General features: G+C 41.6%; 6 protein-coding genes across 8 annotated transcripts in view; 2 read left to right on the plus strand and 4 right to left on the minus strand.

The window, feature by feature from the left end:
• Window positions 1–263: 263 nt before the first annotated feature.
• On the minus strand, window positions 264–18,109 carry MGARP (mitochondria localized glutamic acid rich protein). Its single transcript, XM_084856083.1, has 4 exons — window positions 17,955–18,109; window positions 14,498–14,601; window positions 7,668–7,773; window positions 264–1,940 (listed from the first exon to the last, which is right to left on the minus strand). The coding sequence occupies exons 1-4, from the start codon at window positions 18,028–18,030 to the stop codon at window positions 1,678–1,680; spliced, it is 549 nt and encodes a 182-aa protein (XP_084712209.1). The 5' UTR covers window positions 18,031–18,109; the 3' UTR covers window positions 264–1,677.
• Window positions 18,110–24,042: 5,933 nt separating this feature from the next.
• On the minus strand, window positions 24,043–30,734 carry NDUFC1 (NADH:ubiquinone oxidoreductase subunit C1). Its single transcript, XM_084856088.1, has 4 exons — window positions 30,654–30,734; window positions 29,220–29,323; window positions 26,060–26,146; window positions 24,043–24,187 (listed from the first exon to the last, which is right to left on the minus strand). Exons 1-3 carry the CDS (start codon window positions 30,712–30,714, stop codon window positions 26,081–26,083), a joined length of 231 nt encoding a protein of 76 aa, XP_084712214.1. The 5' UTR covers window positions 30,715–30,734; the 3' UTR covers window positions 24,043–24,187; window positions 26,060–26,080.
• Window positions 30,735–37,612: 6,878 nt separating this feature from the next.
• On the plus strand, window positions 37,613–83,845 carry NAA15 (N-alpha-acetyltransferase 15, NatA auxiliary subunit). The gene is made up of 20 exons (XM_084856084.1): window positions 37,613–37,998; window positions 55,284–55,368; window positions 58,623–58,727; window positions 59,254–59,411; window positions 60,613–60,747; window positions 61,176–61,329; window positions 64,409–64,528; window positions 68,197–68,292; window positions 68,791–68,897; window positions 70,262–70,334; window positions 71,204–71,373; window positions 73,131–73,283; window positions 73,817–73,945; window positions 74,573–74,786; window positions 75,736–75,929; window positions 77,150–77,258; window positions 78,317–78,415; window positions 79,059–79,202; window positions 81,417–81,514; window positions 81,962–83,845. The coding sequence occupies exons 1-20, from the start codon at window positions 37,945–37,947 to the stop codon at window positions 82,160–82,162; spliced, it is 2,598 nt and encodes an 865-aa protein (XP_084712210.1). The 5' UTR covers window positions 37,613–37,944; the 3' UTR covers window positions 82,163–83,845.
• A 2,149-nt stretch (window positions 83,846–85,994) lies between these two features.
• Window positions 85,995–91,991, plus strand: RAB33B (RAB33B, member RAS oncogene family). The gene is made up of 2 exons (XM_084856085.1): window positions 85,995–86,448; window positions 87,706–91,991. Exons 1-2 carry the CDS (start codon window positions 86,215–86,217, stop codon window positions 88,144–88,146), a joined length of 675 nt encoding a protein of 224 aa, XP_084712211.1. The 5' UTR covers window positions 85,995–86,214; the 3' UTR covers window positions 88,147–91,991.
• Window positions 91,362–115,151, minus strand: LOC146343909 (uncharacterized). 2 transcript variants are annotated; one of them, XM_084856086.1, is made up of 7 exons: window positions 114,987–115,151; window positions 108,364–108,533; window positions 105,140–105,199; window positions 103,050–103,184; window positions 100,704–100,850; window positions 96,603–96,663; window positions 91,362–96,481 (listed from the first exon to the last, which is right to left on the minus strand). In XM_084856086.1, the coding sequence occupies exons 2-7, from the start codon at window positions 108,526–108,528 to the stop codon at window positions 96,378–96,380; spliced, it is 672 nt and encodes a 223-aa protein (XP_084712212.1). In that variant the 5' UTR covers window positions 108,529–108,533; window positions 114,987–115,151; the 3' UTR covers window positions 91,362–96,377. The 2 variants fall into 2 exon arrangements, with proteins under 2 accessions (XP_084712212.1, XP_084712213.1); XM_084856087.1 differs by having other exon boundaries at window positions 92,083–96,481; window positions 114,864–115,109.
• A 7,140-nt stretch (window positions 115,152–122,291) lies between these two features.
• The window catches only part of SETD7 (SET domain containing 7, histone lysine methyltransferase), a 25,324-nt gene continuing 3,436 nt past the window's right edge, over window positions 122,292–144,179 (minus strand). The window contains exons 2-8 of one of the 2 annotated variants that reach the window (XM_084856108.1): window positions 139,716–139,845; window positions 138,466–138,667; window positions 136,586–136,775; window positions 134,264–134,345; window positions 132,292–132,409; window positions 131,071–131,228; window positions 122,292–128,636 (exon numbers count right to left, since the gene is read on the minus strand). In XM_084856108.1, the coding sequence (XP_084712234.1) occupies window positions 128,456–128,636; window positions 131,071–131,228; window positions 132,292–132,409; window positions 134,264–134,345; window positions 136,586–136,775; window positions 138,466–138,667; window positions 139,716–139,845 (1,061 nt within the window). In that variant the 3' untranslated portion in view covers window positions 122,292–128,455. The remainder of the gene's footprint in view (window positions 128,637–131,070; window positions 131,229–132,291; window positions 132,410–134,263; window positions 134,346–136,585; window positions 136,776–138,465; window positions 138,668–139,715; window positions 139,846–144,179) is intronic. The other variant, XM_084856109.1, reaches the window with a different exon arrangement.

The following is a 144,179-nucleotide window of genomic DNA, read 5'->3' on the forward strand; positions in this document are numbered from 1 at the left end:
CTGCAATACTGGTCACAAAGGACGGGAGAGGCCCTGGAAGTTGCCAATGTCACGTAAAGGACCTACAAACTTCTGTGAGTGACCAGTCATGAGCACACGATAAAAGCCTTGTGTAGAGAAGCCCTAAGACTACCGCCTTTCACTGTATATTATACTAAAATATTATCTCTCAAACATATAATAGATCATTTTTTGCACACACACAAATAAATAGTTATCAGCACAAAAGTAACAGAATAGATTCCAGGAAGTATTACACTTTTCATAATAAGAAGCTAACACTGTAAAATTAGACCATTTATTTAGTAAGAGGTAGACAAGACACCAGCTCAGCATTCTGTTTGCCTGATTTTAAAATCTCTGAGAGAAAAATTGACTTCAAAGCAGTTAAGACAAAAAATTTCAATGCAATATTACATTAAGACTGTGCTAAAATTGTTGTTCTAGCTATCTATATCAGATACTTTTCCCCTCAAAAGTAGAAGAGGTATTGCAAAGAAGATTGAGAACTGCTTTACTTTTGCCAAAAATAAAAGAGGTATATATCCCTTCTCTCTCTCTCTCTCTCTCTCTCCCCCCCTGTGTGTGTGTGTGTGTTCATTCACATTCTTGAATGTATTCAACAGCTCCATTTGTAGAAGGGGGGCATACATGTCTGTAGTTCTAGCCTAATAAATAAAAAATGTTACAAAAACACCATCAATGTAGCTCATTTGTGCCATCTTGAGTATTTTGGAGCATTTCAAGCATTCAACTTGGCATTTAAACAATTTACTTTTTTTACTTTTATTGCTTTAAGATGAAGGCTCTAACAATATGCCAGCTGTGATTCAGTAGTTCTTTGTACACATGGAAACTCTAACTTGCTCACACCTCATGCTATCAAGCGCTTCCATCCCCATTCTCTTTAATATCAGTGATACCAGTGTTTGTACATTCTTATTGTTTACACAGAGCCATTTCGGACACTGAGGCCAATGGGAAGACCGTCTAACATTGGGGTTCTCATGAAGCATGGGAGAAACCACAGTACAGCGGCAGAACATGATTTGCATATATAAGATTCAAAGCTGGTATGTCTAGTTAACATAATTTCAGGTTCCATAGCTGGGGAAACCGTTCCTGACAACCTGGACAGTTGTTGAAAAACAGAACAGAACTGAGCTTGATGGACCAATAGTCTTATTTAGTATAAGAGAATATATTTATATAAATGGGTTGAGTGCACTGAAATATAAAAGCTCTTGCTCACAACAAGGTAAAAGCTTTCCGATAGAGAACTGAAGTGCAGCAGGAGCTAGTGCGCATCCTGGTTCTGGTTCCCACTTCCACTGGGATAAACAACCCAGGAAGGCCCCGTCCTTGGCTTGCTCAAGTGATATCCAAGCCCCAAGCTCTGGGTCGTTGGGGGACAAAGAACCCAGAGTTTGGAACCCAGGTTGTTTGTCACAGCAGAAGCAGGTGGGTGCGCACACTGGCTCCTGCTGCATTTCCAACAACCCAGTTTTTTAATCATGGGTTGTTGGTGATGTGCAAACCTCGAATCTACAACAGAAATGACATCAAGACATTTAAATTAAGTTTTGATTAAAGTTTTAAAATGCAAGTTTATTCAGATTGGAATACTTTTTCTACACTACAAGCACAGTAGTGCTTCCTGTGGTGGAAAGCAACATGTCAGCCAGTTCCATTTGTAACATTAACCTTGGGTTTGGGCTGTTCTGAGCTGGAAGCAGCATTTTGCTCTTCTTGCACACCAGGCGATGCCTCCTCAACAGGCGATTCTTCTCCACTCTGCACTTCAGTAGATTCAATACGTGTTTTATGCTGCATTTGAGATTCATCAGTAGTTACTGCTTCAGTCTCTTCTTTATCTGCACCCTTTTCCTCTTCACTTGCTTCAGTAACTTCTTTTGCATCTTTTTCATCATTTTCTAAGGCTTCATTTAATGTAACAGAGAAATCAAGAAGCACAAATATGCAACGTGAAACAGGTTAGCCCATTGCTTCTGCCATCTTTACTTGTTAAAGCTACATTAAGATGCTTAATAGTACTATGTCAGATTTTCTCACACTGACGTTGCTGTGTCAGTGTAATGGATTATGTGGCTTGAAGCAAAGGATTACTATGATAAATGTAACAAAAAAAGGAGAAACATGCTATATATGGACTGTCATTTATGAACATACAATTCAGAGGTTAAAACCTGTAACCATTAAATTATGAGTCTGAAAGCAGACTCAGCTCATATTCATGTTAGTCTTATATTATTAAAATCAATCTTAACAGGCTACTATCTTTAGAGGCTATTTCGTAGCGCAGCAACATGCCATAAAGTTGTAAATTAAGAAACAAAAACAAGATTGCCACAAGCATTTGGAAATGACGAATCAAACAATGTTACTACCTGACTCTAGGAGCAATTTGTACACATAGAAGCACTAGTGTGCATAGTGAAGTCCCATCATGATGCAAGGAATTCTCCATTCACTTCACTGGAGGGGACAATTCTGCACATGCTAAGCAGATGTATTCCCTCCACTGAAGTTGATGGGGCACTCTTTATATTTAACCACTAGCCACTTTTTGGTGCTATATAAATAACTGTAAATGTTAAAAATACAATAATGCAGGAATCGACAAATATTATTTGTGAGCCCAGCTCTCCCCCTATTCATGAAAAGTGATTGCATCACTGCATGTCATTTTGTAAGAAATATTAAATTCCACTGAAAGGTAATAGAAATACATACTTCAGTCTAAAAACTGGAGGACACATTTTCTAACAGGGATTTTAAACATTTTAGATAAGGAGGCATGCAAGTGAAGAAGGTATAATAGAACAGGAACAGCACCACACAGATGAAACCATGCCCCACACAAGCTTTGTTAATTGACAAACAACCAACTGACAAATAAAGATGGAAAGAAATTTAGGGAGCAATCCATGTGAAAAAGAGGTATATGAACAAAGGAAACAAGACACCGTCAAGTTGAAGAATGATGCTGTCCTCAAAAATTGTCACTAATTCCTTATATTCTTACATGTGAACTAGACCTCTAAATATTGACAAAAATTGGTATTGTGAAATGAGTATTTCATTTGTTTTAAATAATGAAAAGAATAGGGGCAGTTATTTCAGTTTTTGTGTTACATCACTTCATACTCTCATGCACTGGTACAGCAATTTATTATGAATAATAATAATAATACTAAGAATAACAATAATAGCAGCTGCCATTGTTTTTTAAAATCCAGCTTGCCTGTATACCAATAAATCCAAGGCCACAACACCCGACTGTATCTCTCCAGGGGATATAATAAATTTCCTACAAAATAACCTGTTCATGCAAAGAAGAGATTTTACAAGCAAAATCAATGTTCAGTATGCTTTATTGGACAGTGAGTTACAACAAGTGCATTACTTCAGAACAGCCAGTGTCTTAAGAGTGCCAGATTATCTTCTACAGGGTGGAATTAAATAGTGTTATATCTTGTTGCAGCAAAAATATAATTACTGGGGGAAATCTCACAAATATCAAGTTCTAAAATAGATGATTTTCTCAAGTTTGGCTGCAAGGTATATAATGATGGACTGTCCTTTAAAAATTATTTCCTCGGATTTGGAAAGAGATTTCCTTTGTTTTTTATTCTGAAAGTGTAAAAGCAGAAGAACAATTAGAAGGATGTAAATACAACCTTTCCAATGCAAGAAAGATTAAGACAGCAAAAGAGACCAGAAACAAGTTTGAGGGAAGGAAAAATGGTAATAGGAATTACATGAACTCATCCAGAAAATTGCAAAAACTAATTATTCTGAAAACTAGACTGTTAACATATAGTAATTTGCTAAAGTATGTGTCATATAGTATAAACATGATACTGGAATTGGAATTTACTTTTGTTCTTTCAACCCATCATCAAAGTGCTGTTTGACCCATTACATGGCAACAAACCCAAGTCTGCCATTGAATGTATACTCAGTAGAGCAGGAGGCTCCAACGTAGTGCCCACAGGTGCCATGGCACCTGTGAGGATTTCCAATGGCACCCGTAAAATGGCACCCAATGACACCCTGCCCCCTTCAAAACAATTTTTTAAAATAAAACCCTTGGGAAATGTTAGGGTAGTCTTCCTTCTCCCTTTCTGACCTCTAGCCTTCCTCTTTCTTTCCTCTCTACCTTGCTGTTTCACCCTCCCTCCCAGCATCTACCTTCACTGCTTCTCTCCCCACCTCTTTACCTCACTGTTTCTCCCCCTCCCAATCCCTAGCCTTGCTTTTTCTCTCCTCTCTACCCCTTTGCCTTGCTATTTCCCCCTTTCCTAGCCTTTAGCCTCACTATTTCTCTCCTCTGCCACCCTGTCACCACCTCTTTAGCTCACTTTTGACTAGCCAGGCCCCCATGGCAGCCATTATGTGACACATTCCCTGTGGTAGCCATTTTGTGATGGTGTTCACAGCAGTTTCTCAAATTCCCAAATGTGCCCACAGGTCCATAAAGGTTGGGGATCCCTGCAGTAGAAAGCTGCAGACAATCCTTGCTCTTGAGACGTATACTGCTGTAACACCCATGTTTGTCACCTCTAAGCGTACGCTTAAAACATCGTAAGTTTAAAGATCAAAAGTAATAAAATGTGAAGCAGTCTGTTGAGAGGTTCAGAACTTTATCTAATTTTGCTTAAGAGCAGTAAAATATAGAATGAAAGCATTATTAAGAGCTAGGGGAGGGTTCCAAATTATAAGGAAATCTAAAAGACATCAGAATATTTAAAACTCGTGGGAAATCTAATATGTTCTTTTCCTGAATGTTTCATCTTTCATAATAAGATAATTTAGATAAGATAATTTAAACACAGAATTGAGATGGGGACAAGGTCTTTGCTGAAAATGAATAAGTGACCCAGGAAAGAGAAGAAAGACTATCCAACATGCTTCTCATGAAAAGCCACATGAAATAAGGCAGAAAGAGTGAAAAATAGATTAACAGTGGAATACTTTTCCAAGCTCAAACAGATTACAGAATTATAAAATGCAAGGAAATAGAAATCAGGTAAGGGAAAATGCAACAAAGGTTTTTTGCATTTATTGTGTATAGGTAGGGGAAAATTAGCAGAAGTATGAGAATGAATTAAGTAATTGTGCTGTGAAGTAATTTGTGATAATGGCTCAATCCAGCAAAAGTTAGATGCACCTAAATTCCACTGAAACCAACAGGCCTCCAAGCCTAACCTTCAATGTTTGAATTTGAAAGTAAGTTCCGTTAAGTGCAATGGAACGTACTGTGTATTGTATTCCAATTAGCGCAAGCAACTTGTGCAGGATTCCAATAACACCTCTAGTGTGATCATGAAAATGACATGCTGGGCTTCACATTTCTAAGGAAAAGGCTATGGTCTTTAAATAAAAGGCTGGAAACAATTTCTTCATTCACTTTCTTTTATTTTTTTACCCTGTCTTTCTTCCCAAAGGATCCTTGAGGGATATTTTCCCCACCTAAACAGACCTCAAGCAATTGCAGACTAAGTGTACAATCCTATGCATGTTGAGACAGAAAACAGTTGTAGGCCTTTTTCTGTCTAAACATGCATAGGATTGTGCCTTAAAGTTCTAAAACCACTTGTAAAGCCAGAGGGCCTTGGAACTGTGAGTCTCCTTCAAGTGCTTTCAGAACTGCGGCTATAATTGGAAATAGAAGGGAATGAAGATGGACAGCTTGATAAACAATTAAGTTAAGCTCAAATAATTAAAGTGGCAATTTAAAAATCAAAATTAAGCTCTACATTTCAGGAGAAAGTTATGTGGTTTATCAAATCACCCCTTTCTCCAAGTATTAATTCAGTAACAGGCCATCTCTACCAGTTTCTAGGGAATCAAAAATATTATTTTCCAGAACCATTTTAGTATGATATGAAACACATCAATTTGAATGAGAACCCAATGTTTTCCCTTGAAGACAGCTTCAGAAACAAAGTAGGTTTGGGACATGATAAGGAAGGGTTCAACACAGTCTTCCCCCAACACTGCTATCTGATCTTAAACTGCTGCATGGAGCTGCAGATTCACTAAAAAATATGGGAGATACTGATCCTGAGTTCCCAGTATAATGTGGGGAAATCATTAAAAACTTTTATCCTTCTCTTCTCCCAACATAATGGGAGATGTTTTCAAATTAACAGTTTAAAACAAGGTTCAAGGGTTCCCTTCCTTCAGTGGAGGAAGGTCCTTCCATCAGAACAAGGGAACCTTTGGATCCTACACATTGATTATTCAGTTAGATTGATACACTGATCACTGATGTAATATTTAAGCACATCTGCACATAGCTTAGAGATTTTTTTAAAATATATATGGTAAGCAGTATATGAATCTATTAAACAGACAAACAAATAAATGGTGGGGGCACTACCTTGATAATCATTCGTATGTTCCCAAGCTAAACTATACTGGTGAAAACAGGTTCTTGAGCTAAACCACAGTTCAAATTGATTGTCATGTATGCACCTCCTTGGTTATTTCACACTGGCTAGTATTTTCACATATTTAAAATACTTAGGCTGCGATCCTATACACACATACTTGGGAGTAAGCTCCACTGAATTCAATAGGATTTACTTCTGAGTAGAGATGCATAAGATTGCACTGTTAGCAAGCTATTGATATTTTTTTTAAAGCTATTTCAGGAATCTGGGGAGGGGGTGCAGTTTATGCACATTTAATTGTAATAAATAGTAGTAGAGAACAATTCCCTGGTTTCGTATGTGGATTTCCTCCCTCACTGCCACCTTCAATAGCATAGCAGAGTACTATATGCATGTGTTTTCATAAAGTGCCCAAGCTATGCTGACTCGTGTAATTAAAATACAAAACTGCTTTTAGTTATATTGTGTTTAGTCATGTTTAATTAAACTTTTAACCTTCAATATCTATTTTCTTCTCATTTGTAAATTCAGTCTTTCTTTCTCTGTAAGTATCAGCTACATCAATTGTATCACTTTTCCAGATCTCTGCATCTTAGTTGCAACACAATGATCTAAACAGTATGAGCGAGATAACAAGAGAAATGTATGTTTATGTGGCAAATAAATATCCTATCTAATAATGTTCTTAGTACCTATAAAGTGTTAAATAAGAACCACTCCAGTCTTCTCTAAAACAATTACAGAATTCTTAATACATAGTCACTTAGGGTGCAATGCTATGCATATTTAGACAGAAAAAATGTCCTACAACTCCCAGCATTCCCCAACCAGTACGGCTGGCTGGGGCATCCTGGGAGTTGTAGGCCTTTTCTCTGCATAGGATTGTGCCCTTAAAGTCTAATATAAAATTAAATAATGTAAGCAGCTTCTGTATTTTTCCTCCCTACTTCTGTCTTTGCTGTTGTGTTTTGAAATGGCTTTTCTATTTTTATCATGTTCTGAAGGCAAACAACTTCAAACTAACATTTGTATATGTTAATCCGGTACTGAAAAGGGTTAACGAAGAGTAAAGATGGCTGATTTAATCTGGGAGAGGCCTACAAGAGCCCCTAGAAGACCCCAGACTCATAACCAGCTCTATATTCCAGACTCTTGACCCCTGGGCGAGAAGACTGTGAAATTTGATGCAGGTTCTGAGGTTAAACGGCACTTAATTTACAGTATATATAAAAATAGTTAACTTACACTGAGGAGGCCAGGGTTTAGGTTTCCATTCTGCTGTACTTCTTTGTTGAATACCTTCAATACGTTCACTGTACCTAGCTTTGTCAGAAGTAACAGTTTTGTAGGCCTAAAAATAGAATTACATAACTGCATTTATCTCCATGAACTACAGCTGGGCTCCAAAGGGTCTCTTAGGCATACATAAGCACTGCGGCATGGAAATGTATTTGTTATTATCTATGAATTGCTTCTCCTTTAAAAAGTGCTTAAAATGATGTATAATAAAACACTGGAAAATATATTTTAAAACCCTGAAAATCAGAAAAGGGAGAGGATTAGAACATTAAAAGATGAGAAACCACTACAAGTGCAATCCTATGCATGTATACTCAAAAGTAAGCCTTACTGAGTTCAATGGGGCTTACTCCCAGGTAAGTGTGTCTAGGATTAAAGTTTCAAAGTCTGGTGGAACAAAAAGGAAGCTCTTTTTAAATTATTTTGCTGCATTGGAAGTCACTCTCCAAGGTCTTCTGGGTTTCAGGAGTTGTTTGTTAGGAACTTGTGGGGATGTACTGAATTGGTTGCAGAGGTCTCACAAGTTCTGATACATGCATGGAAGTCTTCATGAGGACTTTTGATGCAGGCCATGTTTTTGAATTAAGGAGAGTCAGATTCAAACAATGAACAAACTTTATTGCTTACAGCCAAAGGCCATCACAAGCCAGAATTAACATAATATAAAGTTATCCTAAATTATAATAAAAACAAAAACATATCAATAAAAGCATGATGAGATAGAGAAAGATATGATAGATACAGATTGGATGGATAGATAGACAGATATGCCCTATATCAATTTTACGGAGGTTATACCAAAATGTTAGACAGAGCTCCAACCTCAGAGGCGGAGATCTACCTGTGCATCTTCCTGTCCACTCCCCTCACCAAGCCTTTCACAGCTGCTGCAGAAAGCTAAGTGGTAGCTTCCTCTTCCAAGATTGGACTCTGACCTTGGGAAGGGAGGAAATGGTCCAGTGCTGGAAGTGGGACAGTAGGCTAGGAAGGGAAAGGCCCCCATCCCTGGCAGAGTGAGCAAGTTAGACAGGCTCAGAGGCCCATCCAACAAAAAATGTTCAATCAGAGGACAGAGACACAAAAACAGCCTCTATTGGTCCTCCTGCCCTGCCAGCAAAAGCCCAGCAGAGATTTGGGTGGATGGCAGGCTTTGAGGCCAGAACACTCTGTCATTTGGGCTAGATGACCACATGATTGCTCTCTAAACTATTTCATATAAGAGAAGATGATCAAAGGATGATTAAATGGAGTCAGATTCAAAGTTATTTTTAACAGTGATCAGACACCAACTGGAAGTCAGCTTTAAATAGCTAAACAAGAAGTTTAATAAAACATGCTTTTACTGGTCATATGAAGAACAGTCTTTTACTTATTTATCTTTATGTTACAGGCAGGGTTACAGCAATGTAATGCTTTGTAGTGTGTTTTCTGTTTGCTTAAATAGGAAATGTTATAGTATGCCATATAGAAAATTTTATGGTATGTCTTCCAGTATTTATATAGCTTGTGTGTGCGATAACGTTTTAACTACTACTGTATTTCATAATAAAACAACTTACAGCAGCTATAAAAGTAGTTAAACTAAGAGTGCTATGTAAACATACATACTTGAAATTAAATTATGGATTAATGTAGTTTAATGCTTGATTAACTTTTTTCAATAACTTGTTAATCTACTAGGTACTAGTTAGAAGAGTTGGAGAACGTTTGTACTCTAAACATATTCAAAAGATGAAGAAAGGGAAAGCCCCCAAAATGTGGAGATTTAAAAGAGCATCAAGGCTTCACAGAAGTGAACATCCAAAATATTTAAGTGTTGCTTTCCTGAGTTATGGAAAGCTCAATCCAGCCCTTAACAAAGTTCATTTCCTTTGGAAAGAAAAAAGTTTTGGTATCTTTAGAAAGTCTATTTGCAAAATCTACATACTGAGGAGAATTGGCTGGGAAACAGTAACCAGGATAATTTCTAGGGCACAAGCCCTGTAGGGGGCTTTTCCTCAAGGTTTTTCTTTTGTTATACAATATACAGCTCTAGATGCTGAAGTCTGAAGTGGAAGATCTGTATGGAGTGGGCTGAAAAGCAACTTGGAAGAGTGCCCCCCCAAATTACACACACATACACAGGTCCCCATGGCCATATTTTAAAAGCTCTTGGGGGAAAGTTACATACAACAAACAGTGTGTATAGTTTGGCCCTAAACCTCAGGTTTAATCATGTTCAGCTTGGCTGTTTCACACAGCCATGCCTCTGCCTCTAGCATCCAAAACTATCCATTCGAAAAACTCGAGGTGCATCCTATGCAGACCCTTTTATTTCCAGTTCAGGCATGTGACTAACAAGTCAATCAAGACTGAAATGTTCTTTATTTTAGTGGTATGAGCATTTAACTTTTATTATTCCTGTAAGTTAGGGGACCACTACAAATAGAAATGGGTTCAAGAATAGATGGTGCCCTACTATCTCTTTCTCTCAACCCACCTCCCCAAGATCAGGATGGAGTGAGCCTACCCATTCTATCTGTAAAGGGAAGACTGACTTTAGGAGCGGCATTAAGAATGTCCAACTCAAGAATTTCACATACCAAGATAGATTTAATGTTTGCAGATAAACAAAAATGGATGGATTCATTAATATGGTTTCAATCAAGTAAGAAACATGTTCCATAAAAGGAAGAAATCAATGTAGGCTACTACTATGCAGTGTCTAAACACACATTATAGCTTATTTCAGACAGGCCTATAAGATTTTTAAGTTTACTTTTCTAAATGCCATCATTGTTAAATCAAAGTATTTTGAACTGCCCCTTCATGGATCACTGCCTTGTTGTGGCGAAGGGGCTTGTGTAACTCAGTGAAGCCATAAGCTATGCCGTGCAGGGCCACCCAAGATGGACAGGTCATGGCAGAGAGTTCTGACAAAATGTGGTCCACTGGAGAAGGAAATGGCAACCCACTCCAGTATTCTTGCCAAGAAAACCCCATGGAACATATCACAAGGCTAAAAGAGATGACGCCGGAAGATGAGCCCCTCAGGTCGGAAGGTGTCCAATATGCTACTGGGGAAGAGCAGAGGGTATTTCCAAGTAGCGCCAGAAAGAGTGAAGCGGCTGGGCCAAAGCCGAAAGGACACTCAGCTGTGGATGTGTCTGGTGGTGAAAAGAAAATCCGATGCTGTAAAGAACAATATTGTTTAGGAACCTGGAATGTCAGATCAATGAATCAAGGTAAGCTGGAGGTGGTCAAACATGAGATGGCAAGATTGAACATCGACATCTTGGGAATCAGCGAACTAAAATGGACAGGCATGGGCGAATTTAATTCAGGTGACCATTATATCTACTACTGTGGGCAAGAATCCCTTAGAAGAAATGGAGTAGCACTCATAGTCAACAAGAGGGTGGGAAAAGCAGTATTGGGGTACAATCTCAAAAACGATAGAATGATCTCAGTACGAATCCAAGGCAAACCATTCAATATCACAGTAATTCAAGTCTACATCCCAACCACTGAGGCCAAAGAAGCTGAGGTTGATCGGTTCTATGAAGACCTACAACACCTTCTAGAACCAACACCAAAAAAAAGATGTCCTTTTCATCATAGGGGATTGGAATGCCAAAGTAGGAAGTCAAGAAATAACCGGGATAACAGGCAAGCATGGCCTTGGTGTACAAAACGAAGCAGGACAAAGGCTAATAGAGTTTTGCCAAGAGAACACGCTGATCATAGCAAACACTGTTTTCCAACAGCACAAGAGGCGACTCTGCACATGGACATCACCAGATGGTCAATATCGAAATCAGATTGATTATGTCCTTTGCAGCCAAAGATGGAGAAGCTCTATACAGTCAGTAAAAACAAGACCTGGAGCTGACTGTGGCTCAGATCATGAGCTGCTTCTAGCAAAATTTCGGCTGAAATTGAAGAACGTAGGGAAAACCACTAAACCATTCAGGTATGACCTAAATCATATCCCTAATGAATACACAGTGGAGGTGAGGAATAGATTTCAGGGATTAGAACTGATAGACAGAGTGCCTGAGGAACTATGGACGGAGGTCCGTCACATTGCTCAGGAGGCGGCAACAAAATCCATCCCAAAGAAAAAGAAATGCAAGAAAGCAAAGTGGCTGTCTGATCAGGCTTTACAAGTAGCTGAGGAAAGAAGGGAAGCGAAAAGGAAGGGAGAAAAGGGAAGATATACCCAACTGAATGCAGAGTTCCAGAGAATAGCAAGGAGAGATAAGAAGGCCTTCTTAAATGAACAATGTAAAGAAATCGAGGAAAAGAATAGAATGGGAAAGACTAGAGATCTTTTCAAGAAAATCAGAGATCTCAAGGGAATGTTTTGTGCAAAGACGGGCATAATAAAGGACAAAGAAGGCAGGGACCTAACAGAAGCAGATGAGATTAAGAAGAGGTGGAAAGAGCACACAGAAGAACTCTACAGGAAAGATCTTAATGTCCCTGATAGCCATGACAGTGCGGTCACTGAACTTGAGCCAGACATCCTAGAGAGTGAAGTCAAGTGGGCCTTAGGAAGCATTACTAACAACAAAGCTAGCGGAGATGACAGTATTCCAGCTGAGCTATTTAAAATCCTAAAAGATGATGCTGTTAAAGTGCTGCGTTCAATATGACAACAAATTTGGAACACTCAACAGTGGCCACAAGACTGGAAAAGGTCAGTTTACATTCCAGTTCCAAAGAAGGGCAATGCCAAAGAGTGTTCAAACTACCGTACAATTGCGCTCATTTCACATGCCACCAGCAAGGTTATGCTCAAAATCCTACAAGCTAGGCTTCAGCAGCATGTGAACAGAGAACTACCAGAAGTACAAGCTGGGTTTCGAAGAGGCAGAGGAACTAGAGATCAAATTGCCAACATTCACTGGATCATGGAGAAAGCAAGAGAATTCCAGAAGAACGTCTATTTCTGCTTCATTGACTACGCTAAAACCTTTGATTGTGTGGATCACAACAAACTGTGGCAAATTCTTAAAGAGGTGGGAGTACCAGACCACCTGACCTGTCCCCTGAGAAATCTGTACGAGGGTCAAGAAGCAACAGTAAGAACCAGACATGGAACAACCGAGTGGTTCAAAATTGGGAAAGGAGTACGACAAGGCTGCATATTGTCACCCTGCTTATTTAACTTATATGCAGAGTACATCATGAGAAACGCCAGGTTGGATGAATTACAGGTCGGAATTAAGATTGCTGGGGGAATTATCAACAACCTCCGATACACAGACGATACCACCCTAATGGCAGAAAGCGAAGAGGATCTAAAGAGCCTCTTGTTGAGGGTGAAAGAGGAGAGTGCAAAAGCTGGTTTGAAACTCAACATTAAAAAAACGAAGATCATGGCATCTGGCCCCATTACTTCCTGGCATATAGAAGGGGAAGAAATGGAAGCAGTGACGGATTTTACTTTCTTGGGCTCCTAGATCACCACAGACGGTGACTGTAGCCATGAAATTAAAAGATGCTTGCTCCTCGGGAGGAAAGCTATGGCAAACCTAGACAGCATAGTAAGAAACAGAGACATCACCTTGCCGACAAAGGTCCGTCTAATCAAAGCTATGGTTTTCCCCAGTAGTAACGATTGGCTGTGAGAGCTGGACTATAAGGAAGGCTGAGCGCCGAAGAATTGATGCTTTTGAACTGTGGTGCTGGAGAAGACTCTTATGAGTCCCCTGGACTGCAAGGAGGTCAAATCAGTCCATCCTAAAGGAAATGAACCCTGACTGCTCATTGGAAGGACAGATACTGAAAATGAAGCTCAAATATTTTGGCCACCTAACGCAAAGAGAAAAGTCACTGGAAAAGACCCTGATGCTGGGAAAGATTGAAGGCAAAAGGAGAAGGGGACGGCAGAGGATGAGATGGCTAGATAGCATCACCGATGCAATGAATATGGACTTCAGCACACTTCGGGAGAGAGCGGAGGACAGGAAGGCCTGGCGTGCTATGGTCCTTGGGGTCACAAAGAGTCGGATACGACTTAACAACTGAACAACAACAACAAATTTTGAACTAATTGTTTTGACTGAATGAACGTTAGTATAAGAATTTCTAATATCCACTTCTGAAACAGGAACATATGAAAACTGCCTCTGACATTTGCCCCTGCTTTCCTTGAACACTTTTAGAGAATCAGAATGCATTTTAAATCTCTTCTAAACAACCTATTCTAATATCAAATCATCTTTACATTTAGGATATGTCTATTATTCAACTTGAATCACACTGACAACTTCCGGCTGCAGTCCTACACATGCTTGGGAGTAAGTTCCATTGAACTCAGTGGGATTTACTTCTAAGCTGATATGCACAGGGTTGGGCTGTACATCTAGTATTTCCCTTTGGGGTAAACATAGCAGTTCCTCAGTCTGCCATTAAACACAAATGCTCTTTTATATTACTTACCTATAATGATAAACAGAACCCTTCCCCTCCTCCACTTCTCACACGTCCCACTTCGCACTCCAGCTTTAAAGGTTTATCTTCTAAGAATTGCGTAGTTTGGGATTTTTTTATCAAAACGTTGTCCTGGAACTGAGTACTCTCAGAGTTATCCCTTAACACCCACATTTTAAGGAAAACATTTTAAAAGTTCATAAACCCTTTTTTTAAAGTCCACCACCATCAAACATTGGCAGAGATGTTTCAATTGAAATTACTTTGACTACACATTATCATTTTTGAATCCTGTTGATATAATTGAAAGCCTTTGGACAATGTACACATATGTGAAAAGAAAATCAGATACTCACATAAATGCCACCTGTGGCTGCAGCACCAAAAAAAAACAGATAGTAAATCATGTTTCCTCCAGAAGATCCAGGAATACTTCCAGATGACATCTGGCGGAAAGGTACTACAAAAATAAAAGTAATAATACTAAGAAACTAACAGTAAGATCAAAATGTTATGATTGAAACAATCCAGAGAAAGCATTTAAAAAAATTATATAAACATCAAGTTCAATAATATAAGAGGTAGATACAATCAGAATAAAATAGGAACAATAGTTCTTTAGAGTAATGCAAATCCAAGATTTCACTTTCACTTAGCATTTTTGTAAACTCAGCTATTAACAAGCAAAGTAGGTATTCATGTTCTCACATATAAGAACCTGTACACAATAAAGGTCATAAAGAGATACGAAAAACGCACAGAGATGGTGTTACATTAAGTATATAAGTATTACTAATATATAAAACATATTTTTAAAGTTTTAAACTTTTAAACTAAGGGCAGAGCTGCATATCATTCAACAAACACAGATTCCAAATAACGAGTATGTGGATGCGGGGAGGGTAGAAACATCAAGTGGAAAGGGGAGGGCATGCCTAACTTTTTCCTCTGCCTGCTTTCTCCCCTTCCAGGCCATTTTACCCCCAGCATGATTTAGTTGTGGTCTCAGAGCCTAGCTGAAAACAAATCCCCAGGAAAATGCCCCACTCCACATTTCCACTATTCAGCAAAATTTGGGATCTGTGTTTGCTGATGTAACAAAGTGGTTCTTCTGTAACATGTTAAGACATGTGTGTGTGTGGGGGGGGGCAACAGACAAGTATAGAATTTTGCTAATAAGAGGCTATATATGTGTTAACTAATTCATCTCGATGAGCATGATTTTAAAAAACCATGTCCCTTCCCATGAGAAAAAGACTCCCAAGAGAAGAATCTGCACCTGATAAACAGAGTGGAATAAGCAGGTATTCTAAATGGGAAGAATAATTCTAAGGCATCTTCCAACACAATTCTACACTTATCTATTCAGAAGTACGTCCAAGTTCAATGGTACTTGCTCCCAGACAAGGAGGTATAGGATTACAGCCTTAGTTTTGACTGGGGAAGGCAATGGCAAACCACCCCACTATAGTCTGCCATGAAAACACCAGCGTAAGCAGCGGCCCTCTAGGGGTCAGTAATGACCCGGTGCTTGCACAGGAGGAACTTTTCCTTTTTCCTTTGAAATTCACGGACTCTGTTCCAAAGATGTTTTCTGCTTCAAACCTCATAATTTTTTCATGCTTTGAAGACAGGATGATTACATAAGCTTATCTTTGGGTAGGACTTCCATTATTATTCCACAGCACAGTACTAGTTGCAATATTTTATTAATGGCTAGCAGCCCAATATTTTATCCAAACTGAATTACTGGGACCACCAGATAGATTTTTCCAAGGAAGTTTTTAATTGTGCTCTCTGAAAGACTCTTGAAACAGAACGAATTAATTTTAATTAAAAAAAATTGGCAATTTTAGAGAAAATTTCCAACTTCCTAATTCATAATTTCCTAAGTAAGGATACATACTAATTCATCCCCCCTGCCCCTTTTGCCCCCCCAGATTGTTTTTACTTCCGCAAACCTTGGGGTTCACCTAGGCATGCTGATGTCTCCCTCATGTGCATGGATGGTGTCATGTTGCTTACATAAAGATCCACACTCAGAGAATACATTTGCTATAGGATGGGTTCAGTTTTAGGAGAGGGTGAGTGTAGACTTGGATGTGGTAGCAGATGTAAATTTGAAGCCAAGTTGTTTTTAAAGGGACACAAAATAACTAGTTTTTGTTTTAAAAGCAACAATGATTTATAGCAATCTATTTTTATTCCCCTCCCAAATCACCCTTCACTAGTCTCTTTATCTATCCTGTCTTGAAATTAATAATGCTTATGACACAGTTCCTGTGTCCCATATATGCACATTTACTCATAGCATTTCCATATACTGGTTTTCACACTAAGTGTGCAGCTGCAAATACTTTGGTTTGGACAACTGTGAAATCATTTTACTAACATTATTTTCAGGCCTCCTTTAAGGGTAATACCCTCTCAAGACCATGTCATCTTTCAAGGTACACAAACCACAATCTCATATCACTAGGAAAATGCACAATCAAGTGGAATATGGCCATAGGCAAATATTGGTGATTGTTTGATATCACTCACAAAGCTGCATCCTGCCCTTCTCTGTGCCACTTTGTTAAGTCTCCATATATTGGCAGGAGTGTGTGGGGGGGGGTAAAATCTTAACATTTATGTATCCAGCCCTTTTTTTAGGTTTATGTAGCAGCGATCTCACTCGACCATTTCAGGAAAATTTTAGGGATGAGGAAATAATTTTTGGGAGGGCAAAATCACTGTCAGCGCAGTTGTCTAACCCCACGGACAGACACCAGGAGCTCAAAAAGCTGCCAAAGGAAACATGGCTACTCCACCTGCAGCACATTTACTCTCCTTTCATTACACCAGGACAAGACAAATTCCTGGGAAAGAGTGCTTTGGGCTGGATTCTTGCACATTCTAGATTCACAGTAATGACTGGTTTTTCTGGCCATTCTAGGTTATATAAATATTTTTATATATATATATTTTTTTTTATAATCTAGAAAGGCCCAGAGATACCAGCCATTGCTATGAATCTAGAATGTGCAAGCGTAACAGGACGGGAGGGGGGTTATGTCCATACTGAACAGAAACGATCAGCAAGTTCTCTTCGATCAGACAAAGCAATGTGGATTCTCGCTTACTGTGCCCCACCTCAACCGCATTTTAGAAGGAAAACCACTAGCCCTTTATGTTCAAGACTTCCACCCCCAGCGTTTCTCCCTTCGGCTTGAATTTGTGCTTAGTTCGAGCTCGTGTGGTCTCCGCTCCACACTGGCCCGAGAGAAGCCTTGATTGGGGGGCGGTTTGGCAGTGACGACGAGCCCCTATTTCCCCCTCCAGTAAACAGACCTGCCCATTCTCCATTGTTCAAAACAACTAATTCAGGAGGAACCTGGGGTCGGAGGCGAGCTGCACCAGAGGGTCCGGTGGCTGCGTTCCTCCTCCCCCCTCAAGGCACAGGACCTGGGGCTGCATTCGGACCGCTATATCGACACAGGCACTGCCGTTGCCTAAGCGTCCCTGAGGGGCTGGGCGAACGCAAATGGAGCGTTATTAGCGCCCCGGGTCAGGCTCCGCTCCGTTGCCTCAGCTCGGTGACCTTCACGTCTCCTTTGCCAGGCACGCTCCGCCGCCAACGCAAATACCAGCAGCGCCCTCTCCGCGGCGCGACCTCCTTGCCCAGACGCAGGCAGGCAGGCAGGCTGGCCGCCCGCCCCGCTTGCCCTCCTGCAACAGCTCGCCCTGCGTCGGAAGGCTTTCAGCCCGCGCAGCGGCATCCACCCTTGCAACGCCCCGCCGCTCGGTGCGTAAAGCCCTTCCCCAACTCACCGTGCCCGCGGAGCGGGGCAGCAGCTCTCGTGAGGCGAGAGGCTAAAGCCTGCCAAGCCACCCTGCAGAGATGCATTGCGGCGGCGCGAAGCGGTCCGTGAAGTGGCGGCGGCGGCGCACACGCTGAGCCTGCAAGGTCCAACCTACGACGAGCTGACAGCGCAGGAGAGAATGACAGCCTCTTTTGCGCGAGGGGGAAGAACGAGGCGGGGACAGAGCAGGGCTCGCCCAATGCGGGACGGCCGCTCTTCCCTGCCTGCGCTCAGCATGCCCTGTGGCTACCTTCGTGCATTCTTGGCAGGATCGCCTCTCCGTTCTGTCCTAGCTGCCGCTGAAAAACCTGCGGGAGGGGGGAGGGGGCACCTTAAGCGGCCCAGCCTCGGCCAGGAGAAACAAAAGCAGCAGCCGCGGCCTGCCGCTGCAGAATTGCATGCAGGGAGCTACTAGAATGCATCTGCTCAAGTAGACTTTTGCCAGCGGAAACTCCTACCACACACACCTGTCAACCCTTTGGCTCAGAACGTAGGGTGAGGTACCACCCAAGATCCCTTCCAGTGCTAATAGTGGAGCACAACTCTTCGATTACGCACATGGAAAAATATGGCCATCCCAACGAGCTGATAGGGTCGCCAGGCTTGCACTAATTAAATGGCAATTATGGCTTAATTAGACCCAAGACACCAGGTTCTAAAATCAGCTTTTAATGTCAGGTCTCATTGTGTAAACAGTATGGTTTTAATCAGTTTTAAATGTGCCTGTATGCCAACTTCAGCACCATTTTTGGTAGAAAGGTGGGGTACAAACCAGATAAATGAATAACTGCAACTAAAATGATCAAGGGGCTGGAGTATCTCCCCTATGAGGGAAAGTTACAATAGCTGCGCTTGTTTAGCTTGGAAAAAAGTAGGGTTAGGAGAGACATGACAGAGGTGTACAAAATTATGCATGGCGTGGAGAATGTGGATAGGGAAACATTTTTCTCCCTCTCAAAATACTAGAACCAAGGGTCACCCTCTGAAGCTGAGTGGTGGGAGATTCAGGACAGATAAAAAGTACTTCTTCACACAGCACATAGTTAAACTATGGAATTTGCTACCACAGGGTGTAGTTGTGGCCAGCAGTTTGGATGGCTTAAAAGGGGCTTAGATAAATACCTGGAGAAGGCCATCAATGGCTACTAGTCCCGATGGCTATATGCTACCTCTGGTATTAGAGGCACTATGCCTATGTACACCAGTTGCTGGGGAACATGGGCGGGAAGGTGCTCTTGCACTTGTTTTCTGCTTGTGGGTTTCCCACAGGCAGCTCTTTGGCCACTGTGTGAACAAAACGCCAGACTAGATGGACTCTTGGTCTGATCCAGCATGGCTCTTATGTTCTTAAAAGTGGGTCTCTGAGCAGCATTTTTTTCCTCCCCACTGATGAGCAACTGGAGCTATTCCCCCACCTCCCTAGGCACTTCAGTAGCAAATTAATATTAGGCTAACACCACTACTCTGACACTACAGACTGAGGGATGTTGTGTATTCAACCAAACCTTGTTTATTTCTTTGTCTAACCTTGTATGTTTAGCGAAAGATGCAAAGCTCCCCTATGTGACAAGAGCTTCCCCTTCTCCTACTTTAAATGCTGATGTCTTATAACCGCATTTCATAGCATGATAAAAACTAGATGTCCCTTGTTTGAGAGCCTGACATTCCATCCAACTCCATAGAGCAAACAAGCCTGCACAAAAGTATCTGGACACTCTACTTTTGACTTGCTTTCTCTTCACCTTCTGAGTATGCAGTTCTTTTTCTTTTCTTCTCTATTTTTGAATTCTCTTCCATCAAAAATATAGAATTTGAAGAAATTCTGTCATAATGCTATATGAGGAAGAACTGTGGGGGAAGGGACACTAAAGCTTTCCCTAAATAAGAAATGCTGCCATATAAGAACACCTCTCTTTAAAAGAGCCTCGTGTGGTGCGGAGTGGTAGGTGGCAGTACTGCAATGAAACTCTCCCCATGACCTGAGTTCGATCCCCGCAGAAGCTGGGTCCCAGGTAGCCGGCTCAGGTTGACTCAGCCTTCCAACCTTCCGAGGTCGGTAAGATGAGTACCCAGCTTGCTGGGGGAAAGGTAGTCACGACTGGGGAAGGCAATGGCAAACCACCCCACTACAGTCTGCCATGAAAATGCCAGCGAAAGCGGCGTCCCTCTAGGAGTCAGCAATGACTCAGTGCTTGCGCAGGAGGAACCTTTCCTTCCTTTCCTCTTTAAAAATTAGAAAACCATGAAATAAATAAATCAGAATAAACTCTAAAGTTGTATGGCCTACTTATTTTCAGAAGGCTGCAATCTCAGCCATTACTTCCCAATTTGATAAAAATCACAAAAGTGTGCTGAAACTAAACAGACCACAGAAGTCCATTCTAGAGCCAACGCTAATAGATATTATTAAAGAATGGTAAGTGTGGATCATCAATAAGGAAAATCAATCTTCAATTCACTGTGAAATATCATGTGCTGAAGAAATCTTTCGAGAAATTCCTCAAACACTTATGATTCATGATAACCAAACATGTCAATCAGAGGAGCACTACTTTCGTTTACAAGAACTAGAAAGGCAAATAGTTAAATAATGCAGAGTTCAATGAGCTGAGACAAATACGAACCTGCAGTGTTTAACTTATGCTCTTGATCACTATGCTACTTTTTCAGTAAGCAGTTTAAAAAATAGGAGCAACATAATTTTCTCTTACAGACTACAACTAAATTATTACAATGGAAGCAGCCTCAAAATAAATAACCAGCAATTAGGGCTACAGTAAAAAGAAAAACCCCTTCATGGATCACTGCCTTGTTGTGGCGAAGGGGCTTGCGTAACTCAGTGAAGCCATAAGCTATGCCGTGCAGGGCCACCCAAGACGGACAGGTCATGGCAGAGAGTTCTGACAAAATGTGGTCCACTGGAGAAGGAAATGGCAACCCACTCCAGTATTCTTGCCAAGAAAACCCCATGGAACGTATCACAAGGCTAAAAGAGATGATGCCGGAAGATGAGCCCCTCAGGTCGGAAGGTGTCCAATATGCTACTGGGGAAGAGCAGAGGGTATTTCCAAGTAGCGCCAGAAAGAGTGAAGCGGCTGGGCCAAAGCCGAAAGGACACTCAGCTGTGGATGTGTCTGGTGGTGAAAAGAAAATCCGATGCTGTAAAGAACAATATTGTTTAGGAACCTGGAATGTCAGATCAATGAATCAAGGTAAGCTGGAGGTGGTCAAACATGAGATGGCAAGATTGAACATCGACATCTTGGGAATCAGCGAACTAAAATGGACAGGCATGGGCGAATTTAATTCAGGTGACTATCATATCTACTATTGTGGGCAAGAATCCCTTAGAAGAAATGGAGTAGCACTCATAGTCAACAAAAGGGTGGGAAAAGCAGTACTGGGGTACAATCTTAAAAATGATAGAATGATCTCAGTACGAATCCAAGGCAAACCATTCAACATCACAGTAATTCAAGTCTATGCCCCAACCACTGAGGCCGAAGAAGCTGAGGTTGATCGGTTCTATGAAGACCTACAACACCTTCTAGAACTAACAACAAAAAAAGATGTCCTCTTCATCATAGGGGATTGGAATGCCAAAGTAGGAAGTCAAGAAATCACCGGGATAACAGGCAGGCATGGCCTTGGTGTACAAAATGAAGCAGGACAAAAGCTAATAGAGTTTTGCCAAGAGAACATGCTGATCATAGCAAACACTGTTTTCCAACAGCACAAGAGGCGACTCTACACATGGACATCACCAGATGGTCAATATCGAAATCAGATTGATTATGTCCTTTGCAGCCAAAGATGGAGAAGCTCCATACAGTCAGTAAAAACAAGACCTGGAGCTGACTGTGGCTCAGATCATGAGCTGCTTCTTGCAAAATTTCGGCTTAAATTAAAGAACGTCGGGAAAACCACTAAACCGTTCAGGTATGACCAAAATCATATCCCTGATGAATATACAGTGGAGGTGAGGAATAGATTTCAGGGATTAGACCTGATAGACAGAGTGCCTGAGGAACTATGGACGGAGGTCCGTAACATGGTTCAGGAGGCAGCAACGAAATCCATCCCAAAGAAAAAGAAATGCAAGAAAGCAAAGTGGCTGTCTGATGAGGCTTTACAAGTAGCTCACGAAAGAAGGGAAGCGAAAAGCAAGGGAGAAAGGGGAAAATATACCCAACTGAATGCAGAGTTCCAGAGAATAGCAAGGAGAGACAAGAAGGCCTTCTTAAATGAACAATGCAAAGAAATCGAGGAAAACAACAGAATGGGAAAGACTAGAGAGCTCTTCAAGAAAATTGGAGATCTCAAGGGAACGTTTTGTGCAAAGACGGGCATGATAAAGGACAAAGAAGGCAGGGACCTAACAGAAGCAGATGAGATTAAGAAGAGGTGGCAAGAATACACAGAAGAACTATACAGGAAAGATCTGAATGTCCCTGATAGCCATGATAGTGCGGTCCCTGAACTTGAGCCGGACATCCTACAGAGTGAAGTCAAGTGGGCCTTAGGAAGCATTAGTAACAACAAAGCTAGCGGAGATGACAGTATTCCAGCCGAGCTATTTAAAATCCTAAAAGATGATGCTGTTAAAGTGCTGCATTCAATATGCCAACAAATCTGGAACACTCAACAGTGGCCACAAGACTGGAAAAGGTCAGTTTACATTCCAATTCCAAAGAAGGGCAATGCCAAAGAGTGTTCAAACTACCGCACAATTGCGCTCATTTCACACGCCAGCAAGGTGATGCTCAAAATCCTACAAGCTAGGCTTCAGCAGTATGCGAACCGAGAACTACCGGAAGTACAAGCAGGGTTTAGAAGAGGCAGAGGAACTAGAGATCAAATCGCCAACATTCGCTGGATCATGGAGAAAGCAAGAGAATTCCAGAAAAACGTCTATTTCTGCTTCATTGACTATGCTAAAGCCTTTGATTGTGTGGATCACAACAAACTGTGGCAAATTCTTAAAGTGATGGGAGTACCAGACCACCTTACCTGTCTCCTGAGAAACCTGTACGAGGGTCAAGAAGCAACAGTAAGAACCAGACATGGAACAACCGATTGGTTCAAAATTGGGAAAGGAGTACGACAAGGCTGTATATTGTCACCCTGCTTATTTAACTTATATGCAGAGTACATCATGAGAAATGCCGGGTTGGATGAATCAGAGGTCGGAATTAAGATTGCTGGGAGAATTATCAACAACCTCCGATATGCAGACGATACCACCCTAATGGCAGAAAGCGAAGAGGATCTAAAGAGCCTCTTGTTGAGGGTGAAAGAGGAGAGTGCAAAAGCTGGTTTGAAACTCAACATTAAAAAAACGAAGATCATGGCATCTGGCCCCATCACTTCCTGGCATATAGAAGGGGAAGAAATGGCAGCAGTGACAGATTTTACTTTCTTGGGCTCCAAGATCACCGCAGACGGTGACTGTAGCCATGAAATTAAAAGACGCTTGCTCCTTGGGAGGAAAGCTATGGCCAACCTAGACAGCATAGTAAGAAGCAGAGACATCACCTTGCCGACAAAGGTCCGTCTAATCAAAGCTATGGTTTTCCCAGTAGTAATGTATGGCTGTGAGAGCTGGACTATAAGGAAGGCTGAGCGCCGAAGAATTGATGCTTTTGAACTGTGGTGCTGGAGAAGACTCTTACGAGTGCCCTGGACTGCAAGGAGGTCAAATCAGTCCATCCTAAAGGAAATCAACCCTGACTGCTCATTGGAAGGACAGATAATGAAGCTGAAGCTCCAATATTTTGGCCACCTAATGCGAAGAGAAATCTCCCTGGAAAAGACCCTGATGCTGGGAAAGACTGAAGGCAAAAGGAGAAGGGGACGGCAGAGGATGAGATGGCTAGATAGCATCACCGATGCAACGAATATGAACTTGAGCACGCTTTGGGAGAGAGCGCAGGACAGGAAGGCCTGGCGTGATATGGTCCATGGGGTCACAAAGAGTCGGACACGACTGAACGACTGAACAACAATTTATGTAGCGCTCTTAGAAGTGACCATAAAAAGCACAAACATTTCAGCCATTTCCATAATTGTAATTGTTTTATTTCAAGAAGATTAATATTAATGAGGAACAGATCCAAAAGCCAATGGATTATCTGTTGGTTCAATAATCTTGCTGTAGAGTATGCATCAGCTATAAGTACATCTTCAGTCTAGAAGAGAAATCTAAAGAAGATCAAAACATACTTTAAAACAGTACAGAGTAGCAATTACATAGTCCACAACACAATATATTCAAAGTTATACCCGCCTGTGAAGTCAGGTAACATGACAACCTTACAGGTTGAGGAAAATTAAGAGTGGGGAGAGATTGCTCACATCTTTGAGAATTCTTTGTACACTTTTTGTCATGGGAAATTGACAAAATAAAGACTACCTATTTTACTGTCAAAAGCAGGTATATCCACTTTTAACTGCCCAACATTTGATCTTTTATATGCTCACAAACTAGTAGAGTAGTCCATAATTATTCCAGTCTAAAACCAGACTAATAGGGAAGTACTGCACAAATTATTCCAAGATTGGCATGCTTGCTATACAAACTTAGCTTAGCGCTGAATGGGGCAACATGCCATGCCTCATCCAAAGTGCCAACATCAGCACACTGTATGGGGGCTGTGCTATGTGAATGTCAAATAAGCAATCTTTAGTGCAAATAACAGTACATTTGGGACCTACAGTATGCAAACACTATCACACATTTGCCATTTGCAACTCCCAAAGCTGGGGCTATAATTACCATCGCTAACCTGCCTAGTGTTCTTGGGAAATTTTTAATCCAGAAACATTGTAGGTGATGACAGAAGAGAACGCCAGGAATATATCTATACATCTTAATACTACTGCTGTACAGCTGCTAATGCTGTGAAATGGAAAAATCTTTCCTCCTTCCTCTACGATTCTGTAATTTGGAATAATGAGGAACAAGAACTCTGAGCATTCATTGGGAATATGCATATACGCCATGTTCAGGCGGAACGATAAACAATTATTTGTCATTATGAGAATGGGCTTAGGCTTCCCTTCCTTCTCTGATGTGGCTATGAGAAGGAGATTGGAAGCCTTCCATGCCAATTTTAGTTAACCAGAGTTTAGCATTACATTCAAACCCTAAACTGTGGTTAATCTTACTTGTGGTTAGTTGCAACAAGCCAGCTTCACAACGTATTGTTTAAAGTTGGCTTGTTTCAACCATACTTAAGACTAAACAGTTTTTCTAGGTTTGGACATAACACAAAGCAGCTGCATTGAAGGAGCAGGGAAAGTGTGAACCCATCACTCGCCTAGGGAGTGTGTGAGGCCAAGGCTCACCTAGGCTTGCTCTTGTAATGCTAAGTCATTATTTACCATTACATAAGATCATAGCTGTTACATGCTACGGCAGTGAAGAAGGTTGTGATAAGGAACAGAAGAGTACAGGGATAGGTGGATCTAATACTTGAAGATGGCAGGTAGCTGGCAAATGGAAAGTAACCACAGATCACAGATCACTTGATTTAGAAACAGCAATATAAAAGACCTATTCTCATGTAATGGTGGCAAATCATAGCTTAATTAACCCCCAATTTGCTGAGTTATGTGCTGTGCATGAGCCATTTCTGCTTTGCATGATCTACCTCCAATTGGCTCAACTGGTTGCTGTGTGACATCCAAACCCAGAGTCTATGGGTTATTTGTGGGTTAAACAACCCACTATCCAGGTTCACACATCAATCAGAGATAGATTAAGCAAAGTAGCAGCAGTTCATGTGCAACACACAATCTGGCAAATCATGTAATTAACTCATGATTTGCCACCATTATGTGCAGTCAATCAGCAAATGAAGACACTTATTCTAAAATATAGCAGAAATATATTACTTTTAGATCAGGCAGATAGGACAGGACATTAAAAAAAAGGCTGAAGAGAAAAATGGCAACATTCACAGTCTCTACTGTTGATTAAAGGCAACAAATCTTATACGATGAAGGCAATGAAATCTTATATGAACAAAAGCAACCAGTATCAGAAGCATAGCATTTTATTTGCATACTGACCACAGTAATTTAGGATCACCACTAAGATCCTCGCTCTGCTTTTCTCCTTTCATATTCTACTAAATCATCATTATGTTCCTTGAGGAGCTGAAAGATAAATACACATGGTTTAAAAGCATGAGGCATAGTAGATCAAAATGATTATTTTATTATGGTCAGACCTTTAGTAATTTCCTTGTTAACAAATACTTCTGAGGTTGACATTGGATCTAAAGAACCCTATCCAGTTTTGCCAATGACTAGCTATCAATTATCCTTGGATGACTGAAGCTTAGTTCTCATTAGATAACACACCCACTATTTGCCTGTCAGCCTAGCAGAGTCAAAGCAATGAATTTGCACCAGCAGAGATCCACTGTCAGTGCAGTTGTGCCTATATATAGTCAGGGCCAGAAATATTGGAACAAGGATAACTGTTTTGGCAGTTGGCCTCTGTACACCACCACAATGAAGTTGAAAGGAAACACACCCAGATGGGAGTGAAGGCAGGACTTTCAGCTGTAATTCAAGGGGTTTGACAAAAGTCAAAACTGTCAAAACTGAATGGTTAATGGGGCATTAACCATTCAGGAAGGACAACCACTGGCATACACACCCACACATTGTTGGTGGCTCATAAATAATGGAATGAATGGCTGACAAGCTGCTGCATGGCCAGGTGTGGCTTGTTTCCTGGGTACCCCATGACCAATCAAGCAGATAAAAGGCCTGGAAGTGGTTCTGAGTGTTATATTTGCATTTGGTAGCTGTTCGCTGGAACACCCAACAAGAGGTCCAAAGAGGAGTCCATGCGAGTGAAGGAGGCCATCATTAGGCTGAGGAAACAAAATAGACCCATCAGAGAGATAGCAAAAACAGTGGGAGTGGCCAATACAACAGTTTGGAACATCCTGAAAAAGAAGGAATCAACTGGCAAGCTCAGCAACAGCAAAAGACCTGGAAGACCACAGAAGACAACTAAAGTGGATGACCGCAGAATTCTGCTCATGGTGAAGAGGAACCCTTTCACAACATCTATCCAGGTCAAGAACGCTCTTGAGGAGGTAGGCATGTCATTGTCAACATCTACAGTCAAGAGACGGCTTTATGAATGTAAATACGGAGGCTTCACAACAAGGTGCAAACCACTGGTAACGCTCCAGAACCAAAAGGCCAGATTAGCCTTTGCCAGCAAACACCTAAAAAAGCCTGCCCAGTTCTGGAATAAGATTCTTTGGACTGATGAGACCAAGATTAACTTGTACCAGAATGATGGGAAGAGAAAAGTATGGAGAAGGAAAGGAACAGCTCATGATCCAAAGCATACCACATCATCTGTCAAACATGGTGGAGGCAGTGTTATGGCATGGGCATGTATGGCTGCCAGTGGAGCCGGGTCACTTGTGTTTATTGATGACCTGACTGCTCATAAAAGCAGCAGGGTTAATTCTGAAGTGTATAGGGCTATACTTTCTGCTCAGATTCAGCTGAATGCTGCCAAACTGAGAGGATGCCGCTTCATATTGCAGATGGATCATGACCCAAAACATACAGCAAAAGCTACCCAAGAGTTTCTCAAGGCAAAGAAGTGGGATGTTCTTCAATTGCCAAGTCAGTCACCTGATCTCAACCCAAGAGAGCATGCTTTTCACTTCCTGAAGACAAGACTGAAGGCAGAAAGACCCACAAACAAGCAGCAGTTGAAGGCAGCTGCAGTAAAGGCCTGGCAAAGCATCTCGAGGGAGGAAACTCAGCATTTGGTCATGTCCATGGGTTCCAGACTTCAGGCTGTCATTGACTGCAAAGGATTTTCATCCAGGTATTAAAGGCGATCCTGCAGTTTGAAATGATGTTGGTTTGTTCCATTGCTTATGAGCCACCAACGACAGGGGTGTGTGTATGCCACTGGCTGTCCTTCCTGAATGGTTATTGCCCCACCTTTGCCAAACCCCTTGAATTACAGCTGGAAGTCCTGACTTCGCTCCCATCTGGTTGTGTTTCCTTTCAACTTCAATGTGGTGGCGTACAGAGGCCAACTGCCAAAACAGTTATCCTTGTTCCAATATTTCTGGCCCTGACTGTAAATGTTAAGAATCACAACCCATAAATTCTGGTTTGAAAAACTGTAGCAAGAACAGTTTACCGATTCCTATACTTTACAGGAGTACAAGGTAACATGTTCCCAGTAATACAAGGTCTGCTGTGGAAATGGGACTATGATTGCTCACATTATTAGGAATCAAGGATGAGATGGACCTGAGCTAACTATAAGATACTATTATATGTCCTTTATTGAGACAAATTACCGACTAAAAAATAGTTACTAAAAATGTTGCTACGCTCTCACTCACACACACACTATAAGAACATAGGAAGAGCCATACTGGATCAGACCAAGTGTCCATCTAGTCTAGCATTCTGTTCACACAGCAGCCAACTAGTTGCCCTTGGGAAACTCACAAGCAGGACACAAGTGCAACAGTACCCTCCTGCCCATGTTCCCCAGCAACTGGTATACATAGGCATACTACCTCTGATACTGGAGGTAGCACATAGCCATCAGGACTAGTAGCCATTGATAGCCTTATCATCCATGAATTTGTCCAATCCCCTTTTAAAGCCAACCAAATTGGTGACCATCACTACATCTTGTGGTAGTGAATTCCATAGTTTAACTATGCGCTGTGTGAAGAAGTACTTCCTTTTATCTGTTCTGAAACTTCCACCAATCAGCTTCATGGGATGACTCTGGGTTCTAGTATTATGAGAGAGGAAGAAAAATGTTTTCCATCTACTTTTTCCTCACCATGCATAATTCTGTACACTTCTGAAATATCTCTCCTGACTTGCTTTTTCTCTAAGCTGAAAAGTCCCAGATGTTGTAACCTTTCCTTATAGGGAGTAGACCTCCAGCCCCTCGATTATTTTAGTTGCTCTTTTCTCTACTTTTTCCAGATTACAATACTCTACAATATCCTTTTATGTATGGTGACCAGAACTGTACACACTATTCCAAGTGTAGCTGCTCCACAGATTTGTGTAAGATCTTGGCAGGGTTCCCCCCCACCCCCCAATTCCTTTTCTAATTATGCCTAACATTGAATTTGCCTTTTTCAAAGCAGCCACACACTGGGTCTACATTTCATTGAGCTGTCCACCACAACCCCAAGATTATCCTTACCAGCACCCATATTGCTATCGTTGAAGCAACAGTCAGACCAACTTTCACCCAGTTAGGATTATTTGGATCATCCTTTCTTGCAGTGAATGCAGAACGAGACAGGGCTAAAATAAAAGAGTTTAGAAATATGTTAGTTCTGGAATGGGTGCAAAGGAAATGAAAATGGGTTTTCACTGTACTATGCAGGAAGAATAATTCCTCAGTTACTTATTGAACACATGGACTCATGAGAAAGGCAGGAAAGACTGTACAAATTGGGAACATTAATTTCAGTTGATGAAGTGGCATAATTGTGAATAGGTATAGCAGTTACTATATGAACTACTACTTTGTAAAGAATCCTGGCGTGCTATGGTCCATGGGGTCACGAAGAGTCGGACACGACTGAACGACTGAACAACAACAACAACAAAAGAATAGCTCACCATATAGAGAACTGCTTTGTGTTAGCCAAACGTATGCAACAGGGCTTTTGCAAATGAAATTTATGCTTGAATACTTTTATCTAAGGGGAGATGGAACATAGGGAGAAAGAGAAAGGAGTGGCTTCTTTAGCAAGGTAATATATGGGACAGTACTAAACTTCTCTTATATTTTAATGCCTAAATTTTAGGCATTAAAGACTGAAAGACTCAACTCCAGTTGTTTCCTAGTGTCCTACTCCAGCAGATAAAAGTTTGACCAAGCCACCCTTCTTCTTAACTCTTTCCATGTAGCTTGAAAACAAGAGAAACTGGAGATGCCAGGAACTGAATCTGGAAACTCCCACATGCAAAGCATATGTTCTACCAAGGAGTTAAAGGCCCAAGCACCACTGGCTCGAGACAGGAAGGAAAGCAGGGCAAGTGTAACAACTGTGCATTGAACAAGTTGCCCACAAAAGTCACAAAATCCGATTCTCGGGGTTGCATCCGAGAATTCGTAGACCCACTGAAATGAATGGGACTTAAGTTAGAGTAACATCAGATAAAACCACAGGGCTTTGGAAGAGACAGAAGGCTAATTCGTCAGGTAGAATGTGAAAGTTACAGAAACCAGCTATGGTTAGGGGCTGCACTACCTCACTGATGTCCCCGAATGCCCACGCAACTACATAACAGCCCCCACCCTACGCTCGTCGCTCCTGCACAGCGATAGCGACGATGACTCTGCCACAATGCGCTGCCCTAACCTGACGCTACGGGACACCACTAGGAACTATCAAGCGAAGGGCCCTGGTTGACCTGCTCACACTCAGCAAGCAGGAAAGCGAGGCACTGCTAGGAAAGGAGGCAAGTCTGAAGGTTACACGTAGGAGACTCGGGTGTACCATTCACACGTTCACTCGACGGCACGGTTGGCGCCGAGGAGGGTCTCATGGGGAAGGAGCCCATTCCTCTATCCCACCCAGGTTAGGAAATGAGAGCAAGCCCCAGTCGGCCCCAGCCAACTCACTCGGGGTCAGATTTCCGGACGACCGCAAAAGCCGCCTCACAACCTGCAAGGGCGCCGCCATGTCGATTTGTTCTCTTCTCTAGGGCGGTTCCTGGAGCGACGGGGCGAGCGCACCAATCAAACAGCGCGAGGGGCGGGGCTACTAGCGTGATGGGAAGAGGAGGCTTTGGGAGGGGAAGGGCGCCATCTAGTGGCAATTTGACCGCAGGCCGAGTCTGCGAGGGAGATCTCACCTACGTAATCGCTAAACCCGACACTTAGTTGGATAATATATGGTTTTTTTAAACGCACACGAAGGTGCTTTCGTGTTTCCGAGATTGCAGAACACTGGAACAGGCTCTTTAAGCTTTTTTCCTGAAATCATTGCACTAGAAGAATGTTCATAAATAAAAGTTGAGATTACTGTGACTTTATCACAGCCTTTATTGTGTAAACCTTGTAAACTAACAGCCTGAAGGTTGAGGCAGTATGTCACTATTAGCTAGCAGTGCTGTGAGAACTGAACAGGTGACATTTGTATAACTTGCTTAGTTGCCAGGGAACACGGGCGGGAGGGTGCTGTTGCACTCAAGTCTTTGCTTGTGGGTTTTCTGTGGGCAACTAGTTGACCACTGTGTGCGCTGGACTGGATGGACTCTTGGTCTGATCCAGTGTGGCTCTTATGTACTTAGCACCAGCTCCAGGTTTCTGAAGGCCCTTCGGCAAGGTACCCTCAATGGGCCGCCTCCCTACTTTTTCACCACCATTGTCACCAGCTACCATTGTTCTCTTGTTTCCATCATTGCTACCACTTGCTTGCTTGACTCGCAGAGAGTCAGTGAGTGAGTAGGTAGCTATATCTACTGCTCCTCCTTCTCACCAACTCCATTGCTTGAACCAGAGGAGAGGCAGGTGAACAAGCAGGTTGCAATGGTAAAGAGGAGCAGCAAGTCCAGGGGTTTTTAGTCTGTGGGCCCTTGCTGGAGTGTGGGCCCCATGATGCCGACCCTTGACGCAGCTGTGAACTCACTTATTCCAGAATACACTTATGAAAACTGAGAGGTTTGTTTCAGAATAAGTACTGCAAACTATCTAGATTAAACCAGGTAGATCAGAGGGCTCACACCAAAATCTACTGAAGATTAAAGCTTCTGTCAAAACACTAGAGAACCACTGCAACACACATGCAGACAGTCAACAGTATGGCTTTCTTACATTTTACTGGTGTGTTTGATATCTTAATGGTGCAATCCTATGGATGTCAACTCAGAAGTTAAGTCAATGGACTTACTGCCAGCTAAGCCTACAGGACTGAAGCCTGAGAGTCAAAACTACCTAGGGCGCAATCCTATTGACTGCACCTTCAGTGCTGCTCAGCCTCCAAACCTGGAGGCTTACAGGTATCCAATGCAGAGTGGGAGGCATGGCAGATGCAATCCTCACCTCCTCCATGCTTCGTGTTCTGCATTTCCGCTAGACAGGCTTTTTTGCTCATTTAGCTGGGGCACCTTGGAGGGGGAGGGAAGGAGGCTAGAGAGGCCTTGGGATACCACATAAGCCAGTCTCTCCAATCACCTCCCCACCCACCGGAGTGCCCCCTTTATCTCCTCTCCAAGTGCAGTTCCCTCCAGACGGGCTGAGAGGGGGAGGGGATGAGGGGCACGGATTCCTGGGTCTGAGGTTATAGTCTTGTCTCCGACCTTAGATCCAGGAATCCAAAATATCCTATGGCCCCGCAGATGCTGTCTAGGGGCCATAGGATTGCTCCCTAATATTCTGTACCTATGACTGCATTCTTACAAGGTACACAATACACTAGGACTTACTTCTGAGTCAGCATAAACAGGATTGTGAAATAAGCAATCCTATGCACACTTACCTGGGAGTAAGCTCAACTGATAACAGAAGGATTTACTTCTGAATAAACATGCATAGGATTTGGTTGCACCCAATTTCAAATTCAATAGCAAAGATAGGCAACCCATAAGTCACAAGCTTTCAGGCTTCTTCAGCCCCATGATAAGATGGTTCCTAATGATTTGAAAAATGCCTGACTCCCTTGAACCAATTTACTATTTCTTAATCACAGTAGTATACCAGAATACATATGATACAAACCAATCAGATGCCTCCACTGTTGCAGGAATCTTGTTTCACAGCTGGTTTTTCCAGTGTTTTATGTTTAATATGGTAAGAGGTGTGGAAACAGACTCTGGCTTTTGCAGTGATGGTGAAAGAGAAGCGGGAAGTCATCAGACAGATGAAAGAACAAACTTCTTCACACAACATGTAATTAATTTATGGAATTCACTGCCACAGGATGAAGTGACTGATTACCATTGGCTTTAAAAGGGGATTAGCCAGATTTATAGATGATAGGTCTATCAATAACTATTTATACTTATTCAATTTATAATTCACCTGTATGCAAATACTCTAGGCAGTGTACAAATTTAAAAACAATTTAACAAAAAATCCAAAAATAAAAACAGAGCATTAAAACAGCTTATAAGAGTCAACAAAGAGAAATGAGAGTATTATTACTATTGACCACAGCAGCTGAATGAAACCTTTAGGCTTGGAGATGGTATACCTCAAAATACCAGATGTTGAAGACAAATAACAGGTATGGGGTATTGCCTTTATGTCCAGCTTTGTGGGCTTCCCAGAGGCATCAGGTGGGCGACAGACGGGGAAGTAGGTCAGTGGAGTAGAACAGACCTTTGTTCTGATTCAGCAGGACTCTTCTTGTATTACTAATAAATCCTAACATTTAAGTTTGCTAAAGGAGCTTTTACTAATGTAGCACATTCTGAATGAATTCAGGAGTTGGAACTTAATATAGCAATCAGCATGGTATACAGATATGATGATGAATGCTACCATGAATGCTACCATAGTATTTTCCCCTTCATGGATCACTGCCTTGTTGTGGCGAAGGGGCTTGCGTAACTCAGTGAAGCCATAAGCTATGCCGTGCAGGGCCACCCAAGACGGACAGGTCATGGCAGAGAGTTCTGACAAAATGTGGTCCACTGGAGAAGGAAATGGCAACCCACTCCAGTATTCTTGCCAAGAAAACCCCATGCAACGTATCACAAGGCTAAAAGAGATGACGCCGGAAGATGAGCCCCTCAGGTCGGAAGGTGTCCAATATACTACTGGGGAAGAGCAGAGGGTATTTCCAAGTAGCGCCAGAAAGAGTGAAGCGGCTGGGCCAAAGCCGAAAGGACACTCAGCTGTGGATGTGTCTGGTGGTGAAAAGAAAATCCGATGCTGTAAAGAACAATATTGTTTAGGAACCTGGAATGTCAGATCAATGAATCAAGGTAAGCTGGAGGTGGTCAAACATGAGATAGCAAGACTGAACATCGACATCTTGGGAATCAGCGAACTAAAATGGACAGGCATGGGCGAATTTAATTCAGGTGACCATTATATCTACTACTGTGGGCAAGAATCCCTTAGAAGAAATGGAGTAGCACTCATAGTCAACAAGAGGGTGGGAAAAGCAGTATTGGGGTACAATCTCAAAAACGATAGAATGATCTCAGTACGAATCCAAGGCAAACCATTCAACATCACAGTAATTCAAGTCTATGCCCCAACCACTGAGGCCGAAGAAGCTGAGGTTGATCGGTTCTATGAAGACCTCCAACACCGTCTAGAACTAACACCAAAAAAAGATGTCCTCTTCATCATAGGGGACTGGAATGCTAAAGTAGGAAGTCAAGAAATCACCGGGATAACAGGCAGGCATGGCCTTGGTGTACAAAATGAAGCAGGACAAAAGCTAATAGAGTTTTGCCAAGTGAACACGCTGATCATAGCAAACACTCTTTTCCAACAGCACAAGAGGCGACTCTACACATAGACATCACCAGATGGTCAATATCGAAATCAGATTGATTATGTCCTTTGCAGCCAAAGATGGAGAAGCTCCATACAGTCAGTAAAAACAAGACCTGGAGCTGACTGTGGCTCAGATCATGAGCTGCTTCTAGCAAAATTTCGGCTGAAATTGAAGAACGTAGGGAAAACCACTAAACCATTCAGGTATGACCTAAATCATATCCCTGATGAATATACAGTGGAGGTGAGGAATAGATTTCAGGGATTAGAACTGATAGACAGAGTGCCTGAGGAACTATGGACGGAGGTCCGTAACATTGTTCAGGAGGCAGCAACGAAATCCATCCCAAAAAAAAAGAAATGCAAGAAAGCCAAGTGGCTCTCTGATGAGGCTTTACAAGTAGCTGAGGAAAGAAGGGAAGCAAAAAGCAAGGGAGAAAGGGGAAGATATATCCAACTGAATGCAGAGTTCCAGAGAATAGCAAGGAGAGACAAGAAGGCCTTCTTAAATGAACAATTCAAGGAAATCGAGGAAAACAACAGAATGGGAAAGACTAGAGATCTCTTCAAGAAAATTGGAGATCTCAAGGGAACGTTTTGTGCAAAGATGGGCATGATAAAGGACAAAGACCTCACAGAAGCAGATGGGATTAAGAAGAGGTGGAAAGAATACACAGAAGAACTATACAGGAAAGATCTGAATGTCCCTGATAGCCATGATAGTGTGGTCACTGAACTTGAGCCGGACATCCTAGAGAGTGAAGTCAAGTGGGCCTTAGGAAGCATTAGTAACAACAAAGCTAGCGGAGATGACAGTATTCCAGCTGAGCTATTTAAAATCCTAAAAGATGATGCTGTTAAAGTGCTGCATTCAATATGTCAACAAATCTGGAACACTCAGCAATGGCCGCAAGACTGGAAAGGTCAGTTTACATTCCAATTCCAAAGAAGGGCAATGCCAAAGAGTGTTCAAACTACCGCACAATTGCGCTCATTTCACATGCCAGCAAGGTGATGCTCAAAATCCTACAAGCTAGGCTTCAGCAGTATGCGAACCGAGAACTACTGGAAGTACAAGCTGGGTTTAGAAGAGGCAGAGGAACTAGAGATCAAATCGCCAACATTCGCTGCATCATGGAGAAAGCAAGAGAATTCCAGAAAAACGTCTATTTCTGCTTCATTGACTACGCTAAAGCCTTTGATTGTGTGGATCACAACAAACTGTGGCAAATTCTTAAAGTGATGGGAGTACCAGACCACATTACCTGTCTCCTGAGAAACCTGTACGAGGATCAAGAAGCAACAGTAAGAACCAGACATGGAACAACCGATTGGTTCAAAATTGGGAAAGGAGTACGACAAGGCTGCATATTGTCACCCTGCTTATTTAACTTATATGCAGAGTACATCATGAGAAATGCCGGGTTGGATGAATCAGAGGTCGGAATTAAGATTGCTGGGAGAATTATCAACAACCTCTGATATGCAGACGATACCACCCTAATGGCAGAAAGTGAAGACGATCTCAAGAGCCTCTTGTTGAGGGTGAAAGAGGAGAGTGCAAAAGCTGGTGTGAAACTCAACATTAAAAAAACTAAGATCATGGCATCTGGCCCTATCACTTCCTGGCATATAGAAGGGGAAGAAATGGAAGCAGTGACGGATTTTACTTTCTTGGGCTCCAAGATCACCGCAGACGGTGACTGTAGCCATGAAATTAAAAGATGCTTGCTCCTTGGGGGGAAAGCTATGGCAAACCTAGACAGCATAGTAAGAAGCAGAGACATCACCTTGCCAACAAAGGTCCGTCTAATCAAAGCTATGGTTTTCCCAGTAGTAATGTATGGCTGTGAGAGCTGGACTATAAGGAAGGCTGAGCGCCGAAGAATTGATGCTTTCGAACTGTGGTGCTGGAGAAGACTCTTATGAGTCCCCTGGACTGCAAGGAGGTCAAATCAGTCCATCCTAAAGGAAATCAACCCTGACTGCTCATTGGAAGGGCAGATACTGAAGCTGAAGCTCAAATATTTTGGCCACCTAATGCGAAGAGAAAAGTCACTGGAAAAGACCCTGATGCTGGGAAAGACTGAAGGCAAAAGGAGAAGGGGACGGCAGAGGATGAGATGGCTAGATAGCATCACCGATGCAATGAATATGAACTTGAGCACGCTCCGGGAGAGCGCAGGACAGGAAGGCCTGGCGTGCTATGGTCCATGGGGTCACGAAGAGTCGGACACGACTGAACAACAACAACCATAGTATTTTAGATTTCTGTTGTGGGATGAGCCAACCCCTAGGAGCTTGCTCCATGGCATGCTGCAGCCCATTTCCTCCACTTTATTTGAACAAATTATGGTGCAATCCTGTACATGTGTACACAGCAGTAAATTCCATTGCACTGAATGGGGCTTACTCCCAAGTAAGGCGCTAACGTCTGGCATTAACCATCTTAAGAACATAAGGAGAGCCCTGCAGGATCAGACCCAGGGTCCATCTAGTCCAGCATGCTGTTCACACAGTGGCCAGCCAGCTGTCGACCAGGAACCCACAAGCAGGACACGAGTGTAAGAGCACCCTCTGGCCCATGTTCCCCAGCAACTCTCACACACAGGCATACTGCCTCCGATAGTGGAAGTAGCGCCAGGGCTAGTAGCCACTGATAGCCTTCCCCTCCATGAATTTGCTTAACCCCAACTGGTGGCCATCACTACGTCTTAAGGCAGCGAATTCCATGAAGAAGTGAAGAAGCACTTTCTTTTGTCTGCCCTGAATCTCCCACCTATCAGCTTCAAGGGGTGACTCCGGATTCTTCTTTTTTTGTCCCCCCCCCCTTTTTTTTTAAAGTACCATCTAGCCCGTCGAAGCGCTCTGGAGAACTCGCACACTTGCACATTCTTTGGCGATACGTTGGGTGGTCTTAATAAGGATAATGCTCAGCCTTGGTTCTTCCCCCTACCCGGCGCGCAAGCGCAGTCCTTCCACAATGCACAGCACCAGGGTGGGGAGGATGTGCCCACTTCCCGACTTACCTTGTAGGGCCTATTAAGTCTATGGGGAAAAGAGAGCGAGAGAGAGAGAAAATGGGGTCGTGGCGCATGCGCGCGGACCTCGGTGACCCGGCTGGGGAAGCCCTCGGTGGCGGCCATTTTGGCGGCGCCTCCTCTCTCCGGCCTGTCGAGTTACCACGTGAAGCGCCCGCCGCCGTGGGCTCGCTGCGGGGCAGGGGTAGCCGGGCGCAGGGAGCACGGCGGCTCGGAGAGGCCGCGCGGAGCAGAAGGGAGAGCAGCGGCAGCGGCAAACGACGGCTGGGCTGGTGGTAGCGGCGGGGGCGGCCTGGCGGGGAGTCCCTCCCGGGAGGCGGCGGCGGCAGTAGGGCCGGCGGTGATCGAGCCGCGGCAGGAGGGAGCTGGTTCACCGGCCCGGCAGCAGCAAGAAGGGCGGGGCGGCAGCAGCGGAGAGGATGCCGTCAGTGAGCCTCCCGCCGAAGGAAAACGCGCTCTTCAAGCGCATCCTGGTAAGCGGGGGAGGCCTCTCGGCGGAGCCCGCCCGCCGGCCGGCCGGAGGGGGTTGCGAGGGAGCTCCGCGCTCGCTTTGCTCTGAAGTTGCCCCCGCCCCGGCGGCCCTCTTCTGCTCTCCGCAGCCCGTGGGCGAGGAGCGCTTTCTCCCGCCTTCCTCTGGGTCAGCCCCTTTAAAGGGCCCGGGGCCGGCGTGCCCCAGGCTCCGCGGGCTGCGCTGACAGATGCCCCCTGAGCCGAGAGGCTTCCCGGGCGAAGCCGGCGTGCCGTGTTCCAGAACTTCCCCGCAGAACGCACCGGGCCGGCCTCCCTCCGGAGCGCCTCTTGGGGCCGATCGCTGGGCCGAGGAGCCCAGGTGGGGGCCGTCTTAAAAATAACCCGGCCCCGCGGGCGCGGTGGGCGAAAAAGTTGTGTGGCGAAGGAGCGAGAGGGCTCGTGTCCAGACTCTAGTTACTGAAGGAAGGTTGCGGAGAAGGTGGCCCGGCGTGGAGGGGTGGTTGTTTGCGCTTGGAGGAAGGTAGAGTTGACGTTGGGCCGCCGAGACGTTGTTCTGCCTTTCCTCTGAGCGCACAGCACTTTGAAAAGAGCGTGTCCGTGACCATGGCAGACCACTTTAAACTCCCGGGGAATTGCACTCTTCTTGTTTGAGACTAGTTCAGTGAGGAACAGGGAGCAGTTTGTGCGGGCTTTTTTAGTTTGATGTCTCCTAATATAAAATAGGCTAGGTGACTCTTTTTTTCTATATGCCAGTGAAACAAGCCCTATTTGTGTGTGAACTTCAAAAAGCGAAGAATTTTCTGGGTTTTTTTTTTAACTATATCTCACATTAGTGGTTAAGTCCACATAATAATGTAATGTGTAGTGATTAACCAAAACAAATAATATAGAAATGTATTCTTGCCAAGTTTTTCAAGCTGGTTTAATCCCTTTAAAATGATTGAGAATAAATCTAAAACACCAGTATTTTGTAGATCAACTATCTTAATTGCAATACAGTTGGTGAAGTGAGAACTGTGAAAATACTGATCTGTTAACAAACACTTGTTTTGAATTTACTATCTTATTTGCTTGAACTTAAGAGCAAGTAGGTTTCTTTCCTGAAACTTTTATAGGCCAGTAATGTGTTGATTATCTAGTGTGCATCTGTTTTTGAAGACATAAATTATTCGATTGTCTTTGGTAGAGAACATTATGCCCAAAATACTGCAGTCATTTGGATTGGTATCACTGCTCTAGGTTGCAGAAATAGTAACTGGAGCCACAGAGGTGATGGAGTTCTCTGTCAATAATATCCCTTTACAAACATTTGTTAACATTTGTCTGGAATAATCTGTATTAAACAACTCAAGAAAAATGCACTTGCATTGTTCCCAAGTAGTTAAAAGTACTTAATATTAAAATAGCATGCATTTAATGAATATTAAATAACACAGGGCATAATCTTGCTGTTGATTAGTGTTTTAAAGTCCTATTAGCTGCTGTTGGGAGGAGAGGGTGGAACAGTGCTTGCCCCAGCCCAGTTGCATGCACCTACATCTGGATCCAATTCATTGTGTGCAAACAAGTCAGAATTATAAGCCATTTTTAAACCAGGGTTTGTTGTTGGCTTATGAATCCTGGTTTGTTTGGGCACAATAATCCAGGTTTGGGCATAATGCTATGTTATCCGTGCCTATTTTGTTTACCCACTCAAGCAAACAGGAAGAACAAAGTGGGAGTGAACAGGCTGTTTGAAGTAGCACTGTGATTTAATCTAGAATTTCTGGCTTGTCATTACATGGAAACACAGCCACTTCCATGCTGACTCTATCTTAAAGATTGTGCTAGCTCATAGTGAATATAGAGAGTGATTATTGCTCCATTGTTGCAACTGGGAGTAGGCTTTTGGAACAGCCTGTTAGACCTAAGATGAGGCGCTTACTTCAATGTTTGTTGCTTGTTCCAGCACGTTTGTGTATAGCTTAATACTATAATGCAAATAAACAGGTCTGTAAAATGCGTTTATCACGCACATTTCATGGACTCTCAGATGAATCCTTATTCTATGGAAAATGCTAAGCATATTTAATTTCTTATCCTGAGGTTTGTACATGCTTTTCAAATGCAAGGCAAATTAAGCAAATGCAGCTCGATCTTAAGATCACCATTCTAGTTCACAGCCAGTTAAGGCCAGTTGCTTTACTCCTCTAGACCATTAAACTTGTAGCCTTTCTTTCTAGGACTTTCCTTGGTTTTTATCAGTGTACCATGTAGTAATAACTGGGATAGAAATACATGTAGGCGCACAAGTTCAGAAAACTGCAAGTGAAACATGCTCTGGGTATGGGACATGTGACAATACAATAGTATGCTTTAGAGAGGAGAAGGCCCAGGATAAAAAGGAGAAAGACACACTTTTTTCTTGTCCCTTCACACCCCTAGTATGGTCACCCCACCTCCATATATTTGATAGAATATTTAAATTTGATCAACGTACATAAATCCCTTGACATATATATATGCAATCTTCTCCGCCACCTCTCATGCTTATTATGTAAACATTCTACGTATCAGATTCTTGCATGTTAGGCTGTACTTGCTTTTGCCATATTTAGGCATTAAATCAAATGTAAGGTGAAATGGAGCCCACTCACTGCACATCAGTTGTTGAAGTTGTAAATTGGCTTTTAAAAGCAAGCAAGCTATTTTGCAAGTAAAATAGACCTGTTAACTTTGCGAACTTAATAGCAGAGGCATGGGCATGTTTAGCCTTGAGAAGAGAAGACTGAGGGGAGATATGATAGCGCTCTTCAAGCACTTGAAAAGTTGTCACAGAGAGGAAGGCCAGGATCTCTTCTCCATCATCCCAAAATGCAGGACACGGAATAATGGGCTCAAGTTACAGGAAGCCAGATTCCGGCTGAACATCAGGGGAAACTTCCTGACTGTTAGAGCAATATGACAATGGAACCAATTACCTAGGGAGGTAGTGGGCTCTCCCACACTGGAAGCATTCAAGATTAGGCTGGACAGCCACCTGTCAGGGGTGCTCTGACTTGGATTCCTGCATTGAGCAGGGGGTTGGACTCGATGGTCTTCCAACCCTACTATTCTATGATCCTATGATCAGAGGCAGTGGGTAGTTGGGTGGTCCTTAATAATAGAGACAAATATCCTCCTAATGTCCACATACCTTTACTTTGAAAAGTATCTTTCAGTTATCAAGTATTAATAAAACTGGGATGTTTGGTCTCTCCAAACTTCCCAGCTTGAATGGTGGTGAGTTGACCAGATAGTAAATATAGATTAATTTGCCATATGTACCGCAAGCCAAGAATAAATAGTAATAGAATCTTTTGTATCTTTATTTTAGAAGACCTTGTTGCTTATGGAGTTTTGCATCATGCCATAGATGTGTCATGCTAATAGAAATGGTTATAAAGTAAGGGTTCACATACCTCAGTTATGATTCCTTACCCTCAAGATTTCTTTACTAGAGTGGTATTTTGTCAGTTCATATCAAGTAGATTCTGGAGAATTTCCAGCGAAAGATAAGAGGATAGGTGGGCATTATCAGTTAGGATTGCCTTCCATGTTCAGAAAGCTAGAAGCTGATTTTCGCATACCAACTTATTAGTCATCTTCAGAAACTACTTATATAAATCCAGAGAAGATAGAGCAGATGGTAAAATCTTGCTTTCTTATTTTTGTTACCTTAATGAGAAGCAGCGTCATATATTGTAGCAATAGATTTCTTTGCCTTTGTAAATGTGTCAACACAACACAGTATTGCATAGAAAAATGAAAGGCTACTAATTTAATGAGTGTCATCCGTGTTACCTGTAAGATGGACCTAAGAAACAAGGAGAAAAATAATGAAAACAGTGTTTTCAGAAAACTTCAAAAAGAATGATTGTGAAATTCTGCCTTCACTATATTTCTCTTTGAAAACTCTCAAAAAAACCTTTGTCATCAAGGTATGTAACAGAGAAACTTCTTTCATAGCTTTCCATATGATTTTGCATCATTGCTGTCTCAGAATTGTTGTGAATGCAGGACTGAAATACCTATTGCATGGAAAGTATTATGTGTCATATAGAAAGCTAAATGAGTGCATGAAGTTAAAACCAATAGGTACTTCATGGTTGGCATTCTCTAGTAGTGCTATTAAAATAACTGTTGGAAAGGAAGGTGTCTCTCCCTCCAAAACATTTGCCACTCAAAGGATCTTTTTCCAAATAACCTTTGAGTGCATACATGTGGAAAAATTCTATAGGAATTGCTCACCTAACTTTTCCAAAAGTGATTCCATGAGCAGATTTCAATGTATTTGTGCTGACAGAAGAATTTCAGGGTATGTGAAACACAGAGTGAAAGAACTGAGAACATACTACAACAGTGCAGGATGGATATAGATGTGCTTTTGTAACAGTAAAGAAAATTGAAGGTCTGTTAGGACATTGAAACTTAATAGGAATATGATGGCTTTATTGATACTAACAGCACAATCCTACACATGTCTACTCAAGAGCAAGCCCCACTGAGTTAAATGGAGCTTTCTTCTAGGGTTGCATTGTTAAAGTTGGCAATGTTTGAGTATAGCACCCAGCAGTTCTGTTGAGCAGAGAGATATCTTTGTTTATGACAAATAATGTTGAATTTCCAAAGTAATAGATTTTAGTAAATCATCCTAAGGTAGATGCTTATTGTGTCTATGGGAAAACTGTCACTGACTCATAAATCTAGGGGGTGCACTGAAAGACTTGATGTCTACTTAGATTAGACTTGCTGCATCAGGGGAAATTATATATTCTTTAGTATTTCTGGACACGGGAAACATAAACTGTATATGAAGAATATAATGCACTGAGTTAAATACACATAAATAGCAAACAATGAAATAAGGTTTATTTTGAAATAAGCTCAGAGGGATTGTTGAAACTCACTGAGTAGTGAACAGCATGACTATTTACAGTATGTTACTAAACTCTCCATGGTTCCTCATCTCATGATTACCATATTAAAGTAGATCCCAATACATATTTTCTTAAATCCAGAAAATTAATATTTTGTTTAAGTGACTTTACCTAATACTTACTGCATTTTCCCTATCCATTTTCTAGAATGATATTCTTGAATGTCTTTTTCATCTTGTTCAAACATTAAAAAAAAAGAATCAGGGCCCAGCTGATACAAACAGTAACTTCATTAATCTGCCTTGCACAAAAATTAGTTCAGGAGGACGTTGCTCACCTTTTGATTTGCTCTCGCCCCCTCCCCTGCTACTGTAACATGGGACTGTGTAGTCTTTCTCATTTGGCTTTAACAGCAGCAGTGAGAAGAAAGCAAGGTGCACATCTGTCCTAGTACATACCAGCTATGGTTATGGCACTCGTTCAGCCTTATACAGCTAATGGTTCCAGGTAAATTGCAAAGTGCATGTCTGGCTTGTATGTAAATCAAACGTAGATGTATATGATTGCAATCACTTTAATTTCCCAAATCTGGAAGTACTTACCTGGGTTCTCCAAGGCACATTTTTGTTCTAGAAAGTACAAGCTGAATTAAAGGATCCATAGAAAAAAATAGCATAAATTGACATAATCTAATTAGTATAAATGGTGCCATTTATTTAACTTGTTATAAAGGGCAAGTACTGTTGATACTTAAGGGGCTGCGGTGGCTTAGTGGTTAAGATGCTGAACTGCAGACCGGAAGGTCGGCAGGACAGCAGTTCGAGACCCGAGTGCTGCATGACGGAGTGAGCTCCTGTCTTCAGTCCCAGCTTCTGCCAACCTAGCAGTTCGAAAGCAAGAAATTGCAAGTAGATAAATAAGTACCACTTCGGCGGGAAAGGTAACAGCGTTCTGTGCACCTCTGTGTTCAGTCATGCCGGCCACATGACCATGGAAGCATCTTTGGACAGTGCTGGCTCTTCGGCTTAGAAATGGAGATGAGCACCACACCCTAGAGTCGGACATGACTGGTTGGGGACACCTTTTTACTGTTGATACTTAGTTTGAGATTTCAGTTCACACTTGCCTTCTCCACCCATTCAAAAAAGGAATAGGTTTCCAATAGTGTCCACGTTTTCAAGATTTATTTGCATGTTTATTTCAGTGTAATAGGAAGGGGTCAGTAAGAAAGACTATTGTATGTCTCTAAATTTGGAGCACCTCAGAAAGGATTCCAGGAGGATTTACAAGGTATGAATACCAAGTGCATTCAGTGTGACGTTTGTCAAAATTTATTCCTGAACCATTCTTGATATGAACAAGACCTTTCAGAAACATTCCATGCTACTGGAATACATATGTGAGTGCTGTATTTTAATGCTTTAAGATCTGCTGTGGCATAGTGTAGGGACTGTGACCCAACAGGTCCCTGGGCAAGATAGTACCTGGGTCTCAGACTCGCTAGGTGGCCTTGTAAAAGTCACCTATTCTCTCAGTTTTGACTCCCATGTGAAATATGAGGAAAGTAATGGCATGCTTTAAAGAACATTTAAAAATTAGGTAATGGCTGCATTCAGATGTCAAGAATGAGCTCCAGCAAGCCTTGAACTCATACTAACCCTCTTCTCCTCCGGCGTAGTCAAGAAGAGAAGATTTAAAGGTTCGACTTCTATTTTAGATTAGCTGCTGTTTAGGGAGCAATCCTATGGCCACTAGTCAGTGGCTAGATGGCCATAGGATATGTGGTTTTATGGGAACCAACCTCAGACCCCTTGCTCCAAGATCAGTTCCTAGAGAACTGATCTTCCCCCCTTCCGCGCTGCCTAACAGGCAGTGCGGAACAACTCCGTGCTCCAAAGAGGAGCATGGAGTGGCCAAAAAGAGTGGCATGGAGTGGCATTCGGAGGGGCGTTCCAGGGCGGGGAAGGCGGAAATGCCAGTACGACACATTCTATGTGTTGTCTGGCAGCCCCCTCCCCCACGGCTAGACAGCCGAAATTGGCTGTCCAGCTGCAAATGCAGGGCAGGAGAAGCGTGGAGGGAACAATCCCCTCTGTGCTTCTCCTGCCCTGCATTGGATAGGCGGTCACCTCCGAATTCGGAGGCGGCCACCTATCCGCATAGGATTGTTCTGTATGTGTTACTTCCAAAACCTAAACTGTAGCTAATCTTAACTATCGTTAGAGGAAACAAGCCAGCTTTATAAACCGTAGTTTGAAGTTGGTTTGTTTCCGCTTAACCATAGGTAAGTGTTTGCAGGGTTTGAATGACACAACAAGTTGCAATTAATAAAAAATAGAAATGAAAGCCTCTGAACTTCTCCTCACTGCTGTGTCAGAGGGGGAAGCGTGTGAGCCAAAGGTTCACTGCAGCCCATTCTGGTCATGCTAAACTGTGGTTTAGTATGATGTGCAAACTTGGTCTATGTAAGCAAAGTGCTTTGAATGCTTAAAATGCCTACTCAAGTACTATTTATTCTTTCTGCCTTGAATGTCTACATTTGTTGCCAAATGTTTCTGCAAACCCAGTCACCTGACCTGTATCATGTGGGCCTACCTTTGTTTCTGGATAAAGTATTTAATTTGAGTGCTTCCATCACATTTTTTAAAAATGACTGGCCTTCTTAAGACCTTGAAAAATTAATGGGACCTGTTTGCTGACAGAATGGTTTTATGCATGAACTGAATGGGAAGTTAGATACAGCTGGCTGAAATGTAATTCAGTCTTTGGTGCAATTTGTCCTAAATGTTGCTGTGCCCCAAACCACTAATTTACCTACCTACCTACTCATTATCCAAGAATATAACAAATGTGTGTCTAGCAAATTGTTGCTTCAAAATCACACTCTGCTCAGACTCTTGCTCAGTACAGTACTATGAATGTATAGTCAGAAGTAAATTATACTGTGTTCAGTGAGGCTTACTCCCAGATAAGTGTGCACGGGATTGCAGCGTAGGTGTCTCACTTCTTTAAAGGTTTATATTAGATTAGGCTTCACTTTTCAAGAAGGAATTATACCTATATTATTATTATCTCTGTATGCTTTTAGGTCAGTAGTCCATTTTTTTTCAGACCTGGGATCTACCTTTAGTCCCAACCTACAACATATATTCTGCTGCTGCTGCGTTGTTGTTTTTTTACAATACATGTCCATGTTTTTCTTGCTTCTCCTTCTCTCTCCTTCGCTTCCCTTCCTACTCTGGGAACACAGGAAGCTGCCTTATACCGAGTCAGACCAGTGGTCCATCTAACCCTGGCCTGTATTTTCTACACTGACTTGCAGCAATTTTTCCAGCCCTTCCGGTAGATGCTGGGGACTGACCCTGAAAACGTCTACATGCAAAGCACGTGCTCTACCACTGAGCTACAGCCCCTTGTGGCCTCTCTGTCCTTATTCTCACTCCACTCATAAGATTAAAAAAAAATGATATTGTCACTGATACTACCCATCTCAAGCTAGGATGTGACCCAGCTATAGGTCCCAGTCCACTATTGAAGACTAATGTTTTATATAATGATAGCTATTCTTCTAAATTTTGGAAAAATATTTATAGAAATATTTTTATCATAATTAGTTTGCCGTTTGCTAGAATAAAGACTGGTAGACTACCAATATAAGAAGGTCCCTCCACCTGTTCTGGGGGGATTCCCTGCTTCGCCCCATGCACCAGAACCCACCTCATTCAGTTGGGTTCCCATGTCCCTTGAGAGAGGTGCGGGGGGGGGGGGAAGCCTCACACTTCCATGGGCTTTTCTGTGGATCCACCCCATAATATTATATATTTAGCCAGCCACACATTGTTCTGCTTTGCTGTTTAAATGGTTATACAGCATTCTGCAGGGACGTAACATTCCTGATGGTCCAATTGATTTTGGAATGAACAATTGGGTTAAAGTGCTTTCTATCTATACCAGAGATGTACAGCCTGGAGCTGCCTGCTGTCCCCCAAGGCCATTACTTTGGCCCCTGGGTGCCGTGATCCCACCGCCAAGTTGCCCTTCTGCCTGTGCTCTCCCCTCCCTCCCCCAGAAATCCTCACACAGATCACTCTTTCCTCACTGATGCTAGCAGCGAGGAAAGTGCAGTCTGTATCATGATTGCTGGGATGAGCTTACATGTGCGTGCACTTGTGTGGGCCCCAAGCCAGTATTACCCTTTGGGCTGAAACGGTTGTGCACCCCTGATCTATATACAGAGCAAATTAAACTAGTCAATGCCTTATAAAGCTGACTGCTCCCTTCACAGTGTTTGTCATGTTCCATGGTATATACGTCCATGATTAAGCCAGCAGTACTCTCAATGTATTTATTACCTTGAGTACACATTTGGAAACATACTGGTGTTAATCCAGCTGAGCATGATGCTTTAGGGCACACCCTGGAGAGTCACTGATAGAATCTCTGGGGTAGTGCCTTATTCAACAGAATCATGAAGCATCTTACCCTTATTCAGGTTATTGCTGTTTTGGCTATGCAAGATCAGACATCGATAGACTGTAATTGTTGATGGGTATGATGATTATATAGGGTAAACTTCAATAAGAATGAGAGTATATGGGTTTTTCGGTCACAGCATATTTATATGTTCCTGAGAGGTAACCATGTTAATCTGTTGCATTAAAACCAAGAAAAAGTTTAGTGGTGCCTTAAAAGAGTAGTGCCAAATTCAGCCCGCTTGGAGTCCCAGTTGGACCCTCCCCCTTTTCCCCAACCACTGGTCACATAGTTGTTTCCCTGGTTTTGTGCAGTTTTTTCCCCATTTTAAAGGTTGAAATGCCTCTCCTAAGGTTTAGTTACTGGAAGAACTACTGTAGGCTGAAACATGTTGGTATTTTGGCCTGTGCTTTTTGCTTTTGGCCCCAGCCATCAGTAGAATGCAGCTCCAAAATCTTGTCCAAAATTGAATCCAACCCAGTAATCAAAGTTGATTTATTAATGGCACACTAATTAGAGATTGTTTGTTCTACTAATACTTAAAATGTCAGGAGCAAAAATTGGGGGGAAAGTATTTCACAACACAAAGGTGCTGTTCACATGACATGCTAGCCATGCAGGATGGGTTGTTGCGAACAACCCACCCTGGGTGTGTAGCACACCACCAGACGATTGGGCAACCCACCCACTGTGGGTGAGTGGGTTGCCCCCCATCCACCCTCCCTCAGTTCTCCACACCACATCCCAGGGGACCTAGCGACAGATCCGTCTCATCTGCCACAAAGTCCCCCTTCCTGGCTCCAATCACGACTGGAGTCAGTTTACCATTTCCCTGGCCCCATTTTGTGCAAAAATGGGGCTGGGATAATAAAAAGAAGTGCCCCTCCCAGAAATCAGATTGGGGAAATCATTGGATGCAGGAGCAACAGGACTCATGGTGGGGGGTGGGATTCCTCTCCCTCCCAATCCAATTTTCTGGAGGAGCACTTTTAAAATCCAATGGAAGCCTATGGGGAGATCATTCCCCATAGGCTTCCATTGGATTTTAAAAGTGCACCTCCTGAAAATTGGATTGGGGGGGAGAAGAATCCCACCCCCATGGGCCCTTGGGGCAACAGGACCCATGGCAGAGGGATGGTATTCCCCCAAATCCGATTTTCAGGGAAGGTACTATTTTTTTTAATTTCCCAGCCCCGTTTTGCAAAAGAAGGTTTTGATAGTTTAAAAAATAGGCAAAAATCAGGGGAGGGGGCCCAAATCCAAGCCCCCCCCCCAATTTTCCACAGCCAATGCAGGTTTGTCTCTTTAAATTATCTCTTTAAATCCCAATGCAAGCCAATGGAGGTGATCTCCATTGGCTTGCATGGGGATTTAAAGCACCCCATGTGCAAAAGACAAGTCTCTTTTTCTGAGGAAAGGAGGGGGGCTGCTGGGGAGGGAGTGAGGAGCCATGTGGGGGACTCCCCTAGGCCCCCCCCTGCCATGGGTCTCGTTGCCCCAAGTTCCCATGGTGGGGGGTGTTATTGCCCCCAATCTGATTTTTGGGAGGGGCACCCTTTTTCCCCCCAGCCCTGTTTTTGCACAAAATGGGACCAGGGAAATTAAAAGGGGGGGAATTATTTGCGATCAAAGCCGGGAAGTGGGGATAGGTGGAGGTGAAGGGGGTGCTGTTACAGCTCCAACATGGTGCCATTTTGGCACCATTGGAGGAACAATCACAGGCACGGGCAGTGGCTTGGCCGTAGTCGGGACCCTTCTAGGCAAGAGCAGCAGGGGTTTCTTGCCAAGCGGCTCACTGCTTGAAGCCCTTTACCTACAGTGTGTTGGTACATGACATCCTAACCAGCCATAAAATAACTCCTAACTGAAGAGCATTGCTTCTCAGAGTGGGTTTATAACCCACTGTGGGGACACATTCTGCCTATAGATGGAATGCTCGAGAAAAACAACCCACCATTGCTTGGTGTGTTGTATGAACCCAGTCTAGAGATGTAAAATTTCTGGAAATTTTAAGGCCATGAAAAAAAGGCTTTTTTTCCAGGGGGTTTCGGAAAAAATGGAAGTTTTGAAAAAATTGAAAAATAAGCAATACTTATTTTTTTTTAGCGCTTTTTGCAGATCTAAAGTCGCTTTGTTGCTTTAAGACAACCTTCCCCAACCTGGTGCCCCCAAAAATATTTTGGATTTCAGTTCCCATCAGCCTTAGGCAGCATGGCCAATGGTCAGGAATGTTGGACACTGTAGTCCAAAATATCCAGAGGGCACCAGGTTGGGGAGGGCTGCTTTAGGAACATAAAGCAGCCTTTCTGTTCCTAAGGTTTGCTCATAAAATTATCATTATATTTAAAACTTTAAAAAGTAAACTGAGTAAATGTGTATTTATTGTCTGAATAGATTAGAACTAGGGCTGTGCAGGGAAACCCCAATCTGACTCGGAAGCTGCTTTGCAGCATCCGAGACAGGCCCAATCCAACTCGGGCAGATTCGGGGGGGGCCTGACCTGTCTTGGCCTTAAAGTGGGGTTCAGATGGCGAACCCTGCTTCATGTGTGTCCCCCAACGCCCCTGCACAACACCCCAGCTCCTTACTTGGGTCGCCGCTCTCTCTGCCACCGCTGCCACCTTCTCCGTTGTTGCGCTGCCGCCACCTCCTCCGTTGTGCCGCTGCCTTCGCCATCTTCACTGCCACTGCCGCTGTGCTGTCTTCGCCGCCATCCGCTGCCGCCATCTGCTGAGGCCTGGGCACGCGGCAACTGGTCTTCTCCTAGAAGTTCAAGGACGTTGCCATTTTAAAAATGGCGACTCCCTGGAAGAAGACCAGTCGCCATGCGTCCAGGCCTCAGGAGATGGTGGGCAGCAGCAAAGGTGACGGCGGCAGAGAAGAAGGCTGCGTAGAGAAGAAGAAGGTAGCGCAGAGAAGAAGGCAGAGAAGGCGGCTCAGGTAAGGACCTGGAGGCCCCGGGGGGGAGCTGGGCTGGGGGCCGAAGTTCCAAAGCACACCGAGCATTCCGGTGAGCCTCCAACCTGCTCCGGGCTGCTTCGTTCCCCCTCCGCTTCACCTCAGAAGGGGCCCGAAGTGGCCCACTTCAACTCAGGTTCGGGCCTCAGGCCAAAGCAGTGCACAGCCCTAATTAGAACTACATTAAATGACTACTACAGCATCAGAAACACAGGACTTTGTAGAACAAAACCCAAACTGTCAAGAATGCACAATGGGAAACTGAGCATACATTTCTATCAGTTAAATATACATTAGATCAATAATTTTAATAAGAAATGAGAGAAGTAACTATGCTGGGAATCTTACAGAGAGGATTAAAAAAATAATTTTCCCTGTGGCTTCATTATTTCCAGACATTTTATGTCTCTAGTTTTTGTATGAAATTGTTCTTATTACATAGTTTTAAGAAATCACTTTGGGGAGAGTAAAGGCTAGTTGCTGTTGTTGTTTATTCATTCAGTCACTTCCGACTCTTCGTGACTTCATGGACCAGCCCACGCCAGAGCTTCCTGTCAGCCGTCGCCACCCCCAGCTCCCCCAAGGTCGAGTCCGTCACCTCCAGAATATCATCCATCCATCTTGCCCTTGGTCGGCCCCTCTTCCTTTTGCCTTCCACTTTCCCTAGCATCAGCATCTTCTCCAGGGTATCCTGTCTTCTCATGATGTGGCCAAAGTACTTCAGTTTTGCCTTTCATATCATTCCCTCAAGTGAGCAGTCTGGCTTGATTTCCTGGAGTATGGACTGGTTTGATCTCCTTGCACTCCAAGGCACTCTCAGAATTTTCCTCCAACACCACAGTTCAAAAGCATCTATCTTCCTTCACTCAGCCTTCCTTATGGTCCAGCTCTCGCAGCCATAGGTTACTACAGGGAATAGCACTGCTTTAAGTATGCGGACCTTTGTTGTCAGTGTGATGTCTCTGCTCTTAACTATTTTATCAAGTTTTGTCATTGCTGTCCTCCCAAGAAGTAAACGTCTTCTGATTTCCCGGCTGCAGTCAGCATCTGCAGTAATCTTTGCGCCTAGAAAGAGAAAGTCTGTCACTGCCTCCACATTTTCTCCCTCTATTTGCCAGTTATCCATCAAGCTGGTTGCCATAATCTTGGGTTTTTTTAGGTTTAACTGCAACCCAGCTTTTGCACTTTCTTCTTTCACTTTTGTCATAAGGTTTCTCAGCTCCTCCTCGCTTTCAGCCATCAAAGTGGTATCATCTGCATATCTGAGATAGTTAATGTTTCTTCCAGCGATTTTAACTCCAGCCTTGGATTCATCAAGCCCAGCATGTTGCATGATGTGTTCTGCGTACAGGTTGAATAGGTAGGGTGAGAGTATTCAACCCTGCCGGACTCCTTTCCCGATTTTAAACCTGTCCGATGTTCTCTGTTCTTACCGTGGCTACAGCTACTTGGTCGTTATACAGATTCCTCAGGAGGCATACAAGATGACTTGGTATCCCCATACCACCAAGAACTTGCCACAATTCGTTATGATCCACACAGTCAAAGGCTTTAGAATAGTCAATAAAACAGAAATAGATGTTTTTCTGAAACTCCCTGTCTTTCTCCATTATCCAGCGGATATCGGCAGTTTGGTCTCTAGTTCCTCTGCCTTTTCTAAACCCAGCTTGTACAACTGGCAATTCTCGTTCCATGAATTTCTGGAGTCTACCTTGCAAGATCTTGAGCATTACCTTACCGGCATGTGAAATAAGTGCCACTGTTCAATAGTTTGAACATTCTTTAATGTTTCCCTTTTTTGGTATGGGGATCTAAGTTGATTTTTTCCAATCTGCTGGCCATTCTTGTATTTTCCAAATCTGCTGGCATATGGTATGCATCACCTTGACAGCATCATCTTGCAAGATTTTGAACAGTTCAGCTGGGATACTGTCGTCTCCTGCTGCCTTGTTATTAGCAATGCTTCTTAAGGCCCATTCAACCTCACTCTTCAGGATGTCTGGCTCTAACTCACTGACCACACCATCACATCTATCCCCGATATTATTATCCTTTCTATACAGATCTTCCATATATTCTTGCCACCTTTTCTTGTTCTCTTCTGCTTCTGTTATGTCCTTGCCATCTTTGTTTTTGATCATACCCATCTTTACCTGGAATTTACCTCTGATGTTTCTGATTTTCTGGAAGAGGTCTCTTGTCCTTCCTATTCTATTATCTTCTTCCACTTCCACGCATTGCTTATGTAAAAATAATTCCTTATCTCTTCTGGCTAACCTCTGGAATTTTGCATTTAATTGGGCATATCTCCCCCTATCACTGTTGCCTTTTGCTTTCCTTCTTTCTTGGGCTACTTCCAGTGTCTCAGCAGACAGCCATCTTGCCTTCTTGGTTTTCTTTTTCTTGGGGACGCTTTTTGTTGCTGTCTCCTGAACAATGTTACAAACTTCTGCCCATGGTTCTTCCGGGATCCTATCTACTAAATCTAGTCCCTTAAATCTATTCTTCACCTCCACGGCATATTCATTAGGAATATTAGTGAGCTCCTATCTGACTGATTTGTGGGTCTTCCCTGTTCTCTCTAGTCTGATTCTAAATTGTGCAGTTGTGATCTGAACTACAGTCAGCTCCAGGTCTTGTTTTTACCGACTGACACCTTTGGCTACAAAAGATGTAGTCAATCTGATTTCGGTGTTGACCATCTGGTGAAGTCTATGTATAAAGTCGTCTCTTAGGTTGTTGGAAGAGAGTGTTTGTTATGCACATTGAGTTGTCTTGGCAAAATTCTATCAGCCTATGTCCCACTTCATTTTGTTCTCCCTGACCATGCTTGCCTGTAATTCCAGGTGTCGTTTGATTACCCACCTTAGCATTCCAGTCTCCTGTAATGAAAATAACATCTCTTTTTGGCATATTATCCAGTAGGTGCTGCAGATCCTCATAGAACTGATCTACTTCTGCTTCTTCAGCATCTGTGGTTGGGGCGTATATTTGGATCACTGTGATGTTAAATGGTTTACTCTGAATTCGAGTTGAGATCATTCTATCGTTTTTTGGATTGTATCCCAATCATTGCTTAGCAACTTTATTATTAATTATGGATGCTACTCCATTTTTTTTGTGGTCCTCTTGCCCACAGTAGTAGATCTGGTGGTCATCTGATGTGAAGTCCTTCCTTAGGGACAAGGAAGGGGCGGTGAGTGCAGTTTCGTGGCTCTGAGGTTGGACTCCTGAGGTCTCCAACCTTTGAGCTAAGAAACCGAATTAATAGAACTACTGCAATTCAGCTTGCAGTGAAAAGTAATCCAAGGTAATGACAAAACATCTGTTCCTATTACAGATAAAAAAATAAGGGCTTCATGCTTCATAGGGCCACACCTCTCTTAGTCATAGCTATGTTACCTGGTTTCAGTGCCTTTTCTAAACCTTTGTAATAAGTCCAGTTTTCAGGATTTCTTTCTTGCAATCCTCTATATATCTCAGCTGCTTCTTCCAGCTTGCAGAGTTGTAACAGAAGTTCTCCTGTTAAAAATGCAAAGTATTACTACAAAGTATTACCACCAGCACCATTGGCTGTTAGCCGTCCTTTCGGCTTTGAGCTAGCTGCGTCACCACATCTGGGGCTCGTGGAACTTATCCTCTGTTCCAGTAGCATTTTCCAGTAGCAAAATGCCCAGTAGCATTTTGACCATCTTCCGACCTGGGAGTCCCATCTTCCGATGGGATTTCCAATTTTGGGACTGGGAGGGACAAAACAAAAACGGTCCTTGGAAAAAAAGTGGTGTGGGGGGGGGGGTTCTGAATTTTTCCTTTTTTTCCCTGGCCTTCACATCTCTAACCCAGTCACAGTAATACTTTGCAAGTCTTAAAGGCAGTTGTGAAATGAGAGTCCTACTATGCCAAAAACACTTTTGAGCATTAAGAACTGTAGGTCTTGTATACATTAATTGTAACTGGATTTTATAATAGGCTTGGATCCAAAGAAGGACTGTTGGAAGCAGGTGGGTGGAAGGTGATTTTCCCTCCCGTAGCAGCCCCCCATCCCCACTTCAAAGCCTCTCCTGAAGGTCAGGAGATCCTCAGTGGTTTTGGCTGTATACCAAAGTGTGCTGAGGGATCCCCAGTAACCGAAACCATGGGTTATTTCTCTGGTTTGTCAGGGGAGAGAGAAACTATAGAGCCCTTGCTTCACACGTAACAGTAAATAAATGACAGACAGAAGGTCCATGGGTTGTTTAGCCGCTCCCGCTTTCAGTGGGAGCAGTTGAGCAGCATGCACAAGCATGCTGCTGTGCTCACAATAAGCCAGGATTGTAAAAAGTTCTAGGTCATTGTGACATGCGAACCAGGCCATTGTGCACAGAATAGGTTTAAACTTGCAAAATGGAGTAGGGGACCCCATCAGATTCTGGCAATGATTAATCTCTTCCTTCCCCAGCCAAGGTTCTTAACTTAGACTTAGAAGGATGATTGACACCATTACTATTGGTGACTACAAGACACCTTGCAAAGTAGAATTATCATTGTTTTTCAGGAAAATGAAAGTTTCCATCAAATCTGGTGATAAAGCAAAATTTGTGATCAAGCCTTCTTAATATAACTGCTAAAAACTCTGTAAAGCACTGCAAATTCAATAAACCATTGGACAAATAGTGAATTGCAATGCAAGAAGTATTTTTCAGGGAATAACGAGGGATATATTTTTCTTATTTGTATCTATTTAATTTTATCTTTTTGCAGGATAGTTTGGAAAAATCACATTTTTTATCCCCTGACATTTCTCCTGATATTTAACTGTGTATAGAATGCAGTAAGAACAGGAAATTTATGATAGGAATAATTAATAGCTAGATACAGTTAGGTAGATATAAGGTGGTATGGCTGCACATGGTTTATTTCTGTCGTATTTGCTTCAGTTATGAGACATTAACAGAATTTGGATTTTTGTCTCCTTACAGAGGTGTTATGAACATAAACAGTACAGAAATGGTCTGAAATTTTGCAAACAAATCCTTTCCAATCCAAAGTTTGCAGAACATGGAGGTGAGTCTTCAGATTTATGCATTAACTATTTGTTCTAAACACCAAGTTCTACAATTTACTTGTAGATTGGGTTATTATTCCAGTTCTCTGGGACAACCCATGTTGAGTTAGCTTGTCATCTGTGTTCTATTTTTTCCACCCACGGTGGCTTGTTTCCTTCAAACAATGCACCCTAAGGACACACAGTCTGCAGTAGGGGTTGTTTTACCTACAGTGGGTTAGCGCGTCATCTGGCACACCAGTTTGGGTTATGGCAATTGCCTACAGAGCCACTTGGCAAGAGCAGCCAAAAACACTGCCATCACTCAGCCTCTCTCAGGTGATCTCTGAGCAAACTTGCTTTCCTGCCGCATTCAGCTGTGTCTCCGACTCCAAATCAGCTCTCCCCCACAAACACAGTTCCCAAACGGTTTCACGTATGGATAAATCCTCACTTTTCCATGAAAATGCAAAGTTGTGCATTTATACAGTAGTGCATGTAGTGGCTCCCCATAAGAGGAACTTGTATATTAAATTTTGTCCCATTCCTGCAAATTTTCAAGGAATTGGAGCCCCCCCTCTTTTTTTGGTGCAGTGTAGGCATCCCTCCAGTCCACCCCTTCCCAGCTCAAGAGATGCATTCTCCCCTCTCCACAACCCACGAGCCTGAACCTCTCCCCACACTTTTTACCACTACCATCATCCCCCAAGCTAGCCATCCAACCCACCCCAACCCAAAAATGATGCCAAATAGTTCCTTAGTAGATTCAAAGCAGTATTAAACAAGTGCAGTATTAAGCAAGTCCAGTTTTAAGCAAGCCAAATAAGCCTCTTTGTGCACCAATAAAAAGTTTCTTTTTGTTCTGTATTGTTGGTTTGTTGCTGGCGAGGGGAGAGCCAGCAACAGCTTAGAAATCGGGCTGGCGGATAAGGAATAGGGACTCGGAAGGAGGGGATAGGAGCAGGAAGGGAAGCAAATGGTTTGTTTCATGTGCGGAGAAATCCTCATTTTTCTATGAAAAAGCAAAGTCCTGCATTTATCCAGTAGTGCATGTGGTGTCTCCCCATAAGGGAAACCTATATATTAAATTTCTTCCCATTCCTGCAAACTTTCAAGGAATCTCCCCCCCCCTTTTTTGGGGGGGGCGGAGAGAGGGCTTAAAAATCTGGCTAGGAAATTATAGCAGCAGCATGAGGGACAGAAGGATATTGTTGCCACTGCAAAGGAAGCTAGGATACTTGCCCGGCTGGGCGGGAGGACTACAGGAGGAGGAGGAACGAAGGGGGGGCTAAACAACCTACTCTGCAGAGCTTGTCACCCACTATGAGTTAGAGTGGTGTGTGAACAGGCCCATTGACTGGTTTCACACGATATGACAACCCATCATGGGTAACAAGCCACAGCAGGTTGTCGGTTGTCCGAACCTGGATCACTTTCCACAGGATGGCTTGGACATGGCTACAAGTCACCCTAACAACCCATGATTTGTTGTAGGGCTTGTTGTACCCACAGTGGGTTGGCATGTTGTCCAAACCCAGCACCGGCTTTTTTATTTAAAAAAAGCCAGTGAATGTGACTGGAGCCGTGATTGGCACGGGGAAGGGGACTTGGCAGCAGACAAGATGGGTTCTGCTGCCAAGTCCCCTGGGATAAGTGCTGGAGCTGGATGGAGGACTGACAGGGAGACCATCCCACAGTAAGCCTAATCGTCTGTCAGGCTCACTGTGGGTTGTTCCACAGACAACCCACGCTACATGGCTTATTCACTAGGGTGGGTTGTCATGATGTGCGAATCCAGCCATTAAATTTTGACCCCCATGCCAGCCACCAAAATACAGCCCAAATAAAAAGGCCTTACACCAGTTTGGAAAGATTGTCAGACTGTGGTTTGGGTAGTATACAAAGATTGGTAAGCAATTCTCCACTTGTGTATCTACATTAACAATAAAGGGAACGGTGGAATATTTTGTAGACTTGTAAAGTTCTTAACTGAAAGTGGTACTTGTTACAAACCCCATCTTGAAGCACCGACCACCACTGAACAGATATAAAGTTGGATACATGATTGCAAATGGAGAAAAGGTGGGCAGGAGATAGGTGCTAAACCCTTCCTGTACCTGCCCCTTTTTCCCACATTCCCTCCTTTCAGGTTGCTACTCTCCTAGCTCAGCCCAATTTGGTGCCCTCCAGATGTTTTGGACTCCAACTCCCATTAGCCACAGCCAGAATAGCTAATGGTGAGGAATGCTGGGAGCTGTAGTCTAAAACATATGGAGGGCATCTGCTGGTCTTATTTCTGTTTTCATGGATTGTCTAGGGGGGAAATGGTTTTGCAGGGAGGTGGTAGCCTGTGAGAGGTTTCAGCACAGCCCAGTAAGCACTTCTTTGCTTGAAATTGCCCCATCCCACTCTACAGCTGTTTGGACACAGGTCATCTGCTGTTGTGTCTAGTTTCATCCTTAGGGCCAAGTTACATCTGTTCTGGGACATCCATGATTGATTCTTCTGACATCTTTTTTTCCTAAAAGTAGCCGCAGTGGGAGGAAATTTGGATTGGGACCATTGGGGGAAGGGATTTAATCCTCCCTTCCTTGTGCTGCTTCCCTAATGCATATTGACCATCTCCTAAGCTGCTACTAGCTATGGAAGAGAAAAAATACAATAACAGATTTTCCAGCCACAGCTAATAGCAGCTCTGGCGACGGTGGGGATTTGCATTGGGTAATCTATGCAAGAGAGCACTAATGTACTGCCACCTCTCCCCCTCCACTTCCCCTCTCTCACACACACACACACACCTCTACCTGATTTTAGGAAAAGAAAAATTGCTGGTCAGATTACTTGCACCTCGTGTAGTTTAGCCCTGAGATTCTGCATCCAGACATATTTTAGGTTCCACTCAAATTTTCCAGTTATAAGCATGAATGAGAATGTATAAAATCACATTATCCACCCTTCATAAAAATTCATAGTTTTGCTTAGATTTCTGAATATGTTAAGCTCTTACTTGGAGAAGCTCTTGCATTTGAAATAAAACATTCTCTGCTTTCAGATTTAATAGACATGTAGCTTGTATTGAAAGCCTAAAACTCTGCTTTCAGATTCAGCTGAAATGTGGCTTGCAATTTAGAGTCCACTAATTTCTAAGTTTAGTATGTAAGCCTAAATGTAAACATCTGTACTATCAGTGTCTCTGTTCAGAAAACTTCAGCGTATGAAAATAGCTTCACTTATTTATGATTGATACCATTGGTATTTATGTTTTTGTTTTTAGAAACTCTGGCTATGAAAGGACTAACATTAAATTGCTTAGGTAAAAAAGAGGAGGCATATGAATTGGTGCGTAGGGGCCTAAGAAACGACTTGAAGAGTCATGTCTGTATCCTTTCAAAGTTATTAATTAGAGCTTCAAAAGAAAACAGTTTATAATAACTATATTATAGAATGTACCTATTCCTTTTTTCTTAACGAAGAACTAAAACACTTGTTATGTATGGTCGAAATGACATTTTGGTGAAATGTTTTAACAGTCATACTATGATGACTTTAGAATAAGCTTGAAAGTGAAAACTACTTTTAGTCAATAATGCACCCTCTTAATTCTACTTGACAGATTTAATTTTATCATTGCAGACCGACTCAGGTGAGTGCCTAATCATGTGCCAACACAGTTAAGAGACCTAGAACTATTTAGGCCACATGCTTACCTGTATTTAAGTGCTGCCTTTAATGTATGTTGATAAGCCTATCATTGTTAAGTATTGAGCTAGTTCACTTTGGTATACTAGGTGCAAGTTTTTCTAGTTGAGAGAAACACTTGCAGTAGTCTTTTATGGAATAGTTAAGTAGTCATTTTTGTGGTTCTCAGTTGCTCCAAAACTGGTGCCCTTAACTAAAGTTTCCAGGCTGGCATGTCTATGGTCTCCTCCAGAGATCAGACAAGAAATACGATGAAGCCATCAAATGTTACAGGAATGCACTGAAATGGGATAAGGACAATCTCCAAATCTTGAGGGACCTCTCTCTGCTACAAATTCAAATGAGGGATCTAGAAGGTTACAGGGTGAGTCAAGCACAAACCTCAAGCATGCCTTTCAAGTGAAGTATCTAATTCATTTTCATAGTATAGAAGTCTGAAGACTTTTCACCTCATTTTCTGCCTTAATAATATTGAGTAGAGATTATTCAGTACAGAAGTCTTTCACAAACATAATTTTTGGAATGCTGTACATCATAAGTGCTTGAATCTTCTACTCAGAGATTGTTCTAGTAGAACTGTGTCCAGATTTTAAAATGCTATTTCCAGATCACTAAAGATGATTGCGATAGTTCCGCACGCACAGAAAGTTGCTTTTGTTCTTTGTAATGCAACTCCAAATTAGTGGTGGCCTCATTTTGACTGACTTTCTTCAATTCTAATGTAGTTCCTTCATCATCTGTATTTTTATATTTAAGCCATTGTTGCTTTGTGTTGTTTTTTGGTGACTGTTCTCAGTGCCTTTCTTTCTTCCCAGGGTATTACTGAAGTTGCTAAGTATTAATGTTTTTTACTAGTTTTTGCACCTGTATATAATGATGATCAGCACTCATCATCCTAGAAAGTTTTTGTGTTGATCAGGCTACTGCGAGTGCCGCTGTACTCTGTCTATGGAGTATAGAGCCCATTTAAATTGATAGTTTGATTCTGTTCATATCTCCTAGACTAAACCAGTATCTGCTGAACCCATGAACCTCAATCCAGCTATGATTAATCATGATCAGTTCCCATTGAAACCAGCAGAACAACTTAGCCACAGCTAACTTGTCCCATTGCTTTCAGTGGGAATTAGTCATGGCTATCCTTGACTGTGTTAGTTCCATGATTGATAGTGCTTAAGATTTACTGCAAAAAATATATTAGTTCGATCAGTACCATTCACCTTTATTTAAAGACACAGTCTAGAGCAGTGTTCTCCAACCTCGTGCCCTCCAGACACTTTAGACTACAACTCCTAGCATTCCTGACGATTGACTATGCTAACTAGGGTTGGGACTTAAAGTCCAAAACATCTGGAGGGCACCAGGTTGGGGAAGGCTGGGTTAGATAATCTAATTCATCAAGTTGTTGTGTAGAGATTCTGTACTGACTGCACATTAAAGGATTTTACATTATGAAACTTTTTAAAAATAGAGAACTCCATCATGTATTTCCTGATAGGTGTTTATTTCAATAGTGGATCCAGAAGACTAAATGTGAAAACAAGCATTTTATTACTCTCATGCAGGAAACTAGGTATCAATTACTTCAACTTCGACCTGCGCAACGAGCATCATGGATTGGCTATGCTATAGCTTATCATCTGCTGGAAGACTATGAAATGGCAGCAAAGATTTTGGAGGAGTTTAGGAAGACTCAACAGGTATGAGGAAAACTTCAAACTTATATATAACAAAATGAGTCAGTAATCAAAACAGGAAGTGAAGAGTTAAATACAGTACCCTGATCTAGAGATTTTGTCTGCAGCAATGGGTGTATAAATGCATTGGCATATCAGAATCTCCCTATGGAACTGAAAACTGGCAAAGTCAAAGCAGATGGCAGCAATTACCTGTTCAGGAAAAAGGTGGAACACTCCCTTCTTACCAAAGGGGATCACTGCTATCAGAGTTAATGGTGCCAACCATGTGTCTGGTAGATGCATGTGCTATTCTGATTCAGCAAGGGACAACTACTACATTTGCAGCTCAAAGAGCTATATGCAGATAGCCTTATCAGCCTATCATCTTTTTTAAATTGCACTGTTGACATTAAAGGGATGAATACTTCAGTGTTTTCTTACCTATGCAGACATCTCCTGATAAAGTAGACTATGAGTATAGTGAGCTACTCTTGTATCAAAATCAAGTCCTCCGGGAAGCAGGACTCTATAAAGAAGCTCTGGATCATCTTGGCACCTATGAAAAGCAAATCTGTGACAAATTAGCAGTTGAAGAAACAAAAGGTAACTAAGTTATCAGGATTAAGTTGTGCCTAAACCTCTTTGCAATTAGAAACATTTTTGTTGTTTAATGTTAATTTAAATGTCTGAGGAACAAGTCACTTGTCAATTCACATAGGTTCAGGGTGTGCTGTTGATATGATTATGTTTTCTACAAGTTATGTTCCTAATAGAAATTCTATGGAGAGGCTGCTGGCAGCCTGGTAAGTAACTTGTGGCCCTTTATTCCAACCAGAAGGCAAGCATAATTGTTTGGAGGCTGTCTGGCCTCAGTCTCAAGCTTACTTTATTATATAATACATTTCGTGCGCAATCCTATAGCCGCTAGTCAGCGGCTAGACGGCCACAGGATACGTCCGTTTCTGGTAACTGACCTCAGAGCCCATGCTCTTAGGTCCATTCCCTGAAAACTGACATTCCTCCTCTCCCACGCTGCCTTGTAGGCAGCGTGGAACAACCCCGCGCTCAGAAGAGGAAAGCTGAGCAGTGAAATCAGGGTGTTCCGGGGAGCGTTCTAGGGTGGGGAAGGCGGAAATGCCAGTATGACACATCCTACGTGTTGTCCAGCAGCCTCCTCCCCCACTCCACCTTCCTGCGGCTAGACAGCCCAAATCAGCTGTCTAGCCGCAAATGCAGGACAGCTGAAGCGCGGAGGGGATGATCCCCTCTGTGCTTCTCCTGCCCTGCGTTGGATAGGCGGTCGTCTCCGAGTTCAGAGGTGACTGCCTATCCCGGTAGGATTGCTCCCCCATGTGGTTAGAACCTGACGAACGTTTTTCTGGGTAATCTCGGAAAGACTTGTCTCATTTTTATGCATATTTTTGGAAAGGGGGGCATTTCTGACTCTTCAGTTTGGTATCAAAACAATTTGTTGTCTGTTTCCAGGACCCCAATATTTCTCCATCTTTTATTCCTTGGCATACTTTGACAGAGACCAAAAAGGTGCATTGCTTTGACATAAGAATTCCATGAACTCTTCCATAAGAGTTATTGTATATTATGTTCACAGTAAATATCATCTCAAGGGAAACTCATGATAGTACCTGTGGCTAACTCGTCCCAACCTTACTGGATTATTCATGATTCAATTTGGCATCTGAATATAGATTGACAACCTGGTGGCAGATATCTGATGGCAGATTCCCTTCAATTAAAATGCAAGGTGCATTAATTTAGAGCAGGGGTGGGAAATCTCTTGCCCATCAACCGAATCCACCCTACCAAGGTTCCCTCCCAGGCCCCACCCCTTCTTCCAGTGCTCAAGAAAGGCTACCTTTCTGTAGCACTGAGAGGGACTGGCCTTTCTCCATCCAGAGAGAGGCAGGAGCAATCACTCTGTGGGCCTCTGCACACAGAAAATGACAGTCCTTTTCTCCATGCATGGAGAGAGGCAGAAACAATTGCTCAGTGCCTCTCTGCATGGAAAAAGGAGCTTCTATGATGTCATAGGGAGGGCAATACCCCATGACATCATCTGTCCCTGGTGGGGTTGCACCAGAAGGCAGTCCAGTTCCCAGGGTTGAAACAGTGTTGTTGTTGTCGTCGTCGTCGTCGTCGTCGTGTCCCCCCCCCCCCCCGATTTAGACAAGTCTCTGTAGAAAATTTGCTCCCCTTATTTTCACAAAAATGGAATAGAAATGTGACATAGACATCATCTTGAAAGAGCTGGAGAGTTAACGTTGCCATGCAAGTGGACACTAGTTTTAGACAAGTGGCTTCAAAACCAGCAAACCAGCATTGTCTATTCAATGGTTGTATGAAAGAGAGAGAGAGAGAGAGAGAGAGAGAGAGAGAACAGAACTGAACATCCTGAGATACCTGGCTTAAAATTTTAAAGCATATCTTGTGCTCACCATGCTGTGGAGAAATGTTTTGAAATATAAGCTGTTTTCCTTTGCATAAAAGTAGATTAGGTTGCATTGGTGCAAAATATGGTTATTCTTTATTTTATACTTCCAGAATGTACTAAGCAGCCAAAGTTTACTGGAACATTCAATAGGTAGAGCTTTGTTCAGTTGCTTTCTAAAACATACTGATATTATATTGGTAGCAAACCAAGTGGATCCACAGATATAATGTTTAAGTGCTCTGTTGCAAATCACTGGTATTCTTAAACCCATGAAGTTAGTTCCTGCTCATGTGAAGCTTCTTTGGTGGTTAAACTTTAATAAATTGATAACCAATTTGTAAGATTAGGTATGCAATAAGTTAAGATTGCACATGTTGACAAGAAAGATTCTACAAGGAATGTGCCATAGTTAGATGACTTTTTAGATAGACTCTTTACATGCCAAGAAATAATCAAACATAGTTCTGTTCAACTCTCTAAACAGAATCCACATTTAAGTCTTATTTAAAAGTGACCCTTAATAGCAATATTTAATAGCAGGTCTTCCAATTAAACACCCATAATTTCTTACACCTTAAGAAATATAAAGACAGTATTAACAAAAATATTTATATTCTGGTGTCAATTCTGTTTCAAAAGTTCCTTTGTTCTTAAAAATACCATGTTTTCATGGTGAAAAGAATGACATTGATCCTCTGACTTTGTGCATGCTAAACGTAATGGGTTGGATCCAGACTTGCCCTTGTGGTTCTTCCATTTGTGGAACAGATAATGATCTAGTGGAGGATTCCTGCTGTACAAAAGGTGGGGTTGTTTTTGCTGATTCCCTTTTCCACCTGCAGATCCATTTACCCCCAAAAAACTGTTATGGGGGTGTCCTGACCCTGCTGAGCAGCTTTTAAAGATGCACAGGGGGCTCTAGGGAAAAGGGGAAATTGGGGGCTTTCCCCCTTCATCTGGCAGGGCATCCTGTGTGCAGAATTCTGCTCACAGGGAGTCTGGATCCATCCTTGTTAAAGTTTGCTATAACTAAATACTATACAGAATGTGTAAGAGGAAATCATACCAGCAGTTACGTTGGTTGTATGAAAAGCACAAGGCACAGAGGGGTGAAGAGAACTGTAGCCAGTTTCAGCATAATAGTGATTAGAAATACATTGTGTCAATGAAACAAATATATAATATATAGTCAATACCCTCTCACATTGATTTATAACTCTGCATTTTTAACAGGAGAACTTCTGTTACAACTCTGCAAGCTGGAAGAAGCAGCTGAGATATATAGAGGATTGCAAGAAAGAAATCCTGAAAACTGGGCTTATTACAAAGGTTTAGAAAAGGCACTGAAACCAGGTAACATAGCTATGACTAAGAGAGGTGTGGCCCTATGAAGCATGAAGCCCTTATTTTTTTTTATCTGTAATAGGAACAGATGTTTTGTCATTACCTTGGATTACTTTTCACTGCAAGCTGAATTGCAGTAGTTCTATTAATTCGGTTTCTTGGCTCAAAGGTTGGAGACCTCAGGAGTCCAACCTCAGAGCCACGAAACTGCACTCACCGCCCCTTCCATGTCCCTATCGTTGCTGGCATGGAGAGAACCGCATCGGCTAACTCTCCACGCTTGGAGAACAGAGCGTGGAGATGGGGAAAAGGGTGTTACCAGGGGAGGGGAGAAGACAGGGCGGCTGTGATACAACGTATCCTATAGCTGCCCCAGCTTCCCCCGCCTCCAAGACGCAGCCGTTAGATGGGCGAAATCGCCCATCTAGCAGAAATGCAGGGTGGCTGGATCATAGAGACGAAGATCATCTCTGCTGTCTTCCCGCCTTGCATTGGATACTCGGCAGCCTCCAAGTTCAGAGGCTGCTGGCAATCCACATAGGATTGCACCCTTAGTAATGGAGGAGGAATTTGTTTAATGTAAGCTATTCTTCAAGAACTGACATATTTTGAATTTCAGTAAAAGTGAGTTAACGTACATTTATTTCTTTTATCTATTTATGTCTCAGCTTTTCCAAAAGTACAAACTGTAGTACACAACTGAGGTTAACATCTTCATTGCTACACTGCATATTTGAATTGTTCATGTGTGAGCGGTAAATTGTAACTAGCAATGAAAGTGAGGGGGAAACTAAGGCCACATTATCACTTCATGTCACTATCACACTATAAGTATGAAATCTTGTGCTGATGGTACATCACTCCAAGTTTAAGAATATTTTCAAAATTGGTTCAGGTAAATGTTGGGGAGGATGTGGAGCAATGGGCACTTATCACTGCGGGTGGCGAACTTTCCCATACATCTAAGAACTTTGGAAATGTATAACAAATAAACACCAGTCACCAAACGTAGACTGCAATTTTATCCATGTCTAATCTTCAATCAGGGCTGAAAAGTAACCTACAAGGGTTTAAGAGTTCACTTGCTCCTTCCAGGCTAAGTATTGCTCAGGACTGAAAATCAAACACCGTCTAGGGGCCATAGGATTGCTCCCTCCATTGCTATAAAATGTTCATTAATCTAAACAAGTTTCATGACTGTTCATATGTTATATAAGTTGCCGGTGAGACAATGACAGGACTTTAGGGGAGCATGTAACGCATAATCCTTGCATGAGAGTTTGCAAGCCAAAATTATTTCTTTTCTGTATGCCATCCATCACTTGTACTTCTGTTTTATACTATTATACCTCAGTGGTGCACAACCTGTGGCTCCCCGAGCATGCCCTGACCCCGTATTGTTGCTGAATTTCCCGGTCCCTTATAGAAGGGTCTCCACTCCGTCCCCCCCCCCACCGCCCCCTGGAGATCTTCATACAGTTACAGTCAGGGCCAGAAATATTGGCGCAAGGATAACTGTTTTGGCAGTTGGCCTCTGTACACCACCACATTGATGCTGAAAGGAAACACACTCAGATGGGAGCGAAGGCAGGACTTTCAGCTGTAATTCAAGGGGTTTGACAAAAGCGGGGCACTAACCATTCGGGAAGTACAGCCAGTGGCATACACACACACCCATCGTTGGTGGCTCATAAGCAATGGAACGAATGGCTGACAAGCAGCTGCATGGCCAGGTGTGGCCTCTTTCCTGGGTACCCCATGACCAATCAAGCAGATAAAAGGCCTGGAGGTAGTTCTGAGTGTTACATTTGCATTTGGTAGCTGTTCACTGGAACTGCCAACTTGAGGTCCAAAGAGGTGAAGGAGGCCATCATTAGGCTGAGGAAACAAAATAAACCCATCAGAGAGATAGCAAAAACATTGGGAGTGGCCAGTACAATAGTTTGGAACATCCTGAAAAAGAAGGAATCAACTATCAAGCTCAGCAACAGCAAAAGGCCTGGAAGACCACAGAAGACAACTAAAGTGGATAACCCTGAATTCTGCTCATGGTGAAGAGGAAGCCTTTCACAACATCTAGCCAGGTCAAGAACGCTCCTGCGAAGGTAGGCATGTCATTGTCAATATCTACAGTAAAGAGACAGCTGTATGAATATAAATACAGAGGCTTCACAACAAGGTGCAAACCACTGGTAACACTCAAGAACAGAAAGGCCAGATTAGCCTTTGCCAGCAAACACCTAAAAAAGCCTGCCCAGTTCTGGAATAAGATTCTGTGGACTGATGAGACCAAGATTAACTTGTACCAGAATGATGGGAAGAGAAAAGTATAGAGAAGGACAGGACAGCTCATGATCCAAAGCATACCACATCATCTGTCAAACATGGTGGAGGCAGTGTTATGGCATGGGCATGTATGGCTGCCAGTGGAGCCGGGTCACTGGTGTTTATTGATGACCTGACTGCTGATCAAAGCAGCAGGATGAATTCTGAAGTGTATAGGGCTATACTTTCTGCTCAGATTCACCTGAATGCTGCCAAACTGAGAGGACGCTGCTTCATAATGCAGATGGATCATGACCCAAAACATACAGCAAAAGCTACCCAAGAGATTCTCAAGGCAAAGAAGTGGGATGTTCTTCAATGGCCAAGTCAGTCACCTGATCTCAACCCAATAGAGCATGCTTTTCACTTACTGAAGACAAGACTGAAGGCAGAAAGACCCACAAACAAGCAGTAGCTGAAGGCAGCTGCAGTAAAGGCCTGGCAAAGCATCTCGAGGGAAGAAACTCAGCATTGGGTCATGTCCATGGGTTCCAGACTTCAGGCTGTCATTGACTGCAAAGGATTTTCATCCAGGTATTAAAGGCGATCCTTAAGTTAGAAATGATGTTGGTTTGTTCCATTGCTTATGATCCACCAACGATGGGGGTGTGTGTATGCCACTGGCTGTCCTTCCTGAATGGTTAGTGCCCCACTTTTGTCAAACCCCTTGAATTAGAGCTGAAAGTTCTGCCTTCGTTCCCATCTGGGTGTGTTTCTTTTCAACTTCAATGTGGTGGTGTACAGAGGCCAACTGCCAAAACAATTATCCTTGCTCCAGTATTTCTGGCCCTGGCTGTAGCTCTTTTCTTGCTAATTGCTTTCCTTCGCTGCTGCTGTCTGCATCAGGATCGCTGGTATACATGTGTGCACGTGTGCATAGCCCCCGATCCTGAAGCCAGTATCACATGTGGCCCTCGCAGCCAAAAAGGTTGTGCATCCCTGTTGTACCTGAAAAACATTTCAATAAAATTGGACATTTCAATAAAATTGGAGTTAAAGTTCAAGTTTAAGGAAAAAAAGCCATGGCAAGAGGAATTAACAAATAATATCTCATTTTTAAACTGAAGCCTTTTTTTTAAATAGACCCACATTGCATAGGTTCCTGCTTTTTAAATACCGGGGAATTTTAAAATTTGGCATGAGAAGCTGCTGTTCACAGGAAAAGTATTAAACATGGTTGCTGAAGTGCTGGGAGCACTGAAAGGGACTCTGTGGGATTGAATCCATGGAAGTTATTGAAATTAATGCAGTCTTAGTGATATTTTGTAATACATGGCACTTATTGTGGGGTTTTTATTAGCATCCTAAATCCCAAATGAACCTTTGTAAATAACATGGTTTTGTTCTCCTAGCTAATATGTTAGAGCGATTCAAGATCTATGAAGAAGCCTGGACTAAGTACCCAAGGGGGCTGGTTCCAAGGAGACTGCCATTAAACTTTTTATCTGGTGAGTTGCATTTTGGTATTTAATAAAATTAGTTGCAACCTTAGCAACTCCTTATGATATCACATCATCTTCTCATCAATCCCTTAGAAATGATATCAGAATTTTGCCTTCTGTAACCCAGACGTAGACCTAACAAAGTATTAGGCTGACAGTTCCTATCTCTGCAGATTAGATTTCCCAGTTACTTTTAATGCTGTATCTCTTGTTAGAGTGGTAAAAGCAACAGCTGCTCATAAAAGATAATATAGAAATCTGGACTTTTTTACTGACATTTGGCAACATTGTGTCTCTGTTTCCCTCTGCCTCCAAAACATAGATGCAAAGATGGAAGTTCATGCTCTTTCAGACTTCAAAAGCTGTTGAAGATCTTGTGTCTCATATCTCATTTTGCCCTGAGAGTAGGCAGTGATTGGTATAGTTCTTTTGGTTTAAATTATTTTGTTGACAGCATGTGAAGTAATGTTTGCAACAGACTGAACAGATACTTTTCTTATGTAGGTGAGAAATTTAAGGAATGTTTGGACAAATTTCTGAGGATGAATTTCAGCAAAGGCTGCCCGCCAGTCTTCAATACATTAAGATCGCTATACAAAGATAAGGAAAAGGTAATTCAAACATGGATGAGCTTTGAAGAGATTAGGTTTTTGTCTGGGACCATTATCTGTAAAATACTTAATGTTGTTCACACAACATGCTAACCCACCCTCAGTGGCTGGGTCCAGACAATCAGCGCGGGAAACAATGCAGTGTTGGATGTTTCCCCCCACACGTGCCAGTCTCATGACCGGCATTTCCCAAATTACCTGAGCCGCGTTGCAAGTTGCCATGTCATGCAAACACAGTGCAGGCATAGTGCATTTTCACCCACTCTACAACCTATCCTGCAAGGCGTGGGTTGTAGGGTGGGTGAAAATGAACTATGCCTGTGCCGGGTTTGGATGACATGGCAACCTGTGACGAGGGTAATTAGGGCAATCCCAGGCGGGGGAGACAGCTGACACTGCTTTGTTTCCCCCACTGATTGTCTGAACTCAGCCAGTGGTTGAGTGTGTGTAGGGGGTTGAACTGTGGGTTGTTTGTTGAACCGTGGGTTATTGTGTTGTCTGAATGCAGCCAGGGTGGTTTGTTAACCATGCAGTGTGGCTTGTTAACCACCCTGAACAACTCAACAGCAAACCATGGGTTCTCAAGGTGGCTTGTTTGAAAAAATAAGCCACACTGTATGGTTAACAAGCCACCCTGTCTGTGTTCAGACAACACGCTAACCCACGGTTCTAACAACCCATAGTTCAAAACAACCCACACTTAGCCACTGAGTGTGGGTTACTATGTTGTGTGAACAGTCCTTAGTGTGTGTAATTCTGTTTTCTTACTACAGCTATTCAAACATATGGGGCCTTAAAAACCTCTGTAGAGAGATTCACAGTAACGTCCTGTATAAATGTTAATATTCATAGATCCAGGCTAAAGGGGTAAATTTGCTGCAGATGGAGAAGTATGTGGGCAGGGCAAGAATAGCAGTCTGGGAGTCTCTTTGCTGCCCGCACGGTTGGAGCTTCACCAGACAGGCCCTGAATGCATGCACACTCCAGGCACTAATCAAGGAATATATTTGTATATCTGAAATAGGAAGACTGAGTTTACTAAGAGCCTGTATATTATCTAAGAGATTGGCTATGTTGGCTATGGTAATGAAGCTTACTTTAGTCCACTTGCAGTATGTTTGGGTGCGGCCTAGCCTATCGCTCTGAGGAGGGAATAACATGGCCCTCCAGTGAGAGTAGTTGCTAACCAGGCTAATATGCAGGCAGACAAGTTAAAAATCATAACTGTTATTGCTTCTGCTTCCGAGGTATAGAAGTGAGTTTATGATGTAAGATTTTGTGGAAACAGGCTTGACCCTATGATTCTGTAGTCAGTTGAACTAAAATATTAGCAGGCAATTTATACATTTGTTTTCTATATATAGGTGGCAATCATTGAAGAGTTGGTAGTAGGTTATGAAACGTCTCTGAGAAGTTGCAGATTATTTAATCCAAATGGTGAGTACTAAAATGTTGGATACTGGTATTTGTATTATTATAATATGTAGCTAGAAATATGTTCAACATATTTGAACATATTTCAGATTTCCAGTACAGGATGGGGAATAGACATCAAACAGTCTGGATTATGTGGCCTGGCTTCCATCCCTTTATCCATTCCTGCACTGTGCACATAGGTTCCTCTGCTGCAGATTTGTCTAGTCCTGGGACCAGCTAAACTCAGGCTGTGTGCCATTTGATACCTTGCATCATCTGGATGAGGCCCAGTTTGGGTTGCCAAGGTAATTCTGCCTATAACCCTTCAGTTAGGGTTAAGCCACCTGGTGCTCTCCAGATGTTTTGGACTACAACTCCGATAATCCATGAACACTGATCATACTGGCTGGGACTTAATGGGAGTTGTAATCCAAACATCTGGAAGCCACCAGGTTGTCTACCCCTGGATTAAATGAAGGGCTGCATCATTCACATATACACACATTCAGCATCTTTTCTCTAAGCTGCTGTGCATATGGCTGATGGAGCTGTACCTGATGACTTGAGCCTGCCCTCGTTCCCATTTTTGAGTGACAGCTGTGACATAGAGCTCTCTCCCAAACTTGCATTCAGACACGCTTCAAAGTATGGTTTGTGGAATACTCATGCAGTGGGGGTGTGCAGCTCTTTAAATATCTTGCATGTGATACTCTTAAAAGAAATAATGGAGAACATATACATGGAGCACTCTTTCTGTAACTAATCAATTTTGCCAACCAGTCCACCCATTCCCCAAATAGCTGGTTGAATCTCAGAAGCAATACCTCTGGGTTTTTCCTTGTTCAATCTACTAATAAATGGAGAAAAACTGTAAAATTTCCTCCAAATAGATGACGGTAAAGAAGAACCTCCAACAACTTTACTCTGGGTCCAGTACTACTTGGCACAGCACTATGACAAAATTGGGCAACCATCCATAGCTCTGGAATATATAAATGCTGCAATAGAGAGCACACCTACCTTGATAGAACTGTTCCTTGTAAAAGCTAAAATCTATAAGGTAAGTTTTTATTATTGCAGCAAACTTGCAACATACAACACTACACTTTATGGTTGTACTACTTTCTTGTATTGAAGAATCAACAGATGCTTTGCTGTCAGTCAGGGCTATGTGTATGTCCCCTGAACCTGCATGTTCACTGTTCAATGAAGGTGAAAAAAATGTACGAGCCCAGACCAATCAACCAAAAGGCATCTTTTTTTCCCACAGTAGCCAACCAGATGCCTGTGGGACGTTCCCAAGCAGGACATTACATTTTCAGTTATTGCTCCTGCTTTTACAGCTACATCTGTGCTATCATCCTACAGCCATCATGGTTGCAGAAACTTGGAAATGTGTCAGGAGTGTCTGGTAAAGAATGCAAATCAGAAGGGAACTTGGCTGCAATTAGTCATTGAGTTGGACTTCAGTGTATTGTGCTGTGTGCTGTTCTTTTGGAAGTTTGCTGTGATATATTGGCCAGCTATAGCCAGCCTCCTTATAATTCAACAGTCCTTCTGATGTCTATTTGAGAAGATCTGGATAAAATTCTTAGAAGAATAACTGAGTAGTAAATAAGAAAATAATAACTTTAATGATTTAGGCTGTAATTCCGTGTACAGGAAGTAAGCTCTATTTAACACAATGGGATTTGCTTCTGAGTAAACATGCATATTGATTGCATTGTTTTTTTGTAGGCTTACCTGAGTATTGTCACCTGTAACTTTCTTAGCTTACCTTTGCATTGTTTTTTAAAATAAAATGTATTATACAACCAACAAAGCATGTGCACGCACGTGCCACACCCACCCACACCATCAAATGGACAATAAAAAGTTACCAAACTATACTCACACAGTTCTTTCAAGAAATTGACAACCCCCCTTTATAAAATTCATACCCTTATTCTTAGCCTTCCATAAAAGTTATATATAGATGAAAATCATTGTCAGTACATCAAAACTTTCCATAGATTTACATGATATATTGAATTTGTCAGTATTCCTATTAGCATGGGAAATGGATGCCAAATTGCATAAAAGTCTTGCTCATGTCCCATGTAATATAACATATGTTTTTCCGTGAGCACAATTGACCATAGTTTATCCCTCCATTGTAGAATGGACAAGACATTTTGATTTTTCCAGTTTTGTGCGATAATTAATCTTGCCGCTAAACAACAAAAAGTGATCAGTCTTTATGCAATAGCGATTTGTTCAGATCTATAAATAGATATAAAAGACCCAGAGAGGGAGATAGTTCTAGTGATTGGTTGGTAATTATCTCTATTTCAGCAAACCCTTTGCGCCAAAGCTCGAATACTCAAGGACGTTGCTACTACATATGAATATAAGAACCTCTGTGTTCACTACAGTGCCAGCATTTAGCTGAAGCATCCCTATTTATATAACTTAATTTAACAGGCGTTAAATACCAACAATTCAGAAGTTTAAGGTTATGCTCCCTTAATTTAGCAGACAAAGAGTACATTGGAGGTCTCTTCCACATTCTCCTGAAAACATAGCTACTAACCTAACACCCAAATCTTATTCCCCAGATGTCTTTTATAACAAGAGAAAATGGACACAACCCTGAAATCAGGATATTATAAATGTTTGCAGCCAAACCTTTTGAGCCGATTTCTGTTTTTAGTATCAGTTTCTCAAAAGGAAGGAGCTCCCTTTGCATTGTTTATAACTTACATCAAGGAGTTGAACATGGCAAACTACAGTTAACTACATTTATTATCTAGTTTGCTTTTGTTTTGCCTTTTCAAGCATGCTGGAAACATAAAAGAAGCTGCAAGATGGATGGATGAGGCTCAAGCGCTGGACACAGCAGACAGGTTTATCAACTCCAAATGTGCAAAATACATGTTGAAAGCCAACTTGATAAAAGAAGCGGAAGAAATGTGTTCGAAGTTTACAAGGGTTTGTACAGCTTGTTTTTCAACCTCTTAAGTTTTTTAAAGAACGCCAGTTATTAGGTTGCAAAGTATTGTCTATTGTTCAATTATTTATTCTTTTAGAAGCGTCTTGGGTGCCAAAACATGAAGGAATCTTTTTAAAAAGTGTATCAGCATCTGAGGGGGGTATTCCTTTAGTATGTCCTGAAGTGGCCATAATTTCCAGATGAGGGTTTTTTCCATGTTGGCTCTTCCTCTCTCTCTCCCCCAACCCCTTCTCCCAGAATTGCTATCACAGAATTGAACATATACCTAGAATTTACTTTTCTACCTGTTCGCAAGTTTAAATTTCTGGGTCTCTTGCAAAGGATCAGTATTAATGTCTGTTACCTAGCATAGCCAGTGTTGCTAACAATCTCAGCTTTTAATAGCATTTTTCTAAAAACTAATAAATGTTCATTAAAGATACCCTTATTTTTCTGAATTAACTGTGTGTATAAGCTGAATATTTGTAGCAACTTGCCATGTTTTGAAATATTTCTAAAACTTCCTTTCTAGGAAGGAACATCAGCAGTAGAAAACTTGAATGAAATGCAGTGCATGTGGTTCCAGACAGAATGTGCCCAAGCTTACAAAGCAATGAATAAATTTGGAGAAGCACTTAAAAAATGCCATGAAATTGAGAGAGTATGTATCTAATGACTTCAGTGTAATATTTCTTACTTGACTTTTTTCAGGAATCAAGTTTGACAAATCTTAAGTGTTTTGTTCTGGACCATAAGACCTTGTAGGTGTTATACGGTATATTTTTATTTTAACACATATTGGGGTCTAACCATGGACTGTACTTTATTTCCGATTATACTGCTTAAGGCCAGATAATAATAATATACCTCAGTTGCCTGTGTTTTTCCATTTAAAATCGCTAGAAAGTAAATTAATCTTTAATCATTGTCACACACCTCAATTAAGACAGAACATCAAACCATGGTTTGGTGATTGGGAAGCACCTCAGTGGGCTGATGCACCCTCCCTCTTCCCATGCAGGCTCCCTTCTCTCCACTTGTGGTTTTAGGTAACCATAACTTGTCATGCCATCAGAATCGGCAAACTATGGTTCTTTGTTTCCAAACCATAGTTTGCAGGCCCACTTCAAGTGCTAAAAGTTTTTTACCACCTACTGATATGTTGGTTGTGTTAGCAACATTTGCCGTTATGTTGAAGTTTCATTTCGGAACTTTTGTAATTGTTTCTAAGATACATGTATGTCATTATGATTTCTGATGTTTGCTAAATAACATAATGTTGTGTTAGCATTTTGTAGAAATCACAGATGATCAGTTTGACTTCCACACATACTGTATGAGGAAAATTACACTTCGATCGTATGTGGACTTGTTGAAACTAGAAGATGTACTTCGACAACACCCATTTTATTTTAAAGCAGCAAGGATTGCCATAGAAATATACTTGAAGCTTCATGATAACCCTCTTACAGATGAGAACAAAGAACATGAGGCTGATACAGGTATAAGATTTTTTAGTACTCATCATATGGACTACAGTCGATACTAGTTTTGTGCATGTGCTAAGTACCTACTGTGTATTTTCTTTACTGTGTTATCTTTGTTACTATGGATTGTATCCAGTGGTGTCATTCTGCACTCAAAGGGATACTGGTGGCAGAAAAGATTTCCCCTCGCCTTGCACCTCCGAAATCTGCTCCGGAGACCCTCTGGAGCAGATTTGGGGAGGGTTGCAGGGGGAGGAGAGGATGTGGAAGTCCCATTGTGCGACTGTAGCCAATTCATGCAATGTTGGCTACAAGCCTATAAGAGGAAAAATTGATACATAGAGTTGCCTTGCAATAAAAAGTGCACACATAGTGCATACTATTCTGTATTTAAAAGAAATGTTCTTCACAGTTCAGGATCCTAAATGTGAAGTTAATATTTAAGAGTTACATCAGGAGTGGGCGAGTAGGAAGTAGATCTCCATTTTGGACTTAAACTCCCAGCATCCCTGACCATTGGCCACGCTGGTAGTGGCTTCTGGGAGTTGATGTCCCAGACATTTGGAGATCTGCGTTCTGCCCACCATTGAGTTACAGTGCAATATGCTGGGCATCCAATATGTGTTTGAAGACATCCAGAGCAGAAAATCACAGGAATGAATGAAACTACAGTTGATCTGAAAATGTGCAAGTTAATGGCAGAATTAAAGGTTCTGTAGATACTCCTGACCTTTTGTATCCTTAGAATAAGTTAGAGAACTTTCATTGTGGCAATGCATATATTTCTGGGTGAGGGTGAGTTATATGGGCTACAATATGTCTTTCTAAGCCACCCAGTTTGCAGGCATAATTTGAAGACTGAGAGAACTTGCGGTAGAAGATTGAAATAACAGATAAATAATCTGAGCTGTAAGACACTAGGCTGATAAAAACTGGGTACATAATAAAGTATATTTTTATATAGCAAATATGTCTGATAAGGAGCTAAAGAAGCTACGCAATAAGCAGAGGAGAGCTCAGAAGAAAGCTCAACTAGAGGAGGAAAAAAAGAATGCTGAAAAAGAGAAGCAGCAGCGCAACCAGAAAAAGAAGAAAGACGACGATGATGAAGAAATAGGAGGACCAAAGGAAGAGCTTATTCCTGAGAAACTAGCAAAGGTATTCAAATTGTAGAATGTAAATTGTTTGAACATGTAATTTGATGGAATTATTCAAAGAGAATTCCACTTCAAAGTATACCACTTCAAAATTAACTTTTCCACAATCCTTTGTCAAGGTATTTGCCAGCTTACTTAGTCACAAGTAGTAGTTTCTATCAGGGCCTTGACACTCCCTGATGTCAGTTCTGTTGCATTGAAGAATGAAAACCATTAACAGTACCGTGTGTGTATTACTAAATATACTACATTATTTGCAACACATTAAACATACATTAAACACATCAGATTTGCCTTCATATTTACACAAGGGCCTATTTTAACATGCACTTGCAAAGATGTACGTGGTACATTTGGGAATGTCAGGCAGATCTATGAATCCAACCTGCAGATTGCGTAGCACACCAGTTTTTTCGGAGTCATGCAGACTTGCAGACGTAGCACACATCCCTGCAAATTGTGGTTTGCTGCTGTGACATGCAAGCCAGGTCAGTGCCTTCCTTGGACTCCGATAAGTATGCAAAGCTGTGTGAGAGGCATATGGAGCCATTTGATTTCTCCATGAGCTACTGCTTCCCCTGCATGATCAAGCAATGTCGCTTTCTTCAACTTGTAGTTGACACAAAACAGAGAGGGAAAGATACCTTAGTTATACATTGATTTTAGCAAAGCTTTGATAACACCTTGATTTCTGAATTGCTAAGATTTTTTTCTTGATCACCTGTATTCTTATCGCTTTATCTTATTATGTTTGTCAGCTGGAGAGACAGTAAAACAATTATTTGGATTTATCAGCATTTGAACTTTGACTATATAAGAACATAATGTGCCTATGTTGAGTATGGAGGAGCCCTTTTTAGGCAATATTGCAAGGAGTCCTTTACAGAGAAACTGTGCATCACCCCCAATCCCACCCCCTTAATCTGCAGAATCCCTGTAATTGAGGCACAGGCTATCAAGTATCAGGAGGGCAGATTTTGCCCCCACCACAACATAGATGTGCTGTGCTTTACATTTCCTTATAGGAATGGATGGCAGCCATTCATTTAGGAAAAAGGCTAGATTTGGGACCATGGCTAAATTTGTTCCTTGCCCCCCATGACTTCAGACGCGAAGAATCAAGACATTCTGATTCTCTTTATAGAAATTTTTCTGACAAATATTTTACTTCTCTTACAACTTTTTTTTTATTTTGGCAAATATATTTTGCGGGTTGTTTAGGTTGAAGCACCTTTGGAAGAAGCTATTAAGTTTTTAACTCCGTTGAAGAATTTGGTGAAGAACAAAATAGAAACTCATCTTTTTGCCTTTGAAATTTACTTCAGGAAAGGTAAGTGAAAGTTACTGCATGCATCAACAAACAGGCACATGTCTCCAATTGTAAATTTAGCTTTCTAAGGAGAAACGTGCAGATGCTGGAAGGAACATGAGTCTTGCTAGTTTCTTCCATGCTGGGCCTGTTCTGAATTTTGAGGGGCATGGTTGGGCCTTAAATATTCCCTCAAGATGTAGGAAAAGGCCACAAATGATGGACAATTTGTAATTCACCCAGGGGGCCATTAGTATAAAGAGCCATTGCCCTAATTGACTGGCAGGCCTTACATTGTGCTGGCCTGACCTACCCATATCTTGTCTATCACTTGACATCTAGAGCACTGAAAATTTGTCAGAACGAGTGCTGTTAATCTTTAGTTAAAAACAAAATACTGTGATGATATGGATTTTCTGAGCTATTAAATAATTTCATAGAACTTGACATGCACACAGCAGCTCCTCCAGTAATCTTCATCTGGCAAAGTTGTGCCTTTATTTTCAGTTTAGTAATGCTGCAAATGAAAAAGGTAGTATTGTTTGTGAAAATTTGAATTTCCTACAATTAGTGCAACTAAACTATATTACAGTGCTAAGGTTTGATCCAAAGAACCAGTGTGTAAATTGAAGGCACTCCCAGCTTCATTATCACACATTGCTCAGGATAGTCTTCCACCCCACAGGAGCAGCCTTTGCAAGTGGTGAGGGTAGAGTTGAGGTGCTGGAAAACCCCAGTTCAATAGCAAACATGCCTTCCGTTTGAACATGGGGAATCTTGAATCCAAACCAGCTTGTTTGGTTTAGTAGTTGCCAGCACTTACTGTATTTAAGTTGAATAACACTTCCATTTCTTGTATTGGTTGGTAGATTTTATGAGTATATCTCTGCTGAAAATGTAGAAGCTAAAGTTAATTACCATCTCATTTATTCTAGTCATTATAATTTCAGGTATAATTATCTTGATTATAACAGCTAATGCATGATTGGGTGCTCTGTCAAATGTATGTGCTAATTCTGATTTCCCTAGAAAATGAGAGCATCCTGTAATCCAATGCCAATCTATATTATCTCCTACAGAAAAATTTCTTCTTATGCTGCAGTCTGTGAAGAGAGCATTTGCTATTGACCCCAGTCATCCATGGCTTCATGAGTGTATGATTCACCTCTTCAGCAGTGGTATGAATCTATTTTATGTGACCTAGCAATCATGCTTTCTATACTTCTATACCAGTTTCTATGCTAAGTGGTGATGTGTAAATATGTTCAGCCCTAGCTGTACCTCAGGGTCTCCCCAGAACCTATTGTGTGCAAAGCTGTCTACATTATAGACCCAAGGAATATTGAATTTAGCAATAAATAGTACCTTGACTTAAAATTACTTAGATGAATTGGCATATTTAGATGGAGTGGAGACATTGCTCAATGATGAAGCACATGCTTAGCACGCAGAAAGACCCAGACGCAGTCCCTAATATCTCCTGTTAAAGGCTCTTGAGTGGCTGGGATAGATCTAACCCTTTGGAGAGCTATTGCCTGTCAGAATAAATATTAGGCTACATGGACCAGTGATATGGCTTAGTGTAAGGTAATTGTATGTGTTCATATGATTCCTTCATTTTTAGGCAAATAAAACAAACTTGATTGTAAAATGTCAGTATCTGTTTCCCACATTCTGCTATAAATATATAGGATAACTATTGGTTTGGGTATGATAGGGCCACCTTGAGGATTTAGTAGACTAGGAGAAGCAACTATAACTTGATAAAGCATATTCAAGCTTAACAAATTCTCCTGCATTTAATTGTCCTTAATGTTATAGTTTCTGAAAGCAAAGATCTGCAAGAAACAGTCAGGACAGTGTTGAATCAAGAAATGAATCGGCTTTTTGGAGCAACTAATCCAAAGAACTTCAATGAAACTTTCCTTAAACAGAACTATGATTCACTACCACACAGATTATCTGGTATGTAACTTGCTTATATTCAAAGTTTACCTTGGGAGTTTTAATATTGCTCTGACTTAATCTTCCACTCGTGGTCCTACACACTTTGTCCAGCATGTCAATTGTATTGATGGCAAGATGTTGTTCATCAGTCAGAGCACATTAGTATTGACTACTTTCAAAAGACAAGAGAGGGGATGTTAGAATGCTCTTCCATAAAATAAAGTGCAATATATATAAACAATAAAAATAAAAACCTCCCTGTGCAGATCTAGCCAGATTTTTTTAGAAATTTGATCCCCCCACATGAGACTGCTGCCTATTTGTGTCTTCGAGTGTTCCATTGTCTAAAATGCAAACAGAATCATGTCATAATTATAATACTGCAGATTTATGGAAATGTTTCTCCATAGTGAAGTAGCCAAACAAAGGAGGAGACACAAAAGTGATGTTCACTGCTGAGAAGAAGTACAAAGACAGCCCAGTCTGACAATACAGTGGAAATCTTAAAAGTCGGAAAACAACTCAGAATAAGAAGTGTTTTGAAGAAAGCAGCTACCAAAATAATCTCTGACATAATTTAGCATTTTTTGTTTTACGACTCTTATTTTATTAAAACAAGTTATATTCTTGCCTGCTTGCAAGTGGATGATTTTCAAAACTTTCCAAAAATCTAGTTATATAAAGGAGGCTTTAAAAATTTGTGTGTGGGGGGGGGCTCTTATTTCCTAAATGGTAACTACTATCATTGTTACAAAAGACTGTCTGAAACCTTGCCATAACTTTCCCCTTTAAGCCCAGGACATCTATTGGCTTGGGTATTATAGGACTACCTTGAGGATTTACTAGAATAGGAGAAGCAACTATAACTTGAAAAAGCATATTAAAGTGTGTGACTTTATTTCAGTAAGTAGTGTTTACAAATTTTCCCAACTACGATGAGGTGGAAATAGCAACTCTAGCTTTATTTCCATGAGAACTTACTACTCAGAAATACAATTAGGCTTCTCCTTAGTGTTGTAATAAATTGTATTGATGCCTCTGGCTAAAATGTCACCATTTATATGCAGTAACCTCTCATGACTGCATGGACATTACATGAAGACTATTTCCAAATAAAGGCTGTTTCAGTGAGTGCATTCCACTCACAAGTTGGTTCTGCTGGCGGAAAGGGAGGAGATTTTCACCAATTCTGTTACCCCTGTGCCCTGAATCTGCTCTGGAGTGTAGCAGGACACTCTAAAATGATGTAGGGTATGTGGAGGCTGCAGGGGGTATGGGCAAAAATTTCCTGCTTCCTCTTCCACCAGTGAAAGCTTCCACTAGATTGAAAGCCCTTCCATTCACAGAAGGGACCATTAGTATCCATGCCAGAGTATTTATAGATAGAAGGGAAGGGAAAGCTAGTGAGCGCTTCATCTGTTTCCTTGTAGTAGGCCAAGGTGTACGATTCCTATTGATGCAATGTCCCACATACTCAGGTCTTGTTTTAAATTAGGGGTGGGCAACTTGTGGCCCTCCAGATGATGGACTGCAACTTCCATCATCCTTCACTATTGGCTATGCTGGCTGCCCATCCCTGTTCTACATGGAGGGTAACTTTAAGTCAGTTGATTTTATGGCATATAACCATAGGTCCTTACAGTTTTACCAGAAGAGAGATAAATCACACACAAAAAGAGGCAGAAAAAGATTGAACAAACTAATCAAATCAATTCATCATGCTCACAGACCTTTGCTTTAAACTTTTTAGAAGCCACAGCAAATATAGCTACTTGATTGGTTACATAAAGATCTGTATCTACACGTAGTTTACACATTTACTCAGTCAAAGTTCTATCAGACATTCCTCCCCACAAAGGTACAAGTAATCTTTTCCTGGTACTGGCATACAATTCACAGAAGACTATATAATGAATACTATCCTCTGTGGAGTTCCACATATACAAAGACGTTGAAATGTGGAAACTTGAGTATACTTCCCTTCCAGATATAAAGAAGTTACAGGAAGGGTAATTCCGTAAATCCCTTTCTTAGGTCAGGGTGAGTCAAGGAATTAAAACGAGAGGAAAATTGTTCATCATTATAAAGACTTCAGTGTGCACAATGGAAATGCCCACTTCCATTTCTTGTAGTAGGCCCAGAACAGCCACATCTTGAAAGTAAAGTCAAGAGATCACAATCTTTTGTTTCAGTTTTATGCTGCACTGAATGATTTTTTTTCTGCTCTCCTAGCTGCCAAAATGGTGTATTATTTGGATCCTACTAGCCAGAAAAGAGCGGTGGAGCTGGCAACTTGCCTTGATGTATCCCTCACAAACAGAAATCTTCAGGTAAATGTATCTAATATACAGAATTATTTATTCTTTGGCACCAGGTGTATCTTTTCCAAATGATATAGCAGTCTCTAATGTTAAAAAGCTCTGCAGTTAGCGGTACTGGTAACATTTAATGCCACCTTTTCATAGTATGCATATATATATGCGCGCATGCCTATTGCAGTATGCCTATGTTGCTTGGGAACATGGGAGGGAGGGTGCTGTTGTGCTCATGTCCTGCTTGTGGGTTTTCCTGCAGGCAGCTGGGTGGCCACTGTGTGAACAGAATGCTGGACTAGATGGACCTTCATCTCATCCAGCATGGCTCTTCCTATGTTCTTATATCCTAAGATATAAGAACATGCAAAATAGAACTTTAAAAAATAGAACTAGTAGTAATGTGAATTATTGAAACACAGGATCTTTTAAAAGGAGTAACACTATTTTTCCCCCCCCCATTAGACTTGTATGGAGGTATTGGAAGCATTGAATGATGGTAGCCTTGGAGACTGTAAAGAAGCAGCTGAAATGTACAGAGCAAATTGTCATAAGCTTTTCCCTTTTGCTTTGGCTTTTATGCCCCCTGGATATGAAGAGGATATGAAAATCACAGTTAATGGAGATATATCTGCAGAAACCGAAGAACTGGCCAATGAAATATGAACTTTTTAAAAGGAGTGGAATGATTTTGAACCGTATCTAGTGTATAATATTTTTGTCACGCACCTGCTGAATTGTTCTAACCTACACGGAAAATGGAAGGAGTAAAAATGGTTGCCTTCAAAGTTTTACTTTTTTTATCCTGCTGACGAAGTATATAATATAAAGTAACGTATTACTGAATATAGGTGGCTCAGTTAAAGAAAAACTAAGCACTGCTAAAATTGAAAAGTATCCCTTATCTACATACCCTGTTTTTAAACTAATTTATATGGAATCTGAAGGCTTAACACCCATTGGAGCAGGTGTGTGGCAGAAATATTACTTTAAATTTGTCTTGTTGAGATGACTATCTCAGACAGCAAAAATGCTGTTTTAGCACTGGATCCTTTTCACTGAGCACAAAGAGTTGTTGGGGCTTAAGCATCTGACTGATTTTGATACAGAGATGATTCTACCCTTTGGAAGTATGCAATGTGAATCACTATTTGCAAACAAACCTGCAACACATACATAATGTTGTTGTAGAGACTGGGACTTAAATATGAAGCAAAATAACAAAACATAAGGTGTTCAATAAGCTTGTTGTGTCTCCGAAATTCACTGCACGTGATCAGTTTGGTGTTCTTGCACCACAGTTTTTAAATGAAGGAATTGGTTAGAACATTCTCTTTGTTTTAATTACAATTTGAAAAGAAATCAACTCTGCTGTTTAGGAGATCAGCATGACAGGGCTGTTTGGCTAAATGTTTTAAAACTGTAATGCAAGAACCAAATGAAATTATGCACTGTGATGTGGCACCAACTCATTAGAAAGACAGCATGTATTTTTCACGTACAGTGAAAATATAAATGAACATAACTATGGCTTGAAATTTCAAAGAGAGGAACTCCTGGCTACCAATTTGTTACTGATCAAGAGACTAATTGTTTAAAACCTCAGCAGGCCTTGTTCACGTTATGCAGAAAAAAAGTGCTGCAGTTTAGATACCTCTGGAACTTTTCCACAGTGTCACAGGTTTGTAATACTTGAAGCCCTACATTTCTAAGAATATATTTCTTGCTCAGTTGTTTCAGGCAAGCCCATGACTTTGTAACTTTTAACGGGCCCAAGATTTTTTTTCAATAACAGACCAGCTTCTTATTCCTGCAGTTACAGATGTAATTTCCTTTGTCAAACATAAGGTACCAAATATAATGCAATAAAATGTTTTGAAAAAGAATTGTGTGACTGTAGAGTTTGAAAACTGCTGTCAGGAGAATAGGTGTAGTGCAAGACCAATGTAACATACTAACTGGTATAATAGGTATTAGTGTTGGTGAAATCCCACAATGCATAATGCAACAGTGCTTCGAGACACTACTTCCCCTTCCTGCCCTCCTTCTCCAATAAAGGTAACCACAATGGCTGCTGTTGTGGACAGTAATTTCAAACTTTGCAATAATGGTTCCTGGAGTTAATAGTAAACAGGTCTGCAAAATACAACATTTCTATGAGGAGTACAAATTAAGTGAGCACTTATATGCTCACTTATATTGGCTAAAGTTTGGGAACAGAAATACAAGGTATAGTGTAGGAAATGATAAACATTGCTGCCAGTCTGAGAAACCTGACAGTTGACACTGTTTTCATTGTTGTACATCTCTTAAGAGAGATCATTACTCTTTCTGTGAAAAGAAGAATTTAAAAGAAACTTACTGACTCGTCATTAATCTAGAACCTTTCTCTTTTGGCATATGTACATCTGTGAACAAAAATAGTTTGCTGTGACCTTGTGTTAACCAAACTTTTAATGGGCCACTATATCTAAGAAAATAATTATTTTACTGTTAGCTAATATTTACTGGCTGGGTTCAGATAGCATGATAACCCACACTCAAGGGTTGACTGCGGGTTGTTGTTGCAACATGGGTTATCGTGTTGTCTGAATTCAGCTATGCTAACGAACCATGGTTTGTTAACCACAAATAGCCCATGAAGAGAACCCATGGTTTGTTGGGTTGTGAACTGTGGGTTGTTTGTGGTTAACAAATTGTGGTTTATTAGCGCAGCTGGGTTCAGACAACACAATAACCCATGTTTTAACAACCCACAGTTCAGCAACCCATACTCAACCCTTGAGTGTGGGTTATCATGTGTGAACCCACTCATTGTGTCAACTACATTACAGTCAAAATGAGAGTCTAAGGATTTGAAGTTACATGTCACCAAGGTCTGCAGATAGGTTATTACTATTTGCTGGTGATTTTTTTTCTTGGTGATTTTTTCCAAACTTGGCCATATTCCTGTACAGCAGTCCAACAAGAAATGCTGTCTGTAGCCATGCTGGGTCACGGAAACCACATTGGAACAGCCCTATCACATTTCTAGCTAGAAACCTTACAAAGTAGAGTGCTCTGCTGAGTGGTAGAGTTTAATGTGAATGGCTAATTTGGGCCTTTTTTCCTTCTGTGATGGTATTTAGTAACCTAAAACTGGTCAGATACATAGGTTTTGTAACAGATCTCTCATCAGTTTTGGCTTTCATTTTCTTTGTAGTTGGGATTGTGGTTCATGTGTGTATCTTGCTGTGTGTATCTTGTTATATTGGTGAAATTAGGAATTAGGTGATGTAGAGTTATGCACCCTAGGAAAGAATTCCATTTTTCTTGATTTTCACAGAACAATTCCTACTTTGATATTTTAAAAATACCTTGTTTTTCTCATAATTCAGCCAGTGGACATGGATATTTGAAAAGTTTCAGTGGAAGGGTATGACAGCAATAGGGGTCTGAATATGGAAAGCCCTTCTGATTTAGGTTCCTGCACTACAGCTCTGATACATATTGATGTTATAGTAGCTGTGTGCAAGGCATGTTTAGAAGATGGTGATCTTGAGGAGTTGCCAGCAGTAGCCAGTTTACTGTCAAGGTAAGAACTGTGTTTGGCAGGATGGAGGAGAGAGGGCCCTTCTTCCCTGGGGTTTCTGCTGAAAGCACGAGTGGGAGGAAAGGTAGAGAACATAGAAAACAAGGTTTCTGACCATAGACTAATCTCGGCTTTTGCTTGGGTGCAGGAACTGATCCCTGAAGTAGCAAGGCCACATCCTCCTTCCCCACAGGGGCCAACCAAATGCTTCCTGAGGAAGCACAGGAACAGGCCACAAAGGCAATGGCTAGCAAGTGATGTTCAAAAGCATCATCTCTGGAGCAGGAGGTTCCATGTAACCATCACGTCCAATACCTTTGATAGCCGTATTTCTTAAAAATTTGTCTGATCCCCTTTGGTGGCCATCTCACCGGATCATCTATCAGAGATTCTATAAATTATGTGCTGTATTTAGAACCTCTTCTTTTTCTGTGTCCTGGATCTGCTGCTAATCCATTTCACTGGATGCCCCCAATTTAAGCTCTAGTAATTACATCACTGGAACAAATTATCCAGGCCGCGTATAATTTTGCAAGCCTGTTTCACGTCAGTCATCTTCCGCACTAACGAATCAACGACCCGTGTGTTATTTGCCGTTATCTTTCTGGGGTCGCCAGCTCTGCCGAGGGGGGCGGGGAAGACGCCATTGCAACCCGCCCACCGGTTGGTTTGCAGTTAAAGACCTGGAGTGCGCGGGGCTGGGGGAGAGGGAGGAAGGATCCGTTAACCGACACACGCTCACTTCTCGCGAGCTTTCAAACTCTCGTCCTTTTGCGGGCGAGGAGGCAAGCGACCAGCGCCCCCTCCCTCCCTCCCTCCCTCCCTCCGTGGCGTCGCCCTCTGCACCATCTCCGGGAAGGGGGCGGAGCGATTCCTCCTACGTGGCTTCAGATACGCCAACAGCCGCTGCCGCCGCAGGCGCTGGCCGGAGAAGGCGGGAACAGCGAGCACTCGGCGCTGAAGCTTCTCCCGCCGCCCGTCAAAGCCATGAGCGCGCGCGGCCAAAGGAAGTCCGAGGCGGCGGCAGCTGCTGCGCATGTGCGCGGACCTTCGTCCTCCCGCAGCGAAGCCCTCCGCCAGGTGGGCCAGAAGACTGACAGGCTGACTCGCTGACGCGGCGGCCGGGGGCCCCGCCTTGGGCTCGGCGATGGCGGCCGAGGTAGAGTCGTCGCTGGAGTTCAGCTTGTCCAGCAGCGGCACGGGGACGCTGCCCCCGGCGCGCTCCCGCATCTTCAAGATCATCGTCATCGGGGACTCGAACGTGGGGAAGACGTGCCTCACCTACCGCTTCTGCGCCGGCCGCTTCCCGGAGCGCACCGAGGCCACCATCGGGGTGGATTTCCGCGAGCGCGCCGTCGACATCGACGAGGAGCGAATCAAGGTGCGGCAGCCCGCCTTGCCCCCGGCGGCCCGCCAACTCACAGACGCGGTTTCAGCGAGGCCGTGTCACCCGCCGCGCTCCCGGGGCTGGCACAAGGTTCTCCCTTCCGCGCCGCCGCTCCCAACCCGGTGCCCTCCAGGTGTGTTGGACTGCAATGCCCAGCATCCTCAGCAGTGGCTAGCCCAGCACCTGGAGGATGTCAGGTTGGGAAAGGCTGCTTTAGTGCAAGGACAAGGCTTGGGGATAATTTTGTAGCAGAGTTGAAGCTATAGTTGTACCTGGTTTTTCTTTACTAAACCGAACAGTTTGTGCCATGCTGTTCAGGTATAACTAATTGACATCAACCTCTTCTGAATATCTGTTCATATTTAAGCAGATATGCAGTCTACTGGAATTAGAGGTTTCTTCTAATTGCTGTCCTTATAAAACACATTTCAGTTTTATATAAGCTTATTATCACCTACCTGATTAGTGATGACTAAAATTCATATTGCTTCTCATGACATTTATAATTCATGTCACAATGTGAAATTCTTGACAGACTCTTAGGACCTGGTTCACGCATCATGATGAACCATGGTATAATTTAATCATGGTTGAATCGTGGGTTGTCATTATATGTGAACCCGGAACTATGGGTTAACTATTGGATGTTAACCACAAACAACCCATAAAGAGAACCCGAGGTTTGTTGTAGGGTTGTGAACTCTGGGTTGTTTAAACCATGGTTTGTCATTACATGTGAACACAGATTTTTGGGTTGTTTCCCCCGATTACAGAGGCAGTGGGCAAGAGTGGTTAAAAAAAAAAGCTTCTTTATATGCCAGTTCTGCAAAGAGAGTTGGAATACAGGGAGTGAGTGGGTGAAGGAGGGAAAGGAACAGCCAAGGGACTGAGAAAACAAACCATGATTTTTTTGATTGTCTGCCAGACAAACCCTGGGTAGGGCAACAAACCATGGTTTAAATAAACCAGTACAAACGATGCCCATTTCTGAGTTGCAAATCTATACAAAAGACAGGTGTAAACATTTGAATTGGAAGTAACATCAACAACAGTGTTGAGAGGAAACTTCTTTTTAGAAATGTGTATTGTATTATTTTTTGGCTGAAATAGGATTGCCAAACATCCATCTTCCTTTAAAAAAAACTTTCTAAAAGACCCTCATGAAGAGAAATATGGCTTAGAAAAGCGTTAAAGTTAAAATTAATTCTTGTATCTTCTTTTCTTTTTTCATCCTCATCCATACTACTCTAGATTCAGCTCTGGGATACAGCAGGTCAAGAGCGATTCAGGAAAAGCATGGTACAGCACTATTACAGAAATGTACATGCAGTCGTGTTTGTATACGATATGACAAATCTTGCCAGTTTTCATAGCTTGCCGTTGTGGATCGAGGAGTGCAAGCAACACTTGCTCACCAATGATATACCCCGGATTTTGGTTGGAAACAAATGTGACCTGAGGAGTGCAATTCAGGTGCCTACGGACATGGCTCAGAAATTTGCTGACACTCATAGCATGCCGCTATTTGAAACTTCTGCTAAAAATCCTAATGACAGTGACCATGTGGAAGCCATATTTATGACACTGGCTCATAAGCTCAAGAGCCACAAGCCACTCATGCTTAGTCAGCCATCTGCTAACACAATTCACTTAGAACCTGCATCAAAACCTGCCATGACATGTTGGTGTTAACTTACAGTATTTTTGCAGTCATCACTTTGTTCTGTTTGGCAGTGCTTTAAGAGTGCGGTACTGGTGATGTTCCAGTTAGGAGGAATTATGTTGGATCTGCTGGTCATTGTCCTCAGCAAGATGTGTTCCATTCTTGCATTGCACTTTGTAAACTGTAGCATCTGAATTAATGAAGTGTAGCAGGAAATTAGATTTTTCAAGTGAAGCTTGATCCCTTGTCCCATTAAGGTAGTTTAGTTTTGAGATCTTTTCTCCACTAAACAAAGATAAATATGTATGTTAGGTAAAATTACTGATGCCTTTAGTATTCTATTTGAGCCGACCACACTGCTGTAAAACCCAAAACCCAAAGTGTAGTATGATTGATAATCTTAATAATTTGGCAAATGGATTAGTGAAATGTACATTCCTATTTCATGTTCTAATCAGTCCACTGGAAGGAAGACTCAACATTAGTGCTAGTGTTAGGAAGCCTCTTGCCTTTATCTCTTACTACTTTATTCTGAACTTTATAGATCCATGAATTACATAAGTAAATGATAATTCACAGTGTCTTTTCTTCTTTAAGTTGTGTTTTTATTGCCTTCATAGCATATTTCCATAGCTTTGCACTCCTCTTTACATATGAGAGAGATGTCTTCTTTACATATGAGAGAGATTCCAAGAGATGGAAATGACATTGGAAAAAACATCTAGGATTGTTCCACACTATCATGTTATATTTTGCAAGACAGAAGAAAATCATGTGACTCTAATGGAGCTTTGAAAATTTTAGCTAAATTAGATCGTATGTTGCTGCTGTAACCACAACAGTGTACATTCAATGGTGGAATTGCTCTGGAGATGGAGTCATCAGGAGGATTACCAGATCTTGTAGTTGAGAGTGTACCTATACCTTTAACAGCTCCAAGGCAGCACGAGAGGATGTAGCTATGGACATCCCACTTTGCTGCTCCACTGGGCCTTTTGTCTCTTCCCTTGCTGCCTGACATGGGGACAACTGGAGGTCAGGGGGTGAAGGGAAAGGTGAGTAACTGGGATAGGAGGAACTTCCCTCACTGCTTTGGAGCTTTTAAAAGATATATGTACATTCCAGAGGTTGAGACTGGCATCAGTCTATAGCCTTTGTATTCTTAACATTCTGACATTATTTATGGTGCACTGGTAGATTTGCAGCATTAGCAGTGACTTCTATACAGTATCCAAACTAGACAAAACTTGAGGCTTGATTCCAGGCAAAGATGTTCAGGATTGGGATGCAAGATTGTGAAGCAAACTTCAAGATGAAAGGGTTTAGGATTGCAGAGTTAATCTTACTAATATTCAGTGAATTGCAAATGTAGACTCATGTGAACAATATTGGAAGAATAAACATTAGCCTGTGTGGCTCGTTGGCTGGGCTGTATTTTGCTTTTAAAATACTCAGAAACAGCTTCACTTCAGTATCTGCAATATGTAAGCAAATTACTACTTATGTGCCTTGCCTGTTAAAATACAGAGGGGACAGTTTGTATCATCAGATAGTATTTTTTAAAATACATGAATAAAAGCAGCTGTCTTACATAGGTAGAGTTAGGAACAAATTAGTTGGAAGGACCTCTTCAGATCAATTTGAAGTATAAATTGTTTAGGATTGAATACATGACGGATCTGGCTTGGTGACTTTGCATCTTTCTTCCATCATAACTGCCCCCTCCCTCTTTCTTTCATTTCCCAAACCTATGAGAGCCATGCTGTTCATAACAAAGGTGCAAGAGGGTGGGCAGGCCTTCCTATGATCCTTGCATAACATGTAGTACTTGCAACAAATGCCAATTTAAGGCCTTCCGACACTGTGCTGTCACTGAATGGAAATCATGGTGCCAATTGTCATATCCTTGCACAGATAGACTTCCAGATATTCAGATACATTGTCACTAAGTAAGACCATCACCCCAGTAAAGAAATTACTAATGTGTATGAGTTTTCATTAACGAACTGAATTGATTAAATCTGCATGCATTTGTGCAGGAATAAAATTGTTCTGAGGGGGAAAAACATACGACTTTTGTTTTTAGATGATGCATGCATTTGTTGTACTTGGCACCATCTTAGAAAAGACATTCTCTCCCACATGAAAGAGAATGGGGATTCATGTTCATTTCATTTAATATTTGTACCCTGCTTTTCCTTTCATGAAGAAACCCAAAGCAGCTAACAATAACAGGAATGTTATCTTCTTAAAATGGTGCCTACTACTTTATGGTTTAATCTGCTATTTGATGTGATTAATTTAAATATAACTGAATTGCACAAGAGTTGGTCTTGGCTCTCAGTTCTTCAATACTATTAACGGGTAGTGCAATCCTTTTGCTCCTCATTCTTTATTTATGGAACTGATATTTCAGATGTGTCCTAGATTTCACATTAGGTTATGTGCAACCTTTTGGTCATATGAAAAGGGAAAGTAAGCCATGGAACTCAAGTCACTGTTGGATTTTATTCAAAGGAAATTGAATATCAGTATTCTATGTTAATACTTAAAGAACAACTTTCTAAATGTATTTTACACTATATCCACTGTACTGCTCTGGAAAAACGACATTTGAGTGTCTTATCTAGCTTTTAACCTTGGCCATAATATGACTGAAGGCAGAACAAGTTAAGTGTAATTACCAGACAATAGAAAAAATAGGCATTTTGTTGCAGATTAGTACAGTGAAGTATAAAATAGTAGCTTATAGGTTTAGGAATCTATATTGATTGCACCTTAAACAGAGTAAAATGCAGGGAGCACAATCCATGTGCACAGTGGGCCAAATATACAAGTGGATTTTGACCAGAATTTTTAGATAGTCTTTTCTTTTTCTCTGCTTATCACTACAACCGTAACAGGATTTTCTTGTTTAGTTTTTATACAGTACTTGAAAAAGGGATTAAAAAATCTGCTCTAAACCTTAATATTAATTTGGTTTACATACCTTCCAGGAAATTTTTAATGCTAAGTGTCTTCAATGATTTTTAATAGAATCATAGAATAGTAGGGTTGGAAGGGGCCTACAAGGCCATCGAGTCCAACCCCCCGCTCAATGCAGGAATTCAAGTCAGAGCATCCCTGACAAATGGCTGTCCAGCCTCGTCTTGAAGGCCTCCAGTGTGGGAGAGCCCACCACCTCCCCAGGTAATCGGTTCCGTTGTCGTATTGCTCTTACAGTCAGGAAAGGAATAAAGGAAAGCTCTTTAAACATTTTTTCAAATCTGGTTTACACTCCTCTTTAGAGGACTCACCTGTTTACTTTTGGATTAAGAATATGAAGTAAAGGATATATTTGAATGCAAACATAATAGTACCACATGTCTGTAAATTTTATCATCTCTTAAAACAAGCACAAAGATGCATGGTTCTGTAATCACAATGAATGGGAAGTTGCAGAAGAATAAGGCTGCAGTCCTATGCACATTTACCTGACAGTAAGTCGTGGTGAATTCAGTGTGGCTTCTTTGTAAACATGCATAGGATTGCACTGTCAGTCACGGAGGTGCAAGATGATAAAGACGTCATTAACTCCTGATATCATGAACCTGTGAAATGGTTATTTTGACACTAATAGTATATAATTGTTTTGTCATAAAATACTGTAACATAACATTTGGCTGTGTCATATTTTCAGCACTAGTTATTTTGATAATATTATCACATACAGAATGTTAATCCTCAGTGCTTCCCAATGTAATAATGCTTTACCCCCAAATGTCAATTTCGAAATGTCAGTTTTTACCCTTCGAAAACAAAATGAAGGATTTTTGTATGTCTGTCAAAATAACCACACTGTGCCACTGTCTTAAATTAATAAATGCTAGCAAATAAAATTCTTGTCTCAATTTTTTCCACAGTATTTGGCTGTCAGCTGGTATGCGTAAAGGACATTTTGGTATGACACTAAAAGGATTCTGAAGGTTGAATTCAATTTAGTCAACTTGTTAAGTATAAAGATTATACAGTCTATCAATGCATTAAAGACAAATCACATACTAAACATAGGTCATATAATATGGTTAATTGTTAAGTGAACGTAAAGACAGCATAGTATAAGTATGAGAACGACTCCATAGCAATGTATGTTTTTTACATTTCTTTTTACTGTTAGCCACCCTGAGTGTATTTACACTTAAGACAGGGATATAAAACAATCAAAACAGTAAAGATAGCAATTAACCATAAGTTAATAATTAAATTACAGCAGAAGTTACAAAAGTATCATAGGATTAAAACCATAGCAGTGGATTAAAAGCAACTTCAGCTATTGTTTTAAAAGATCTGGAAAAATAAAGTCTTCGACCAGTGTCAAAAGGATAAAAAGAGTAGGAGCCAGGTGATTCCCTGGGGAGAACATTCCAAAAATGGGGCAACATTTTAGAAAGTGGGGGTACCCATAGGTGGACCTCCAGTGATCACAGTGCATGGGCAGGTACATGGAGGAGATAGTCCTTAAAATACTTTATTCCATAATTCATCAGAGTCATCAAACATTTAAAGACAATCTGAAATAATAGTTCTTAAGACTCAATAAAACACCCAAGGAGGAGGTTTTGTGGATCTCTTGGAAGAGAATTCTGGAGCATCAGAGTTGTTACTAAAAAGGCCCTGCTCCTAGCGGAGGCCAGTCAAGCCTCCATACAAGATGGAACTTTGAACAGGGCTTCATTAGACATAATCAAGGACTGGGGGGTGGGGCTCACACTTAAGTTATTCCAGTAAGGTTGATATGTGCTCCTTGAATACTCAACTCGTTTTCTCTGTACCACTTTCAAAGCTGCATGATAGTTTTTTCTGTCAACCTTTTATAGGGGGAGAGAGATTGAGATGAAAATCTGTAGAAGAAGCCAGCTGCAAATTGCAGATTTTATTTTTAATGGGTCTAATGGTATGGAAAAGTAGGTTTATTTGTCTTTGTGCCCAGTTGTAGAAGCATGGTTAAAGGGGAAAATGTGAGAGGTTTTTCTGAAATAAAGTAGAATGTTTTTCCCTAGCGGGAAAAAATACTGCAGTCAGTGTTTGCAGGAAAATATTTTAAGCGATATCATGGATAACTAGCAGCTAAGTCATCCTTGTCTTGAATAAAGGATAGCAAAGATTTGTAGATGCCTACAGTGATCTTTTAAGCCAGGGATTCAAAAGCTCTTAAAACCCAAGGGCCAAATTCCATTTTGGAGAAGCTTTCAGAGGTGGTATTCCAGTGATGGGTGGGTCTGAAGGCAAAAGGGATGGGGCCAAAAATACCAGCATATTTTACTGGTTGGTATTACCAGTAATGAAGCCTTAGGAGAAGCATTTCAACCTTTTGGAATGGGGGAAAAACTGCACAAAACCCAGGAAACTACCAAATGATAGGTGGTCAGGGGAAAGGGGGTGTGGCAATCTGGGGACCCCAGGAGAGCCAGATTGAGACCCCAGGCCTGAAGTCTTGCACCCCTGTTTTAACCTCTAGCTATTCTACGCTGTGCACAATTATTACAAGTAGTTTCTTCTGGAAATATATTCAACAAAATAGCCAAATTCTACCCCAGATTTGGATTCACACAGGACTGACACTACCTTTATACGCAAGAGGAGTTTGTTAAACAAGCTTCTGTAACAACTGAATATATAGATACAGCTTGATGTCAAGCACTGACGAGCACTTTACAATGTCATGGAGAGATTAAATTGTTCCACATGGCAGCTCTTATTTCATATTAAGCTTGCCATGGAAGGCAGGCATTATTTCAGTACAAACGTCCAAGAGAGAAGTTTGTGGTAGTATGACTATTTCCCGTGGTGTTCTATAGTATGTAATCAAGTGGGATCTGCAACAAAATGTTACAGTCCGGAGTGCAAGCAAGCTGCCATTTGGTTTACACCTTTGTATTTGGACAGGTTCGGGGCCTATGAGGCCTCTGGCATTCAGCCTTCCTTGTCTGAAGCAGAGGACAGTGGGGGTGGCCTCCAAAGCAAGCAATACAACATGGGGTTAGCGCCCCCCCCCCCACTCCCCCTGCTATACTGCCAGCCTCAACCTGAGCCTCACTGTGGTGCTATACAGGATTAATAGAGATTTCTGGTCTGGCTGTGCAGAAAGATGTTTAGGTAGCTCACAACCAGAGCTGAATACAGTGGAGAAAGGGCGGGTTACCTGTCTACTTCCCAGCCTGCCTGGGAGAGTTCCTTGTTCTAACTTATTGAAGAAGCCAGTGATGCAGCTACGGCTGGACCTCAGCAGCCCAGAGGTGTGTGCAGATGGCCACGAGGAGCAGCAGGTGATGGGGCAGTGGCAAACAAGCCGAGCATCAGCACCTGGGCCAGAATGGGCATGCCAGGGCCAAGCGATGCTGACACAGCTTGTTGCAGCATCCTTCTTCTTTAAAAATTCTATATTTGGGGTGGCTGGTCAGGCATGTATATATAATTACAGATGCTCATTTTATTAATTTTGAGTAAATGCAAAGCCGCCCATGCTCAGAGTATTTCTTTTTTTTAAATCAGGATTGGCAAATAGGGTTGCCATTTTGCTCTTATCAGGAATGTAGAAGCAGTTGTAAAGAATGGAAAGGGGTGGGGGACAGAAGAGAAATGCTAGTTGTGCGCTTTACAACCGAAGCAATATGCCTGGCTGTCTAAACCCTTCTCACTCCAAGGCCATTAAGTTCAGGGTCTAAAACTTACCTAGCTGCACTACTGAAAGGGACCGATTTTTTCTCTTATTGTTACCTTTGTTGAATGAAAGGCTCTTAGTCATTTCAGGGCTTTTAACTAACATTCTGTTCCTATGGAAGGGGTTCTGCAAATGTGCAGTCTTCAGGGAAAGGCCCCCCTCCCCCCTTGGTATAAAGTGCATTTTAAAAAAATTCTATTTTCTGCATATCTGGGGAGTTCCCCACATGTGGAGAAACCCCCTAACCTTGTGGGTTGGTGCTGGTTTCCTTGTTCGACAGCCCTGCTGGTTGATACAGAGCCACCAATTTGTTATTAGACAAAATTATTCAAAACAAGTACTTCATGCTTAAATCCTACCATATTGATTCGTAAGCTGTATTTCTGTTCAATCAAATAGTTTCTCATGTGAGTTTATTATAGGCCTTCAAAATAAATACTGTCCCTTATAAACAAAAGGGCCCATGCCGTTCCCTTTAGAAAACTGTAGAATTAACATGCTTGCAATAAGAGTCCTGTTGCCATCGTGGGTGTGTTATTCCATGTTGTCTACTTCACATTTCTCTTTGCCCGTAGGGGTCCTGATATGAGTGTAAGTGCTTCCTTCCTGGGATGATTGACTTTTGCAGGACAGGGAAGAGAGCCCAGTCAATCTTATGAAAAAGAAAGCTGGGTAACTTGCAGGGAGGAGAGGAAAACTGAGATGATGATATGGCATAAAATAGCAGTGGATAGTTGCATTCTCTCCCCCTCTCCAAGAAAAGTAGATGTTCACTGAAAAATTGAAAATCAGTTAATGAGTCTACACATGACTATGTAAGTCAGCTACGACTAAACAAAGTGTTATAAAGCTTCCTGCCTAATAACCTGAAGGAGATTTTAATTTGGGCTAGGCAACTACACACATGGTTATTGAAAAGTCTTGTCTGTTGTTGGCATTATGTACCTATTCAGCTTTTAAAAAATGAATCAATAGAAGAGGAGCGATGTTCAAGATGAGACACATTCTAGTTAATTTCTTTAGAACACATTATGTAGAATATGATCATCTAAACTCTCTTTAATGAGGCACTAATTCCATCCAAGAACTAAGTACGTAAATGCCAATGGGAAAATGGTAACATGGGGTAGACTCCATTGACTTCCTCTTTCCCCTTTCTGTAGCTTTCTGTGTTGCCAGTGAAATCAATTGTCATGCAGAATCTTCTCTCTATTCTGATATGTTTCCAACACAGCAAAGGAATCTCCATATGGAAGATTCCTCCATACAGATCTCCATTGCTGACTCAAGGGATGCTTATTATTATTAATGATCATTATAATAAATCTGTTATATAGCATGTCTCATTTATAAACATTATGGGACTAAATGAAAATCTTTATGTAGATTGGATGTGGTTTATTGGCTGTATAGAAAATAGCTCAGCTGTCCTGAAACTTTCAGGAAGTTCTTTTTTGGAGAGTCAGTAGTTTTTAAATTATCTTTTAAAGAATTGTTCAGACCTTTCAATAACATTCTTAAGTTATAAAGAGTCTCTTAAAAGCAAATTCTGAAATACATTTAAGTCATTCTGATATATGGAGGAGGTTTGGTCATTTCATCATCTGCTTCCACGTTTAAATCTGGACATTGTACTGGACAGTTAAACATTCTATCTGCTTGACCTAGAATGGAAAACATAGAATGAACATAAGTTACTTACACCAAATCATCTTCACATATTCACACTTAACTAATTTAGTTAGTAACTCCAAAATGAATGTAAAGAAGGAGAGACCTACATACCAGGTGAAATACAAATTAATTCAGTCGTTTGCAGCTGGTCTTCATTAGATTGTAGCCATTCCTAAGAGTGAGAGCATGAGAATGCTAAAATAGGCTTACATGAGAATCACACTGATGCCCAGGTTTAAACATAAACCTAGTATTTAATTGCACTTCACATTTCGGTTAACGAAAGGCAATTCCATTATAATAAAAATAAAACACGAAGACTGATAAGAAACTCAACAGTCAAACAGGTCATACAGTTCAATAAAAAGCTATTAAATCATACTGGCCTGCCCATGTCTTAAGATCTCCAAATCGAGAGAGGCTATGAAGAGGGCCTTTTTAGTAGTGGCACCCAGCTTTGCACCTGCTAAAGAGGTGTTTGCTTTAGTAGCCTTTAGATGCCAGGTTAAAGTGTTCTTGTTTATGTACCAAGGCATTTAAAATCTATATAATGCTTGTGCATTGTTCTGTGGCTTTGTTTGCACCCTCTTATTATGTTTTCATGATATCATGATATTGATATTGTTTTTATTGTACACTGCCCAGTTTCAATTATGCTGTAACATTAGGTGCTCATAGATTATTTATTTCTTTTCAAAGGACAGTTCAATGTGCCATGTCAATAAAATATTTTGGAAAAGTTTATGTACTGAGGCTGAGTGGCAGATGCTGGCGGAGCGCTAGGGGCAGGCCATGCCGGGTAAGGGGAACAGGGGAGAGATGTGTAATATCTGTCCCTTGTTCCAGGCCTGTCCAGAGCTGAAAGATGGCTCGGGGATGCGTGTCTCCATCCTCTGGCCTTCATCTGCCGCTGTGTAATGCCAGGTCTGTTGCCCATAAAACCTCTCTCATCCATGACATGATTCTGGATGAGGATGCGCACCTGGCATGTATTATGGAGACCTGGCTAGATGGGGCCGCTGCTCCCGCTCTTGTGGCCATTTGCCCAGCTGGATTTTCATATGTGCAGCAGCTGAGAACTGGAGGTCAAGGGGGGGGAGTGGCTGAAATCTACCGAGGGTCCTTGGTCCTCACCAGACTCCCTCTCCGGGAGACCAGGGTTGCTGACTGCATGTACTGGAGGTTGGGTCCAAAGCGCAGTTTGAGGATTCTGCTCATATAATGCCCACCCCGGTGCATGACAGACTCCCTGGCTGAGGTGCTTGAGGTGGTCTCTGATGTGCGTGTGCAGTCCCCTAATTTATTGGTGTTGGGGGACTTCAACGTACATTCAGAGGCCATCCTTGTGGGGACACCTCAGGACTTCATGGAGACCATGGCTTCCTGGGAGCTGCATCCTATTCCAACTGAGCCCACCATGTAGCGGGTCATGTGTTAGACCTTGTGTTTGTTTTTGGAAAGGTGGGGAGTGATCTGGAAATTGGGGGTATACCCACCACTCCCTTGTCATGGTCAGATCACTACCTGGTGGAGTTGGACTTCTTGGTTCCACAACCCCTCTGCAGCGGTGGAGGACCCATTAAGATGGTCTGCCCCAGGAGTTTCATGGATCCAAATGGATTCCTGACTGCACTTGGGGATTCTTTGGAGCATGCAAATGGTTGCTTGGTCGAGACCCTGGTGGATGGCTCCAGGTGGCTCCAAGATGCCCTCTCCCCCTGAACAGAGCTCAGACTGCACCATGGTTCACCCCTTGGTTGTGAGCTCTGAAGGAGGAGGTGAGACAGCTAGAGCATTGGTGGTGGAAATCTCGCTCCGAAGACAATTGGACACAGGTTGAGCTGTAGCTTTAGCCTGCCACGTGGCGATAAGAGTAGCAAAAAAGATTTTTTATGCTGCCTCTATCGTGTCTGCAGAGTGCTGTCCCAGGAGTTTGTTGCAATTGGTCCAGAAACTGGTTGGTCCAGTTGTTCCGGAACCAACAGAACATTCTAAGGCCTCCTGTGATGAGTTTGCAAAGCACTTTGTGGATAAAATTGACCAGATCAGGAATGCTATTCCGTGTGCTGTGGATACAGTTAGTGAATGAGGGATGGCCAGTGGCAGACTGGTTGTGTGGGATCAGTTCCAGCTCCTTCCTTCTGAGAAAGTGGGCAAGGTGCTTTCAAAGTTGACCACCTGCTTACTCAATCCTTGCCCATCTTGGCTCATTATGAGCAGCAGGGAGAGACTTAGGGAGGGGATCAAGGAGGTGGTGAATGCCTCCCTTGAGGAGGGATTGATGCCATCAGACCTCAAGGAGGCGATGATAAGACCACTGTTAAAGAAGCTCTCCTTGGATTCCCAAGACTTGAACAACTTTCATCCAGTCTCAAATCTGCCATTTTGGGGCAAGGTGATTGAGCGAATGGTGGCGTTGCACTTGCAGGCACACTTGGAAGAAGCCAATTATCTGGATCCATTTCAGTTAGGCTTCAGACCTGGGCATGGGATAGAAACGGTCTTGGTCACCTTGGTGGATGATATGGGGAAGGCTCTGGATAGGGGCAAATGCTCCTTCCTTGTTCTCCTCAATCTCTCAGCAGCTTTTGATACTGTTGACCACGGTATCCTCCTGGACTGCCTGGAGGGGTTGGGCATAGGGAACACTATATTACGGTGGTTATGTTCCTTCCTCTCTGGCAGGTACCAGAAGGTAGCTCTGGGGGAGGAGACTTCAGACCCTTGGCTGCTCACTTGCGGGGTGCCACAGGGTTCTATTCTCTCCCCGATGCTATTTAACATCTGTGTGAAGCTGCTGGGCGCTATCATCAGGAGGTTTGGGGTGCAGTGTCACCAATATGTAGATGACACACAACTCTACCTCTCATTTAAATCCTCGCCAAGGTTGGCTGTAGAAACCCTGTCCAAGTGTCTGGAGTCAGTGAGTGGCTGGATGGAAAGGACTAAGCTGAAACTGAATCCTGACAAAACTGAAGTACTTTTGGTGGGAGACAAGGGGAGATGGGGGATGTTGAATTGGTGTTCAATGGGGTGAGGCTGCCCCTGAAGGACCAGTCCGCAGTCTGGGGCTCATTTTAGACTCCCAGCTTTCCATGGAGGCTCAGGTGTCAGCCGTGAGCTGGATGGCGCTGTACCAACTCCATCTGATGTGGCGGCTGCACCCCTACCTCCCTAACCATCTGCTCCCATCAGTAGTTCATGCCCTGGTTTCCTCTCACCTAGACTACTGTAATGCACTCTATGTGGTGTTACCCTTGAGGACAGTTCAGAAGTTGCAGCTGGTGCAGAACGCGGCAGCCCGCCCAATTAAAAGCCACAGTCGGCAAGGCCACATCACTCCAATGGTGAAGGAGTTGCACTGGTTACCAGTTGTTTTCTGGGCCAAATTCAAGGTGTTGTCACTGACCTTTAAAACCCTATATGGTTCCGGCCCAGTCTATCTTAAGGAGCACCTCCAACAACACCAAGCACACTGCTCAACAACTTCGGCCTCGGAAGGCCTTCTGTCTGTCCCATCAACCAGGACAGCTAGGCTGGTGAGGACTAGGGAGAGGGCCTTTTCTGTGGTGGCCTCCACTCTGTGGAATTCCCTCCCTAGTGACCTCTGCCATGCCCCCTCTTTGATGAGCTTCTGCCAGGCTTTGAAAACCTGGCTGTTCAGGCAGGCATTTGGGGTGGGTTAGGGTTTTTTGGAGCACCGTTGTTTTGTTCACTTGAGTATGTAAATTTGTTGTATTTTGTGTTGTTATTTGTATTGTACGCTGCCTAGAGTGGCCGGGTAGCTGGCCAGATGGGCAGCTAATAAATCTAATAATAAATCTTTAATGAGCTTCTGTCGTGCATTAAAAACGTGGTTGTTCAGGCAGGCATTTGGGGTAGGTTAGGATATTTTAGAAAACATTTTTATTGTAGAATTTTATTGTTTTAAACTGTTTTATTATACGCTGTACATCGCCCAGAGTGGCTGGGTGACCAGCCAGATGGGCGATTAATAAATTTAATAATAAATAATAATAAACAAACAAACAAGCAAACAAACTACCCCATGTGTTCATTTTGGGTATGACTGTTTGAACTGGGGTAGGGAAATATGACAACTTCAAAATGAGGAAGTTATCCAAAATTCTTCCTACAGAATCATAAATGGGGTTTCTCCCCAATACAAAATAACTGAAGACATCAGTGCTTAATGATGATATTGCTACTTACAAGTCCAGTAACACTGTCATAGCATGAACAACATGGAAGACTTCGGCAGCCCACATAAGCAATAATCAGCACAGTAAAAACACTACAAATAGATACAACTAGCATTGTGATGTTGGCTCCTTCTACAAATTTATCAAGGAGAAATACCTGCAACACAAAATATAGAAAATCTGCATAGTTTATCAAAATAAGTTTAATTCAGCCTTAGTTGCTGTTGTTTTAAATAGCAAAAATATTTACTATTAGGTAGTTTTAAAAGATCTATTCTTCTTTTGAATATCAGAAGATCACACCAAAAATCTTTTCAAATTGTGATGTTCTAGTCTGCTCTTTGTCTTGAGAAAACAATGAAAGCACTTTGTAAAATTACTGCTGTAGAGGAGAATACACTGAGAACCCAGTTATAAAAATCTTTCTTGCCATAACTCTAAAAAACTAATGATATTACATCACTCCTTGTTTTTTATTTCAAATTTGTTTTTGTTTTCAAAATTGTTCTCTTTCAGTTTCTGAAAGCTATTCATGTTCACAAATGATGGATTTCAGAATAAGGCTGCAATCCTGTACCCAATTACCTGAGAGGAAGCCTTATTGAACTCAGTGGGGCTTGCTTCTGAGTAGGCATGTATAGGATTGCACTGAAAAAGGTGTTTTTAGCATCACTTGTAATTGGCAGTCTTCCTTTTTCAAAAAAAAAAAATTGTCACAAGTGTAAAACACAATTAAATATTGATGTCAGTCCGGATATAGTCTCGTGCCACAGTGCAAGGATGGCAAGAAAGTGCTCGGACATATGTATCTATAGAGGAGTGTGGATGGACATTCAGAACTGCCATCCACACCACTGGATGGATGTATTTCCTTCACCTGTACTTTATGTCCCTGGATGCTCATCATCTGCATCCAGCCTGCATGTAATACATTAGATGATATGTGTAGATCACTCTTGATGGTTTGGGGCAGTTAGATACAGTTTGCTTCTTATCTCATAAGAACATAAGAAGAGCCCTGCTGGATCAGACCAAGGGTCCATCTAGTCCAGCATTCTGTTCACACAGTGGCCAACAGCTGTCGACCAGGAAACCACAAGCAGGACATGAGTGCAACAGCAGCCTCCCGCCAATGTTCCCCAGCAACTGATGTTTGTAGACATACCGCCTCTGGTACTGGAGGTAGCACATAGCCATCAAGACTAGTAGCCATTCTCATATGCAATTAATAGTGGTGATGAGGTGTGAGGGATCGGCAGGGCTCACTGTCTCTTACCCAGAATCCTGCAGGCCCATCACAGCATTGCCAGGGCGCCCCTCACCCTTCCAGAGGCTGGCAGCTATGCCAGAGCAGCGGCAAGCAGCAACAGTCCAAAGGAATAGCAACGCCAGCCGGCACATGCTCAAGGCCTGGGATGATCACTGTGATAAGATTCACCTGGAAGAGGCAGGAGGGGAGGAGGATGATTAGGGGGGGATGACTGGGGGGGAAGTGGGCAGACACTGGACAAAAAGCAGGAGAAAGCGATAGAGGGAGAGGAGGGGGAGAAGAGACGTGGGTGGAGACCAACAGAGACCCCAAAAGCAGGAGAGAGAGACGCAAGCCAGGCGTGAGGAACAGTGTTTTACCTGGGAAATGCCAAACTCCACTCCTCAGGGGCGGCCTCATCTATCTGGGAGAGAAGAGCTCTACCCCCCTGCCTTCATTGCTCCCTTAAGAGCAAGGTACAAAATGGCTACACTGGACTTCCCCGCTCAAGATTGGAGGAGTCAGCGTTTTCCCCGGGAAAGATACTGGGATGCAACAGCAGAGAAAGATTTAGCAGCTGTGGGCACCGCATTTGGCAGAGACAAACTGTGGGAGGATTATTTATCTGCCCGGTGTCGGTCCCTGCCATAGGTGAAGGTGGAGAGAATTCTGCGAATGAATGAGTGATTCCCCAATTGTTTTACTTTCTGTTGGAAGGCTACCAGTGTTGTAACCAGGAGAGACTTTCTTATTACACTTTTCAGTTAAAGCATATTTCTAGCTGCTGTGTCTCTGATGAAGTCCATGGGCCAAGAAGGTTTTGAGGTGCCTTTGCCCCCAGACCCGCTCACAGGAGGGGAGAAAAAACACATTATACCTGTTCAGTTCCATCTAGTAGCGGAGCACAATGCTTATCCAATGCTTGGTGTTGAACGAAATTCAATAGGGGATAAAGGGTGCAGGGCTGTTTGGTATGTACTTGCTATGCCTTTTCATTAGCAATGGCACACAAAGCATATGAGCTATAATAATTAGTGAGCAACACTTACAAAAGAGCAGGAACTTAGTGGAGCACATTTGTCACAATGTACAATGTTTGATACTTACTTTTACTGGATGATTAGAGGGCACATCATTGAACCCCTTGTATTTTTCACCATACTCTAATGTTATAGAGGCATAGACAATTACAAGCAGAGTAGTGAAACAGGAAAATATAGAAGCAATGATCATTGCATTCACCTGTGCAAAAGACAAGAACAGAAGGCAGAAATGAAATACAAGTGTGTGTTTTTTTTACAAGAAATAAAATTGTGTCTCAATAGTAAATACTCAAGCATACCCAAGTATGCTTCAAATGCCATCTTAGTACCCTTGCCACTCACCTTTGCACCCTGCAGTGATTTTATTGATTTTCCAAAGGAAGATGGAGATAAGTGAAACATATCTTCAAAATACAACGTCTGGAGTGTGAGCATGAACCAGCCAAAATTAAACACACAAGCTTAACTTTCCCACTGATTTCATTGAGACTCAACTTGCTTTACTGTGGCTATAATTCATCCGGTTTTTAAGGGAGTTTGTATAGGAATGCAGAAGTGTTTGCCTTTTTTAAGCTTATTCCCACACAGACCTACTTGGCAGCAAGCTCCATCTAAATTGATGGCACTTACTTACAAGCGATCAGGATGCTAGGAAGAATATATTGCAAAACCTAATTGAAACAGCAAATACTGAACAAAGATGTCCATGGGGATTTGGGCAATCAACAACAGGAATGTTACCAGGGCAGCTGAAAAGCTAGGCAGATACTATAGATAGAAACCTTCCATAGCTTTACTGGGAAAAGACACTGGACTAGATAACTAGATTAATGAGGGGCGGGGGGGCGCAGGGCTGCATACATTGGAAAGAGATCAGCTGACCCAGCCATTGGGTTGGTCTGTTCTATTTCTGAGTGAATGAAGGAACCACTCCAGGAAAGCACAATACTGCAGAATAGATAGCTTCACATTGCCCATCCAGTCCAGGTAGAGAAGGTGGTGGTGGACAAACTCAACAAAAAAGGTGCCCAGTTGGCACAATTCCTTAGCACATTCTAGGCCACCAGGACTACCAGGCTTATTCCTCCTGCAGCCACTTCACGGATCAGGTCAGCTGATCCAATGCAGGGGTAGGTAGCCTGGGGAAAATGTCACACTGTAAACTGCAGATATAAATGCTACATATACACTGGTGTTTCCCTTCAGTAGATGCTGAAAGTATGGATAATATATGTGCATTTTTAAGCACCCAAGTACGCATGTCTGGGAAACCCCAACCCGATCTCAAGTGTTTAATGACATAATAAAACAGGCTTCCCCAATCTGGTGCCTTCCAAATGTTTTAGACTACAATTCCCAGCATTCCTGACCATTGGCTATGCTAGGTGGGGCTGATGGGAGTTGAATTCCAAAACATTTGAAGGGCATCAGGTTGGGGAAAGCTTTGCTGAAACATGTGAATGCAGCAATTGTGTTTCCATGTCAGTGCATTGTAGGCACCAAGTCAAAACGTGTTAAGATATTTAATTTTTCCACATTTACATTTTTTAAAAATTGTGTCATTGCTTTTAAAAAATATCCTGCCATACAACAGTACTACTTTACTGCAATCCACCCATTTGCAGCAGCATGGAGATTGGGTAGGGAAGATTGGATGGATCTGGAGAGACAGTGAGGGAATTGGACTATTGCTGTTTGGACTGTCTCAGCTTTAGGCTGCAATCCTATACACATGTCCCAGCGAGTAAGTCGCATAAAACTCAATGCATGAGTTCTCAATAGTCCTGCATAGGATTGCACTGTGAATCTGCTGTAGAATTTTAGGCTCTGAGCCCCATGAGGTTATACACGTAATATATTGAATTAGATCTTAACTTAGTCTGCTTAGAGTAGACCCACTGAAATAAATGGAACAAGTTAAGTCATTACTAACTTAAGTCCCACTGATTTCAGTGGGTCTTCTCTAAACATGACTACATCTGTATCCAACCCATCGTTTATTTATATAGCTTGAGGGGTATGACTTTTATTGTAACATACCCAGATCCTTAGGATAGGGTCAGATTAAAAAAAAAATTAAGCATATTAAAATACATAGATAAAAATGTATTGTTTATAGAATATGTATTGTTTATATTAATAATAGAAACATACCAGAATTGGATTCTTTTTCTGAGAAGAAAATATAGCCATAACTCCAGGAATACCCATAAACTGAAAAACAAAAGGGGAGGAAGGCTTCAGTTAAAAACCATGCATGTAAAGCTATGCTATGGTTAATTTTAGCCTATAAAAAGAAGTCAAAATATTTAGCTTCACAAAGATCAAAACTAAGCAGAGCAGTAGAGGCTGGTGGCTCCAATGTCAGTGGGGCAGTGGAAGGTTTCAGTCGGCCCAGGTTTCAGTCGGAACCAGTCAGAACTCTAAAGAACCTATCCAAGGTGTGAAGCACCTTGAGTTCTGACTGGTTTTGACTGAACCCCAGATGTATTGCCCCACTGACATTGGAGTCACCATCCTCCACTGAATCAGAGACACTATCAAGATGTTTCATATTTCATAATTACACTATGAAAAGATTCTGGGCACCAAGCTGGGCAACCTCCTTTCATTGCAGTGGGTCCCATGTGATGCTTCAGTGCAGTGTCTTTGAAATGGATGCATGCTAGCTGTGCTTGATTAAAGCAGCTTCCAAGCCCCCAATTCCTGAACAAGACAGCAGGTCTATAAAGTACAGGCAATTGCTGGCCAACATTGTATTCCATAGTGAGCAAACAGACTTTAGTTCCTTAGGAATTCTGAGCTAATTTCAGAAAGGGGGATTTCGACAGCAGAGAGGGAATGAGATTGTTCTGCTAGCTATGAACTCTGGAGTCAATATTCTTGGTCAATTGCACAAGATGTTTTTTCATTATATATTTGTGGGAATTTAACTGATGCATGAGAATATTCCAGTAATCAGGTACAGTTCTCAAATCAATAGCCCACCATACCACAAGGGCACAGTGTGGGTTATGCATCTAAATGAGGTATTTGGGGCATGCACTTTTCAAAGTATAAGTTATGTCAGCTTCCATCCATTTCACCTCTAATATTAGCAACAAGCAGATGGAATCTGAGAGAAAAATATTTGTTTTGTTTATTGTATTTTTAATCCACTCAGTAACAAATGTTCTCTGGGCAGATTACAAATGGTTAAAAGAATAAAATTTAATATAATACAAGAGGATAACATGATACAAGGGCATTTTCAGGAAATGATTATATTGAAATAAGTCCTGCCACTCAATTACTTACGGTGAAATCCTGTGCATGTTTAGACAGGAAAAAGTCCTACAATTCCCAGCATGTCCCAGACAGCCATGCTGGCTGGAGCAAGCTGGGAGTTGCAAGACTTTTTTCTATCAAAACATGCATAGGATTGTGCCTTTAGTATGTTAGGTTACAACTAACATTTCCAGCTGCTTTTTGCTTTCAACATGGTTATTACAGCCCCCATGTGCCATCCAAACATAGTTTCCATAATAATATTACTAGAAGAAACTTGTAGCAGAATCAGAATAGTTGAGCTTTGCAGCCTAATTTCTTTTGGCAAACTTTATCTTCTTCCAGTTCTTCATGTCAGCCTGGAGAGTTTAGTCCATCCAAAAGTGGAGCTGCTACAAGTTCCACCCACCCTGCCAAATTTGCCCCACCACTCCATCTTTCCTCAGCTCCTCCTCCTTGGTCTATTCCAGCACAACCCACAGAAACCCTTCCAATCAGCCATAATACCTAAATGCAGCCTCCATGGTCAGAAACAGTATACTTCTGAATACCAGATATTGGAGGCAAGCAACATGTCCTGCCCTCATGTTCTGCTTGTAAGCATCCCATTGAGATTTGGCCAGTCTCTGCTGGAAACAGAATGCTGGGCTTGACTAAGATAAGCAACTAGCCCAAGACCATGAACCAAGGCCAAAGTGGGCTCGGAGATTCAAACACCAAACCACACAAATCAATTCCTTTTCAAATTAATTGACCCCGGAACATTAATTTCTCTCCTGCTGCCCGCAAGAAGGGGGAAAGAATTATCTACGCCTGTCCAGAGCTCTCCTTCTATGCAACCTGATCATCTGCTCCCCTGCCTCCGACGTAAGGACACAGGCCTCAGAAAGCAAAGGCAGCATGAGACTGAAATGAGAAGCTGCAACCACACAAATATATCTGCCAGCCCAATCTACCCTTACTACACTATCCCTCCAAGCTCCTAACACCTATCTGTCAGGCAGGCACTAGTGTTCTGACTTCTACTCTATGGGCAGGTAGGGAGCAAACCCTGCAAATTTTTTTTGCCCTCCAGTTCACTGAAGCATTGAAGCCTAAAAAGCAACAAACTGCTTGTGGCGATTCCACATGCACAGTGTGTGAATGATAAAGGTCTCTATATATGTACGGTGGCTGGTATGTATCTGGAATGACTGACAGGTGAGTGTGAGGAGGCGTTTGGCAGTGTGGGGGCAAGAATGATAGTTTGGCAAGTGGAAGAAAGGGGGAGTGGCTGAGTGAGAATGGATGAGAGCTTGTGCAGAAAAAGGTGGGGTGATTGTTTCTAGAGAGTCAGATTAATTGGGGAGTAAATTAGATTAGGTACAGTAAGAGAAGTCTGAGATGAGATTGGGAGATAAGAGTGTAGGACAGAGAGTGTGAGGGAGAGTGTGAGAGGTTGTTTTAAACTGAGAGATATTAGGAAGTTTATAGTATTGACTTATTTTAATTATCCCTGATATCCTTTCCTCATCCCAACCCAGTTCCTATTTTCTAACCCTGTTGTATTGAATAAACCTTCTTTGTTTTCCATTTTAAAAGACAAGTTTCCTTTTTCTTGTGATTAGTAAGGGTTTCGTGGAATAACCCGCATGTGCTGGCTGCTTGGTCTGTGCTACTAATAAAGAAAGAAAGCAGCTCAAAAAGGGTTATTGGTGGTAGCAATAAAGAGAGTGGTGAAGCGTTATAATACAAATAGGGTTGTGGGTGAGAGCCTAAAAATGGCAGTGTGCGGAGAGACACTGACCAAAGCACCTGACGACCAGGAGTAGGACTGTGAAGTGATTAAAAAAATGGTGCAGGTCCTTGCATTGCTATCCTGAGGGAGTGGAGAAATGACTGTGGCCAAATTTCTCTTTCATTAGGAATATGACTCAACACACTGTGAACTCTCTAAGGACCAAAGTGCATCCAATTCTACACCTTTTCACAACACAGTTGCCTGCTTGTAGAGTAAGAACAGCAAGTTTTCTAGCACAAACAGCAAGTTCCCCATCTAGCAAAAAACGCATTATATAAAACTGTATATCCCTATCCAGTAAGTGCAAAGAAGAGGGGGTTAAATAGCTTACCACTCCAGCCCAGAGGGGTATTCTGGATTTACTCAGTGCTGATTCCCTTCTGAAAGCACCATCCATTAATCCACTGATGATACAAATTGTAGCACAACTTATCTGGAAGAGCCCCAACACAACCATACTTTTCTGGTTGAAGATGAAGTATCTGTAGCGATCCATTCCAGCTAAAACACAAGTTAACAGATGCAAACGACAACACATTAGCACTTCAACAAGCATCATCTGACAAATTGTTCACATGCCATTCCATTGATAGTATGGAGGGATCTGCTACAGCATTAACATTTGGATTGGCTGCTTAAGTGGAGGTCTGAACATTTTTTATCCAGTATGAATGTGGTATGGAAATGTAGGCCAAAAGCTAGATGGGTGTTTTGTTTTGCTTTTTGCTTTTTTTTACGCTGACAGTTTAAAAGCTTAAAGACATCTCTACCTTTGATCTGGACACAGAAAACATGGAACTTTCCAATTAAAAACATATTGAAGTTTGTTGTTGTTGTTGTTCAGTCATGTCCGACTCCTCATGACCCCATGGGCCATAGCACGCCAGGCCTTCCTGTCCTGCGCTCTCTCCCGGAGCGTGCTCAAGTTCATATTCATTGCATCAGTGATGCTATCTAGCCATCTCATCCTCTGCCGTCCCCTTCTCCTTTTGCCTTCAGTCTTTCCCAGCATCAGGGTCTTTTCCAGAGAGTTTTCTATTTGCATTAGGTGGCCAAAATATTTGAGCTTCAGCTTCAGTATCTGTCCTTCCAATAAGCAGTCAGGGTTCATTTCCTTTAGGATGGACTGATCTGACCTCCTTGCAGTCCAGGGGACTCGTAAGAGTCTTCTCCAGCACCACAGTTCGAAAGCATCAATTCTTCGGCGCTCAGCCTTCCTTATAGTCCAGCTCTCACAGCCATACATTACTACTGGGAAAACCATAGCTTTGATTAGACGGACCTTTGTCGGCAAGGTGATGTCTCTGCTTCTTACTATGCTGTCTAGGTTTGCCATAGCTTTCCTCCCAAGGAGCAAGCATCTTTTAATTTCATGGCTACAGTCACCGTCTGCGGTGATCTTGGAGCCCAAGAAAATAAAATCTGTCACACCTTCCATTTTTCCCCTTCTATATGCCAGGAAGTGATGGGGCCAGATGCCATGATCTTCGTTTTTTTAATGTTGAGTTTCAAACCAGCTTTTGCACTCTCTTCTTTCACCCTCAACAAGAGGCTCTTTAGATCCTCTTCGCTTTCTGCCATTAGGGTGGTATCGTCTGCATATCAGAGGTTGTTGATAATTCTCCCTGCAATCTTAATTCTGACCTGTGATTCATCCAGCCCGGCGTTTCTCATGATATACTCTGCATATAAGTTAAATAAGCAGGGTGACAATATGCAGCCTTGTCGTACTCCTTTCCCAATTTTGAGCCAATCGGTTGTTCCATGTCTGGTTCTTACTGTTGCTTCTTGACCCTTGTACAGGTTTCTCAGGAGACAGGTAAGGTAGTCTGGTACTCCCATCACTTTAAGAATTTGCCACAGTTTGTTGTGATCCACACAATCAAAGGCTTTAGCGTAGTCAATGAAGCAGAAATAGACTTTTACTGGAATTCTCTTCCTTTCTCCATGATCCAGCGAATGTTCGTGATTTGATCTCTAGTTCCTCTGCCTCTTCGAAACCCAGCTTGTACTTCCGGTAGTTCTCGGTTCGCATACTGCTGAAGCCTAGCTTGTAGGATTTTGAACATCACCTTGCTGGCATGTGAAATGAGTGCAATTGTGCGGTAGTTTGAACAATCTTTGGCGTTGCCCTTCTTTGGAATTGGAATGTAAACTGACCTTTTCCAGTCTTGCGACCACTGTTGAGTGTTCCAAATGTGTTGGAATATTGAGTGCAGCACTTTAACAGCATCATCTTTTAGGATTTTAAATAGCTCAGCTGGAATACTGTCATCTCCGCCAGCTTTGTTGTTACTAATGTTTCCTAAGGCCCACTTGACTTCACTCTCGAGGATGTCTGGCTCAAGTTCAGTAAGCGCACTATCATGGCTATCAGGGACATTAAGATCTTTCCTGTATAGTTCTTCTGTGTATTCTTTCCACCTCTTCTTCATCTCATCTGCTTCTGTTAGGTCCCTGCCTTCTTTGTCCTTTATCATGCCCGTCTTTGCACAAAACGTTCCCTTGAGATCTCCGATTTTCTTGAAGAAATCTCTAGTCTTTCCCATTCTGTTGTTTTCCTCGATTTCTTTGCATTGTTCATTTAAGAAGGTCTTCTTGTCTCTCCTTGCTATTCTCTGGAACTCTACATTCAGTTGGATATATCTTCCCCTTTCTCCCTTGCTTTTCGCTTCCCTTCTTTCCTCAGCTACTTGTAAAGCCTCATCAGACAGCCACTTGGCTTTCTTGCATTTCTTTTTCTTTGGGATGGATTGAGTTGCTGCCTCCTGAACAATGTTACAGACCTCCGTCCATAGTTCCTCAGGCACTCTGTCTATCAGGTCTAATCCCTGAAATCTATTCCTCACCTCCACTGTATATTCATAAGGGATATGATTTAGGTCATACCTGAATGGTTTAGTGGTTTTCCCTACGTTCTTCAATTTAAGCCGAAATTTTGCAAGAAGCAGCTCATGATCTGAGCCACAGTCAGCTCCAGGTCTTGTTTTTACTGACTGTATAGAGCTTCTCCATCTTTGGCTGCAAAGGACATAATCAATCTGATTTCGATATTGACCATCTGGTGATGTCCATGTGTAGAGTCGTTTCTTGTGCTGTTGGAAAAGAGTGTTTGCTATGATCAGCGTGTTCTCTTGGCAAAACTCTATTAGCCTTTGTCCTGCTTCGTTTTGTACACCAAGGCCATGCCTGCCTGTTATCCCGGTGATTTCTTGACTTCCTACTTTAGCATTCCAATCCCCTATGATGGTCTTCATAGAACCGATCAACCTCAGCTTCTTCGGCATCAGTGGTTGGGGCATAGACTTCAATTACTGTGATGTTGAATGGTTTGCCTTGGATTCGTACTGAGATCATTCTATCATTTTTGAGATTGTACCCCAGTACTGCTTTTCCCACCCTCTTGTTGACTATGAGTGCTACTCCATTTCTTCTAAGGGATTCTTGCCCACAGTAGTAGATATGATGGTCACCTGAATTAAATTCGCCCATGCTTGTCCATTTTAGTTCGCTGATTCCCAAGATGTCGATGTTCAGTCTTGCCATCTCATGTTTGACCACCTCCAGCTTACCTTGATTCATTGATCTGACATTCCAGGTTCCTAAACAATATTGTTCTTTACAGCATCGGATTTTCTTTTCACCACCAGACACCACAGCTGAGTGTCCTTTCGGCTTTGGCCCAGGCGCTTCACTCTTTCTGGCGCTACTTGGAAATACCCTCTGCTCTTCCCCAGTAGTATATTGGACACCTTCCGACCTGAGGGGCTCATCTTCCGGCGTCATACCTAGGCAGTGATCCATTAAGGGGTATTGAAGTTTGCATGATGTTATATTGATTTGTTTTTGGTATCCATTCTTGTGTAAGTTGCCTTGAGGCTGCTTTTGTAAGCAGCACATTCATTTACTGAATGGATGGATGCAAACGCCAAAGAAATGTTGATTCATATGAATGTTTGCAGTTAATAAAAAACATTAGTAAAGAAAAATCCCAATGATGCAGATTCCCCCCTTAGCACTATTATTTATTTCCACTACCTGTAACAGATGGAAAATAAGCTTGTTGAGAGGGACTGCCAAACATTCCTACCATTTTGTGTTTGGTGAGGTGTGATGGTGAAGGAGGAGGGCAGAAGGGTCATGTAATACAGGGTCATACAGTGTTGATCAGTGGTAACAAGGTATCTTGGTATGTATTTTCTGCATTTTTAAAGGAAAAGATTACATAAGCATCCCACATTAGTACACTGGGGCAGTGCCAAGAATCTGTATAATTAAAACATGGCAGGGGCATGGGGGGGGGAGTTGTGTCGCTTCTCATTAATTATGTCACAGGTACTATCCTGGTGCCTATGATATATACACCATCACATTCTACACTGTCCTCACAATAAGTTGAATCCTGACTCAACTAAGCTGCACTCAGGGTGCCCTCCTATGCATGTTTAGATAGACAAGTCCTACAACTCCCAGCATTCCCCAGCTTACATGCTAGTTGGGGAATGCTGGGAATTGTAGGACTTTTTCTGTCTAAACATGTATAAGGCTGCACCCTTAAACTTGCATTTGAATTAATGTGAAAAGTTAGTAATGACTTAAGGCCCATTTATTTCAAGGGGACCTAGTACTGTTAACTTCATCTGTATGTAGCAAAATATTTGTGAGTCAATGGGAGGGATAAAATGCATTTCCCTAATAATTAGATTTGGTACTTCAGTGCAATCTTCAGTAAAGACCAACTTGACTTCCATGGAACAGCTTGGATACAAGTGAGCAAGAACTGCACTGTTAAAAGTTGTCTGTAAGCTAGGCCACTCACTGTCTTACACTGAGAACAAATGTTTGAAGAATACAAAAATACATTAGAGCAGTTATATTTTTATTGTATAGTTTTAGAGCACTATTTAGTTTGAGACAAAGAAAACACCAATATGTAGGTCTAGATCCTGACAGTCAGTTGCATTTAAAAGCAATAGGACTCAAGTCATGAGTCATGACTAACTTTTCACACTGATTTCAGCAGGGCCAACTTAGTCTGAATCCAACCTTATTTTAACAGAGACAGAAGCTGTGAGGGTATCATTATGGGAAAATGATGACTTATGCTTAGGGTCCTACCCTGGTTAGTTCTTTCCCTAACAACATCACCCTTACATGTGACAATCTTAATTGTCAGATCTTAAACATGTGACAAAGTTTAGAAACGGAGGTATTATTTCAGTGGATTTATTCCAGTTAACTAGTTGACCATTGTGGCTCAAAGGATCACTCATGAATTACAGTATGCAATCTGATTCCCCACAGTTTCTCCTCAGTGGTATAAAAGATGCACATATAGTTTAAAAAATAAAATAAGAAAACAGGCATAGAAGGTGGAGCTCCACAATGTAATTTGTGTACCAGTTAACCATTCTGTTCAAAAATCCTTGCTCTTTAAACTGTATTCTTTTTCCACATTTGTCCCCCTTCAACATGCCAATTTGTATTAGGGTTTGGGGCCTTGCTTCAAATAAATGTGCATTATAAAACACAATAGAAAGTGGGAGGGGGAGAAATCAACAAGCTGGAGAAAATGAAAGAGAATCTGTGAACAGCAAGGCCGTAACAGGAAAGAAATTGCTCCATTTGCCCTGTGATTGCTGAGATTGGGTCTCCCCCGTAGCTTTTGCCTTAAGTAACTCCTGTTGGAAATCAGCTTTGCAGCTGGAAGGTTAGAGAGCACTGGAGATGGCTGAAGATGTAGGAACTTGAGGTACAGATTCTCTTTGGAAAGCTCATGCAGGATAACATGTCTGCCTGCAGCCATGGAGAAGCACCTGTTTGCTTCCACTTATGCTGCACTTGTATCTTTGTAAATAAAGCAAATACTACAAGGCCACCCTAAGTCTCTACAGCAGACTTTTCCAACCTGGTGCCCTCCAGATATTTTGATCTTCAGCACCCAGGATCCCCCAGTTAGCTGGCTAAGGGATTCTGGGAGCTGTAGTTGAACACATCTGGAGAGAGCCAGGGTGGGGAAGGCTGCTCTAAACAAGTTCCCCCACCCAAAGGAAACTATAAGGTTTCTCAATTCTATACCACTTATCAGGGAATAAGCCCCATTTAATTCAATTGGACTTACTTCCATGTAGACATGTATAGGATTGCACTGTAAACCCTTTAGCATTGCCCTTGGCACTTCTCATCACCCAGGAGAGTAATTAACAGTTTGACTGAGGTAGAGTTATTTGTACTGAGGGAAGTAAGACGGTCTTGGCCCAGGATACCAGTGAGCTACTGGCACTGGAAAGTGAATCAGACCGTGACAAAGGGCAGCTCCAGACACCAGTAGGGAACACTGCATCTTGAGTGGTGGGAACAGCAGCAGCAGCTCTTTGGTCTTAAGTGCCAGGCGACAGGTGCCTACTGACCTTCTCTGTGCCCCAATAAAAGCTTTCAGAGCAGCCTTCCCCAGCCTGGTGCCCTTCAGATATTTCAGACTCCAACTCCCATCAGCCCCAGTCAGCTTGGCCAATGGTCAAGAATCCTGGGAGTTGTAATCCAAAATATCTAGTGGGCAACCAGGTCAGGGAAGGCTGGAGAATTCAGCAGTCACAGACCATGACACATTGTCTATGGAGTGTGGAAAGGTAAAAAGCTCAGGTAAAAGGAAGTAGTGTAGGTGAAGGGGAGAAAGGTTAATGAAGCAAGCGGGGCGGGGGGAGAGGACTTTAAGCATTTCATGCTGGAAAAGCAGGCTGAAAGAGAGAACGGCCCTTTCGGCCTCAGGTACACAACACCTGCTCACTCATGGGCAAGTTATCAAAGCAAAGGTGGAGGACAAATACTCACTGGCACCTTCAATCCTCTCTCCAGGAGAGAAGGGACAATGAACAGGAAGTGGGAGACAGGCAGCACCTGCAGGCAGCACAGCCACAGAGAAAGAGAAACACCCTCGGCTGGAGGAACACTTACCTCAGCCAGGCAACTTTGCCAGACTCCCCTTGCCTAGGCCCACAGCAGGTGCACTGGGGTAGGAATGAGTCACCCGGGGGCTGCCTCCGCTCTGCTAACCCCATTAGTTTCTCACTGCATTCTGAAGCAGGGCTTGTCCGGCCCCTGTGTTGTCTCAGCCAGCCCATCCCTCTGCAGGTGGCACCTTCCTTGTTGCCTCCCCACCTTGGAGTTTAACCCCGTCCGTTCCACACTGCAGCACTAAGTACCGATTCCACACTGCAGCACTAAGTACCGATTCCCCATACAAGCAGAGCAGCTTTCATCTGTTATGAGGTACTTGGAAGTTCTCCCATAATGGGCGCATTTAAACAAAAAGTTAGGTCTCCATGCTTAAAGTTTCCTGCCAGCTATTAGCTATTTATCCAATCAAATGGCAGCTACGGAGTGAAATGTTACTTATCAGGGCTTACCAAGATGGATACTAGATTCTGAAAATTTACATGTGGAAAAGGGGCTTTAAATTTTTTTTAAAGCTGTCTTGTGGGTGCTTCCTAAGCTTCCGGTGATGGCTTAACTTTTGAGATTAATATTTTAGAAGTTTGAGCCAGAAATACATACTTTTTCTCCATTCGAATAATTTGTACCATTATGGGTTTCCCATCAAAGTTCTGGGGTGCCCTGAGGCAATGCTTGGACTTAGCGGAGGAGTGTCCAAGTGTTGTCATGAGATTCCACTGATACTCAAGGAGTGTCATTCCACTGATTTGCCTCCACAGGGGCTAAGAAGGCTAGGTGATGGTCAGAAGAAGAGACTGCAGTTTGAGAGAGACTGAGAAAGACACAGAATGCCGGGTTTGGACACCAGGTGAGGGTGCTTGTTGTCTCCCTAGAGGTCTGATGTGGAGCAGTGGACTTTGGCGGGCTGTTGGGAGTGTTTAAGCTGTGCCTCTACTTCTGCAATCAGCCCCTTGTGCGCTGCAGAAGTAAATGCAAATATTACAAAATCCCAATAAACCTTCAGCAACCTCCTTCCAAAGGAAACCAGGCCTGACTAATTGCTGTGCCCCTGGAAGGTCTCATTGCTTGGATAAGGAGGGTGAGTGCGACAGTTGACAGTCGTCTCTTTGCAAGTGAGAATAAAGATACGAAAGGGGAAAGGCGGTATCCCTGAATGCACTGGCTTTGATAGGCACTACTTTATTTCAGCTTTCAAGCTATACCAAATGCTTCAGTCACAAACACATTGAAATACATCACTGTATTTGAGTAATTCCTAGTCTCAGTTGCTGTGGAACTTGTGCTACCCAAAATTGGCATGAGTGATCCAAAGTTGTGCATACCTGGGATTTGAAACAGTCACTGCTGTCTGTGTACATTTTGGGTTAGGATTAGCCCTGTCTCAGTTTTAAACCTATCACACAAGCATCCTGAGTTCTTGATCTTTCTAAGATACAGGGACAAACACATCATAGTAACCTCTCCACCTCTATTCAGTACCCATTAAATCCCAACAAACGTTTACAGTCCAAATTATGATAAATAAGTTCATTCAAGACATTAAGGGCACAATCCTATGCATGTTTAGACAGAAAAAAAGTCCTACAATTCCCAGCATTCCCCATCCAGCCATAGGATTGCACTTGAAGATTTAAGATTAACCCTTAAGAGGTGCTGTGAAGACAGGAAAGCTTCTCAGATGTTAGAATGCATGTCCTATAATAAATAGTATTTTTCAAGCATCTACACCAGTAGATGCTATCCTTCCCTCTTCTCCAAAATCAGAGAAAATATGAAACAGGAGAGACAATAGGATGGACTGAAGGGAAAAGGGGGAACGTTTGATTAAAACACAGCATGAATATGAACGTTTTAAGCTGCAGCCCTGTGCAGATTTATCAGGAAGTAAGCACCATTGAACACAGTGGGGCTTTGTTTGAGTAAACATGCATAAGATTGCACTAAGGAGTTATTTTGAAGGTGGATAGAGATGAAGTGCCGCAACAGAAGGAAGACAGGTTTTAATGTGAAAATGAGAACCAGGAAGGGAGTGATATCATGGTATATATGGTTTTGCGTGTAGTAGAATAATCACACAAGTTTACCACAGGCTGGAGTCTGCATCACTCCATTTCAACCTACCTAACATGGCAGTTTCATGGGTAAATGCTCTGTGCCCCCATCATGCATGTCAACCTAATTGTTTGGGCAGGTATGGTGGGGTTATAACAAGATTGTTACTTCAAATCAATTATTTTTCCTTGTGTTAGCTTAGATGGACACAATCCGGGCTTTTGCTCAATCTCAGTCTATGTCTTCACGCTGAAAGAGAGGTGTGATAAATAAAATGATAAAGGTGGAAAAGAGAAAAGAACCTGATTATCAAAGCGTTCTCTATTTGGTTTCACATTCGTTAATGAATAGTTATGCACAGAACTTATAGGGCTAAGATCCAGGAATTGGGGGTGTGGGGAAGGTATTTAACTCTTTCCTTTGAGCCAGTTTGTCTGCTCAAAATCACCATTGTCGTCTTCTTTCCCTCTGCTCAACAGGAAGCTGCATGCAGCTATTTATATGGATTTTAAGAAGGGAGAGGAAGACATAATTATATTACAAAATGATGTGTAGCTCTGCTCCTAGTAGCTAAACATAACTTTAAAAAGAACAGATAGCTAAAGCATGCCAAACCTTTGTTTTCAATCAAGTGGCTCTTTTGCTTCCTACCAATGCAGGGCTGGCATCAAGGGGAGGCATGGTTGGGCACCTGCTCGGGGCCCATGCCTTGGCAGGGACACATTGACAAGAGTCCCTTGGACTTGCTCCTCCTTTTCACCACTGCAACGTGCTTGTTCACCTGCCTCTCGCTCTGGTCCAGACAAGGTGTTGGTGAGAAGGACGAACAGCAGATGTCACTGCCTACTTGGCCACTGACTCTGTCAAGCAACCAAGTGGAAGCAATGATGGGAACGAAGAAGAGCAGTAGCAGCATGTGAAAATGGTGGTGGAAAGGTAGCGAGGAGGCCTGTTGAGGGTGCCTTGCCCAAGGACCTTCAAAAACCTGGACCCAGCATTGAATTAATGGCAGTGCTTGTTTGGCCGGACACAAAGAATGACATTAATCCAATATTTAATCTCAGAAGCAACTTAAAATGGAACAAAATGTTTTCAGAGGCAAATAGCTTCATTCATGTAATGGTTTATTTTTTATAACTCAATGTAAAGCAAGTAAACTTTTGCCCCAGAAACATCTTCCCTACTTCCTCATACATGTTTTCAATATATACTTAAAAAACCATCATCATTCATAAACAGAAAGTGCACCTTTCATTCATGTAAACGTTTCTTTACAGTTAGCCAGTTTTAGAAATTGTAAGCAAAACCTATGGATGTCAATAAGGCTCGTCATTCTAGTAAAACACCTATTGTATGTCATCAAGTACTGAATACATGTCAAATATTGTGGAATTGTCTGTAAATAAGTCTCTTACACACCACAAAATACAATCTCATCTGAGGGTAAAGGGGTCATCTCACCAAGCCAAGTAGAAACAACTGGATTCATTTAACAAAAAAAAAAAAAAGGAAAAAAGCGGGAAAATGCTTTTTGCAAGAAGCTTAAAAGTCAGCCACAGGTATTTTGAAACCAAGTTTAGTTACAATATGAATCTTTCACAGAGAATACAGGGAGAAACAAACAATGAATAGAATACACATTTTAAAAGTGATAGACTCCTAGTTAGGATTCTAAATGGAATGACTTAAAACTACAAATTGTGATAACCCTTTTGCAGGATTGTAGATATTAGCTAAACATTCAATTTCAGATGCAGAACCACCTTTGAAAATGCAGAGATTTCAATATGGCGGCTAAGTAAAAGTGGCAGCTTTGTCCCTTTTTGTATATATTTCTGTAACATATATGGGAATGCACATAGTGTCATTTCCGTAGTTTGAGGTAAAGGAATTTGCAAACTTTTAAGTACATTCTGAACAAAACAGAAGTGGATTTATATAAGTATATTAGTGTAACATCCTATTTTACATTGAATAATTCAAATCAATGGAAATGTGCATTCCAAAAATTTAATCATGAACATAGGCTTGTATTTTGAGAAAGGATGCACAGATTAAATTCCATAGTCTCCTTTGCATTTGCTTGTTGCACATTACAAAGTAATCTTGATAGCTTGCCACCACAGGTTGGTTTGTTGTGCACTCCTTCTTGCAAGCACACTTCAACTTGAGATATGGATCTCAAGGCAATAGACTCATTTCTCAAAGTTGTAATTACTTCAGTCCCCATGACAGAGCAGCCAAAAAAATATCTCAGCTGATTGCCCTCAACTATGGCCGTCGTGGTAGCAACTGACTGTGAATGTAGTTGTAATATGATCAATGTCCATTTATATATTTCAGTAAGAAATTTCTCTACATTGAACCCTGATCACATCTCGTGAATGCATAGAATCTTCCCAAAGCTTCAGATTTATCCCTTCTTATGGCTTCAGTCATTCGGTTTTTCCAAAGGTTATCCAGGATTTATGTAGACCAATTACTAGGGATGTATGAGAAATTCGTTTCAGTTCATTTTGATCAGGATTTACCCAGTTTACACGATCTGGACCAGACATAGGTGCAATCTGTGGCTGAAGTCTGTACATTTCTGAGCTTGCAATGTGATTCCTAGACCAAAAAATAGAAGTGTTTGACAGCATGCATGCATTTGAAAACTGTGCACAAATGTGCTTTAATTAATGGGAGAAACTGCATACATTTCAAAGATGTGCACAATTGATGCATACATTTGGAAAAATATGCACAAAATATACACAGATTTTCATGCGAAAAGAAAAAAACAGTCACAATCTGATACAGACTCAAGTTGGAACGAGCTTTGAGATGGAATTCAGAGAACTTTGGCAAGCTCGAGTTTTGCTGGTTTGTGCATCCCTACCGATTACTGATAAGAAAATAGTAGGTTATTGATAGAACTAGGTTGGTAAGCATTGTACATATTGCAATATTTCTGAAACCATTTTCTATTCATGTCCCTCAGGTGAAGAATTGTTTTTCTATCTGCTTCCTCATGGCCTGTACAAGTTGGTCTCATCAGCGAAGCCTCTGCCTTCTTGTTATCTTGAACACACCTGAACAGGTATAACGCAATCTACATCAAAGGTCCTAAGTAGCTGAAATAGCCCCTCTTTGTGGAATTCTTGAAATCCTGCAAGGTGTTTTTGGAACCATACAGTTTCGAAGACTTGGGTCCTAATACAAGCACCACTTTGCTCCTTTGCAGCTAGGTTTGCTGGTTTGTTGTTCAACTGCACACTGACAGACTATTTTGCCTACAACAAACAAAATTAACAATACTGTATCATGAGGTTAAACTGATCATTTGTACTAAAGATACTTTATTCAGACCATTGGTCCATCTAGCCCAGAATTGTCAACGCTGACTGGCAGCATCTCTCCATGGCTTCAGGCAGGATTCTTTACTAATCCTATCTGAAGATGTGCATGCAAAGGATGTGCTGTACCACTGAGATATGCCCAATCTGACTGACTCTCAAGAGAGTTTATCAGAGTTGACTGTAGTTCATTAACTTCCTCTTGTATCTGATTTCCCTTTACTTGATCTTTCCAGCTGGGCGTTGTACTGCAATACATACATTTTTGAACCAGTGTTTTCTTTGAAGAATTGTTTATTCAACTGTGGCTGTTGTAAATATTTTGTAGATCAACGATTCTAGGCAGCACATCAATATTTTAAGTTCTAAGATATGGTTAGCTAAGATAACACACCTGCATTACAGGGAGGCCTCGTTAGCATTATTTGTGGGGAAGCACAACTTGCTATCATTCGGATCCTGCCATAGGATACAGAACGCTCATATATGGTTAATCTGTTTCTTAAGCATCAATAAAAAATACCCAAATCATCCCACAACTTTGACATTTAAAAAACTGAGAGGAACACAGGCACATGCACACACATACACACAGGCAGAATGCAATCCTATGCATGTCTACTGATAATAAAGTCCCATTAAGTACAATGTATAGGTAAGCATGTATAGGACTACAGTCTTAATAAGCTTTCCAGGTAAGCATGTATAGGACTACAGTCTTAATAACAAAGAATCCACATTCAGATGTCTTCACACCAAATACTCACAAAACACAGGGAAGGTTTCAACTGACATTCAACATTGAGCCCTAAGGCAACTAATATTGCCAGTCTTCCAGGGGATGGCCCCAGTTCATGGACAGTTCAGATGGGCAGTACCAAGTTTAAAATTAATGCTCCAACAATTTCATATCCATGTTTCCTGCAGAATGACATCACATTTAAACTCCAAATCATGTGACTTTAATCAGCCAGCTATATTCCAAGAGAGCAAACAAAATCAGATGATGCTACTAGGGAATACCTAATAGCCCATTAAATAACCCTTACCCTTTTTAAAATAGCCATAACCATACAAATTTAAAATGTTTAAAAGGGTTCAATGTATTTTCTAAATTCCTTCCCTTAATATCTATTATCACTATTTTCCACATTCTAGATCTGATCTTAACCCCAATTTCTCAAATACCTTGTAGAAGAAATGGGGTTCATATTAGGGTTCTTATGCTTATTGAGTAATGGCCCTTTCTTTCTCCTTTACCACAAAGTACGATAAAACCTCACCCTATTGCTAAGACCTAAGTTGGTCTATATGTTCAAGCTGTTTCTCACTATAATTCCAAGAATGGATTGACTAGTTTAAAGCCATTTGGTGTCTTTTGCATATTTCCCTCAGTTTCCAAGGATCATGACATCAGCTACACATTAGCCACTAATACAATATTAATACAATATTAATTTAAAATTAAACATAATGCTCACAAATGCATTCACTGACCTCAAAAAACCCAACACCAAATGCACACTCTCATATATGATATTAAAAGGTTTAGATACAAAATGCAAGAGAAGGTTAATATTTTTACATATCTGTCATATTGGAATCCATGCATTTTCCAAAATGGCTGTATCTACAGTCCTGCAAAAGTGGATAACAATTTGCTTTCTTTTTACTATCTAGCACCCCAACTATTAGCATATGGCTTATTGTTGCTATTGAATGTTTAGTAGGAAGCAAAGTTTAGAAGCGTCAAAGATGTCTGTATATTAATGAACATTTGACAATAAAAATGAAAAAAGCTATATATATGTTTTGATCAGTTTAAACATCTGTTTAATTTCTGTATTTTAAAATGTTCCATCTGCTTGTTTGAACTTCTGTGCTGTTGTGTTAAAAAAAATACAAGTATACGTCTTGGCTTAATCATGTATTTTATATATGCATTCTTCCATTAAAATAATTTTCATACAACTATGATCTACATACACACACACAGTCTAAAATCTTGTAAAGTCTTCCACCTATAATTTTATGGCTTGTATATTTCATTGCTTTTCAATAGGCAATACTATAGTCCTGTCCACATTTTGGTTTTAAATTTAAAACATTTAAAAAGGAAAAAAGTGTCTTGCTGTAGAAACAGATGACAATAAGAAATGATAATGTTCAAAATCTTTGATCTATGCAGGCATCTTGCAACTGATCTATTCTTCAGCTAGTGAAGTAGTATTCCTAAATAATAGTTCTATTGCTACTAACAGGGCTAAAGCCAATATATCACCAACATATGAATTATAAGATTGCACAATCATAACCACTTGGGTGAAGTTATGATTTGTGCTCCACTACAGATGCTTTGAAAACATTTTAGTTTTAATAAAAGTTTGCACACAGATATTTTGTACCATAATTCACCCAATGGGGAAGCAACATATGAGATGCAGAAGAATCAACAAGGCTCTTGGTTTCACAGGCGCATACATATAAGCTCAGAAAATAAATGTTGAAGACTTCACCGAGTACTGATTGCACCAATCACTGCTAGGCAACGCAGGCCCCATGGGCTAAGTTTAGCTTGCCAGGGCCTTTGCACAGAAAGACTCATCTCCTATTCTGCAGAATAATCATCCCTTCACACAGTTACCATATAGTACTAGTTTGGGGCTGGGCCAAAGGGAAATCTTGCAGAGGTCAAATATGGCTGATGGGTCTTATGATGACTATCTCTGCACCAGATTAAAGTCCAAAGACCTCTGCACCAGGAGTCAAAAGCAGAAGAAAACTTGCTCTAGGAAGAAGCTATGATTAATTTCCCCATGGTTATTTGCAGCCTGCCCCAACCTGATGGCCTCCAGATGTTTTGAACTACAACTCCCAGCATTCCTGACCCATTGGCCATGCTGGCTGGGGCTGATGGGAGTTGAAGTCCAAAACATCTGCAGGCTTGGGAAGGCTGCTTATTTGGGAGCCAAGATCATGCAGTCATCATGTATGCATTAATAACATCTTTGAGAGAGCCCATAGTAGTCTTAAAGGGAGATTTTGGGTGTTGCTAGAGCATGACCTTTCAAGCTCCTATAGACTTGTCTGGGTACAAGTAAACATACTGAACCCTAGGAGCCTAAACAGACATATACCGTCCATTTGAGTAGCAGGAACCATCTAGGAACAGTCTTCTGCATACAGTGGAAAGTGTATATAAATAGATCACATAATTCCTGGGCAGAAAAAAGGAGGCACAGACTGTATCAAGCCACAGTCACTAAAACAAAGTGTTAACAAAATGGTAGAGGTCACCCAAGTATTTTGCCCACCAATAAATGAAAACCAAGCAAATAGCCTACAGCAGCTTCACCCAAGCAGATAAGAACATAAGTTATAAGGTGTATGGGAAAAAACATTACCATGTGCTAGGAAACAGACTTTGCTGTAGTAAAGTCCACCCCCTCTCCCCCCTCCCACACAGATAGGTTACACCGACTATTTAGATTCTAACACCCTACCTATAGCTCGTAAGAGCCAAGTCACACACCAAAGACACTGGATTCATGTAGAACTAATTAAAAGCACTGCATGCCACACTCCCAACATTTCAAACTAGAACAGAGTTTAGAAATTATGAAAGTCTCTGTTAATTCCTCTAAACCTGACTTCCTAGACCATGGAGGTAGCTGCTATACATACAACTTACTCAAAACAAGATCTTCAGTGACCTTTTAAAAGTGCTTACCCAATTACTGGTCAGTTATAGGACAAAAATCTGCAGAATAGAGAGGAAGGAGATTGTACTCTATATTGCAACCCATTAAATTCTCATTAGCTTGTTTTCCAAACCTAATTCAAGCTGACTTTCTCAGTTTTACTTCTATAGACTAACTTCCCACAATTGAGATAAGGTTTATGTAGCACCAAGCACTAATATGACAGTAATTGTTATGGAAAATCACCAAAAGATGAAGCTAAAAATTACTACCACCATTTTTCAAATGTACGGCTTTTGAGCATCAAATATAGCATATGAACAAGAATCACCTTTTGTGACTCCGTATTGACAAATACCATCAATCTTTACACCTCCCACAAACTGTTCTACAGCAAAAGTATAGTTCAAAGCAAGGAGGAGCTCCTTTTTGAAAAGGATAGAGCCTACTGCACACACAGAGTTTCCATCACACTTCTTGATAATAGCCAGTGTATCTCTGCCCACCCCCACACCCTCACTCATTCTGCTTGATTGGAACTGGTCTTAAAAGTAAAAACTTCCTCATGGAAGACAGATCCACCAGTAGTACTAGTAATTACAGTTACATGCAATGTCCGTGTTTAGAAGCTGTAATGATCCAAGATTCTGGGAATGGCCATCACCTTCAATACCTTGCTCATAAGCTTTCAGAGATATCTTAACTGGTCACTGTAAGAAAACATAATGCTGGACTAGATGGATCTTTATCTGATCCAGCAAAGCAATTCTTATAAAGAAGTCATAGCAACCATAGGAAGATCAGCAGACAAAACAACTTCCAATAATTTTTCTCCTGTTTAGGAAAGTATAATTCTGCCCTAATACACACTGACAGAATCTAAATTACATGGAAGTATCAGCAAGGAAATGCTTGGCTTTTGTCTTGCTCTTTAGCTTTAAAAGGCAAACATTAATCAAAATAATCCACTTCTGCCCCATTTAGACATTGCTACCCTCTTCGTTCTTTTTTCTCTTTTTAAGAAGTGCTACGCTAATATAGTCAAATCATGCACCTTGAGGGGTATGTTGTTTTGCAAGAGAATTTGTAAAACTGTCATTTTTCTGACAGCAAAGTCAAACTGCCCACACCAACAGGACAAGAGCTCTCCTAAGGAGACTCTTAATATGGTGTGCCTGACTTGTATTGCATTAGACAAAAGATTAAAGCTGGCGGTAGTGGAGTGGAAGCTCCACTGCAGTTGTCAAGTACCCAAAGGCTGCCACAAAGCAGAAAAATAAATCTTCACACTGAAGAATGCTGGCTTAGCTTGCAGCTAACCAGGCTTAGGTTGACTATCAGTAAACACTTCCTACTTCTAAAAACAGGCAATGGAACACACTGGCAGGGCAGTTGCAGAATTTCCTTCCCTGGAAGTTTTTAAAAATACATTGATGAGCATTAGTCATTGAAGTCTACAGAATCACATTGCTGCTATGAGTGTCAGCATAGATTTCTAAGATGCCCCAACTCTTTTCTTAAAGATCTTTTTTTACATGACAGTTTCACCAGATGGAGCTCTCTGAACCAGAATGGTCCTGAGCCGAAGACAAAGCTTAAGAAACAAAATAGATTACCTTGCCCATATTCCAGCCCAAAATTCACATCTCCTAGGAAGAAACTAATTTATTTTACCACCTGTTACCACTGCCTACAAACAGCTACCAGTCTGTGAAAGGCAAAAGAAGAAATAAAAGAGGACTGCAAGTGACACTAGATATTACAAAGTAAAGAAAGAAAGAAAGAAAGAAAGAAAGAAAGAAAGAAAGAAAGGGTTCAGCCTGCGGCACATCCTGGCCTTAATAGACCACAGAGTGCACTAAAGAGCACAGAAATTTGTTTTTTATGATGGAAGCATATTCTTCCATTACTAGCATAGAAAAACAGTAAAACCATATTATAATCAAGAGTAATTATTCTAGTATTCCTGCATCTCAACAGTGATGTCAGTAATTATGCAGATTAGCAACTATTGTAATATTAGATATGCAATGAGGCCCTAAGCATGTTAATTAAGAAATAAGTTCCAATGCGTTAAATGGGACTTACTCCCTAATAAATGTGTTTAGGATTGCAGATTTAGAATCCAAGGTACGATGTCAAAAGAACTCCATGCAGGCAAACCCAGAAAAGATATTTGAAGTAGACCATGCCTCTTGCCTGGGTACTGAGTAGCTTCATTTGAACCAATACCCAGAGAGTGCTCTATCAAAATCAGTAGTATTTTATCTGTGAACATGTTCGTGAACTAACAGCAATTTGTGTTTTACTTAAATGCTTATAGGTAGGTTGCATGTCACTTTTCCTCTTCGCTTTGTACCAATTTACAGATACAGCATTATGATTTCAGCCTTTGTCAGTTCACTTCTATGAGGGAGGATCAATTCAGCCTCAGAAAGCCCAGCTGAGTTAATGAAATCTCATCTGTGTAGGCTCTTTGCCATACTTGAATACGCTGAAAAGACGTGTGAAAGTGAAAAGTTGCAGAATCAACAAAGCTTCCATTCACTGTTCTTTTGCCATGAAATCTTAGGCAGGCATTAAAAAAAATCCTTTTTCAAAGTTCATTCACTGTGCAAGCCTAATCATCTCCTCCAGAAAAGGCTCCTTTTTTGAAATAAAGTGAACAATAAATAAAGCTCTCTCTGTAAGTACATTCAGTGATTATCAGAGTGATAACAATTCTCCAATACTAAACATCCACCTTTTTTCTTTTAGTTCATTCCTATGCATTTTCCACGTTGAAAACCTAACCTAGAAACTGAAAAATAGTGAAGCCTTTTCAGGTTTGATCTGCTAGAATGCTGGTAAACAAGTAGATGAGAGAGGGAGAGAGAAGCAATCTTCAGAATGGTACTGAAAAATATAGGGAACATTACTAAAATAGTGAATTTCCCAACGTGCTTTGTGGGAACCTTTCTGGGGGCACAAGAATTCAACTTGTTGCGTTATTCTAATAAGGCTTTTCAATACCATTTTGAGTCTTGCCTCCCCTGTACCTTTTGTATTTGGTTCTGCCCCCTCTCTCACTCTCTCTACAAGTGGATGATAACCTGCAGATAAAGAGCATATGCAAGAGTCTTTTTCTACAGGAAAAAGTGACAATGCAATCCAATACATTTTAAAAAGCGGATGCCAAGATGATAGCTGAACTGCAGACCCTCAAAAGCCTATGCTTTCTGTGATACTGTTTTACTGATCACAGATAAATGCTACTTAAGAACTGTAAAATATAATCCCCATAAAAACTATCTGACATATACGTACATGTAATTAGTTTTACCACAGAAATTCAGGTTTGGCCCTTAACTTTTCAAATTACTGTTCATTTTCTTCCACTCTTATACGATATCTGATATAGTAAACAGGGCTCCAATGTGTGACCCCTCTGGTTGTTTTACAGTCCCTATCTATCAAACAACCCTGCTTCTGATTAATACACTTCTCTCTCAGAATCCCTAGAACCCACTGTTTAAAAGCAGTAAAGGGAAAGGTAGAAGAAAGAGGGTTTCACAAGCAAGCAATCTTTTGGTACAATGTTGAATCAGTTGTTTCCAAACCAATTATAATTAACCTCTCGATTTCAGGGTGGTTTTTTTTTGGGGGGGGGATAAACGTACACGTACCACAAGTAGAAGTTATTCAAGTACAATTATTGTAATTAAAGTTGCACCAGCTCTGGTTTTCTTAGGCACATTTCTAAAGTTCATTTGTACACAGAGCATAAAAACCTAAATGTAACATTGTTGCTTAAACCTTTGTGCGGTCTTTGTCTTTTAAGGAAGTGACAGTGAGGGGAGAAAGAAAGAAAGAAAGAAAGAAAGAAAGAAAGAAAGAAGCTACAAAGGCCACTCTCCTGCGCACCAACCTAGAAATAGTTCTAAAACAATATCTTCAAAGGTTTTAAGAGCACAAATTATGCTACTTTTCTAGAATATAAAAAACAGCACAGTTATAATACCATCACAAAATGGCATGTGTACAAAAGGCAGTTGCACAGTAACAACTAGACTGTATGGTAGGTAAAACTCCAATCTTTTTATACCCTTCTGCTAGATGTTGACAACTTTGCATATGATACAGAATGGTTGCCAAATAAATCACACTGCTTTCTATAGCATATTGAATAGTTATTTCACAACACTAGCTAAAATTTTAACATGTGCTCTAAGGTAATGGTTAAAACTTGTTAGTATGCAACAAAAAACCAAAAACACCCTTCTCTGACACAGGGTGAAGGGTTCCAGAACATCAGTATAAACAATCCCTGACTGTCCTGATTCCAGTATCAAGGGTAGTGCATAGATCCAGTTTTCTGAACTGAGCAGCTGTTTGCATTTCACTTTTTCTGGGAAGCCTCGAAGGCTTTCAGTTGCACCAGATACCATTCTGGTGCTTCTGGCCCATTTTGTCCAGTGGAATTGTGATCATATCCATAAGCCACTGTTAATTCTTCATCTTTTTCCACAGCCCTAATAGTGCGAATACATTTAATCAGCCCAAATCGAGGATGAACAAACCTAGAAAGTAAGGAGACATATACTGTTATTATCAGAAAAAGAAAAGTATTTACTTGTTTTCATGCAAGTTTTAAATCTGTCCCATGCATTTCTTTAAAATGTTTATTTGGCTCTTTATCCATTTTATTTATGTATTTATTATACTTATAAACTGCCTTTCCACAGGCATCACCAAGGTGGTGTACAACACTACAAATATGTAAATACATTTTTTAAAAAAATATTTTTTTAAAAAAACATTAAAGCATTACTTCTTGATTGCTTTCCAAGTCTCACATTTCTGTTTAGGACCAGTGCAACCCTATGCAAATTGATTCCCTGGAACTGAAAACCTTGACTGAGAACATCCGGTATGTTTGGATGAATCAGAGTGGTAGCCATGTCAGCCTGTTATAGCAATACATCTGATCAAATGGGCTTGATTCCATGAGGGCTTACGCCCCAAGAAATGTGTTAAATATTTACGCTGCCACAAGGCTGTGTTACATTTACTCCAAGGTCTTATCCACATTTCCACAAGGGCTAGAATCCAAAGAACTACTTTAGACATGCCCAGTGGTTGTTGTCTGTTCTTTGCTTTTTTTAAAAGAAGCTCCCCTTGGCAAGTCACAACCTGCTTTGGAAAGACCACTCAGTTTCAACAGTGATTTAGGGAGCAATCCTATGGCCGCTAGTCAGCGGCTAGATGGCCATAGGATACGTCGGTTTCAGGGAACTGACCTTCCCCTCCTCCCACGCTGCCTTGCAAGCAGCTCAGAATGGCCCCGCGCTCAGAAGAGGAGTGTGGAGCGGTGAAAACAGGGCATTCCAGGGAGCGTTCCAGGGTGGGGAAGGTGGAAATGCCAGTATGACACATCCTATGTGTTGTCCAGCAGCCACTTCCCCTGCTCCGCCTTCCCACAGCTAGACAGCCGAAATCGGCTGTCTAGCTGCAAATGCAGGGCAGCTGAAGCACAGAGGGGACAATCCCCTCTGTGCTTCTCCTGCCCTGCACTGGATAGGTGGTTGCCTCCGAGTTCAGAGGCGGCCGCCTATCCCGATAGGATTGCGCCCTCACTATGCAGAATGGAGGCTGCCATTCAAAAGACAGACCTTGCAGATGGCATTGTGCAGTTCTCTGGATGCCAGATGAGAACAACCAATGTCTTTGAGCCCAGCGGAGTTTATCTGAAGTGTTGCCTTAACTTACATTAAAACATATTTGCAACGCTAGGCTATCCTGAATATTTTTGTAAGACACTGACCTTCTAAAAACAAACTTTAAAAAAGCTATTTGTGTGAATTTCCTGGGTTGATGCTGGAGTAACAGAAGACTTCCGGAAATTCAACATAATGTGGAAAACCACTTATCTACTTTGCATGAGCACAAGTTTCAGGACATATTCCCATGAGATTTAAAGGATAGGAGAAAAATTATTAAGAGAAAAAGAAAATCAAGGCTACTTGATTTTTGTTTGCTTGATATAAAACAGCAGCAACAAAAGTACTCTTAACAATAGAATTGCAGAGGATGCACAAAATGAAAGCAATTACTTAGGTTTTCCTTGGAAATAACCAGCTGGTGGCTTGTACTGTAAGTAATGCATTATTGGTGTAGATTTGCGTCTTCCAAATGACCTCATGCCTTGCCTCTCTGCTTATCCACCACAACCTTTATTCAACAGTGCCCCAAAAATCTAAATTATGGAAAACCATTTATTGCAGTTATTTGCTCCTGTGCTCTCTTCTCCCCAGACTCCTGTCTGTAAGACAACCACATTTTCCCACCAAGCCATCCCGTTTGTGCTATGGATGGCCTACATTCCTAGTCACAGGGCATAACAAAGATGAAGGCATATTCATACAGCTCCATTTAAGAGAATCAGAGGTTTTGGCATGCAGCCACATGCACAGAGCTTTACGCCATGCCTGTTCACACAGTTAACAGGAACAATTGTTGGACTGCCCCAACTGAATGGCTGGCTATCCCAGGGTTAGTTTAATTGCACAAGCAAGCCAAGGAGTTGGCTCAGATAAAAATATATTTTTAAGACCACCACTGAAGTGATATATGGTCCAAAACGCATTCCCCAGGATTTTCTCCAATGTCACAGAGGATGCTCTTTTCAACTGCATGTTGCTGCACCTCAATATCTTCAAAAATGATCCTGAGACCCACCTCTCACATTGTGTACTGCAGCCATTTGGGACAGGAAAACCTTTGGTACTAGTGCTTAGAGCACGAGGGTATCCTGGCAAGACAGTGTCCTTTTCCAGGAATGCTTTCCTTGCTTTCCGTTGTACACTGCAACACTTTCCCAGGCACTTGTATTAGTGATGGTTGGATTTTATCTTTTAATACAAGGATATTTATTGCATAGAACAGTGCATTACTGGAATCCGTCCTGACATTTCAAAAGCAGCATCTAGTATCAAATAGAAGTTTAATACTTACGTCTCATAAACACAGTTTGGTGTGAAAGAGTGATTTGCCTTGTGTCCCAACGAGGCACAGTATTTGGCTGCATGGTTGTAGGGTTCTGGTACATCTATGACCAGTTCATCATCAAGGGATATTGTGTTTCCATTCAAAGCCCAGTCCCTGCTGTCCACCTAGTATTTGAAATAGGCAGTATGGCAGTGTCAGTTTTCCATTTTTGTCAAAGATGGTACATGTATTTCTTGTATTATATATTTTTAGGGAGACAGTAGACCAGTGGTACTCAACCTGGCTGGCAAGTGTGATATAAGAAGTCAAATCCAAGAAAAGAGGAGACTAAGCCACTCCAAGAGTCTTGTTTATGGCAAGTATCCCCCTTCCCCTGACACACAAATCAATTTCATAGCAGACTTAGCACATCGGTTTGCTATCACTGGAGTAGACAAATTCATTCTTAGTATTTTCCCAAACAAACTGGGAAGGAGAAGATACTTAAGCCAGTTCTAAAAGTGACAGAGATATTTCAACGTAAAGCGAATATCTTATTTAACCTTATTTTCTCTTTCTATAATGTAGTGCTCCCCCCGCTCCCCATTCATGCCACAGGTCATCCAGGACAAGGGTTGGCAAACATCAGACTTATGGGACCTACTTTGTTTTTTTTTTTTACTAGTACCCTGAGATCCACCAGCCAGGGCCTGGTGCAAAACACACACATTGAATTAAACAATTCTAAGCCCAGGAATTTGTTTTGAGTACCAGCACTGAATGGATCTCACAGCCATTTCATAGACAAAACCACTCCTGGTTACCCAAAGTGTTGTGTTTTTTTTTCATTTCAGTAGTACAATTTAAGGCAGGAGGGGAGTCATTTTGCTGCCGCTATTAGTAAGCAACTGGAAGTCAGAAATCCTTGTTGATCTGCAGGAAGTCACCAGTAGATCTAGAACTACTTTCTGCCCACCCCTGATCCAGGAGATGGGGGGGGGGGTTTCACCCCAGAGTTATGAGTGGCTATTAGGAGTTTTTTGTATGTTCCAAATTCTAGTGAGTTCCCAGAATGGCTCCAGAATCCTAGACCAAACGTATCATAAAATCAATGCATTTATACTCAGTCCTTGTGAATAAAAGAACATTTGAACACCACACCCAAGTATAGCGTGATTAACAAGCAACAAGGAAGTTTCTAAAATGGAGTATTTCAGAAACAGCAATGAAGTTCTCTTTTCACTTTACCTCCTGATGTGTAATTCGTATGCCATTGTAAAAGGACATAACTGTGCCAGCTTCAGCAGCTACTTTAGTAAACAACCCTTCTCCAGCACTGGAAATGAGAGATGTATCTACATTTACCCTGACAAAAGGAAAGCGTAAAAATCAACTATAATGTCATGCTACTCCATATATGCACACTGATACTTCTAAGATAGATTATATGACTTGCTGTACAATTGAGAATCTACAAACAAAATTCAGTTAGATATGTTAATTTTGGAGTCATGTTTGGGACATAGTTGGAACCTGGGGGTAAGCTGCTAAAATGCTGTTTTAAAATGCTGTTTTAATGTTTTATTATAATTGTACTGTTGTTTAATTTATATTTTAACTTTTGTATATTTTCATATGTTTTTATTGTATATGTTTTAATTTTTGTAAGCCGCCTTGTGTCCCGGTACTGGGAAAAAGATGGGGTATAAGTAAATATAATAATAATGGCGATGATGATGATGTTTAATTGGTCGGGGGGGGGGGAGGTTTCTTACTGTTTAGATGGAAGCTCCAGCATCTACCATCAATATAAGTACAACAGGACTCTGCAGTCCTGCTTAAACAAGTATTCCAAAGTTTCAGGGCATGGGGCAGTATCCTATACTGTCACTGCCCCTCCACTGGTTGTATTGTGCCAGTGGAATGGACTGCTAGTGCAACAGGAACAAGTGGTCCCTGAAATAACCCCAGAAATGCTCATTTCCAGAACAGTTCAGGTCAGTGGAGCTCCCTTCTGTGAGCCCCGCTGACCAGCCCCGTTCCAAAAAAGTAGCGCTGCTGCTTGTTTCCCATTGTTTCAGGAACCACTAGTGCCTATTGTGCTAGCAGACTGTTCTGCTAGCACAGGGACAGTAAAGCATACTGCTCATAATCTGTCCAAAGATGCTCAAAACTTCCCAAATGTAGAGGTTATTCAGCAAGTTTCTTTAATATAATAACCTCTATGTTAAGTTAGTAACTACCCCTAAACAGCAGAGAAAGATAAATAAGAACATTTCCAGTGTCAGAGCAAATATAAACATATTTTAAAAGGTTTCGAAGTAAGATAAAGCAGCTCTAAATTAAGATATAGCACAGCTAAATATCAGTCAATTATGTCTCTATAAAGACGCATGGTACTTAATTCTCCTCTCTTTGGGCCCTAATATTTTTGCACAGAAAAAGCCAAAGCACGGTTTGACAAAACTCATTAGTCAAAGGGACTACTCAAAACAGAATAGGAAACAAAATTAGACCATGGGAAGACATGCTAGTACAAATGTGATCAGGTGTCTTTGTTTCAATCAATAAGTAGTATAGAAGCACTTTGTCCTACTAGTCTCTGCCCTTTCAACCCTGACTTTGCAAGGTAATGATCACCTTCTGAACAACCAAAGGCAAGTATTAGATTTGTGTTTTGGGGGGATGGAAAGAAGAAACACTTGATTTCCTCCTTCGTGTACTTTAAGTTCCTTAAAAGTAACTTTAAAAAAAAGATAAAACAGTGGTCTCCTGCCGTTTTAATAAATAAATAAATAAATTAAATTTCTTAATCGCCCATCTGGCTGGTCACCCGACCACTCTGGGCAACGTACAATAATACAACAATTTAAAACAATAACATTTCACATTAAAACATCATATTTCTAAAAATACCCTAAGCCACCCCAAATGCGTGCCTGAACAACCACGTTTTTTTAATGTGTGGCGGAAGCTCATTATATTTTTCATGTTCACATGTTTTAAGGAAAACATTTCAATTCAATGAAGCCCATGCAAGACAACCATCAAATTAAAGGGCTAATCTGACATGCCATTTACCCGCAAGTATTTCTGTTTGCCATTTCCAGGAATGAAGGGATGCTGAATAGTGTCCTAAAATGCAAAGCAGAACTACCCAATAGTTTCTTTGCAAATATTTAAGCAGGGGGCAAAGTTATATATAAAAAAATTATTCTACCTCTCTGATTCATAAGGATCAGGAAGAAGTGCATTTGTAGAAATGCAGGATGAAGTAGATTTATCAAAACTGTACACTGGGCCTAAAAAAAATCAGTACAGGAAATTAATGGACAATATTAAAACGCAGGTCTCTCACTTATTGAAGTGTTATGCATTCAGTATACAATCAAAGGAAATTTCGCTTTTCAAAACAAGAGGAAAAAAAAATCTTATTTAGGCCTGTTCTAATATTAAATAAAATAGCACTTTGCATACAATTATCCCATCCTTTTTCATTTATCTTCCCAACTGTAAGTAGGGTACAGGAATCCTTTTTGCTACAAAGATGAGTTCAGGTTTATACAAGTTAAAAATTATGCCTTCCAAATTATTTTAAATAAATTTGAAAGGAGGTTCATTTTGCACAGAAATGCTGTATACTCACTTCTTTCCCTCTCCTCCCTGCAATTTCACCCTTGCTCCGTTCAACAACATTTACAAACATTTAAATATCACTGAAGTCCATGGAACTTAAGCAATCAGTATCTCTGCAAATAATTAAGCTGGGTGTCCCAAAGTTGCTAATAATTTCTCAAGTCATCTTTTAGTACTTCAGTAAATAAAACCAATATACTTCTATAACTAGAATTCTAAGGTAAGATCACATTGTTTAAGGGGGGGGGGAAGAAATAGCATATTTCCCTTCAATCCTCAATTAATATAAGAATCGGGAACATAAAATTATATTCTTTGTTTGTATGTTTTTTAAATATCAAGATTTTGATGCTTCTCTTCAATAAACATTACAATTACATGTGGAACAGGCAGGTAAGAAAGCTAGATGTCTGAAGATTGATAAGAAATGTTTTCCTTAGTAACCAAATTCTAAAATTGGACCTGTACTCTGAAAGCCATCAGTCTTGTACAAAGTGCAATTATTTTCTACTTTCAAAGTGTAAGTTGTGCCCAAAGCTTCATTCCAAACAGTTTGGGATCACTGATCTACAGGATTTAAAAACAAATGGATTTCCCCATGCCCCTTAGTTTCTCTTACATTTAGCCCTATTGTCAAACACAGGGGCAACAATTCCCCCCTCAAGGGAACACAAAATACCTGCAGGTAGGGCATGAGCACTGGGATTCTGGGAGCAATCCCTGATGGTAGCAGTGGCTAGACAAGGGCACAAGGGATTGCTCCCCACCTTCCTTCCTTCCCCTATGCAGCAGGAGATCTGATTTCAGTAGGTGTGGTGGGTTGGAGTAAAGCAGAAGATCATGAATTGGCATTCAACAAGCAGCTGCCCAAGAAAGGACCTACACACTCACCTGCTAAACAAAATGTTGGCTCAGGGTTTGGGGAATCACAGAAAGCAGGCCAACTCTAAAAGGATCCAATAGGGGCCTTGCATGCTCAGCCTCTACCTCTTGCAGCTGCAAGGTAGCGCTTTCAGGGGAAAGCCCTGAAATGAGCAGAAATACTCGTTTCTGGAAGGCATAACCTGCCTCTTCCAGAAATGAATGTTTCCACTCATTTCAGGGCTTGTCCCAGGAAGTGCTATATCACAGTCGCAAGTGGGAGGAGACCGGAACTGGGGGTCCTGGCCGCATACGGAAGAGCTCTGTTTGATACTGCCCCACCACTTATTTTGCATCTTGTTCATAAAGAGATTACTATAATTTGCAAAGGTGAAAAGGAAAATGTTGGAGAAAACTCTTAAGATACTAGGCCAGATTAAGATAGCTCCCAGAGCTGCTTCTCACTCTATGTTTTGTTCTTGGGTATGTATATCCAAGTTCAAAACACATACACCCACAATAATTGTGAGTGGTACATCCATGCTTACATTACCACTTTTCTTGGCAAAGTATATAGGAACAGCAACTGGGAGGATTTTGCCTTGAAAGGTGGCACATAAATACTTTAAACAAACCAAACAAAATGGGAAAGAATCAGGACACACTACTATGGAGTTTTCTAAGGAAAGTGGCAACTGAAATTTGTCTCAACTGACACAAGGTGTGTATACTTTGTACCCCAGGTTATCCATATCCAGGTACAAAATATTAAATGAAGTGATGCTAAACCACTACTACAAAGGTAGTAATGTATTCTGATTCAGAGCAGTGTACCTTACCCTCCATATCAATCAATTTTCTCAATACATGTCATGGCCATCACTGTTTTTTTAAAATAAAGATTATTTTGCAAATTTCTATAGATACAAGAGCTGCTACAGAGCTGGGGGGGGTGAAAACATTTTGTCTGCTTGAAGATATTGTCAAGAAATTATGTGTATGTGCATGCCACATAATACAACACTATGAGTTAAGGAGAACTTACTGCCTGGCAGCACTTCAAATTGTGGCTTTCCCTCTTCTATGGATATAAGGGTTGCCAACTTTGCTTCTAACATTTCACCATCTATGAACTGTCCATAATATGCCGTCTTTCCATCAGGATATACATAGGCTATCTTCTCTCCAGACATCTCTCCCTCTTCATTAACTTCTCCAACCAAATGCCCACCATCCTGAAAAAGCAGAAGGTTGGTACAAGAAATTATGCATGTGTCCTAGGACAAAATAGTGTGTTGGGTGGGGTGGGGTTAACCAACAACAAAACAAATAGAAATAACAATCATGGCCATCAAAATATCTACATAATATTGTGATTTAATAGGTGCCAATTACAGCTTTAATCCTTCATTTACTGCTACATCACTCAGCTGTACTCCTCCCATCATGTCAATCCTATTATTATAAAGCCCGGGAATATATCTACTGAAAAAGAAAAACCTTCTAAAATTATTTTTGCCAAATGTTGAAAGCCAAGTAAAATAACTGAACACTATCCTTTTGCTCTTCTACCACCACCACCACCACAAAACAAGTTTGCATAGGAAAGGTTTGTCCTGGGCTTTGTACGTTAAAAATAAAAATCATACTTTCAAGCCTTGTTTTGGTGTGTTTCCAAGCCTAATTTAGAGATCCATTACTGGTTTATTTCCAAGATTATGATAGCTATGATGGGCCTGTGCATTATTTTTGACACATATAAAACAAATACTTTCCTGACAAGGTTCTCTGGATCTCTAGTTATGGCTGCCAGGTAAGTTATATATTTTTTTCTATTTCCTAAGGAATAGCCAGAAATTAATGCACCATTGTTAGTATTTACAATCAGTCTTTTTACACTGCTTATACACAGAGGTCACTTTCATCCTGGGGGTTGGACGACACCAAAAAGTGTAGAAGTTTAACAGCATACTTTTGTTTTTCTAGCTTCTAAATTCAGAACATTCTGTTAGAACAGACTGATGTCTAAAACATGTACATGGTCACTGCAGAACCTATTCAGTATTTATTTAGGCAGAATGTCACTAGCTTGAGTGGCCTGAATACAGCTATTCATCTGTGAAAACAAGAAGCAACTCTGCTATAATGGCTCTAAATTAAAGACAGTAAAGAACAAATATTTCATTCAGAATATTTCAGAAGTATTTCTGAAGATGAAAAGCCTCTGTACCAAAGAGAGAAGTAATGGCCTCACAGGTTAAAACTCAAATCTAAACATACAGTATATATGGCTGCAAAGGCACAGAGTGACCTGGTTCACATGACATGACAGCCCACTGTAGCTTAATTTACCTGTGGGGGCTGTTGCACTGTGATGGGCACCCACAGTTACCATTTTTGCATGGTGCCTGCAGGCGCCTGATTTGTCGGGGCTTGTCATGTTGTGCAAACCCAGGTGGCAGGGGTTGTTTTAGGGTTATTTTTCTAACCATCAAACAACCCCTGCTGTATGGGTTCACACAACATGACAAGCCATGGCAAGCCAGGCAGCCGTGGGCACCCAGCATGATGCAGCAGCCCCCATGAGTGGATATGCCACATGGGCTGTCATGTCATGTGAACCAAGACAGTGTTTTTTACATTCATGCACACAGTTTACAGACAGCTGCATCTACTGCATGGCAAATCTATCATGTTTATGATTCTGTAGGATTTGAAAGGCGAACAGTTGCCAAATTATAAAACTCCTTATTCTCAATAGCCTTTGTAGATGGGAGCTACACAGTCGGCTTTTGTGGCTGTCTCTCCTGGCATGCTACAGGTTTTGTCTTACAGTGCGTCAGATGTAATTGTGTCCCCTACTCTGCTACTGCAGTTACCCATATAGTATTTAAAAGTCTATTTGAGAAAGTCGAACAGACTTACTGGGTAGTATATCCAACAAATTCCATGCCGAATATTATCTTTGTATTGCCCTTTGAATATCAATCGCCCATCAGCATCATATTCCTGGGCTGGCCCATTCAGTTCACCATCCACATAAGTGCCATGAAGAGCCCCTCCATCTTCATACGTGTATACTCCTTGGCCTTGCAGACCATCATCAACATAATAACCTTCTAGTGTGCTGGGAAAGAGAAAAGGATAGAGCACAGGGAACCATATTTATTATTTGATCTATTTTGCAAAACATTATTAGAACCCTCCCTAAATAGTTTAGGACCCAATTACCTTAAGGACTGCCTCTCCCACACAGAACTGCCTGGACTTTAACATAAGCTTCAGAGGACTTGCTCTCTGTGCTATTATCTCAGGCCATTAGGTGAGTGAGCATGAGAGACAGAGCCTTCTTGGTGGTGGAAGACACTGGAATACCCTCACTGTGGAGATCTGTCAAACGCCCTCTCTGGATTATTTTCACTGTTGAAAACTTTCCTGATAGGCTTTTAATGTCTGATGTTTTACTGTTGCTGGCTTATTGTAGTTTGGATCACTGCTTTTAGTTTATAGTAGTGTTTTTAAAATGTGCTGTGCTTTTAGATGTGTATTTTTTGGGTTTATATTTCATGTAGCATGAAGCCATTCTGTGAGCCCTATAGGTAGAAAAGCAGGGTACAAATAATTACCTACTTAGACAGAAAGTCGACATTAAACAGATGTTAATGAAAAGATTTTGTGCCCCAGCTAGGAACCTCATATGTGCTATAGCATGTTTATGCCATATGATTGCCTCTTTCTTTTCTACTGAAAGGAATGGGGTATCTATTGCAGGGGTGTAAAGAGAACTCTCTGCACATAGAACAAATTGCTGATGCCATTCATCATTTTCAGCACTTTCAGTTCATCTTCAAGACAGACTGTAAAAACATTACTTACTCTGTAGTTAGCACAAATTAGAGTGATAATTATTTATTGCATCAATGTTTATCCCACCATTCTATAACAATACTCAAGGCAAGTTTTAGCTTTTAAAGAATGAGCAACAAGGATGATGGGCCAGAGGAGGGTTACAGCTTTGCATTATTTTTTTCTTGATTGTAATTGTGGAAAAACTCAATAGAAGTTATAAATACATTCAAGTTATCAAGTAAACATACCAAACATGCGCACACGCGCGCCCACACACACACACACACACACACACACAAAGAAACCATGTACATAATAATGTCTACCTTCCATCAAAGAAGAAGAATTTTCCACGGCCATTCTTTTCTCCATGCACAAAATTTCCCTCAAATCTGTCTGTGGATGAATATGTGACTGTACAGAAACCATGTGGCATCCCATCTTCATCAAGCACTCCTAAAACACACACACAATTAAAAGAAGATTGGTGAGACCAATACAGTTGGAATAGCAATAGCTTTGTACCGATGTACCTCTCTATGAAACGGGGTTTTTATGTTCTGCTGCAGGGGAAGTTCTGATTCCCCACAAGCATCTCTACTGCCACACAAACTTGGTTCAGATTCCTCCAATATAGATTATTGCTCTCCCCGCATGATTTTGTTTTCAGAAAATATTTTGTTTTCAAGATTATAAAGAAAATATCTTGTTTTCAGCTAACTATCAAACCTATCCACTTAAATTGTTTATTTGGTGCCTTAAGGAGCCAATTTGTTTCTCCCTTCCTCCTTTACCTTGAATCATTGTTCTGAGTGGAGGGTGGAAAAATGGCTGTTTGACAGCCAAAAAAGCCAGCCATAAAAGCCAGCCAGCCAGCATTCTACACAGCCAGCTTGAGCTGGTAACAGGAAGAACATATTCTACCAAGCTTGATTCTGTTTAGATTTTGTACCTCTATCCAAAAAAAGGAGTAAATGCAGATCCAGTGTAGGCTCGCTGCAGCTTTGGGGTTCATCACACAGAGCTTTTATCCTGCTATTGAGATGGCTTTCTCTCGGAAGTTTGCGGGCTCTTTAGATGACGCCATTACCCTCCAGGGTGTCTCCCGCCATTTCCTCCCGCCTACATCATGTTTTCCCCAAATGCAAAAAATGTGGTATTTTTTCCAGCCCATGGAACAGCAGTGCCATGACCTCCCTGGGAAATTCTCCAAGAGCAGAAGAAACTGCTTTGTCTGCCTGCTGTGGGCATTTGTTTTCAGTTGTTGGGGGCAGTCAGTATAGATTTGACAGGAGCAAGAGCAAGAATTGCCTGCCAATTGTGTCTCCTGCCTCTGCATTTCTCAATTGGAGGGAGAAGAGGGTAAAATGCCTCCCTGCAATGAAGGAAGACACATCTGATCCCCCACCCCACCAAGCTCAGAAGCAACATCCTCTGTTGTTTCAGAGCACCCTATTAAGTTCAATGGGGCTTACTCCCAAGTAAGTGTGCTGAGGGTTGCAAACTTACAGCACAATCTTACATTTTATGTCTACTCAGAAGTAAGTCAGAAGTTTCCTGGGGGACTGCCCCTCTTCCTTTGCACACATGCTGGGGAGGGAGGGAGGCACTCCCTCAGTTCAAACCATGTGGCTGCCATGTAAAGAAGCCCTTCCTAATCCCGCAAAGAAAGCAAAAGCAGGATGCTCCTGAAAGGATGTGGGGTTTTGCTTAATGTAGAAACACCCTTAGATACATCTGTATGCAGTCAAAGTCTTATGAATGCACACCATTTAAAATGTTTACAAGTAGCTGCCTAGCAAGTGCATCCAATTCATGATGCAGAAAGGCCTTAAAACAGAGTAGACAAAAACTTAGCAAAAGCATCCTCTCTTCTATACTTTGCCAGGGATGGTAAGGAACTGAAGACAGCAACATATGTCAAAGATTGAAAAACTTGGCTGTTTCCTACTACCCACAAGGCTGCATAACCTACTTCTGATGTGTGGAGAACAGAAGTTGAAGAAACCCTTCATCCCTCCCATGGCATATTGAAACATGACCCAATATCATCATAACGTGGATGGTGTACATGAGAAAAGTGAATGTGGCTATACCTGATGAGTCAACTCCACCCATATCTGACTTCAGCAACAACTCAAATTCATTCATAACATAATTTCCTTGACACCAGAAAGTTCAATAGTCATTATGATTTCTGATGTAATACCCATTTAAACAGAAAATTCAATGCACTTCTGTGGGAGGAGCTATAACTAAACTGCTATAGAGTTGTAGTTTTTATTTGACTTCCCTTTCTGCACACACCCAGTCACACAGAACCTAGAAATTCTAATCTCAACCCACAGTACCCCAAAAGTTTGTAGATACTTATGAGAAACATGTTCTGATCTACATGTATCCTATAATCTCTCACAATTCACTCGACATTATTCCAATTTTATTCTTTAGTAAAATTAATTCCTATTTCGTCTCCTAAAAGAAACACTGACAATAAAGTGTCAAGCATTTTAAAGTCAGCTCAAATATTTGCCTTAAGAGTTTGTGACCCAGACCAAAAGCACTGGCTCTTTTATGAATTCAGAGACTGCAGATCACTGCTACGTGGCTGATCTGTAGGAATGAGAGTTACACAGGGCATCCAAGAAGCATAAATTTTGTAACTGTCACTCTTCAGGCAAAGCTCACTTGTAACTTTATATCAATCTGCATTGCTAAACAGAAGTTGACATTTGTTCTACACAGGACTTGCTCACAGACTATTGAATTATTAAAAAAATACTTCAATGAGCTTGAAATCAGCTTCTTACTTAAGGTGCATATTCAAAATCATGATGACATTTTGCTAAGCCTCCGAAACCCTGATATAAGAGGGGCAGAAACAAACTGGCAAGCTCTGAATGGATCAGAACAAAGGGGGTCCCAGACAATGAAAAGACCCTTCAGTAACAACATGTAGAGATTGAAACAAAGGAAATCAACTGCACAGATAAACTAGGCATGAGCCAAGCAATCACACTTCTCATTCTACTGTTTTAATCTCACGTCTTCAAATATTGTTAAAACTCTCTATAGTTCAGGTGTCATGGACAGATCACTACCTTGTGGGGCTTAGACTTGCTGGAACTTGGAGCTTTGGCCAGCTGGGTAGCTGATTAAGATGAACTGCCCCAGGACAGAGATGGACCTTGATGGTTTTCTGATGGCTCTTGGGGGTTTTCCTGTTACCACAGCTGGCAATTCTGTTGAAGCTATGGTTGCCCTCTGGAATGGAGAAATGACCCAGGCAATTGACATGATTGCTCCTGAGTATCCTCTCCCAATGAGTGGAGCCAAATGAGCCCCCTGGTTTTCCAGAGTGCTGCAGGTGATGAAATGAGTGGGATGTCGACCAGAGCAACGTTGGCAGAAAACTCAGAACAGGTCCAATTGAACACAGGCTAGAGCTCACTTTAAAGCCTACTCTGTGACGATGAGGTCTTGGTGGTGGCCAAGAATGCGTTTGGACAGCTAAGGCTAGTGCACCAACTACACCCACTCCTAGATATGTCTGATCTGACCATGGTGCCACATGCCTTAGTTACATCCTGATTGGACTACTGGAACATGCTCTACATGGGGCTGCCTTTGAAAACTGTTAAGAACTTCATCTGGTCCAAAATGCTGTGGCCAGACTGTTCACTGTGGCTGGTTACAGGGAGCATGTGATTCCCTTATTACAAAGCTTCACTGGTTACCGGTCTGTTTCTGGAAAGAATTCAAAGTGCTGGTTATAGCCTATAAAGTCCTATATGGCTTAGGACCAGGCTACCTGAAAGACCACCTTCCCCCCATATGAGTCTACCCGGGTCTTAAGATCCTGGGAGAAGCCCTTGTTTCGAGATGGCCACCTTCAGAGAGGCATGTTTGGTGGTGATGCAAAAGAGGGCGTTCTCAGTGGCCACTCCCAGGTTGTGGAATTCCCTGTTGAGGGAAGCTAGGTTCACTCCCTCTCTGCTGTCCTCCTGCCAGCAGGCATAGGCCTTTTTATTCAATAAGTCCTTTGACATGTAAGCAGGTCTGTTGGGTTGGATGTTGTTTTTATTCTGCTGGTGTTGTGTTTTGAATTGTGTTTTAATGCATTTGTTTTATTACTGTTTTAATCAAGTTTTATTTATGATTGTAAGTCACCTTACATGCCATTTTTCTTGGTAGAAAGGTGGGGTGCAAATTAAATCAATCAAAAATTAAATAGTACAATGCATTTCCTACATAAGCAGTAAATAAAATAATTCCATGGCAGAATCTAAGGGATTAACATCACAAGATAGGTTACATCAATACTGCTACAATATTATACCAGCACCATAGGCAGATACATTAATATTTGAGACTGGGGGGTTAAAGTAGCTCAAAATTATTTTAATAATTTTAGCAATTAAAAATGTAATAGGGATCTGGTTGTCACAAACAGAATTCTCCATTCCCAGTTGTACAGTGCAGCTCCAAGAAAGAAGATGAAGGGTATGAAATGATGGGAGTGGGGGGCACAATCCTTAGGGTTTGATAGGCTCACAGACACCAGATTTTTCACATGGGACAGTCAAAGATGGGCCACTTGGTTTCTGACACTGAAGAGAGACAATAGATTTTAAGAGCATTGAAGGTGGTGTAACAGAGGCATTATTTCCCATGGCTTGCATACTTGTTTCTTTTGTCTCACGCTTTGATGTAATAATTAAAAAAACAGTTTCTGAAGCACTGCAGAAACCTGTGAACACAGATGATTCTGGGATTGGTGTGAATGCCTC

This window comes from Heloderma suspectum, chromosome 5 (genome assembly GCF_057233095.1).
Source record: "Heloderma suspectum isolate Gila_16-S chromosome 5, 16-S_ref, whole genome shotgun sequence".
NCBI classification, from domain to species: domain Eukaryota; kingdom Metazoa; phylum Chordata; class Lepidosauria; order Squamata; family Helodermatidae; genus Heloderma; species Heloderma suspectum.

Bases quoted from the DNA above. Each gene is read 5' to 3' on its own strand.
- RAB33B (XM_084856085.1), top strand. From the start codon at position 86,215: ATGGCGGCCGAGGTAGAGTCGTCGCTGGAGTTCAGCTTGTCCAGCAGC. The intron at 86,449-87,705 runs GTGCGGCAGCCC...ATACTACTCTAG, and splicing joins TCGACGAGGAGCGAATCAAG to ATTCAGCTCTGGGATACAGC.
- NDUFC1 (XM_084856088.1), bottom strand. From the start codon at position 30,714: ATGGCGGCGCCCTTGCAGGTTGTGAGGCGGCTTTTGCGGTCGTCCGGA. The intron at 29,324-30,653 runs GTGAGTTGGCTG...CTTTTATTTTAG, and splicing joins GTCCGGAAATCTGACCCCGA to CCCTGTCTCGTTCTGCATTC. The intron at 26,147-29,219 runs GTAAGGATAATC...TTTATCTTTCAG, and splicing joins CGATAGCAATATGGGTGCTG to CTCCTCAAGGAACATAATGA.
- NAA15 (XM_084856084.1), top strand. From the start codon at position 37,945: ATGCCGTCAGTGAGCCTCCCGCCGAAGGAAAACGCGCTCTTCAAGCGC. The intron at 70,335-71,203 runs GTGAGTACTAAA...TCCTCCAAATAG, and splicing joins CAGATTATTTAATCCAAATG to ATGACGGTAAAGAAGAACCT. The intron at 73,284-73,816 runs GTTTGTACAGCT...CTTCCTTTCTAG, and splicing joins TGTGTTCGAAGTTTACAAGG to GAAGGAACATCAGCAGTAGA.
- MGARP (XM_084856083.1), bottom strand. From the start codon at position 18,030: ATGCATCTCTGCAGGGTGGCTTGGCAGGCTTTAGCCTCTCGCCTCACG. The intron at 7,774-14,497 runs GTGAGTATCTGA...TTCTATTTTTAG, and splicing joins CAGCCACAGGTGGCATTTAT to GCCTACAAAACTGTTACTTC. The intron at 1,941-7,667 runs GTAAGTTAACTA...CATTAAATGAAG, and splicing joins TAAACCCTGGCCTCCTCAGT to CCTTAGAAAATGATGAAAAA.
- LOC146343909 (XM_084856086.1), bottom strand. From the start codon at position 108,528: ATGGATCGCTACAGATACTTCATCTTCAACCAGAAAAGTATGGTTGTG. The intron at 105,200-108,363 runs GTAAGCTATTTA...TTTGTTTTTCAG, and splicing joins TACCCCTCTGGGCTGGAGTG to TTTATGGGTATTCCTGGAGT. The intron at 100,851-103,049 runs GTAAGTATCAAA...TTTGTGTTGCAG, and splicing joins CCTCTAATCATCCAGTAAAA to GTATTTCTCCTTGATAAATT.